This window comes from Martes martes, assembly GCF_963455335.1.
Source record: "Martes martes genome assembly, chromosome: 5".
In the NCBI taxonomy this organism is placed as follows: Eukaryota; Metazoa; Chordata; class Mammalia; order Carnivora; family Mustelidae; genus Martes; species Martes martes.
The window spans coordinates 115,295,449-115,439,627 of record NC_137892.1 but is presented as its reverse complement, the minus strand read 5'-3'; the positions used below and the strand labels follow the sequence as shown (position 1 = coordinate 115,439,627).

Genomic DNA, 144,179 nt, shown 5'->3' with positions numbered 1-144,179 from the left:
TACTCTACTTTCCAAATTACTTGTTGATTTTTTCCAGCTTTATTGAGATATAATAGGCAAAACTCTGTAAGTTTAAGATGTACAAGGTGTTGATTTGATACCCTACATATTATGAAATTATTATGTCCTAGCATTAACTAACCCTTCAATTGCATTACATAATTACCAAGAAACAATTATAGAGAACGAACTGATTGTTACTAGAAGGAGGGGACAGGGGTGGGTGGGTGGGTGAAATAGGTGATGGGGATTAAGGAGGGCACTTGTGATGAGCACTGGGTGTTGTATGTATGTGATGAATCCCTAAATTCTACAAATGAAACTAATATTACACTGTATAACTGGAATTTAAATAAAAACTTGGAAGAAAAAAATCACCATTTCTTGTTTTGTAATAACATTTAAGACTACTCTCTTAGAAGCTTTCAAATGAATAAACACAGTATTACTATTATCACTATGCTGTACATTTTTCCTCCTATAACTGGAAGTTTTTACTCTTTTACCAATATCTCCCTTTTCTTCCAACCCCCAGCTCCTCCTAACCACCATTCTAGCCTCCTTTCTATGAGTTCAGCTTTTGTTTTTGTTTTTGTTTTTTAGATTCTACACGTAAGTGATATCACAGAACTTGCCTTTTCCTTTCTGTCTGACTTAGTTTACCTAGCATTATGCCCTTAAGGTCCATCCATTCATTTGTTGACTGACACTTAGGTTGTTTCCATATGTCAGCTATTGTGAATAATACTGCAATGAATATGGAAGTGCAGATGACTCTTCAGGATCCTGCTTTCGTTTCTGTTAGATATATGCCCAGAAATGAGTTGATGGATCATCTGGTAGTCCTGTTTTTAATTTTTTTTTTGAGGAAACTCCATACTATTTTCCATAGTGACTGCACCCATTAACATTCCCACCATTGTGTGTATCAATGTATAGGAGTGCTCTTCTCTCCACATCTTCACCAATATTTCTTTTTGATGATATTCATTCTAACAGGTATAAGGTGATCTCATTATCTTTTGATTTGCATTTCCCTAATGACTGATGTTGAACACCTTTTCATATATACCTGTTGGCCATTTGTGTGTCCTTGGGAAAAATGTCTATTCAGTTCCTCTGCACATTTTTAAATTGGGTTGTTCATTTTTGGCTATTGAGTTATAAGAGTTCTTTATATATCTTAGGTATTAACCTTTCATCAGATATTTGGTTTGCAAATATTTTCTCCCATTCAGTGCCTTTTCATTTTGTTGATGGTTTCCTTTAGCTGTGCAGAAGATTTTTAATTTGATGTAGTCCTGCTTTGTTTTTTGCCATTGTCTTTGTTTTTGGTGCCAAATGCAAAAAATCACCACCAAGATTGCTGTCAAGAAGCTTATCCCCTATGTTTCCTTCTAGGATTTTTATGGTTTCAGGTTTTAGGTTTAAGTCTTTAATCCATTTTGAGTTGATTTTTGTGTATGTTGTAAGATAAGGATCCAATTTCATTCTTCTGCATATGGCTAGCAGTTTCTCAGCACCGTTTATTGAAGAAACTATCCTTTCCCTGTTGTACATACTTCTTTGTGATAAATTAATTGACTATATATAGCATATATATATCAAATAAGTATATTTATTTCAGGGCTCTTGGTTCTATAGTGTGTGTGTGTGTGTGGTGTTGATTACTATAGCTTTGTAATACAGTTGAAAATCAGGGAGAAGATGTCTCTAGCTTTGTTCTTTCTCAAAATTGCCTTGGGAATTTGGGATCGTTAGTGGTTCCATAATAACCTTAGGATTTTTTCCTATTTCTATGAAAAATGCCATTGGAATTTTGATAGGGATTGAATTGAATCTGTAGATTGCTTTGGGTAGTATGGACATTTTAACAACATTCTTCCAATCCATGAGCACAGAGTATCTTTCCATTTATTTGCATATTCAACTTCTTTCATCAATGTCCTAGTTCTCAGTGTACAGATCTTTCACTTCCTTAAATGTGTTCTTAGGTACTTTATTCCTTTTGGTGCTATTGTGAGATTGTTTTTGTAATTTTTCTCTGGTAGTTCATTATTAATGTATAGAAATGCAATTGATTTCTGTGTATTTTGTACCTTGCAACTGGTTCAAATTCACTTATTCTAATAGTTTTTTAGTGAAGTCTTTAGTTCTCTACTTATAATATCATGTCTTCTGCAAATAGAGAAAATTTACTTCTTCCTTTCTGATTTAGATGCTTTTTATTTCTTGCCTAATTGCTCTGTCCTAGGACTTTTCAGTTGTTAGCTGTACACTTGTCCTATAGGAACTTTTTTTATGTTGAAGTATATTCCCTTTATGCCTAGTTTGTTGAGAGTTTTTTTTTTTTATGAAAGCATCTTAAATTTTGTCAAATGCCTTTTATGTACTTGAGATGACCACAAGATTTTTTATCCTTGATTTTTGTTGATAGAGTGTAACATATTGATTTGTGGATGTTGAAGCATCCTTGGATCCCTGGAATAAATCATACCTGATTATAGTATATGATCCTTTTAATGTACTGTCAAATTCAGTTTGCTAATATTTTGTTGAGGGTTCTTGCATGTCTGTTCATCAGGTTATGAGCCTGTAATTTTTTCTTGTAGTGTCATTATCTGGCTTTCATGTCAGAGTGATGCTGGCCTTGTGAAAATGAGTTTGGTAGTGTTCTTTCCTTTTCTAAATTTTAAATTTCTGTTGTGCACTTCCAATGAAGCTTCTGTTAGCTCAATACCTGTCTAAACCATGATTTGACATGAGTATTGCATCAAAGACTTTCACAATATGGACAGTAGTTAAGTTCCCACAGTTCTGTACCTTGCTGTAGTAAGTAGATGGTGAGGAACATTGTCAGCGAGTCAGGGGATAGGTATGTTCCTAGATGCAAACAGTTTCCATATGGCCTTGACCCTTGAAGGTAGAGACAGAGGCACAGGTTGACTATACTGTCTGCTTTGATGTCCTCACCAGTGCTGGTTCTCTGCAAGGTAGTGGGTGGAGCTATACAACCTTGCTTTCACCACCACTGCTTGTTACATAGTTGCAAGGGGCTACCCACATCAATTAAGGCACTGCTATTAGGCCTCACTGCTTGCTTCTGTAACCACAGCTGGGCAAGGTTATTAGGTGGTTTGTAATTTTAGTAAGTAGGGAATTTCTCTCTGACCACCCTGGATGTGTTTTGGTATTTTAACAATTGACATGATGTGATAGATTGAATTATCCTCACATCCTTACTCTTTCTGCCATGTAACCCTGCAGTGCTTTGCGGGGAAGGAGTATATTTCCTAGTTCTATTGAGGTTGGGCTTGGCCACGTGGCTTGTTCTGGTCAATGGGATGTGGGCATAATTAATAGTTTGCCAGGTCTTTCTGAGATGCACATGGTACAGATTGCCATCGTTCCTTTATCCTGAACTCAGAGTGAGACCAATGGATTAGATAGAAACTGTCCTGAAGCCAGAGCCAAGTGTAGCTGTCCTAACACCTGAAACAACCTGCTGTCCTGTGAACAAGAAATAAATAATTGCTATTACAAGCTGAGTTTTGGAATGTTATGTTTTGTAGGAGTATTGCAGTAACAGCTGTCTGTACATAGGGCCAACATGCTGTGTGCTAGTATAAGTTAGCATTAAGAGTAAATGAAGGGCGCCTGGGTGGCTCAGTGGGTTAAGCCTCTGCCTTGGGCTCAGGTCATGGTCTCAGGGTCCTAAGATAGAGCCCTGAATCGGCTCTCTGCTCAGCAGGGAGCCTGCTTCCCCCTCTCTCTTCCTGCCTCTCTGCCTACTTGTGATCTCCCTTTCTGTCAAATAAATAAATAAAATCTCCTAAAAAAAGTAAATGAAAAATTTGTTTTTAGAGTTGTTACATTAACGGCTTGAGAAAGCACGAAGGAGGAGGTAGAGAGGGAAGAGGCAAGAGCTAAGATTTATAGGCAGTGATGTTCAAAGGCTACAAAGCGGGCAGTGAGGAGGCCTGCCTGTTTGAAGGAAAAAAAATAAAGCACCAGGATTCAGGGGAAGGCCTCCAGGCTTTTTGACATGGACTTTCTTCTTAGATTCCATCTGGGGCTCGCAAATCCCCTCTTGCAAACACTCTCATGTCTTCAATGGGATATCCACTAGCCTAGCCCTGAAGAACAATTTGGCAAAATACATCAAAGCTTTAAATGTGCATATTATCTACCTTCGACTCTGCTATTCCTCCTCAAGTCTGTATCCTAAGGGAATAACTGAGCAGGTGAGAAAGATGGAACAAGAATACTTTTTTGTTAATTTCTAATATTAAGAAACTGGTATCCAACAATGAAGAATTACTTAATGCATACTTTGTAAGATACCATACAGCTTTGAAAATGTAAAAGGATATTTATTGACGGAGAAGTTTGTGATAGAGTAAATAGATTAATGACCATATATTTATGTCCCATGTGTATATAGGTACAGTCTTAATTGTGTTTATGGGATTTTGACTATAAAATACTGCATGCATACACTCATATTATTGGAGGCAACTCCATTCATTAGGATCTCTTGGGGAGTCCACTTAGCTAAAAATAAATGCTTTCATTGGGGGTGGGGTATGAATCCTGAAACACAAAAACAAAAATAAAATCCTAACAATATGGGATGCCTGGGTGGCTCAGTCAGTCAAGTATCTGCCTTTGGCTCAGGTCGTGATCCCAGGGTTCTGGGATTGAGTTCCGCATCAGGCTTCTTGTTCAGGGGGAGCCTGCTTCTACCTCTACTGGCTGTTCCCCCTGCTTGTGCTCTCTCTCTCTCTGACAAATAAAGTCTTAAAAAAAATCCTAATAATTTTGTTGCTACTTTGTTCTGAATAATAAAGGAGTATTGTGAAGGGAGGCAAGATTCAACAAGGCTGGACATTAGGTATAATAGGAAGGGTAAAGAAACTCTATATTCTTCCTTGGCCTCCCTCTTACCTTTCTTCTTGATTTCCTCCTTGCCTGACCAAAGTACAGCCCAGGAAGGACTTTGAAAGGACGGAGAGATCCAACGAGGGAAATTAGAAGTGGCTTCTGTGGAGTGTGTGATGTAATCTCCCTCCATTTTACCTCTGAGTTCTAGAGTCTCCTCTACATTGTTCTCTTGTTTTATACCAGTGGCTGGTTTTGGGAGGGTCAAAGTGGCGGTTAAGGGAACAGCTCCCAGAGTGTGGAATAATATACTCAAAGCACTGACCATGATTATTATGGGCAATAGGAATTTTTTTCCTTTGTTTCTTTGTTGTCCAGATAAAAAATATTAATTTGTATTAAATCATCATCTTGTTGCTTGGGTAAACTCAAAAGAATTAACGTGCCTCTTTGGGTTCTTCTCTTGAGACAGGAGTTCTCTAGGGCATTTCTTCCCCAGAGGGCAGGGACAGGTGGTTGGCTTCAGCACTGGTCCTCCCCATCAGTTGCCATAGGTATGGAAGCTTTTCAACCATCATTATGGCAGAGTTTGTTCATGATGCTCTGATAAAACTGGAATCTGGGGATTTGAGTGCATACTAGCCTCAGTTTATTTTTTAAGAGCAAATTTGGAGAAAAAGCCAAGACCAAATGTATTAACTTTATATAAACTTTGTTTCATTTATTTCTCACAACAGACTTGAACAGTTGGAAAAAAAAAATGAGGTTCAGAGATGTTAATGACATGTAGAAAGTCATACAGTAGATCTAATTTATCCAAAACCAATCTGATAACTAAAGAGTTTTGTTTGTTTTTTGCTCTTGCTTTTATCTTTTTAATTCCAAGGGGCCATCTGGGGTATTTAACCTATGGGGTAAAACAATGTTTTTAACCTATTTAACCTATGGGGTAAAACAATGTTTTACTTAAAATGTCTCTCAGCCACTAATTTTTTTTTTTTTTTAAAGCAAGAATATGAGGAAAGAGATACCTGCACCTTGAGGGAATGAAGTTAGCAGTTAGGGGGAAGAAAATCCTTGGCTGTGTTGGGATGTTCCTTGGACACTGACATTGGTTGCCAAATATTTGGTCAGACTGAATTTTTTTTTTTAAAGATTTTATTTATTTATTTGACAGATAGAGATCACAAGTAGGCAGAGAAGCAGGCAGAGAGAGAGGGGATGCAGGCTCCGTGCTGGGCAGAGAGCCCGATGCGGGGCTCGATCCCAGGACCCTGAGATCATGACCTGAGCCAAAGGCAGAGGCTTTAACCCACTGAGCCACCCAGGCGCCCCCTCAGACTGAGTTTTTACCTAAAGGTGAACTTAAAGATAAACTGCCTGTGGGAGGATAGTATAGACAGGATGATTTCTGTAGCCCCTTGAAAACTGTGTTTGGCAAAGAATGGTCTGAGACCACACATCCAAATTGTCAGGGGTGCTTCTGTGGGGGATTCGCATTCTTCACAAGTTGCCTTTATCAGTTAGGGTTCAGTCAGGGAAACTGAAATGGAAGAGAGATTGAGGCTGAGGAGTAAATGAACAGGATTCAAAAGGATCAGGGGAGTCCATTGAGGAGGAAGCGGCTAGTCTGGAGCCCTTGCAGGCAGTGCTGGGACCTTGGAGGGTGGGTACCTTGTGAGACTGTTACTGCTGGAATTGCTGAAGAGATACCACCCACGCTTGTGCTGGAACCAGGGTGACTTTTCCTTTCTGGCTGCCGGTGGCCTGTAATGGCTCAACCTAATCAAAAGCCCCTGGTAAGAAAACCTGGGACATTCAGCACGCAGGTTTCCAGGCCTGGCAGTACAGAAGAGAGGATGGAAGGGAGAGTGTGGAGCTTCAAGCAGGTAAACAAACAATCATCACTCTCCCGTGGAATTCTCACAGCATTACACTTTTGAGACCTGCTGTTGTAATATGCTATGATTCTAGAGGAGCAGTGAAATGTGAACCCATTCCTAAGAGGAACACTGGCTGCATCAACTAGGGATTGGTAAAGAATTCCCTGGGAATTACTCTTGCTCATTTTTGCCATGTAACTTGGCTGGAGATAGGCGTGTGGACAGCATGAAAAGTTTGAATGGGCAAGACAGTCAGACTTCAGTCTCATTCATTACTATGTCAGAAGAGATTATCTGCATGGAGAGCCATAGACCTAAAGACCTTGATGTTTGCCATCTGATCTGTTGCTTGCCTGATGGTCTTAGCCATCAGCACAGAGAGTATTTGCCTGCAGGTGTACGTGAGTGGGGTATAGAGAGGCAGGCAATCAGAACAAAAAAAAAGTGAGGATATTAATCAAATGGAGATGATTAGGCAGAAAGTCTGTCTGTTAAAGGTCGATAAAAAGACAACTCTGGATTCATTAATGAGAAGAAGGAATTTACAGACCCTATTGACACAGAAATCCAGTAGTTTCCACATAAGAGTCAGATAATGACTGACTACTGCAGCTGTGGGGACACGTAAATGATGGGACAAGGGGTGAGAGGGCAGAAGGCAAGGTGACAAATAGTACAAAGATGACTCTGTTACTGGGGAGTTTATAAAAATTCTATACTGAACACCCCAGAAGACTAATTATGGATCCTGAAGGCATTTAAATATGTAATGGGCTGATCTGGCACAAATATATTTTAAATATGCATTACTTTCTTGTAAAAAAAAAAAAACCTTCTTAACAGTGATATTTATACTGGGGCTTAATCAATTAGTATGTGAAATTGGCCTGCAAATGTGAAAAAATATAACTATATAAACTTAGCTCCTCAAGCAAGATGCTTCAGAAATGATCTATTCCTTCTCCCCTCCTTGTGCATATGATGACACCGGTCCAGAAAGGTGGAGTATCTGGTCTGAAGTCACATAGCTGATTAAAGATAAAATTTACTAGAAGTCAGCTTGCATGATTTCCAGTTGGGTAGGTCTCTATCCATATACCAGAATTTGTACCTTGTATTTTGACAGAGATCAGGCTTGTATCTAAATCAAACTTAAAGACCATGTTTTCTAGATTCAGCAGACTTACCCATGGGTACTTATTCAAAATGTATCTGCCCGAAGCCCAGCCTAGAACTTGAGAGGCAGAATTTTGGGGTGGGAGAACAAAGCCTTAGGAGCATATATACCAAAAAACTTGAAGTGTTTCTTATGAACCGCCCCATTTTCCTTGTCCTTTTCTGCCTAAGGGTGCAGTTTTAGGTATTGGTTGGCAGAAGAGAAAATTCTTTGCAGATATCTACATACTTCTCGTGTGGTAAGGCTTTTTACCTGAAGCCCTTCTTGACTGAGTGACTTCCTGAGTGGTTCACATGTGGGACAACCTCATTAGAAATTTCCATGGATCCATTCTTTGTACTGGGAGTAACAATACTGAAGGTGCAACATTAGTCATCAGGTTGGTTCCTCCAATATCTGCAGTCCAGGAAACTGTACAGTGATACCCAGTTCAGGACACCTCAAGTATTGATCCTCAGGTACCAGGCTGTGGGTGTTTACCTAAAGGTGAGGGTAAGTTAAATTTACTAATTATAATTGGGAGGGGCGCGGGGTCTTAGGATAAGTTTCTCTTGTGTATTGCAGTGTCTGTAGCTCCTAAAGTAGAACCTGGAATATGTTAGGTGCTCAGTAAATATTTGTTGACTTAACGAATGAAAGGGAGCTCTTCATTGGGTGCCAACTATGAAATAGCTGTACTTAACATTTCTTGAGTTCCTAAGTGTCTTCTTTGTGGGAGTGTGGTTGGATTCTGAATGTAGTTGTGATTCATCCAGTAAAGCTCCATGGGGCCTAATGTATGATGATAAATCATAACCCTCCTAGGTGTTCAGAATCAATTTCACACCTCATCCGTTATCATGAGCAGAATGTGAGAAAGTCCCCTCATTGTGGTAATACATCAGCTCACACAAATAAAAAAAATGCCTGAAGATCAGAAGAGGGAACACTGTTATAGTCCATGGTGCTTAATCAGCTACCCAGACATTGATGGATTTCAGGGGATATTTGAATCATGGCATCCAGAATGTCTCAAGCAGAACCCATAGTTGATGGACAGCATGGAAACACTTTTAAAAAATCATTATTATCTGTTACTCAGAGCCTAGTCTCTTCCTAGAAATACTAAGTAGAAAAATGAGAAAAAGCTGAGGATAAAGTACTATGTAGAGGATAAGCTGGACTGCCAGAATCCCTCACTGTGTCCATGACTGACACCACTAACTGATCAGTGCATATTCTCCTGCTGAACCTGGCCCAATCTCCTTGTTTCTCAATCCAAGGCTCTAAGAAGCCACTGCAAGTTGGTGAGACTTGGCATGCTGAACTGAAACTCACTATTGCTGATCTAGAGGTTGACTATTATTTTTCTGGAAAGCTAATGCTAGTAGGTAAAAAGATGAAGGGAAAAGAAAATGAAGTGCCATAGGTTGGGAAAGCATCCTGAATTAGGTAGTGGGTCTACACTCTCGCTTCTGGGCAGGATAATATTCACAGCTATGGATTGAAGATGCTTTCCTCATGGCGGTGTTTCACCAACTGAGATTTTTGGGCCATATGCAACAGAATCACTTCGGTGATAATGTAGGTACTTGTGCTTCACTCAATACTTCTTGGGTCAGAACCTCTGGGTTTGAAGCCAAGGGCACTGCACTGGGACAGATTTCCTTGGTGTGTCTTATTCATGCTCAAGTTGGTGAACAAATGCCCTTTGGAGAACGGCGTTCTAGTCTCCGTTCTGCCCATTCACTTGCTGTGTGAATTTGGGCACATGCGTTACCGGAGCCTCAGTTTCCTTACTGAAGAATAATAACACGTGTGCCATCGACTTCATAGGGCTCATTAAAGATAAAACCTGAGGATGCTTTGGAAAGGTGCTATAAAGATGGAGCATGTTGTTGTCCACCTGTTAAACTTGGTGGGGAGTTGGGGAATTTGGGTAGATTTTCGAACTTTTATTCTAACTCTATTGGGAGTCCATGATCTAAAATTCAGAATGACGGAAGAGGGAAACCGTTCTTCTGAAGAGACCAGAGAAGCAGTTATCAACTGTGTTTACAAATCAGAATCATTAGGAGAAATTTTAAAACTACTTAAGCCAGGTCCCCAGCCCAGAGAGAGTTTAAGAGAATCCAGAAGTGGGACTTGGGTCTTGGCAACTCTTGTGGGAACCGTTCTGGGTTCCAGCCTTCCAGAAGAATAGCTGACCTGTTTGTATCTCAAGCCTCTTGGTATTCCAGTATTCTTCCAACACTTTTCTTTTTATCTAATTTACTTAGGCTCATATCTGTTGCTTGGATCCAGAAAACCTTAATCAACATCTCATTAGCCAGTTAATCCCCAAAATAGGGACTGTGGATGTCTTCTTTACTTCTGGATCTTGAGCGACTAGCACAGTTTCTAACACACAGTGGAGATGAGAAATTGGCTTAAATGAAGTGAGAGCTACCCAAGTGGTGTTCTTAACTGGGCAGATTAAATCTAGGTTTCTTCAAAGCAAAGATACAATGCACGTAAAGTTCCCGGCATTTATATGTGGATACTCAGGGAATGACTCTTGTGGTGTTTTCTTTTTCTTTTTTTATTAAAGATTTTTATTTATTTGTTTGTCAGAGAGAGTGAGCACAGACAGATGGAGTGGCAGGCAGAGGCAGAAGCAGGCTCCCTGTTGAGCAAAGAGCCCGATGTGGGACTCGATCCCAGGACACTAGGATTATGACCTGAGCCGAAGGCAGCTGCTTAACGAACTGAGCCACCCAGGTGCCCTGTTGTGGTGTTTTCTGAATACCGAGGCGATAGAGGTGGGTTAGACTTAAATGAATTTGCAGTTTTATAAGTAAAGAACAATTTTATAAGTAAAGAACGGAAGTAAATTCTTACTGGAAAATAAAAGAAAATGTTCATTCATTTATGTGTTGTCTGTGAGCTTTTTTTGGTGCTATGATGGCAGAGTTAAGTAGTAGCAACTGTATGGCCTGTAAAAGCTAAAATACTTATCATCTGGTTCTTTATGGAAAAAATTTGCTATCCCATGGTCTAATAGATTCAGTAGATGCATGCGCGCCCTTCTGGATCAACCCTCCACCCCTTCCACCCTGCTCTGCACCGCAGGAGGCTGGCTGGTGCAGTAAAGTCTATGGCAGCTATGCTCACTGTGTGCCCTGAGATCCACATCTTTCCTGCATTACTGGTGGTCTTCTGGTCCCACCCAACACCAAGCGAGTCAGAAAACTTGGGGATAGGGCCTGGGAATATTTGTTCCAACAGTCCTCTGATGATCCTGACCTAAAAGTGTAAGAACCGCTAGTTTAGAGCCATGAGTTCCCTTGCCCTTCAGCTTCTGGCAGATTTCTGTCAGTGTAGGGCAGCAGCAAGCGATGGGAGGGAGGAAAGAGAGCAAGGTGAGGTTGTTATTTTCTGTTTCCCCACTCTATGGGCTTATTTATTCAACTGAAACATCTCTGCTCTTATAAGACCGTCTTCTCTGTGTTGGGTTTCATTATGTAAAAATATTCCCTCCTCTTACCCCTTTCAGGTCTAGAAATTGTTATAGAAGCCATAAGGCTTTTGAGGGTGCTGAGGCCAGAAAAGATTTGGGGAGACATCTGACTTCTCACTGTGCTTTGTCCATGCTGAGAATTGGTCTTGTTACCACTAAGTTGAAGAACCTGGGTAGACTGATACTTTTAAGAAAGTCTCATAATTCCTGCTTCCTCAACAATATTTTTAAATTTTTATTTAAAAATTTTAAAAAATTATTTGTTAACATATAATGTATTATTAGCCCCAGAGGTACAGGTCTGTGAATTGCCAGGTTTACACACTTCACAGCACTCACCATAGTACATACCTTCCCCAATGTCCATAACCCAACCACCCTCTCCCTACCCCCTGCTCCTCCTGGCAACGCTGTTTGTTTTGTGAGATTAAGAGTCTCTTATGGTTTGTCTCCCTCCCCATTCCATCTTGTTTCATTTTTTCCTTCCCTAACCCCCAAACTCCCCCACTTTGCCTCTCAACTTCCTCATATCAGGGAGATCATATGATAATTTTCTTTCTCTGATTGACTCATTTTGCTCAACATAATACCCTCTCGTTCCATCCATGTCATCGCAAATTGCAAGATTTCATTTCTTTTGGTGGCTGCATAGTATTCCATTGTATATATATATATATATACACCACATCTTCTTTATCCATCCATCTCTTGATGGACATCTATGTTCTTTTCATAGTTTGGCTATTGTGGACAGTGCTGCTATAAACATTCGGGTGCATGTGCCCCTCGGATCACTACATTTGTATCATTAGGGTAAATACCCAGTAGTGCAATTGTTGGGTCTTAGGGTAGCTCTATTTTCAACTTTTTGAGGAACCTCCATGCTATTTTCCAGAGTGGCTGCACCAGCTTGCATTCCCACAAATGCAGTGTAGGAGGGTTCCCCTTTCTCCACATCCTTGCCAGCATCTGCTGTTTCCTAACTTGTTATTTTTAGCCATTCGTACTGGTGTGAGGTGGTATCTCATTGTGGTTTTGATTTATATTTCCCTGATGCCGAGTGATATGGAGCACTTTTTCATGTGTCTCTTGGCCATCTGGATGTCTTCTTCGCAGAAATGTCTGTTCATGTCTTCTGCCCATTTCTTGATTCGATTATTTGTTCTTTGGGTGTTGAGTTTGATAAGTTCTTTATAGATTTTGGACACTAGCCCTTTATCTGATATGTCATTGCAAATATCTTCTCCCATTCTTATCAGTTGTCTTTTGGTTTTGTTGACTGTTTCCTTTGCTGTGCAAAGGCTTTTGATCTTGATGAAGTTCCAACAGTTCATTTTTGCCCTTGCTTCCCTTGCCTTTGGCAATGTTCCTAGGAAGAAGTTGCTGTGGCTGAGGTTGAAGAGGTTGCTGCCTGTGTTCTCCTCAAGAATTTTGATGGATTCCTGTTTCACATTGAAGTTTTCACCCATTTGGAATCTATTTTTGTGTGTGGTGTAAGGAAATGGTCCAATTTCATTTTTCTGCATGTGGCTGTCCACTTTTCCCAACACCATTCGTTGAAGGTACTGTCTTTTTTCCATTGGCATTCTTTCCTGATTTGTCAAAGATTAGTTGACCATAGAGTTGAGGGTCTGTTTCTGGACTCTCTATTCTGTTACGTTGATTTATGTGTCTGTTTTTGTGCCAGTACCATACTGTTTTGATGATGACAGCTTTGTAATAAAGCTTGAAGTCTGGCATTGTGATGCCACCAACTTTGGATTTCTTTTTCAACATTCCTCTGGCTATTCTAGGTCTTTTCTGGTTCCATATAAATTTTAGGATTATTTGTTCCATTTCTTTGAAAAAAAAAAAGATGGTATTTTGATAGGGATTGCATTAAACATGTAGATTGCTTTAGGTAGCATAGACATTTTCACAATATTTGTTCTTTCAATCCATGAGCATGGAACCTTTTTCCATTTCTTTGTGTCTTCCTCAATTTCTTTCATGAGTACTTTATAGTTTTCCGAGTACAGATTCTTTGCCTCTTTGGTCAGGTTTATTCCTAGGTATCTTACGGTTTTCGGTGCAGTTGTAAATGGGATTGATTCCTTAATTTCTCTTTCTACTGTCTTGTGTTGGTGTGAAGAAATGCAACTGACTTCTTTGCTTTGATTTTATATCCTGACACTTTACTGAATTCCTGTAGAAGTTCTAGCAGATTTGGAGTGGACTCTTTTGGGTTTTCCACATAAAGTATCATATCATATCATATCATCTGCAAAGAGTGATAGTTTGACTTCTTCTCTGCTGATTTGGATGCCTTTAATTTCTTTTTGTTGTCTGATTGCTGAGGCTAGGACTTCTAGTACTATGTTGAATAGCAGTGGTGATAATGGACATCCCTGCCGTGTTCCCTACCTAAGCAGAAAAGCTCTTAGTTTTTCTAAGAGCTTCTAAGAATATCATTGAGAATGATATTCGCTGTGGGTTTTTCATAGATGACTTTGATGATATTGAGGAATGTACTCTCTATCCCTACACTTTGAAGAGTTTTGATCAAGAAAGGATGCTGTACTTGTCAAATGCTTTTTCAGCATCTATTGAAAGCATCATGTGGTTCTTGTTCTTTCTTTTATTACTGTATCATATTGATTGACTTGTGGATGTTGAACCAACCTTGTAGCCCAGGAATAAATCCCACTTGGTCCTGATGAATAATCCTTTTAATGTAGTGTTGGACCCTATTGGCTAGTATTTTGGTGAGAATTTTCGCATCTGTGTTCATCAAGGATGTTGGTCTGTAACTCTCCCTTTTAATGGGGTCTTTGTCTGGTTTTGATATCAAGGTGATGCTGGCCTCATAAAATGAGCTTGGAAGTTTTCCTTCCATTACTATTTTTTGGAACAGTTTTAGGAGAATAGGTATTAATTCTTCTTTAAATGTTTGGTAGAATTCCCCTGGGAAGCCGTCTGGCCTGGGCTCTTGTTTTTTTGGGAGATTTTTGATGACTGCTTCAGTCTCCTTACTGGTTATGGGTCTGTTCAGGTTTCCTACTTCTTCCTGGTTCAGTTTCAGTAGTTTATATGTCTCTAGGAATGCATCCATTTTTTCCAGATTGACAAATTTGCTGTTGTATAGTTGCTCATAATATGTTCTTATAATTGTTTGTATTTCTTTGGTGTTGGTTGTGATCTCTTCTCTTTCATTCATGATTTTATTGATTTGGGTCCTTTCTCATATTACCAATGTCTGTATTGATTAGGTCCCTAATAGTTAGTATCGCCTCTTGTTATTATTATTATTATTTTTTTTTTGTGGTTTTTCTGCCTTGTCATGTTATCCAGATAAGAATATATGAATGAGAGAATATAATACTAAAAGTGTGGCAAAGATGCCAGAAAAATATGTGCTAACCAAATCAGAAGAGACCCTAAACTGGGGGGAGAAGAAAGGGGGAAAATTAATTAAAAAAAAAATATATTAGACTAGTGAATAGAAGAGAGCCACCCACTTGATTTTGGGTATATTCTGATCTCTTAGAAGAAACTACCTCCCCAAATTTTAAAGAAAGAAAAAAAATATATAGGTAAAGACGATGAAGGGTTGGAATATGACTGTAAAGATGAAAATTAAAATTCTAAAAGAATTGATAAAATAAGTTGGTTGGGAAAAGGAAAAAAAAAAAAAAGAATGTGATCAGGCCGGAGAGTAGAACAAAGTCATGTGTTAGATTTAGGGTATATTTTGATCTATTAGAAGAAATTGTATCCCAAAATTTTAAAGAAGAAAAACCCCTATATGTATACAAAAAATAGGGTTAAATACAATGAAGGGATAAAATATGACTATAACAATGAAGATTTAAAAAGATTTTTAAAAAAAGTATTGTTAAGATAAAGTATTTAAAAACATTAAAAGGGGAAAGAGGAAAAGTTAAAAAAATAGAATAAGGAAAAAAAATTAAAAAAAATTTAACTTTGCAAGACTAAAGGGTCATGGATCTGAGAGCTCACTCCTCGGCTCTGTCTCTGTGGTTGGCTTCCCTGCTCCCATACCTGGGAGCTCTGCCACACTCAGACATCTCTGGTCTTTCTGTGACACCGCGGGACCTGAGACCACACTGTCCTCACAAGGGCTCCACCCCTGCTTAGCCTCTGGAATGGCGTCACTCAGTGGAGCAGACTTCTAAAAGTTGGGATTTTGTGCTCCACTGCTTTACTGCTTGCTGGGAGCTGGCTCCTCCCCCCACAGTCTATCTTCCTGTTGCTTCGGATTCATCTCTCTGCATGTCCTGCCTTCCTGAAAGTGGTCTATTTTCTGTTCCTAGAATTGCTCCTCTTCTTCTATCTCCTGTTGAGTTTGTAGGTGTTTGGAATGGTTTGATAACTATCTAGCTGAACTCCTGGGACCTGATGTCATTTCAGTCTGCTATTCCTCTGCCATCTTGTTTCTGTAGGACTGATCCTCTTAATTAAAATGTTCACTGCAGTTGGCTTTTGCCTATCTCTGTGATCTCCGGAAATGATTATGAAGGGTAATGGCCACCACTGATCCTTTTTAAACTCTCATTTTAAACATAAGGGGCTGAGTTCCTTAGAGGGAAAGAATTTGCACAAGGTCATGCAGTGGTTTAGTCTAGGATTTGAATTAGGGCCTCCTTACACTGTAGCAATTGCTCTAGATCCACAAATAATGAGATTTGAAGGGTGATTGTGGAGAGTCTAAAGTTAGTGGTCAAACAGTGGCTGCCTCTTATTAGCTGGACCACACCCTTTATTGGAAGCCTCACAACCTCCTACTCCATCTATAGTCGTATATGAAAAATTACAATTAATAATCCTTCCTGAAATGGCCTTATTCCTGCCCCAGTATTTGTGTCCTGCTGGTTTGTTAATTTTAGTTTGTGAGACCTAGTTTAGTTTCAGAAACCTAGTGATGACCGCTACCATGCCGGGCCCCTTTGCTGTTCAGTAGATGCTAATAAACCATTATCTGCCATCCTAACGATTGCTGCTGCCTGAACCAAAATGCAAGGGCAAAGATTACTTTGGTTTGAATTGGATTTGAAAAGGCTGAAAGAACAGGCTTTGAGTGTGCAGCGGCAATGCCAGTTGAATATTAATTATAGCGGCACTGCTGGTCTGCGTAAGGTACAATGGTTCAACAATGAGTGTTAGAGAAGGGTGATGAAATGCAGACAAGATGCTTCTGCATGTGGAATCTGGGAGTGTGGCTTCAAACAGAGTCCAGGGAGCCTCGGGTGATTTTCTGAAGCTTTCCTGGTGTTCAGAGAGGTCTTTCTGGCCTTCTAATTTGCTCTTTTTATTTACTTCTCAGAATCACCAGGATGACTTGGCCAGGAGCGATCTTAGGGGCAGGTTTTAATTAGTGGCTTGGGGATTCAGAAAGTGGCAGTGAGGTAGACGGGGTTTCTATAACGCCTCTGACCCACTGATTATTTCCCACGTTTTAGGAATGAAATACTGTGTACAGTGATCCAGACACATAATTACAACTAGACTCTATGTGGTAGGCATCTACACACAAAGACACAGAGCATTAATAGTATGGGGTGAGAGTGGGTGGAGATAGTGGTTTGCTTATGGATGTACCAAGCCATAGGCAAGTAATAATTTCCATATATCTCAACCCCTGGAAAACTTTTAAATTATGCATATTGAATAATTTCCTACAGATCTAACTGCCTGATAGATTGTGTGACTAATTGTTTCTTTCCACTTAAAATGGGAGCCTCCTAGTAGGCTGTATGTTTTGGTGCAATTATGTTGCCCAGACCAAGGCTGAGGCCATTTTAGCCCCCCGAGGAGTGTGCTAATTGTCCTGAAGTATGTTGCCTGGTGTGTGCCTCATTGCTGTAGTGGTTTTAATGGAACTTCTAATTAAAAATAAGAAGAGAGGCAGGGATGGGTGCATCTCTTCCACATCAGGGGTTCAGACAGAACCCCTTTGAGCATGGCAATGTAAGCCTTCCCAAGGTGGGAGCCAGCTGGGGCAGAAAATTAATGTGCTTCTGGTATGGTTTGTCTACTAGGCACAGCACAGGCTTTTAGAGCTGTAATTAGAGCTAGGCCAATGTCTCATGTCTTTCAGGGTGCCAATCCTTCTCCCAGGCTCTATGTGTGTTTGGAGGGTATTCCCATGGAAAACTGGGAGGAAAGGAGGCTGGAAAGCTTAAATGGCTAGAGGTACAAAGTAAGACCCTGAGAGAGTCTGGGAGACAGAACTGTGGAAAATTACAGGATGTGCTGTTTACCAAAGACCAGGCTGTCCTTGTTGCTAATTACAGTGGGCTGGGAATCTGGTCTGGGTTTGGAATAACTTTTCTGCCTCTTTTCTGGCTCTTATTAATGCGTTATTGATGCACATCATTATTAAAAATAATGCATTTTTGGTGGGAGTGCCTCGTGGCTCAGTTGGTTAACCATCTGATTCTTGATCTCAGCTTAGGTCTTGATCCTGGGGTCCTGAGTTCAAGCTCCATATTAGGCTCCATGCTGGGTATAGAGGCTACTTAAAAAATAGTGCATCTTTGTATAAGCTACCCAACTTTTCTGAATCTCAGTTTGCTTACCTGTAAAATGGAAATTAAAAATACCAGTTGAAATTTTGATGGTATTTTGGTGTCATCATAGACCTAGAATACAAGAATGTCTGCAACCCACACGGACAATCACTTAATCTCCTCTTGGTGGGCCTTCACTTTCCCAGTGCTCTACTTCCTTCTCCCTGTACTAGTACTACCAGAAACATTAGCAGAATGGAAACAAAAATTATTTATTTATAACTGTGAGCCCAGTGGCCCAAAGTAGAAGATGGATAAGGGAGCAAAAGAGAGGTTGGTTTTCCCTGTGAAGCGACACTTAGCCTAATTGTACTGTTTGACCTCATGGAAAGAGGAAATGGAAGAGAGACAGGAGAGCCCAGAATGTGTCTGAAGCTGTTTTAAGATTAGGCCCTCAAGAACTACTGATTTTTCTGGAACATTGACCATCGGATCATCCTTTGGTCTTTGCCTTTGGGGAAGAGAAGAAGTGGGAGGCTGAGGCAGAGACATTCTGGTATGGGGAGAGGCAGAGGAAATGTCTTTCCCTACCTCTGCCTCCTGGATTTGTAGTCAGGAGTAGATGAAAGAACATTCTTATGAGCCGGTCCACTATTATCATTAGCCAAGGCTTGGTTCTAGCCCTGGGGTGAATCATTTAGGACTTGTCACTTCAGGCTCTGTCATTCTAGCAAGTATGATTAGGGGGTGGGGGGAAAGACCTGAGTAACGAGAAGTATCTGTATTGAATACCATAAGATATGTGCAGAGAGCTTTGGGAGTTCAGTGACTCGGGATAGCTTTATGGAAGAAGTGGTCTCTAGAGGGCTGAATTTGAGATTCAGGCTTTGAGCAGGCATTCTAGGTAGAGGAGATGGCTCAACCAAAGGCACAGAAGTTGGAAAGTATATAGTGTGTTTATAATGGTAAACAATTAGGTTCCCTTGAACAGGTGCTCTGAGCCTGTCAAGGCAGGTCAGGATCAAGTGATGGGGGCCCAGTGTATACCTGACTCAGGAGTTGGGGCATAAGTAGAACACACAGCTTTTGCTTCCTTCCTTTGGGATTTATCTTAATATCTTTCAGATTTCTTCTTTACCACCTGCTTACTTTTCCTGCTCTCCATCCCCAAGATGTATTTGTGATTTTCTAATGCTTAGCCAGTCAGCAGGTCTTCAATTGACTTGCTAGTGGCTCTAATTATCCTGTACAAGAGCTGATTATTCTGGTTTCCAACTCATCTACTTGAAAAAAGATTTCTTATTGGTAGGTTGAGTGAAAGCTTCAAGGGCACTTAAGAGTAAACTGAGTTTGTGTTCTTACAGGTGAGAATGATGAATTCAGAACAATCTGGGGCTTTAGAAGTCTCCATGCCAACCCCCTAATTTTAAAGATGGAAAATGGTAAGGGAAGAAAAGTCTCATAATAAGAAATTTATAGATTTGGGAACCCAGATATCCCAACCCTAAGTCTAGTCAGGGCTCTTTTCACTGTACTATAGAAGTGTAGTGTAGTTGTTAATATTTTGGGCCCTGAAGTTGGGCATCTTGGAGTTGAATCTCCTCTTTCAGCCACATATTTGTCTGTTGACTTGGGCAAGTTATCAGACATTAGTTGGCTTCCTTGTTCCATTTTATAGAGGAGCAGAATGGAAAAAAAACCATATTGGGATTTACAGGGAACAAAAAATATGAGGTGTATTCCCTGTTTGTCCTATTGTTCCAAAAGCCACCCGATGTGTAGGCCATCACTTCCAGGGGGTGAAACAAGGGCTTTCTAAAGAAAGGGTCTTCTGACAAAAGGTGTCTATGCTCCCTTGCCCCTGTCACCATTCTGGTCTGCCACTCTGCCTGAACTCCCATGCCTGCTTATTCTTAATGATGAAGTACCCCAAAATGCTGTTAAAATATGTTACCAAGCTCTCACATTTGGTCATGATATTCATTAAGACCATGCCCTAAAGACATCCTCTGATTATCCTGAGCCAACTGATTAATGGAGCCAGGAGAGTGATATGAGGTCCTACTGGAAGAGGCACCAATGGGACCATTTGGTAAAAGGGTACTCCATAAATTTCATTTTCAACCTGGAACAGACCTTCTAAATTACTATCCTCTAGCCACCTGGGATGAGTTCATGGGCTAGCTGAGGAGAGCAGAGGTGATTTTCAGTCTCTGGCAAGTTCATGTCCCCTCTTTGGGCCTTCTCTTCCCTCTCTGGTTCCTTGCTTTTTAAAAAGAGGAGTGCTTGGCTGGAAGCATAGCAAATGTTAAGCTTCCCTGGGGTCTTGTATCCCCTTCCTGAAAGACCACTTTCATTGCCTAACGTACCGGTCTGTTATAAATGGGGAAAGCAAATAGATGCTTCTTTTCAAACAGTTCTTTTTGTAAAAAGGGGCAAAAGATTATAAATCTTTCTCTCTCTTTCCCCCTGCCCCCCCCAAAATCTGGGTAGTTTTGAAGGCAGGATTAGAGGCTTAGAGGCAGCAATTGAGGGGTTTCAGGACTCACTTCTGGCCCTGCAGGTGGGAGAAGAGAATTCTGAGAGGTGACTTACTGGTATGACCCCACCCTTCAACCCTAGGCTGCCCTTTTGCAAACAGGGTGATATGAGGAGTTCTGGAAGGGTTCTGTGGTCAAATCTACCCTGACTCACCTGCCATATGGCCTGATATTTTCAAATTTTACTCCTTTGGATTAACATTCTGAGATTTAAATGTCTAAGCAGCCCTGGAAAGGACTGCCAGTTAATCTCTGGTTGATGAGGTGGTCGAAGAGCTCTCACTAAGTGGTTAGGGAACCCCAGTTCCAGTCTCAGCTCTAATTATAAATTAGCTGGTAACTTACCTGTTATTTGGGTTTTGTCATCTACATTTGCAGGGATATCTTTCATGTCATCTTGTGGGATAAATGTTAGCTGGGGTAAGAAAAGCTCATGACTCTGACGGGGGAAAAACATTTTTCCTAAAAATTTGGTCAGCCAGCCTCCCTTTGCTGAACTGGCACTGGGGATGGGCCCTGAGGGTACTGTTGCCTCCCAGGTGGTATTGGTTCCTGAGGTGCCTGGGCTTGTCTTTCCCCAGGCTTGACCTGTGAAAGGCTGGCCTCTCCCATAGACAAACCGAGAGTCAGGGCACAGATGGTGGCAGTTTAAATATTGAAAGAGGAGGGGCTTAGGCACAGTGATATGGATTCAAGGAGGGTACTGGAGACTCGACTTGGTGCTTTATTTAAAGAGTAAGTGGCTGGGGATAGAGAGGTGTTGATGGAGGAGATAGGAGCCTAAAGCTGTTCTTCCCCACTCCTTAGACACCTCAGCACCTGGAGTGAGTCTACAGCCTGTGTGAGGGAGAGAGATGTCCTGGCTCTGGCTTCCCCCTGTCAGCTGGAGATGGTGGCTTCCCTGGCCCTGCAGCTCCTTATAATCTACTGATCTGAGAAAGGCAACCAGGGGCCTTGCAAAGGCTTGGGGGGTTCATTATCTTCCTAAATAGTGTTGCTGTCCTGCTCTACTCCCTTTGAGACCAGCCCCCATTAATGAGTTTCTTCAACAGCCAGAATCACAACATTGTTGAGCATTGCCATGTCCTGAGCACTTGGAACACAGCAGAGAAAAGATTGCAGGGTCCCTTCGTTAGGGGGTTTTCCACTGTGTGTATGCATGATAGAGAATCAGACAGTTGCACAAATAGTAAACCAAAGGCTGTGGTTGCACGAGGGCATTCCACAGTGTAACCCCTCACAAATAGCTCTTAGAACCACAGAATGTTAAAACCAGTCCGGTTCCTACCTTGAGTGTTTGGGGGAAGCCAAGAGAACCTCAGTTTGAGGTTGAAACCTGGTGAAGGGATTTTTTTTTTTTTTAAAGATTTTATTTATTTACTTGACAGAGAGAGAGATCACAAGTAGGCAGAGAGTCAGGCAGAGAGTCAGGCAGAGAGAGAGGGGGAAGCAGGCTCTCCCGCTCAGCAGGGATGCTGAGGCAGATGCGGGGCTCGATCCCAGGACCCTGAGACCATGACCTGAGCCGAAGGCAGCGACTTAATCCACTGAGCCACCCAGGCGCCCCGCTGGTGAAGGGATTTGTCCAGAGTCACAGTGGACACCACTGACAGAGCAAACTTGAAATCTGGGCTCCCAACTCCTGGCTCAGTTCCCCTTCCATCTTGTTGTCCTTGCTCTAGCTGCAGAAGAGTCATCAGAAGCAGCAGCTCCTCCACGGATGCTAGGTGGCACCAGAACGCCTTTGAAAAAAAAGGCTCTGGGTTTCAGCTCTTGTCTGACAATGCCCCTATCCTCATTGTAGGCATCCTAAAGTTCAGATGGGCAGGACTCCTTTTGTGATGCTCTCAAAAGGCCTGCTTGGCCCAGATCACAATCCCCACCTTCTTTAACAGTGAAATCTTGCCTGGGTTGGAGGTGCAGGGAGGGGCTATCTCTTCTTCGATTGCATGGGAGGATTTGCTCCTACGTGATTCCTCCTGGGGCTCTCAGGGCAGAATAGAAAGTTCTGGCTAGGTAAACAGCTCACAGGAAGGTATTTTAGGGCAGGGTAAGCACGAGTTCCAGTTCATCTTAGCTTTTTCCAGTTCATCTTTACTTAAGCTTTTGTTTGGGTGTGCAACCCAGCTGAACATAGTGTGGTCTTTCTCTGGGTCACATGGCAGTCTGACAGAGTTAGGGTGGAATTCCAGCTCACTGAATACTGAACTACTTTGCTTCTCAGGAGAATGTGGAGAAGACAAGACCCTCTGTCATCTGTTTCCTACCTGCCTGTTCATCCCCATCTTGCAGTTGTGTAGCTTCGTGGCTAAGAGTATAGGCTCTGGTTTCAGACTCTTGAATGCTGCCTCCCCACTTGTTAATTGCGTGACTGTGCCATATTTATTTGGCTTGTCTTTGCCTCAGTTTCTCCCTTTGTAATGGGTTGCGGTGGATTGTTAATGGCCTCAAATTTCTTTGTAGATCCTCCCATTAAAGGTGGAATGTATTTTCCCCACTCCCTTGGAACTGGGCTGGCCTTGTGATTTGCTTTGATAGAATGTAGTGACATGGGTGATATGTGAGTTCTGAGCCTATGTCTCAAGAGGTTTTGTAGATTCTGTTCTCACTCCCAGAACATTGCTGGCATATGACGATGTTGGCTGATGTTCTCAAGAATGGGAGATCCCAGCCCTTCTACCTCAAACTGCACAGGGAATCATGAGTGCATAAGTAATTGTGTTGGTCCACTCCATTTTGTGGTGGTGGTGGTTTGGTATGTTGCAGAAGCTAACTGAAATAGTGGAGCGTATTATTACCTACCTTGGAGGGTTGCTGTGAGGTTTCCATGATGATGTGCATTAGTCTAGTGTCAAACACACAGTGAGCTAGTGTGGTTGTTACTCTTAACATTACTGTGGGGGCACTTACTCTTTCTTATTTGGGTTCTAGTCATCCTGACCTTTCTTTTCTTCTTCTGTATACCAAACTCTTTCTTTTCAGGGCTTTTTTTTTTTTTTTTTTTTAAAGATTTTATTTATTTGACAGAGATCACAAGTAGGCAGAGAGGCAGGCAAGAGAGAGAGGGGGGGAAGCAGGCTCCCTGCTGAGCAGAGAGCCCGATGTGGGACTTGATCCCAGGACCCTGGAATCATGACTGGAGCCGAAGGCAGAGGCTTAACCCAGTGAGCCACCCAGGCACCCTCTTTTCAGGGCTTTTGTAGTTAATTCTCTCCATCTGGAATAGCCCTTCCCTACAGTATTATTGTGGTTAAAGTCTTTTCTGGGAACCACTCTTCCCTTCTTTTTCATTCTTCTTTCTTTTCATAGAGTTCAACTGTCTCATTTATCTATTTCCTTACTTACTAGCTTCCCTTCTAGGTTGTCTTCCCTTCTAGGTTGTAAATCCCCTGAGGCTAGGAGATGGGCCCATTTTCTCTCCTATTTTATCCTTGCTGCCTAACACAGTGCTGTGTACAGCAGGCACCCACTTGATCTTTTCCAAAGGAGTGTAAGGAGGGACCTGAATCAATCTGGGTTGGAGGTTGGTGTCAAGCTTCCATCAAGATGAGAGTAGCCAGGCTAGAGTTTCAGGCCGAGGAGACTCTGTGTGCTTCTGCTTCTTTTAGTTTGTGTCACACTCTCATGTTAGATCAAACATGTTCCTGATACTCTGTCTGACAAGGTATGAACTTCTTTTAAGATAGGAACTAAATTTCTCATAGCGCATAGCACATCACCAGGCATCTAGTAGGAGGTTAACAGAAGTTTATTGGATAGATAAATGGATGGACAGACAACTGAATAAATGAATGCAAGAAGGATGGATGGATGGATGAGAGGGTACTCAGAACTGCAGGCAATTATGGAAAACAATGTTTATTTTTTTTCTCATAAAGGATAACACATTTCCAGTCAATCAGTAAAAGGTCATAAAAGTATAAAAGTGTACTAAGTACAATCATTAGCATAATGTTATAGGAAAAGTTGTTATAACCTTTTCCCTTAAGATGGCATGTTGGGTGGTCACAGTTGGTTTGGTTTCAAAGAGGGGCAAGAGTAGGTGACCAGTTGTCTCAGGTGCCCCAGGATTGAGGGGTTTCCTAGGATGTGGGCCCTTCAGTGCTAAAACTTGGAAAATCCCAGGCAGTCTGGGATGGTTTGATCATGCAAGAAAGAGCACAACATCACAATGTTGGGTATGGTTTGACATATAGGTACAGTGGTCATTTTCACAAGTTTCCCATTACCTTGTTTCCCCTTAGCTCTGAAATGAAATCCCTGTGTTACTACTGAGGGTGTTACAACTTTCAAAGAGTTTACACGTCCCCTGCATATTTTTGGCTTGATCCTTATGCCAAGCCTGGAAGGTAAAGCAGTTTTAACCTAATTTGCAAGTGTGGCATCTTGCTTCAAGGCTCCTGGCTCCTAGAGAGTACAGAAGCAAAGACCCAAACCCAGAACTCCTGAGGCCAGTGTTCTTCCCACTACTCTGTTCTTCTCTAAAACAGCCTACTGCTCTCAATCTGGCTTGCAGGAGTGGGCAGGGATCAAATGGGGGAAAGCGGGGACCCCAAGATCCAAGTTTTGGCTCAATCCTCTCATTTGGAACAATTCCTATCATTACTGTTTTGCCTGCTGTGTTCACCTGCTCCTTCTCTAGCAATCAGCATATAGGATTCTCCTGTTGGCTATTATTGTCATCATTATGTGGCACAGTCAGTAAAAGAGATCCAGTGTATTGGTTCCAGGGACACAATGCTTTAAACTGTCCCCCCAGTTCAGGCTTGTCCTCAGGAAGTTCAGAGGATGAGCTCAGTCTGTCATTTGCCAATTTGATTGTTGAGATATTTTTGTGCATCTTTTCTGAGAAGTTACTCAAGTGATAAGTCAACTTGTGGGTGGCTATGACTCTTAGGCTCAAAGACTTGTCACCTGTGTTACATCCATCACTAATATACAGGGATTTTTGCTTAATATATAGGTACTACCTTAAGGAGGAAAGGGTTCAGTAGCCTTGTCTGACTTATCCTAAAGACTAGGGATACACTATCCTTGTCCATAATAGGCCTGAATTCTCTTGATAGCCTCTTGGAATTCTATCATGCATTCTTTCATTTCAACACTGTTTTGAGTACTTGTACATTTTGGCATTTGTAACCTCTAGGAATAAGAAGTTTCCATAATCCCTTAACCTCTGAAATGAGACTTCCTCTGACTCTCCCTAATATAAATGAAGCATGGGCCAGTGTCTTCCAGCTGGTAAGAATCTGGGATAAGCTTAATGATAGAGTTTAATATTGGACCTGTCCTTTGAGGTGTCCTTGTTTGGGCTTAGAGTTTCTCTATAATACAGGTTTATTCTGGGCCCAGAGGTATTAAAGTCTACCAGTCTTAGATCTGAATAAGGATGAGTACTTCCATTTAAAAATAAATAAATAGCTTAAACAGTACTGCTCCTATTCTCTTGGTACTGACTGTGGACATATGGTCCTTTAGCAAAAGCTTGGGGTTTCTAGTGCACCCATTCACTTTTGCATGCTTATGTTGTTGCCTCTTACACTAGCTATGGAGCTACAACTCTCAGAAGTGTCTGTGACACTGAGTTCAAATCTAGTTTTAATCTTTAGATGTTTTCTTTGGCTTAGAGACAGAAAGCAACCCGATTCTCTATGAATGAAAGTGTTGTTAAGCTTGACATAATTACCACTGCAATACACTCAAGATGAAGTACCTTTGTATATGGGTCTCTTCTGAAACTTTAACTTTTGGCACAATAAGATGAGGCGATGGCTTGACAAGCCCAGAAACTTCCATATCCTGAGAGATTGCCTGGGTAGATAGATCTCTTGGAATCTTGGAAAATTATGGCCCTGTTGTGTTGGCCATTGGCTCTACTTACCTAGAAGGTCACAGCAATGTCTCTGGGATAAAAAATTTAAGAACTCAACACATTAAAAACATAGCTTTCTTATAAAAATTTTGATGGCATGATGTGCTGCCTGGCAGCAGGAGAAAGCTAGAGGTTGACTGGTTTCCAGTCCTTTGTCAAAGCCCTTGGGGCCAGCATTTTCTCCAAGGAAGTCAAGCCTGGTTCCTCCATGAAAAGGAAGATTCATGGGTTATTTAGGCTATTAGCTGGGTGGCTTCTTCTGAGCTTGTACAGATTTCTGCAGGCCATTCATATGGTCATTGAACTCTGGGATCGGCGATGACTGCCCCTGCTTAAGGGCCTGTCCTCATCAATCTGTCCCCTTGAGTAGGCTCCTGAAGCCATTGTTCTGCTAGGCCCCAGAAGAGGGTATTCCCTGGATGAGGGTTTAGCTGAGGAGTCCCCTGGGCACAGGTGATCCTTCAGATGGTCTCTGCTGCATTTCTCTCCATGTAGCACCCAATCCTCCTTACGCTTCCGCTTGTGAGGGCTAGAGCTTTTTGGGCTACTGGCTCTGAAGTCTTGTTCTGGGACAGGTGGCACTGGATGGTGGGTGCGCTGAGCCTCTCCAGGAATAGGGACCGGCTTCCGTCTGCTTCTCCAGCTCTGTATTTCTAGGTCTCTTTTGTCTGTGGGGAGTTTGTCGATTTTCTGAGCTTTTAAGATCAGAGACTTCCCGTAAGTCCCTTGTAGAGATAGGAAAAAGTACCTGGTGGGAGACAACACAATAAAAGTATTTTGTTTTTTTTGTGGACTTTTTGAATTTCAGCATTGGAAAGGGCCGTAGAATCCAGTTCCCCATACAGGGCAAGATCCTCTTTGTTACAGTCCTGATTGTTGCCTGATTGTTACAGTCCTGATCCAAATCTAGGCCTGGGCACCTCTGGTAATGGAGAGTTCCACAACAACAAAATATAATAGCTAACATTTATTGTGTGTCTGAGCTATCCTAAGTGTTTTAGATATTAACTCATTTCATTCTGCCAACAATCTCGTGTAGTTTGTACTTTTGTTTCCCCTGTGTACAGATGAGGAAACTGCGGCACCAAGGGATTAAGTGATTTGTCCAGAGCCACACAATGACAGAGCTGTGATCAGAACCAAGTACTCTGGATCCCAAGGCTTTTATCTGCCATGTGAAGGTGGTCCATTCTATTTCTGGGATATTCTAATTCAGGTAAATGTATTTGCTTTGTAATATCAACCCTTTGTGGAACTTACTAATTTTTAAGTAGTTTCTAAATACATACTTTCCCTGAATCTATGGATTGACTCAACAGCATCACTGTATTATCACTATTTTCTAGATGAAAAAACTGAGGACCTAAGTGAGGTCCTAACTGACCTAACTGAGGACCTAATTGACCTCCTTGATGGTTAACTCAAGTGTTCCTTTGTTCCTGCCAAGTTGAAGGTGGACTCTGGGAGTCTCTGTGTTTGAATCTTTTCTCTAGTCCAAGTTTAGGGAAGAAAGGAGTGGGGAGGTGAGTAAAACTATATGGTGTATGGAGAAAGAATCATACCATTACACCATCTTGTGATACTGGGCAATTCATGTTCCCTCTTTTGGTGTCAATTTCTTAACCTAAAATGTAATTCAACTGGTCAGGAGAACACTCATGGTCTTTTCCAAAAATAATTCTTTAAAAAGTTTTATTTCTAAAGCCTTATAGAAAGGCTCCATCCTTCCACTATTGTCTAAAAGCTTTAGGGTGACCTCACAGTGGGCAAGGGTTTCTGAAGACAACAGTAGGTCCAATGGAATAAGATAAAATTTCCCCTATTCTTTCCATCTCACCCAGTGAGGCAGTACAGGTGGCCATGTATATGTTTCATGAAAGATTCAATTTCTTGGAAATTTAAGCCTTTCCCTCAAGTTATCACTTTCTTTTCTCCATCCATTTATTTAACAAATATCTGTAAAGGCCCTACAATAAGCCAGGCCCAAAGGGATCAAACTGTGAACAAGACAAGGTTCTTGCTTTCATGTAGCACATAAATAGACTTTTGTAAATGGAGAGAGCAATGAAAAGTGTCAAACACCTGATCTGGTGTGAGAGCCCGTCCTTGAGAAGAAAACATTTAAGCTGAGGACTGAGAGATGTGTAGGAGGTAGTCAGGCAAAGAGGGGATGAGAACAAAATCCTGCATACAATGGCTGCAGTATGGAAAGTGAGGGTAAGAGTTGGGGAATATGAGACAGAAGGGCTTGGTAGGGCCAGAGCAGGCAGGGACTGTAGCCATATCTTGGATTTTTTTGTGCTTTATTGTGATGGCCTTGAGATGCTCTTGGGTTGGGGGTGGGACATAAACAGATGACAAGATTATACTTTGACACAATGATAATGGGTTAGAGCAAACCCATTAGGAGACTGCTGAAGTAATTTGGGGTAAAAAGATTAGAAATGGAAGTAGTAGATGGATTTGATAAATACTGGGGGATAAACCCATCTGTTCTTCTGACAAGTCAGATATGAGGTGATAGGTGGTATTAAGGATAACTCCCAGGAGTTTGTTCTGTCCTCGTCCTAAGTGGGTAGCATTTGATAGAGAGAACTCTGGAAGAGACCTGTTTCTTTGATGGTGGTGCTGATAGAGGATGGATCATGAATTAAATTACAGATGTCTCTGTTTCCTCAGAGCAAACGTGCCTCATGGTGGTGATGATAGGTAGCTAGAAAGATATATCTGGAATTCAGAAGAGAGTCTGGACTAGGAATTTATATTGGAGATTCATCTATTAAAAATGATATTTAACTTCACAGTAGTGGTTGCTATGTCTATGGAGACAATATAAAGTTAGAAGACAGAAGAACCTATGACCAAGGCTAGACATCCACTATGTCAAGAACACGAACCAGCAAAGGAAGCAAAGAAGTTGGAGAAAGACCAACAGAGTGTTGTGTTACTGAAGCCAAGGAAAGAGTGTTCAAGGATGGTTATCCTCCCTTATAGCTAATTAAGACACTGCTTTGTGTTGTAAGCTTAGTGCAGTAGTTTCTTTTGTTTTATCTGTAAAATAATTTACATGTTCCTAGTTTAAGAGAATCTGTACATTTCTTTTATACTGCTTGAATTAATTAGACCAAGATAAGTGAGGTCACAGCTAGTGGGATAATTATCACAAGCTTGGTGCATGAAATCAATCTCCATTATGATAAATATACCTTACAACTTTAAGTGAATGAGTAGTTTTCTGTGGCAAACATTCTTTCATGTAGATTTCTATATGAAACATTTATTTTTCCAAGGTTATGAGTCTATAGTCCTTGGAACTATTAAAATAATCTTTATCAGAGGAAATATCTGCTTTTCTTAGTAAATGATGATAAAGAACAGAGATTTAACTTATGTGCTATGTTAGTTAGCAAGCAAATATTTGTTAACTTTTTCCTAACTTGTCCCTTATCTGTTATAACAAGCTCTAATGTTGAAGGCTTGTCTTTTCAAAACAGGTGTCAACAGTCTTGCTACTTTTCAAATATCCTCAGTAACCTGATTGGTTTTGGCTCTAAGTGTTTCCCACCCAAGGGTAAGACAAAGAATATAGGCTGATGACTTTCTTTCCATACCCTAAATATGATATGGAACATGGAAGCTCAGTCCTTGGCTTGTGGTGATCATAACTGTGTTTAACCCAAAAGTGTGAACAAAAATACTTAACCACATTTTGATACCCCTTTCCAGTGAGCCCACAGTCTTAATGGTCTCTCCCAAGGGGTTGGGCCGAAAGGGGTGGGGTGGACAATACATCCTCTGAGGCTTGTACTTGTTCTTAATTGCTTCCTGCTCTTCACTCAAGGCCCTTTTTCAAAAACTTGTCACTTCCCCTGTATTATGGTCACAGTTCTATTGGAATTGTCTGTTGGATTGCAGGTTTCTTAAGAAAAAGGATCCTCTTTTATTCCCCTTTCTTTTCTAACCTGGATCGCTCATTTGTCTCAGAACGAAGCCCATGTGACAAGAACTGTGCTAAGTATTGGTTATATAATGATAAGGAGTATACCTTCTGTCCAGAAATTAATGGTTAGACAGAGATAGACAATTTATAACAAATGGCTACAGGCAGTGACAGAGACACACTCAGGTGATGGGAACATGTAAGAGAGCGGGATGTATTTCCACTTGAAGGTAGGTGAAATCATGGAAGGGTTGGAATTGGTCAGTCCTGAAATGTCAAAAGATGAGGAAGTTTGGTAATAGAAAGTGTATTCCAGATAGAAGGAACAGCATGGATAAGAGCAAGAAGGTGAGGAGACCTGGGCCTTTAGAGAAGTACAAGAAGCTTGGTAGTGTGAAGTCCAAAGTTTGAAGAAGGGAGTTGAGGGAGGAATGAGGCTGTAGAGACCAGCAGGGGCCAAGCAGGGAGGTCATGCACACAGAGCGTGTTCAGAATACAACTGATATTTGTGTTTCCATCTAGGTATCGTCAGCCTTCAACCTTGCATCAGAGGTGCATCAACGATCAAGGTTCTGAGCTGGCTTAGGACAAGGAAATGGAGACCAACCTAGGTAAGCAAGCTGCCACATTTATTAAAGGAAGTATGACTGGCTATGGCTCTCTAATTTTGGATTAGAGAAAGTTCTGCACAATGTTGAGATAGTCTGTTTACTACAGTTTATGAGGATAAGGTGGCTGAATTTCAGTGTTCAGAGTGGTGAGATCTTAAGGATGGAGAGGGGCTGAGTCCTGCATCCATGTACATGTTCAAGTTCACTGACTGTTCTAACTCGAGTATGGGCTGCAGAACAGAACACTGGCCACAAAATTGGGAGAATCCAGTTCCCACTGTGGTTTTTGGTGGACTTGTGGACACATTAGTGTCCTTCCTGGTACTTAGCTTTCCCATGAGCAAGTGGTACTAGAACTATAGCTCTGCCTAACATCTAGTTGATGGCAAAAGCAAAACAAAGTGCTAGATAGTGTGTGGCAAGAATGAGCTTCAAGGAAATGCAAGGCATTGTTGTTGCTCTTCTTCTGGAAAAGTAAAATGCAGGTTTAGGCCAGAAATGTTAGAAATAGTCTTTGGGCTGGAATGCTTTATTGGCTAATACACATTTTTTTTATGTGTAATAAATTTGAATTATTTTAAAAAGTTGGCTATTTCATGCAAAATTTGAATTTCTGAAAGAAGTCTAAAGCTCTGGAATGCTGAGACTTGATCTTTTGTGGTGACAATGATAGGGAGAAGTTGAGAAGGTCTTTCTCCCCATGTCTGTACTACACCTGGTTTGCTGCAGTTGTGTGCCTGTCCCTATAGTTATTAGAGTTATGAGACTCCTGGGCTAATAAAGGACCACAGAAATTTTCAAAACGATCCCTTATACACAACAAAATTTGTAAGGCAGTAGGGCAGGAATTATCATTTTATAGGTGTCACAACTGAGGCCATGCCAGTTGGTGACTTTGCTACTCTGTGGCTGACCTGGGATCACAGTCCCTCTTATTTGCCTTCTAATTCGTTATTCTCTTTGATCTAATATCCTGTTTTTGAAGCAATAGCCTCAAGGTTCCCAGCAGGAGTCAAACTCCCGACTCTTGGCTTATGAAAATAGCTTATTAAGGGGGGACATTTGTGGTTCTAGGAAGAAAACAATCCCCGGGCTCAAACCTTGGGAGAAGAGCCATGACCGGTGTGAGGAAACAGACGAGGTAGAAAGTGGGGTCTGAGAGCTGGCCTTCCATCACCCAGTAGGGGTTGGTGGGACTGTTGCAGATGACGCAGGTGGCATTGTAAACAAGGGATACCACAAAATACATCAGGAAGCTGCCTATAAGAACAAGCCCGTGGACAATGGTCTGTGGAAGGAAAGGAAAAGTAAACACTGTTGAAACTATAGCTTAGATCAGGGGGCAGTGAAATCACGGCACACACTTTGTTTTAAACTTTTTTTTTTTCTTTTCAGCGTAACAGAATTCATTGTTTTTGCACCACACCCAGTGCTCCATGCAATGTAAACTTTTTTTGAGGGGGGAATGCAACACACACATAAAAAATTAAAAAAAAAAAACATGCAGTTTAATGGAGCATTAGAAGCAAACACCCATATTGCTATCACCCGGAATTTGAACATACTTACTCAAAGAACCTCTAAAGATTCTGTCTCCCCCTTGAATTTGGTGATACTTACAAGCCATCCTTTGTAGTTTCACTGCCTATATACTCTGTTTTTCAAATGTTAGATAAATAAAATCCTGCTTGATGTGAGGAATCCATTTTTTTCCACATGGGGCTGGCAGTTTATTCATTCAAAGCAATAGTGTGTCCTCTTGTCCAATCTTATTTTGTCCTGTTTTGTGTTCTTTTACCCATTCTTACCTTCTTTTAAACTTGGTTATTTTGTACAATTTCATTTTCTCCCTTTACTGGTTTGAAAGCTGTGTACTCCATTTCTGTTCTTTCATTGATTACTCAATAAATGATAATAAGCTATCTTAACTTACCATAGTCTAAAGTAGGTAACTACGTTTCCCTACTCCTGCATCATACAAGGGCTTTAGAGCACTTTAACGCTGTTTACCTCCCTCCTGACTTAAATCTTACTGCTACTGCATGTTTTAATTCTATCCTCTTTTAAAGCAGACAAGTCATTATTATAGTTGAATATCGTGTCAGTGAAAACTGACAGTTACTAAAATTCATGTTCAATTTCTCCCCAGGAAAGAGAGTGTCTGGCTTCAAGTACTTTCAAAAGGGAAATACACTTTCTTGTAATGATTTTAGTAACCGACTCCTTTTCCAAGAGCACCGGAAATTACAAGTAACTACTGGGTTAGCTGGTCTAGAAATGCACTGGGCGGGTTAATAATGCTGAATGGGCAGGGAAAGGAAAAGGTCCCCTCTTTGAAAGCAGATGCATGCAGTGCTGTGAGAAGGTGGGCCGAGCAATCAAGGTATGGAATCTTTAGTTCATCACCCATGTGATACACAGTCGAGGCCTGATTGTACTTTTCAGGGCCGTTTGAAGGGCTAAAAAAAAATCTAGTGGTTAAGAGGGTGGTAGATAGTAGAATTTCTCTTGGAAAATGTCTTGAGCTAGTTTTCTTTTATTTAAATGTAATTAAATTGTAAAATATTTCAAGCATACAGATAGTACACCTCATATACCCAACATCCAGCTTTATCAATTTTAACTATGTCATATTTCCTCCAGTTTTCATTAAAGAAATTTAACATATACAATTAAAGTACCCATGATTCCCTTGCAAATGTTTTCTCTTCAGTCTTGCATGTAAATTCAGTGGTTCACATTCTTATGCATATTTTATACATACATGTTTATGAACGTGTCTTTAACTTTTTTTGCTAGACCTAATGCTTTGGAATGCCATCTTTGTTGATGGATCTGGCTTTGGTTATTTATTTTAACTGTTCTATTATATGAATATGCCACAATTTATTTTCCCGTTGATGAACATTTAGGCTTTTTCCTTTCTTTTTTTTCCCCTCCTGCTATTAGGAACAATACTATAATAAGCATTCTTGAAGACATCTCTGTATATACACATGTAAGAGTATTTCCAGAGTGCATCATACTTAAAAGTGGAATTGTGTCCTAGCAGGTGAGTACTTAAACTCCTCTAGCTATTTTTTTTTTTTAAAGATTTTATTTATTTATTTGACAGACAGAGATCACAAGCAGGCAGAGAGGAGGAAGCAGGCTTCCGGCAGAGTAGAGAGCCTGATACAGGGCTTCATCCCAGGCCCCCGAGATCATGACCTGAGCCTAAGGCAGAGGCTTTAACCCACTGAGCCACCCAGGCGCCCCAACCTCCAACTATTTTCAAACTGCCCTCTTGAGTGGTGGCATCAGCTTATAGTTTGTGGTCTACTACCAGGATATGAAAGTTCCTTGGTTGGGCTTTCTCAACTTTCACATACTTCTGAGTTAATTTGTCAATAATTTATTTAGAATTTTTATATCTCTGTTCATTTAGTCAGATTGGTCTATAATTTTCTTTCCTTGAACTTTCTGTGCCTATTTTGGTATCAGGATTATTTTAGCCAATTTCTTTAATGCTGACTGATTTATTCAGGTTTGCTAAATGACCTTGGTTATGTTCTGGTAAATTTTACATTTAAAGAAATTACCAACTTGTTTTAAATTTTCAAAAAATCCCTAAAAATTTTATCTATAATTACCAGTCATTCTCATATTTTTGTGGTCTTTTAGGTGTCTTCTCTTGGATCAGGTTTGCCAGAGATTAGTTTTTTTAGTTAAAATTTCAGTTAGCATACAGTACAATATTAGTTTCAGGTGTGTGATACAGGGATGCAACAAGTCCAGACAACACCCAGTGCTCATCACAAGTGCTCTCCTTAATTCCCATCAGCTATTTAACCTATCCCTCAACCACTTCCCCTCTGGTAACCATCAATTTGTTCCCTATAGTTAAGAGTCTGTTTCTTCAGGTTGTCAATTTCTTCCTGGTTCAATTTTGGGAGTTTATAGTTTTCCAGGAATGCATCCATTTCATCTAGGTTGCTTAGCTTATTGGCATATAACTGTTGATAATAGCTTCTGATGGTTGTTTCTACTTCCTTGGTGTTAGTTGTGATCTCTCCCTTTTCATTCATAATTTTATTGACAACCTGAATAGACCGATATCTAGTAACGAGATTGAAGCAGTGATCAAAAACCTCCCAAAAAAAAAGAGCCCAGGACCTGACGGATTCCCTGGGGAATTCTATCAAACTTTCAAAGAAGAAATAATACCTATTCTCCTGAAGCTGTTTCAAAAAATTGAAGCAGAAGGAAAACTTCCAGACTCTTTTTATGAAGCCAGCATTACCCTGATCCCCAAACCAGGCAAAGACCCTACCAAAAAGGAGAATTTCAGACCGATATCACTGATGAATATGGATGCTAAGATTCTCAACAAGATCCTAGCAAACAGGATCCAACAGCACATTAAAAAGATTATCCACCATGACCAGGTGGGATTCATCCCTGGGTTACAAGGATGGTTCAACATTCGCAAATCAATCAATGTTATAGAACAAATCAATAAGAGAAGAGAGAAGAACCACATGATCCTCTCAATTGATGCAGAAAAAGCTTTTGACAAAATCCAGCATCCGTTCCTGATTAAAACGCTTCAAAGTATAGGGATAGAGGGAACATTCCTGAACCTCATCAAATCTATCTATGAAAGACCCACAGCAAATATCATCCTCAATGGGAAAAAGCTTGCAGCCTTCCCGTTGAGATCAGAAACACGACAAGGATGCCCACTCTCACCACTCTTGTTCAACATAGTATTAGAAGTCCTAGCAACAGCAATCAGACAACAAAGAGAAATAAAAGGTATCCAAATTGGCAAGGAAGAAGTCAAACTCTCTCTCTTCGCAGATGACATGATTCTTTATATGGAAAACCCGAAAGACTCCACCCCCAAACTACTAGAACTCATACAGCAATTCAGTAATGTAGCAGGATACAAAGTCAATGTCCAGAAATCAGTGGCTTTCTTATACACTAACAATGAAAATACAGAAAGGCAAATTAGAGAATCGATTCCATTTACTATAGCACCAAAAACCATGAGATACCTCGGAATAAACCTAACCAAAGAGGTTAAAGATCTGTACTCGAGGAACTACAGAACACTCCTAAAAGAAATTGAAGACACAAAAAGATGGAAGACCATTCCATGCTCTTGGATTGGAAGAATAAACATCGTTAAAATGTCTATACTGCCCAGAGCAATCTATACTTTTAATGCCATTCCAATCAAAATTCCACCAGTATTTTTCAAAGAGCTGGAGCAAATAATACTAAAATTTGTATGGAATCAGAAGAGACCCCGAATTGCTAAGGAAATGTTGAAAAACAAAAATAAAACTGGTGGCATCACGTTACCTGATTTCAAGCTTTACTACAAAGCTGTGATCACCAAGACAGCATGGTACTGGCATAAAAACAGACACATGGACCAGTGGAACAGAGTAGAGAGCCCAGATATGGACCCTCAACTCTATGGTCAAATAATCTTTGACAAAACAGGAAAAAATATCCAGTGGAAAAAAGACAGTCTCTTCAATAAATGGTGCTGGGAAAACTGGACAGCTATATGTAGAAGAATGAAACTTGACCATTCTCTTACACCGTACACAAAGATAAACTCGAAATGGATAAAAGACCTCAACGTGAGACAGGAATCCATCAGAATCCTCGAGGAGAACATAGGGAGTAACCTCTTTGATATCAGCCACAGCAACTTCTTTCAAGATATGTCTCCAAAGGCAAAGGAAACAAAGGCAAAGATGAACTTTTGGGACTTCATCAAGATCAAAAGCTTCTGCATAGAGAAGAAGAAACAGTCATCAAAACAAAGAGGCAACCCACGGAATGGGAGAAGATATTTGCAAATGACAGTACAGATAAAAGGTTGATATCCAGGATCTATAAAGAACTCCTCAAACTCAACACATACAAAACAGATAATCATATTAAAAAATGGGCAGAAGATATGAACAGACACTTCTCCAATGAAGACATACAAATGGCTACCAGACACATGAAAAAATGTTCATCATCACTAGCCATCAGGGAGATTCAAATCAAAACCACATTGAGATACCACCTTACACCAGTTAGAATGGCCAAAATTAGCAAGACAGGAAACAACGTGTGTTGGAGAGGATGTGGAGAAAGGGGACCCCTCTTACACTGTTGGTGGGAATGCAAACTGGTGCAGCCACTTTGGAGAACAGTGTGGAGATTCCTCAGGAAATTAAAAATAGATCTTCCCTATGACCCTGCAATTGCACTGCTGGGTATTTACCCCAAAGATACAGATGTAGTGAAAAGAAGGGCCATCTGTACCCCAATGTTTATAGCAGCAATGGCCACGGTCGCCAAACTGTGGAAAGAACCAAGATGCCCTTCAACGGATGAATGGATAAGGAAGATGTGGTCCATATACACTATGGAGTATTATGCCTCCATCAGAAAGGACGAATACCCAACTTTTGTAGCAACATGGACAGGACTGGAAGAGATTATGCTGAGTGAAATAAGTCAAACAGAGAAAGTCAAGTATCATATGGTTTCACTTATTGGTGGAGCATAACAAATAATATAGAGGACAAGGGTAGATGGAGAGGAGAAGGGAGTTGAGGGAAATTGGAAGGGGAGGTGAACCATGAGAGACTATGGACTCTGAAAAACAACCTGAGGGTTTTGAAGGGGCGGGGTGGGAGGGTGGGGGAACCAGGTGGTGGGTATTAGGGAGGGCACAGATTGCATGGAGCACTGGGTGTGGTGAAAAAACATGAATACTGTTATGCTGAAAATAAATAAAAAATTTAATTAAAAAAAAAAGAGTCTGTTTCTTTGTTTACCTTTCCTTTTGTTTGTTTGCTTTGTTTCTTAAATTCCGCACAAGTGTGGTATTTGTCTTTCTCTGACTGACTGACTTCGCTTAGCATATACTCCCTAGATCCTATCCATGTTGCTGCAAATGGCAGGATTTCATTCTTTTTTTAAGGCTGAGTAACAGAGATTAGTTTTTATTAAGGTTTTGAAGAACTCAGTTTTGGTTTTATTGATCCTTTCTGTTAAGTTCCTTGAATTGAATTCCTGTTTTTTATCTTTTTGTTTTTTAATAATAAAAGTATTAGCTTCATCCCACAAGTTTGCATATATGGTATTTTTATAGTCATTCAGTAATAGTTTCCATCATGATTTACTCTTGGCCTCATGGGTTATTTAGAAGTACATTTTGAAACTTCCAGGCATGTTAGGTTGGTTTGACTATCTTTTTATTATTTGTTTTTAATTTAAATGCATTGTCAGAAAAGATGATTATGATTCTTTCAAATTCCTGTAAGAATTTAGAATTTGGTCCTTCAGTTTTTGGTACATGGTCCGTGTTTTTTTTTTTTTTTAATTTTATTTATTTATTTGAAAGACAGAGATCACAAGTAGGCAGAGAGGCAGGCAGAGAGAGAGAGGAGGAAGCAGGCTCCCCAAGGAACAGCGAGCCCGATGCGGGGCTCGATCCCAGGACCCTGGGATCATGACCTGAGTCGAAGGCAGAGGCTTTAACCCACTGAGCCACCCAGGCGCCCCTGGTCTGTGTGTTTTTGAAAAGATGCATGTTTACCAACTACATTAGATCAAATGTGATAATTTCAGGCTTTTATATTCTTTCTATTTGATCTGTTTCTGATAGGGTTGTATATAAATCTCACACTACAATTGTGAATTTGTCTATTTGTTCTTATGTCTGCTGGACTAAAAAATCCAATTTGATAATTTTTGCTCTTAATAGGTGAATTAAATCCATTAACATTTATTATGAGTACTGATACATTTGGATTTATTCTGAACATCTTATTTTGTGTTTTTTTGGGGGGGGCTATCATTTTTCTTTGCTCTTAACTTTTTATCTTTCCTACATTACATGCAGAATTGATAGTTTCCTATTTCCCTCTTATCTCTTTCCATTTCTTTATGGCTAAACCTTAAGTTTTGGAGATACATTTTTAAGTATTAAGGGACCTTAAGTTTTGAGACATGCTAAATAAATATGGACTTCTATGGAAAAATTGATAGTTAAATACATATTTCTACTCTCCTATTAATGATGAAGATTTTAGCATAAATTGCCTATTGAACAATCCTTTCTTACCATGTTGTTTCTTACAGTTTGGCTTTTATGTTCTTACAGACGTATGTTTCTTCTTTTGATGAGGGTCTGGGAATAGCAAACCTTACAATGTCTGTTTATCTGAAAATGTCATTGATTTTGCCCTGGTTCTAAGTGATGTGTAACTGTTGGTTATTTCCCCTCAGGTCTTTGAAGATAATTATTCCATTATTTTCTAGCTTCTATTGTTTGTCAGTTTAACAGCTATTCCTTTTCAAGTAAGTTGTCCATAGCCTCTGGTCGACTTTAAGATTGTCTCTTGTATGCTATACAGTTTCACTATGATATATCCAAGTGATATGTTCAGATTTATTTTAATTTTCTGTTATTATCTCTTCAGATACTGCTTCTCTACCATTTTTTCTTCTTCTTCTATGACCTCTCTTACGCAGATGCTGGAGCCATTTATTCTCGCCATTATTCCTTTGAATTACTTTATCTTATTTGGTGGCATTCCAGATGGTTTCCCAATCATATCTTCAATCTGGTAGTTTACTATTTGTCAGAGTCCGATCTGGAGTGGATCCCACAAATTCATCCTCAATTTCAGTGACAAAATTGTTCATTTTGAAGAGTTCTATGTTTCCTCAGCTTGGTTCAGTTCCCAGTATTAAAATCGTCTTTGACCCTTACCTCCCTTCCTCATGGCTTCTGATAAAACTGGAATTCCAAATAGCATGTCCTTGTCAACTTTTCTTTAGCTTGCTTTCTTGAGTGGGCAACTCTAGCCAAGACCTTGAACCTAGCAGTAAACAGGGCTCCAATCTTCCTTACCCCATAGGAACCAGACTCCCCACTGCCACAGTCAGTTTCTTGTCCTGGATTCTGGAAAGCCTTCAGTTTGAGCCAGGCCAGTACCTTTCCCTCCTCTCCACTGTTCTTCAGCCTCTTCTGTTGCTGGTGCTTCCTGAAGAAATTTATCCTGTGCTTAAGCTTGACTATACCTTTTTGGTTGTATCACTTTGTTCTGTTTGTCTTTGGCATGAATTGGAACACAGGGTGTCTGTGATCTGGAAGTTTCCTTGGGTGGCTCCTACTAGCTCTCACGTCATACAGGCTGATCTAATTTAATTAACATCCATTACTTTATAATAAATGTATATCAAGTTATTATCCTGTGTACCTTAAACTTGTTGAGGAATAATTACAGCACTGTCTAAGACTAACCACTACCCTCCAAAATGTACAGAGTGCTCTGGGATGTTAGATAAGATGATACATTAAAAATCATATAAATAGGTACCTGCTATATGATTTTAAGCTCTTTGTTTTTATAATTATAACTGGCTATAAGAATTTAATGAAAAAGCTGGCATTACCTTTTTAGATACTGAGATGTGATATTTGGACATGCTTGAGGTGTGCTCACATGAAGATAGCCTTCTAATCTTTTACCCTGAAATTAAATAGAGAGCATATGCTTCCCTAACACAACCTTAAGTCCAGTCAGGCTACTGTTTTCCTCATCTCCAAAATACCCTAAAAGTTTTTAACCCCCAAAATACCTAATTTTTGCAATGAAATGTCTCATAGTTTTATAGGCCTAATTTTCATAATCCTGGATAGATGATAAGCAAGTTGAGGCCAGGCACTTTATCTTTTATACCTGGCTCATCCCTGTACAAGTGGGACCCAGGAGTTATTTTTTTTATTATTATGTTCAATTAGCCAGCATATAGTACATCAGTAGTTTTTGATGTAGTGTTCAACAGTTCATTAGTTGTGTATAACACCCAGTGCTCATCACCACACGTGCCCTCCTTAATACCTATCATCCAGTTACCTCACTCCTCCTCCCTTCTGTAACCCCCAGTTTGTCTCCCGGAGTCCAGGTTTGTGTCCCTGTCTGATTTCTTCCCATTCAGTTTTCTCTCCCTTCCCCCATGGTCCTTATGTTCCACATATGGGTGAAACTATATGATAATTCTTTCTCTGCTTGACTTCTTGAGTGGATCAATGATACAGAGTAAAACAACTCAAATTTTTTAGGTCAGAAAGGTTCTGAGGTGCTTACCCAAGTCTTCATTTCCATTGCCTGGTGCAAGAGAATTGTGGTGAGGGAGATGGTATTGATGGGTGTCCCAAAGGTAAAGACGTCAATATCAGAATCCTTGTAGGTCTGCAGAGAAGGAAAAAACAAGCACTGTGAGATGTGCCCTGGGATTCAAGGTGGGTGTTGTGGGAGGGGAAGGAATGAAGAGAAGATATGCAGCTGCCATCCGTGGGGAACTGACCCAAGGAACAGACAAGGTGAGGAGTGAGTTAATACAGCTAATTTCATTGGAAATACATTCTTTGGAAATACATTTGTGGCAGAATCCACGATGGGTATTCCAGAACCTTGTGGAATGACTGAACCAGCAGGCACAATGACAAATGCTTAAGAAACTTCTGTGTCCACCTTCAAGGAGGTTACAGTCTACCAGGCAGGGAAAATGTGGTACAATTAAGGGGATAAACAATACAATGGTACAAGGTATACAAAATACCCTGGGGGTACAGAAGAGAAGATAATCAGCTGAGAGCATAAGAGGAGTTCATCTCTTGAAAAGAGAGGAAAGGCAGGCCAGGCAAAGGTGAGAACTTGAGGGTGAAAAGTTCAAATAGGCCTAGAAGGTAGGTGTGTTGAGCACAGATTAGGGGCAAAAAATAACCAAGAAAGGCAAGCAGAGCCCCAGAGAAGGAAAGTATTGTAAAATAGGAAATTCAAATGAAGCACAAAATGACTTGTCTCCTTGACCCATCTTGTCACTAACTACAAAAGAATGCACTTACCCTACCTTCTGGTACCCTATCCAGGAGAAATACAGCTATGCTTGACCATCTAAATTCCCACTCTTTAAACTGGGAACCATACTGAGATGGCGCTGGTATCTCTTGCTTTTACTTCAGATGATGTAGCATCTGTTATTACCAGAACTTACTGCCTGAATGCATGCTGCCCTGACCCTGGAATCACAAATCTAAATATAAATCAAGGATTGTAAATTCAAATATCTTCAGTGTTCAAGTAAGAAATGGTAAAGGAGTGTAGAAGGCTAGGTATAAGACAGAAGGGAGTGGTAGGGACTATGGCAAACTGGAGAACATACACCCCATCTACCAGGGCTGTGAGTCAATTCTGGGTTTTTGCCATGTGGGAAAAATGACCCAGTGTAATGGTAGCTTCCAGTTTCTCAAAAGCTAGCAAAAATTGAGATGTTTTGGTAAAGTAGTCTGATTTTTCAAATACTGCATTGGATATAGTCTGCAGATGGGGCCTCTGTGCTGCAGTGTTTCATATTAACAGGACCAGTTCCACTCTGTGATTTGTATAGTTAGAATGGGATTATAGAACTTACCAGGTAAGGAATGAAGAAACAGACAAGGCTCTGGTAGAATGCATCCACTATGGAAATCCAGAAAGTCATCGGGTTGTAGCACTGCCAGGAAAAAACACATCAACTAGCCTCCATTCTTTGTAAGCAACTTTCTTGTGCTACCTGGACAGACAATATGGTGTTTACAGTGTTCTTAGAGGCAATAGGATGGAAAAATTAAGAGTATAGACCTGGGGATGACAGACCTTAGTTCAAGTCCTAGCTGTGCCACTCACTGTATGACCTTGTGAAAGTTACTAAACTGCTTTGATAACTGCTGCTGCTTCCACAAAAAGGGTAAAAACAACATCAACTATCTCCTTGGGTTTTGAGAAATCTAAATGCAATTGTGCTTTCGTCCCCAGGAAGTGCTCAGGTATTAACAACTACCATTCATTAGCACATCACTAGTGTTAATACACACTTGGTAAGTTTAGAGATTCTAAGATTTCTACATAACATCTGAAAGGGAGCTGTCCATCCCAGTCCAGAATCACAGGTTTCCAACAGACAGGGCTCAGTGGCTTCAGAGACAAGTGTTCTCATTTTGTGCTTCCCTCTTCCTGTCCTCCCTAGAAAAGTGAAACTGTTCTCAGTTTGTTTTTGCTGTATTAACTTCTCTTACTGTTAGATACTCAAGGAATACATTATACATCTAGCACATCAGCAGGAGGGGAAAAATCAGAGGAGCTCTGGGTGTACGTGTGCCATCACTGTGTCTCTCTCGCCTGATGTGCTAGGGTAGCTCTGTTGCTCTCCTCCCATTTTGGGGTTAGGACTGGGTTTGGTTCTTTGTTGGCTGTCCACAAAACATTACTAGCTCTCAAACACCTTTCTCCCAGGCCCAGAGGTATTCTCATGCATTTAATGTCCCTTTTCCCGGAACTCTTCCTTCAAGGCCATCAGTTTCCCTGTCTGTCTCTTCCATCCAATCTCTGGGCTGTGTCTGTGCAAATTGGATCACCTGGAGTGCCTGTGGTCTGACTCCTCCAAACCATTCAGGGTGTCAGTGTGACCTCTTTCTGCCTTCTAGGAAACCATCCTGATGGTTTCCTAGCCCTTCTTTAGTCTATGGGCTACCCGCAAATTCCAGAGTATGTATAAACTTGAATTCTAATCTTTCTTTCCTGACATGAGGTAGAAGCCTTCATTTATGAATACCTCACCCAGTGTTGAGCAAACTAGCTTTTAATCCCAGGGGTTCCCAACCTAAGCCTTGTCAAAGGCCTGGAGAAAGGGGCCAGCTGAAGACTGGCAGAATGGCAGCCTCTTCCCATGCAACTAGGGCAGTCCCATGTTAACATGTGATATAATTAAGAAATAACTAAAAAGAAAAATACCCACTGGTCTGATCTATCACCCTCCACAGCAAATGAGGAACAGGCCAGGAATGGGGAGTGGGTCACATGGGAGGAAAGAGGCAGAGTGGTGACGGGGGTGCAAGGCCCCCGACCCCAGGTCAGTGCTCCCTCTCTGACACCAGCAGGGAGGAGCTGGGGCCTCTCCACCTTACCTCAGAGTTTTGGCCACTCTTGTACAGCTCAGGCAACGCCAGGAGTGTTTCTGCAGAGATGTCTTTATCGAGGACTCCGAAGATGAGAGGAGGCAAGGACGTGAAGAAGAGATTGAAGAATATCATCTGCCAGTAATCGATCATGGTGGAGCCAGAGAAACCACAGAAAAACTGGTACCAGAAGAGCAGGTTGACGTAGCACTGCAGGCAGAGAGTGTGGCCTTGTGAGTGAGGACCCATGGGCGGTGGTCACCAACGGCTGCTTAGGAGCCTCTGACAAGTCACAACGCTGACTCGGAGCTTCTGTTTTCTCATTTGTGACACGCAGAGTTGTGTAAGGGTCAGAGGTAACTAATCCTTAGAGTAGCAGCTGCCGCTACACCTCCTATGAATGTGAGTTAGGACCTGAAGGGAACTACACCAACTTGTTAAGGTAAGTTCACTGTGCTGGTTAACAGCACGGGTTGTGGAGGCAGAAAAGGTTCGTTTGGAATTTCCAGGTCTGCCACTTACTAGCTGTGTCACCTGGAGCAAATTGCTTAACGTTTCTGAACATCACCTTGCCGTCTTTCATACAGGAGCAGTCGTTCCTAGACCTGGCATGGGATAAGGTAGTTATTATGAGTAGCAGTGTGGAAAAAGAAGGGGGCGCTCCTGGGGAAGGAATCATAGAAAGACTGGACCATGGGCAGGCAGCCTGGTGGGAAGAGAATTTCATGAGGTTTTCCTTATACTATTTTCCTAATGGTCATGCAACTCAGAAGGGTAAGTAAGAAATCTTCTCCCTGTTTCTTTATGCTTTCTAAAGCTGTTTCCCACTCAAAAGCACCCCACCCTGGGATGGGCTGGGTCACTAGTATTGCCTACCACACTGTGATATGGTTTGGTAACCTGACCAAGGTGGTCACATAAGCTGCTGCTCCCAGAGTGAGGACTAGTACTTCTCAGGCCTGTGTGACTGAGGCACCGAAGGGTGAAATGTATTAGGAGAAATCATTCAGCAGGTTTGTGTACAAATTAGAATGTTCATGTTCTGACTGTTGGGCCAGGGTTATTTTGAAGAGGGTCTCTAGAATTTTAATAATATGGACATGTTAATTCTAGTAACACCAATGATCATTACTAAAGCTTCTATTTGTGCCAGGTGTGTGATATATATTATATTATTTTAGTATATAGTACATTAGGTGTGCCATAGACCTAATTTGTCCCAAGAATCTTGAAAGCTTATTGCTAATAAAAAAATAGTACATATTATATTAATGTTATATCTTGATGATGATGTTATTAGCCATACTTGACTGACAAGGACTCTGAGGTTTTCAGATACTCAATTACCTCTTGTCCAAGTTCAGAGCTAGAAAGTCACACAACCAGCATCTGAGTTTTCGAAGCTCTTTCTCTTTGACCACCCCCAAACTTTCTTAATCTCCTATTGGATTATACAGTAACAGTGCTAACGGAGAGATTCTAGCTAAGGAGCTCCATCCGTTGGCTTTTCTGCTCAGGGGAACTGTGGGATGTTTCTTGGCTCTGAAAGAGATCCTGGTGCCCTGAGATATCCTGGACCTTGCATCTTTCTGTCAGAAGGCACGAGAAGGCTCAATCTGTTTGCTGTGCTGTGGGTAGGTTTGAAATATACTATGGGCAGACTTTGAGTCTTGAGATCAACAACAACCACTTGTGCACCTTAACATGGTTGGCTTAAGAGGAACATGAAACACTGAAATCCCCTTGGTATTAGCATTCAGCAGCTGTATGAGGCTTTGACCTCTTTCTTTTCTTTTCTTTTTTTTTTTTCCCTTTGAGAACCTTGCCTTACTTCTCCCTCCCCAGCAAGATGGGCAAGACCGTAGCTTATCTCCCTTCCACGTAGGTAGACTGAGCAGCTCAGATAGGCTAAGTGATTGTACCAAATACCCTTGGGGGCTGGAACTGTGACTTGAAGTTGTAGAAGCCTAGGATGCCAGAGCTGGAAGTGAGACCATCTCACAGATGAGGCTACTAATAGCAACACAAACACCCAAAGCTCTTACTATTTGCTAAACTCTGTTCTGACCCATGAGCCACCTAACAGCCCCATGAGGCAGTCACCACTACTCTCATTTTACAGTTGAGGAAACTGAGCCCCAGAGTCCTTGCCTTGGCAGTAGACAGCTATTAAGTAACAGACTGGAGCTCAAGCTCAGATGTTCTGGCTCTAGAGTCCACCCTCATAAGCACGATGGGGGAAGTGGATGCTCTTGTTAAAACCAATTCAAGATCTGAGACTACAGCTCAGTCTCCAGCACTAATGTCTAGAGTCGTTTATCCTACACCATGAGAGGCCAGGTGGATCCATCCCAGAGTGGGAAAGTACTGAACACAGAATGCTGTGATTGGCAGTTTCCGCCATGGGGGCCAAGAGAGCAAGGCAGCAAGTTTGCCAGCTGTAGGCCATCGTCTGATATTTGCATTGTAGATCTGGTCTTTCTGACTCCAAGCCTCAATCTTTCCTCTCCAAATTGCAGCCTTTAAGTTGTACAAGCTTATCTGGTAGATTCTATGATGCTTGACCCAGTTTTCACCCAAGCTCCAGCCATAGTCTAAGCTAAAGGAGGAAGAGAGCAGTGACTGGCTGGTATTGGAGGCTGTCTGGAGCTCTCCGGTCAAGTGTGATATCACATGATATTTCTTGAACAATTTATGTTGAGACACGGTGCTAGAGATGCTTGGACAGCAGAAAACACACAAAGAATTTGGCAACTGCTGGAGAACAGGGTGCTTGGACCTCTGGGAGACACTGTATGCCATGGCGGTGAGGACATTCAGTCTGGGGATTTTGGAGTACAGTAGAACTAGGTCCCATCCTGATTCTGTGATGTACTTAGCTGTGTGATCTGGGTAACCCCTCTGGCTTTCAGCTACCACATCTATAGATGGATAATAACTGTCCCTACCCCCATCAGGGCTGATGGAGGATTTACGGGGTACCTCACACATATTAACTCATTTATGCACATAATAACCCTGTGAGTTAGGTAGTATCCCCCTTTCACAGGTGAAAAGACTGAGACACAGAGCTGAATAAGTTACTCAAGGCCACATTGCTGTTAAGTAGCAGACTGGGGCTGGGATTTGAACCCAGTCTGGTTCTAGCACATATGCTCTTAACCCCAATACTACCCGTAGCTCTCAGAGTTATATACATATGTAAAGTTCTTAGGACAGTGCCTGTATGTGGTTGGTTCCCTATGGATGTTGGTGGATGTTAATGCTAATGATGCTATGCCAAACATTAACCAGCTGTGCTAAGTACCAAGGACACTACGGCAATCAAGAGTGGTGTGGAGAACTCTGGGGACCTGGGTGTTGGAAAACTAGCATTTACTGAGCTCCTTGCTTTACACTTCACACATGGGCAGTATCGAAGGGTTTTAATCCCTAGCCAAAGGGAGAGAACACTGCTTGGATATCACTGGCTCGTTTTTCCATAGAACCATTCTTACCGAATTATAATTTAGTACTGATTTATCAAGGGTTGTTAGAAAAAGTTACCATATGGAGGTTAATTTTCATTTCCAACAAAAATGCCACAGAAGACAGTTTCTTGAAGGTTTTTATGTGACCTTCTAAAGGTTTGCTTGACAAATTGATGCAAAGAGAGAGTGTTCCTCCTGGAGAACTGGTCTGCTTGTTTTAACCAGACATTTAATATTTAGCATCTTAACCCAGGTTCCTGGTACAACTGGTTTCTTTCCTTTCTGTAATTCTGCTCCATACTCTTATAAATTTCCATTCTTGCTTCTCTATTGCCTCTGTTTTTACTATAAGTCACTTTCATCTCTTTTTTTGGAATTAGATATAGTATATGATATAAAATTATAAACCGCCTAAAATATTTTCTTTTTTTTTTTTAATTTTTTATTTATTTTCAGCGTAACAGTATTCATTGTTTTTTCACCACACCCAGTGCTCCATGCAATCTGTGCCCTCCCTAATACCCACCACCTGGTTCCCCCACCCTCCCACCCCGCCCTGAAGACTCAGGTTGTCAAGCCTCTCCTTCTTGGCAAGGAAACTGGCAAATTCATAGTTCTAGCTCTTCTTTTTGGTCCTGGCTTAAATGTTACTTTCTTTCTAACTGATTAGGTCAAGAATCTCCTGGTGATATGTCCTTAGCACCCTGACCTTCTTCGAGGGAGATGTGCCTAAGAAAATATTGTAAAGTATTTTTTCTTTTCTTTTAGTATAGTAATACTTCTTTTCCTATAGTAGTACTTCTTAATCTTTAAGGTGCATACAAATTAGCTGGGGATCTTACTAAGCGACATTCTGAGATTGTAGTCCCAGGATGCAGTTCTAAGGACCTGCATTTCTAACTAGCATCTAGGTGATGATAATGCTTCTGGTCCAGAAACCACATTTTGAGAAGTAAGACTTATGGAGCCCAGGAGATGACAAACCGCTTCCTACAGACCAAATCTGGCCATAAATCAGGTTTTGTTGGGACACAGCCACATCGATTCATTTGCATGTTGTCTATAGTTTGCTTTCATGTTGCCACAGCAGAGTTGAGTAGGTCAGATGGGGAGTAGGTAACATGGACTATGCGGCCTGCAAAGCCGACAGTATTTCTTACTTGGCCCTTTGCAGAACAAGCTCACTGAGCCCTGATTTAGACTGTCAGCCTCAGGAGGCAGGGACAGAGATGTTCAATAATGATTTGAATAAACGAAATCAGTCGTTGTTCCATTGTCCCAACAATATCCTGGAATTTAACACTGAAGTGTTTTCTTCCTCCGCAGGCCCTGTTAGGACCTTGCTTGCTTCTGCTTCCATCCGCTGGAATCTCTGCCCTACGGAGGGGACGCCCAGAACCTGGTGACGGCATCACTGAGAGGGGAGCCTGCGTTTTCCTCCCAAGAAGCTACAGTGCAGTAATTAATTCATTGTTCAAATTTCAGAGCAGGCAGGGTTTTAATCCCCTCTGAAATTGGTTTCGGATGTGGAAGTCATAGTTCTCCACCCTCTAATTGCAATGGGGGAGATAATGCGGCATCAGTATCACAATTTCGAGCACGGCATCAGGCTGGAAATAAATACCATTTAAGCTTTGAAAGCATGGCTGGCTGGAAACATTTCCTTTTCTATTTCACAAATTTAATGCGGAGAAGAGGTTGTGCTTATTCAAAGAACAGCTCCTTTGGAGGCAAGAAAAAAAAAATTAAACGGGCATTTTGAATTCTAAGTAAACAGTCTTTCATGCCCAGAGTGAGTTTCAAGTTAAATAGAGTGACTTGTTTGCATAGACTGGCTGAATATTACCATGCAGTTTATCGAATTTACATTATTTTTTGTCATGCTGTTTATTTACATATACATTGAACTTTGCACAAAAATGTTCACTCTTGAGGGAGGGCAACTGTGACAGTGCCTAAATCAGGACTGGGAGAATGGAACAAGGGGACAAAATACAATTTTGCAGCTGCTACTTGGCTAACGCGTTTCTCTGACATCACTCTACTCATCACTCAACTCTTAATCCTCCCTTTTCCCTTATGCAAACAGGAATCGGATTCTATTTGGAGACTCTTGGGGATTATTCAAAGGTCCTTGAACTAGGTAATGAAAACTCAGGCCCCTTGTTCCCTTAGTACAGCAATGTTCTGGCTTCTTCCAATATCCATTGTTAATCAAGGGCTTTTCAAATAAGAGCCTCTGAAAGTTATAATGCCTCAGTTAAGGTGTGCCTGCTTTGGGCTCTTATCAACAAGACAGAAATGGAGGTATTTTTTAGGAGAAACAATGTTACCTCTTATGATTGTATAGTGTCACATGCTTTCCTGAGCTCTGACACTAAAGTCTCTTGATAATACTTCTAGGGACAGAGGGAGTCCTAGTGTCTCCATATTATTGATGAGGAAACCAAGGCTCAGAGAGGTTAAGTAACTTCTGAGTTCACACAGTATGCTAGAGTCAGGCAAGACGAAAACCCAGATGATCTCCCCAATCCAAACATTTTTGCCATGAGACATTTTATTTAATGTCCTGACCTCAGTGAATTCCCTGCTGGGAAGGCTGGGGAAGCTGAAATGATACTATGTATCAGGTGAAGCCAGGGACTCCAGTCTTAAACCTGTACTTTCCCAAGGCATGGGGTATAGTGCTTGCATTGGGATGGCTCTATCTGGGGAGAAAATTTAAGATACGTGTCAGGCTAATTATTCTTCGAGTCCTTTTTTCTTGTAGTCAGAAAGTAAATCTCATTTATGGAGCCCATCTAAGAGCAATGGCAATAGCAATGATAAAAATGATGGCTGACTCTATAGGGTGATTACTATGTGCTAATCACTTTATATACAAGCTCTCCTTTAATCCTTCTAGTAAATATAGGAGAAAGGTACTATTATCATTCCCATTTTACAGATGGTAAAAATATGGAATAAGGCCATTACCAAATAAAAGAGCCTAGACTTGAAACAAATATGTTTGACTCAAAAGTCCATGCTTGTAACCACGCATGCTGCCTTCTATGTACCAGGTGCTTTCCATACAGTGTTGCTAATGCTCACAATAATGTCACAAAAGAAGAAACTGAGACCCAGAGAAGTGAGTTACATTGCTCAAGTTCACGGAGCTAGTAGGAAGGTTTCAGGATTCAAAATCTAGCCCGGCCTGACTCATTCCCTTATGCTGAGCTTGTTTGTCTTACCGCCGTGGTAGGAGCGGGTCCCCTGGCAGGGCCTACCAAGGCCTGCACAAGAGGCTCCCATAGGGCTACTCACCACATTCTTGTAGAAGTAGTACACCACCATCCTGGCCAGGCGCGAGTAACACCAGTGGCCATGCACAAGCAGCAGCTTCTTGAGGTGTCTGAAGCGGGATATGGCAAAGTCGCTGGCCATAACAGCCTGAGAGGGCAGAACAGAGACATCAGCTTCTATCCATGGCCACCAGTGAGCCAAAGAGTCCCCCTTGAGGGCTCTGCTTTGTTCTAGGTCTGTACCTGGTAGGGCCAAAAAGACCCTTTGTTATTAAGTGGCACCTAGGGTGGCTCTTTGGAATTGGACATCTCCCATCCTTTCTTCTGAAAAATCCAAACCTCACTCAAATCCAAGAGAGGCAGCTTGTAAAGAATTAGTGGTCTAGTCTGGCCTTTCGTTTCCTTTCATTTATCTGATTAAACATTAGCTGTGGCCTAAAACGTGTTGGTACCATGCTAGAGATGCGATGGCTAACCGGAAAGTAGCGGCGTCCATGCAGAAAAGGCTCCCACCTCTCAACACCCTGGTTGCCTCCTGCGGAAGAGCATTTGCTCCACCCTCACATGGAGCTAATGGCGGGATAGCTCTTCCTTTACATGGAGATGAACTGTGTCTTCTGCCCTTGGGATTATTCAGAACAGGACATAGTTCATGGTACTCTTAAGAGTATGAGGTTTGAAACTATGGAAAGAGTCTAGATGTCCAACAGATGGATAAAGAAGATGTGGTGTATATACATATAATGGAATACTTCGCAGCCATTAAAACCCCCGAAATCTTGCCATTTGCAATGACATGGATGGAACTAGAGGGTATTACCCTAATCGAAATAAGTCATTCAGAGAAAGACAATTATCATATGATCTCACTGATTTGAGGAATTTGAGAAATAAGACAGAGGATCATAGGGGAAGGGAGGGAAAAATGAAACAACATGAAACCAGAGAGGGAGACAAACCATAAGGGACTTAATCTCAGGAAACAAACTGAGGGTTGCTGGAGGGGAGGGAAGTGGGAGGGATGGGGTAGCTGGGTGATGGACATTGGGGAGGGTATGTGCTATGGTGAGTGCTGTGAATTGTGTAAAACTGATGAATCACAGACCTGAACCCCTAAAACAAATAATACATTATATGTTAATTTTAAAAAAAGAACTATGAGGTTTGAAAGTGCCTGGTTATGGACCCTGGTATAAGTCTCGGTCAGGCTGTTTAACCTTTCCCAGCATCAGTTTCATCTAGGAAAAAAAGAAGGAATAATAATTCCTAACACAGGGATGTGATTGTTCAAATCAATTGAAATAATAAATGCGAGGTACCTAGTACAGTGCTGGCTTATGGAAGAAACTCAAAAGGTAACTGTGTTCTCTCATCCTCACCAACAAATTTAGGCAATGCCTCCTGTCTTTACTAGTGGTGGGTATATAGTTGTTAATGGTTCAAAACCACAAAGTGGGGTCTGTTTTAGTGGGAAACGTTAGTAGCTCAAGCTAGTATGCTTATCCCAAACTGAATTTTGACTTAGTAAGTGTACCTTACAATTTATAGGTCAATCTAGCCATCAAGACTAAAATGGCAATTGAAAAATGTTTTCAAAAGTCCTTATATCTGTCACTGCTCATGGAGGGCACTGCACTCTTGGATGTGGATAGAGGTTACAGAGAGGAAGAACGGAGTCAGTAGAAAGCTTAGCTCTCCCATTCAGAGAGACTTTAGAATACAGGTATTGCTGACTGTAAACAAGCTAAGCCCCCTCAAGGTCCTGGAAACTTTACTTCCAAAATTCCCTAGGGACTTATGCTATCCTTAACTCCCTCCCAACTTGAAAGTATATAATGGGCCACTCCCCATGACCTTGGTGCAGCTCTTTCTGCCCGCGGGTCCTTTCCCCATGCCTTAATAAAACCACCTTTTTTGCACCCCCCCCCAAAAGGCTAAGCATCCTTTAATTTTCCTCTGTATCAGAAGGACTGGGCAGCAAAGGATATAGTGATGGAGGTTGTATAGGTACGGAAGCCCTGTGATTTTCAGATGATAATTCTGCAAACCTCTTGGGGAGAAGATCCTCCAACACTGCGGGGGGGTGGGGGGGCGGAATTCCATAACTCTCCAAAAAGGGTCAAAGAGAGGGAAGAAATGAGAATAATTGAGAGGAACAGTACCTGCATGCCTTCCTGTCCAGATATTCCAATTCCAATATCAGCAGCTTGAATCATGCTTACGTCATTTGCTCCATCACCTGAAAGAAGAGAGATCATGAGGTGTCTTTATTCCTGGTCTAACTGCTAAAAGGGTGTTACACGAATGGCTCTTAAGTCTCCCCTTTTGTACATAATTGAATACATTTAACATTGCTCTGAATAGTCCTACAAGAAAAGTCATCGCTATAGTATTTGGCCTGAGAGAGGTCTTTTCTTCTTCTTCTTTTTTTTAATTTTAAAATTTTTTTGTTAACATATAATGTATTATTAGCCCCAGAGGTACAGGTCTGTGAATCGCCAGGTTTACACACTTCACAGCACTCACTGTAGCCTTTTCTTCTTTGACAAGAAGCTCTATTATTTGACAAATGTTTATTGTACCTTTTGTCTAGGCACAATATTAGGTATTGGGAATAAAGTAGTGAGTGAGGCTGGGGCATGGCTTTGCAGTTTACAATAAAAGGCCTTCACAAATGTTACAGTGGACTTCACTAATGAGCAAATGGAGAATCTGAGCAACACAGAGATTCTGCAAGGGTAAACCAAGCTAGGGAAGGGGCCCAGGAACATTGGCATGAAGATCTTTGCTACCTTTCCTAACTCAGTAGAAGCTAAAATATTTACCGTATTAAGACCATTGGAAGGTCTGGACAGCTAAATCATCAGATTGGCAATGGTGTCCAAAAATGGGGATGGTGTTTGGTTTTGTTTCTGAATATAGGAAAATGGGATTGACTGATTTTTTTTTTTTTTTTAGTTGAGGAACATTTAGTCACACTGTGTTCCCATTTAACGAGCTAAGGTGTTTATTTCAGGAAATTGGAGGTTAGGGCACAAAAATACACAAACAGCGTCCAGCACTGTCATATAGTTTTTCAGTGAGGATGGAAATATCATCTATCTTTACTGTCTAATATGGAGACCACGAGCCCCATGTGACTTTCGAAATGTGGCTGGTGAAATTCTATTTAATTATAAATTTCAATACCTATATATAGCTAGGTAGCAACCATTTTACACAGCACAGCTCTACACAGTGAGGCTTTCCTTACAAACCTGGCTTTTCCCAAAGCTTTATCTTTCAGACTAGAGATTAGCAAACTTTTTCTATAAGGGGCCAGATAGTAAATATTTTAGGCTCTGTGGGCCAAGAAGCAAAACTGAACAACTCTTCTTGCTGAAAGGTGAATAGTCTTGTACACAGTTCACAGTTAAAAACATAAAAGTCATTCTCATATCCCTGCAAAAGCATGTAGTGGGCTGGATTCAGCCTGGCGGCCATGGTTTGTGGCTTGCATTGCCTTCATTCTCCTCCTGGCCCCACCTCTTTTTCTAGTAGGTTCTCATAATAGAATGCATTTAAATATATATTAGATAACATGGAGAATATGGAATCGGGGAGAGAATTTTCTTTCCTTTGTTATTTGGCAATGAAATTAATCTTTAAAACTTTATGAATGTAAGTAGCCATTATTCTTTAATGATCATTATTTATTTTCTTCTTCCCCATGGAGAACAAATCTACTCTTTAACTTCTTCTGTTAGCAAACCAGTGGAAGTAGAGGTATGGAATCATGCCATAACTCACCCTGCTGGGTTTTTTTTCTGCTTCTGTGGCAGTGGAGCCAATTTCTTACCTCAGAAAGTTAGTCCTGGGCTGTTGCCTTGTGTGTGTTTAAAGTTCTGACGAGGACAATTTGGGGAATAAAATCAGGATGCAGTTGCTAAAGCTTTTCTCCCTTTTTGCCTATGCCTCCCCCTCACCCTTTTTTTGGTTTGAATTGCTTTCACCTGAAGACTGGGAGAAAAAACAATGTGCAAATAGGCTTCTTAATTTGAAATGCCAGGAAGGAAACTCTCTTTCTATGTCTGTGTAGGAAGGATAGAACCTGGAACCATCTGTAGGAATATCCCTAAATGAATGTAATGTTTACTATGTGCTTCGTATGTGCAGAGCACAGACAAAATGATAAGACTGATACGGTTCCCACTATTCAAGGAACTCCTGGTCTCCTGGGCAGGCCATTGCAGAAAGCATATCAGTGCTCTGCAGCTCTGAGGGCTGTGTGCTGCAGGAGTTCCCAGAGACAAGGAAGGTTAGATGGGATTGGAATAAGGGGTGTTTTACAGAGGAAATAGCGTGGCAAATGCAAAGGCCCGGGAGTGAGAGAGATAGGACAAGGCTCATGGACAATGGCAATCAGTTCCATCCGGTTAGAGCATGGAGTGCCAGATGTTGGGGAACAGACAGTAGCTGTGGTGAAGGATGTGGCTAGAGGGTTAGTGGAGACCAGATTGTGAAGATTCTTGGAAACCAGGTTTGCTTGTCCCTGGAAGGTTTGATATAGGTACAGTTTTGATTTCTCTGCCTTAATCATGTTTAAAGTTTAGGGTCCTATGAGGAATTTCTTCATCAACCAACAGGTCTGCATTCATTGAGTGTTTGCTTTGTGCTGGGCCTTGTATTTCAGAATGAACATATGGGATAGGCTCAACTTCTACAATCTCCCCACAAGCCATCAACACTCTGCAGAATATCAAATCCACAAACACCTGATGTTTATGTTATTATGGCCGCTGTTAAGTATCTAAAGGGGAATGGGCTGTATCCCAGAACTGAATTGGCCTGAATGTATATTACTGAGTTATGTGAATGGTCTGAATTTGAGGCTCCTTCTGGCTTTAACCTCCATTCAAGTCCTAAGTTTTCCTTAGTGATCTGCTTATCCTGAGAACTTTGATTTACTCTCCCACTCTGCTTAGCCTCTGCTTCATCTCCCAGCTGCCAGTCTTGGCTGTCACTTTGAATTCTCTCAGTCTAAGACAGTGATCCTCAGCCTGGGTATCTTGACTTTGACACATGACCTTCCACCTCTGGCCCAGGCCTCTTGCCAGATCAGCCTTATAGGCTGCACCCACATCTCTGCATGATAGGTACCTATGGAAAGGGTCATGACGCTCAACTTGTCTCGCACCAACTTGACTATCATACTCTTCTGGAGCGGGGTGGAACGGCAGCATAGGACAGACCGGCAGTACTGCGTCAACTCCAAAAATTTCATCTCCAGTTTTCCCTGGAAAATGGCATTCAATGTCTTCCCATCGATGACCAATCCAACTTCTGGAACGGCAGCTCTTGAGGAGGGAGGTAGTGTCTCAGAAGGTAGACAGAACCCAAAGAGCTTGGGGTCTGGCTTCTGTGGTCCATGAAATTGCTTTACTTCTTCCAGTGCACAGCTGAGGATGGATTCACAAGTTTCCTATAGAGTCAGAATAATAAATATGGTATTAGTAAGCAACACTGGAAATGTAGGTTAAAGATTTCACTTTATCCTTTAGTAAAATAGTTACGAAACTATCACCATAGAGATTACTCAGGAAGCATTCTCTGATTTCTCTTGTTTCTCTGCAATATTTCAAAAGGCATCAAAGCAATGTTAATTTGGAAGCAGATTAATGGCAAAAGAGAGATGGCTAGGGAATGGGAGTAGAAGTAGTTCAGCAAGATGGGGACTGATACAGGAATGGTATAAGCTAATAAATAATGTCATGATGGTATTGTGCTTTCTTTTTCTCACAAGTGATTTTAGTTCTCCTGAGGAAATTGAGTGATGAGGCAACTGAAACAGTGAAATCATTAGTAACTTGCCCTCGCTCACCCAACTTACTATTGGAGGCAGATCATTATTACCAAAATTATGGCTTTTAATTAAAATAAAATACATCATATGTTTATCTGTTGGCATGAATGTGTTGGTCATATAGATTAAAACTGACTATGAATGTGAACATCTTAATGATGTAAAGAAACTTCTCACTGATTTTTTCTGATGTTTACCTTGAAACCTAGTGAAGAATTTATTTGCTTTTATCAATTTTCCTCTTTTACTTTTGATTGTATCAGAGATAAAGTCACCTTTTGGTTCTAAATATATCCTTTGTACCTCTTTAGATTTTGCAACATTACTTTCAAATAAAGATAGAGAAAAGTTGTGGCAGTCAACTCTATCATCAATTTTAATAGCATTGTTTTTTTCACATAATCTTTATTTTTCTGTTTTGTTTTTTTAATAAGCTTTTTAAAAATTTAAATTCAATTAATTAACATATAATATTAGTTTCAGAGGTAGAGGTCAGTGATTCATCAGTCTTATATAATACCCAATACTCATCACATCAAGTGCCTTCCTTAATGCCTATCACCCAGTAACCCCATCCCTCCATCCCTCTCCCCTCCAGCAACCCTCAGTTTGTTTCCTATGATTAAGAGTCTCTTATGATTTATCTCCCTCTCTGATTTTGTCCACAGGATCTCTATTTAGCAGTGTTCTTTTATTCATGGCAAGGATGATTTTCATTTACTGTAGTGCTAAAAAATTTCTAAAAATAAATGTAAATGTTTAAAGTCAGTCAATTTAAATGAAACCATTAAATAAAAAAAACAATACAGGTAATATGTGGATTTAGGCAAAAACTGTGAAGACTATTCTGATATGATAGGTTTGGGGGCCATTAATGTAGAAGCTTCTGAGAATATTTGGAGTCATTTACTCTGGAGTGAGTAGAACTGCAGATAATCATTCCCGAGTCTTCCCTTAGGGGATGCTAAATTGAGTGTTGCAAGCAATAGGGTATGCCCAGAACCTAGAGGGGTAATAGGAAGTAGTTCCAGGAGTGGGTGGTTATGCCTGAAGCACTTATCTGGGAAAGAGATCAAGATAGTCCATGCTGGGAGTTGGGGCAGACACAAATTATATAAATTTCTCCAACATATGGTTGCAGGAAGTCATTGGAGATATAAGTTTCAAAATCTCTGAATTTACTTATTTCAAATTGTGATATAATAACCAAATAGTTACCATTCATTTAACCTTTAGTATATGGTAGGCACTGTGGTAGGGAGCCCCTAAGATGGTTCTCAATGATCTCTGCCCTCCTGGGATGCATGCCCCTGTCTAATCCCTTCCCTTGGGTGTGAGCCACATCTAGCAATTCCTTTCTAATGTTAAGAATTCTGCAAAAGTGATGGGAAGTCTCTTCCAGATTAGCTTATAAAAAGACCTTGGCTTCCAAATTGGCACTCTTTTCTCTCTCTCTCTTGGATGGCTTGCTGTGGGGGAAAGCAGCTGCCATGTCGTGAAGCAGCTCTGTGGAGAGGCCCATGTGGTGAGGAACTGAAGTTTGCCAGCAATCATGTTTGTGAGCTCGGAAGAAAGGCTTCTCTCCATGTCCAAACAACCTACCGGTTGAGCCTTCAGATGAGCGCATACCCCTGACTGACAGCTTAAATGCAGCCTCCAGAAAGACCTGAACCAGAGGCACCCGGCTAAGCTGCCCCCGGACTCCTAGTCCACAGAAACTGTGGGATAATAAGTATTGGTTGTTTGCAGCCATTAAATTGTGGAGTAATTTGTTAATAAGACAAATATTATGCTAATAAGTATTTTTCTTCTATGATCTTATATAATCCTGCCAGTAGCCTCTGAAATAAGTCTTTCTAATCCCTGTTTTACATATGAAGAGAGTGAAGTTTTGGGAGGTTTGGTACCTGGACCATATTAAGCTTTCGATATATGTTACTAATAATGATAATAATCATTGCTGTTATTAATTTCTATCTAATACTCTAGTTCCTTCTAAATTCCTTGACAGACCAGCCCTTTCAGTGATGGGTTAGTAATTCTCTCATTTTATGGTTGTGAACCCTGAGGCCTAGAGAGGTCCCATAACATGCTTATAGATTTAAGGTACCCAACAAAGAAATAGTAGCCCTAAATCAATTTATAATGAATTAGGCAGATTAAAACCCTTGGAGAAATTATTCACTGAATACAGAATTATATTAAACTAGGGTTTAAGTAAATCTGAGATTTGGAATGGCTTTCCCCAGTTTCTGGCTTTACATATCCTTGTAGCCAGGTAAGGGGGTGAAAAAAACTAATCTTAGAGGTTTAGTGGGCTTAGGGTGTGGACAGGGGCTAACATTCAGATACCATCTGAGAGAGTCCCAGACAGCTTTAAATGAATCAACAGTGACTGAACAAAACATGAAATGTGACCCACTGTTCCTTAAGAACATTGGCTAATTAATTGCTAAACATCTTCAGCTTCCTGGATACATTATATTTAACAAAAACCACAAAAGCCCACTCTATCCCTCTTGGTCTGACTGACTCAGAACTTTGCCCATGTCCTCCTTCTGGGATCACCTGGAGTGAAATAATCCTTGTAAATAGAATTTCCATTGTAAGCAGGGCAGGCAGATATCAACTGTTATTACAGGGATCAAGGACTCAAGCAAGCAGCAAATTAGAAAGAAAAAAAAATTTCTCTCCTAAGCATAATATTAATGCCAAAGACTTCCCCAAGATTATTTTCATTTTGAAAATTCATTGGGGTTTAATCTAATCACAGCATAATCTGTGCACTGGACAAGAAAGTAATTTTTCCAATTCTTACAAAAGGCCTCAGGCACTTTTCATAGTATACAGTACTTAAAAAAAAAATGTGTATGTGATTCTTTATGGGGGAAAAAAAACACAACAGATTTAAACCTCCTAAACCTCTGTTCTGGGTCCAATCAGTCTTAAGCAAAACTGAAAGAGTGTGGTTCCAGCATCCTCCCTGACTCCCTTTTCTGTGCTGTTCGTTCCCATCTTTTTCCCTCTTCTCCATCCGTTTCCCCACGGTATGCCTACACCTCCCCGTGCCCTCCTCCCACCGCCCCTCCGATACTTTTCCTGCATGCTTCCCTCTGGTAGGAGCATACATCTCAATGCCTCCTTCCCATAGTCATCAGCCAAGATGTTGAAACTTCACTTTCTGCAGTTTGCATTGTGAAAATAGATTTTTTCCCCCTAAATATAAAATTGTATTGTAACTTCGAATACTCTTCCTCAGACTTCACACAATCCTCTCTCCAAACCCCATCCCCTGCTGCCCACAATCTTACTGGGGGTTGAAAACTGCAGTTTTTGGACTCTGCTTCTCCCTTTCTCTTTCTCTCCCATCCTATCAAAGCATGCTGTCTCATGAATCATTCCCTCCAGGTTTTATTCTGTGGCAAACCAAATGGACACATAAATTGGAGCTGAGATTTTAAACTCAGAATCATTTTAATGCGAATGGGGCTTTTTCAATGGGAGAGTTAATCCAAAGTAGAAGAAACTCACAACTGGGGTTCTGTGAGCAAATAATGTGTTATGGTACAGATAGCACTGGCCTGGCGGGAGGCCAGTGTTCTAGATTTAGTTCTGTCAGAAACTACCAGGGTGACCCTCACAAGTGACTTAGTCCCAACGGTCTTTAGTTTCCTCATTTGTAAAATGTGGAGATTGGGCCAAGGGTGGAAGTTAGAAGATCAAAACTTTCTAACATGTACTACTGGATGTAATGTGAACAAACTGGCCAGTGGTGCATGGGGTTGAAGTGGATGACTCCTGAGGGCCTCTGAGCTCCAAGGTTCAGTGATTTTGCGGGCAGGGGTGCTTCCCTGTGTACCCAAATCCCACCCATAAGCCTATCTCTTTTGGTTTAGAGGCTGTTCTGCACTTGGACATCTGGTCTCTAATTTGGTCTCACCGGACTTTCTGTATTAATGGAGTAAACTGTGTCAGTCTGATCTAACAATCTGCAGGAATAGGCAATGTTGACTGCTGTCTCCTGCTTATCTCCAGTCAAGACCCAGAGCTGGATGCCAGCCTCCCGCAGAGCAGCGACTGTGTCTGGAACCCCTTCCTGTAGCCGGTCTTCGATCCCAGTGGCTCCTGGAGTGATCAAAGACACCAGAGCTTACAATTAGCGTGAAAAACTGCTTAAATTCCCTCAAGCCCTCTCAAACCAGATAGTGATTATTAACTATCTCCCATGTCCTAGGCTGTGCTAAGCAGTCAGCATACAACTGTGAAATGGAGCCGGTCTCTACCCTCTTGTAACTCAAAAGCTTGTTGAAGAAGGATTTATAACAGAACTATATGAGAAGAAAAGCCCAGGGTGCCATACACTAGGAGACCTGAACTTCCTCTAGAAAGTCAGGGACAATCTTGTTAAAAAGTGCCATTGGAGCTCAGACCTGGAAGACAAGGCCAAGAAATGGCAAAGGAGGAGAATTCCAGCTAGAGGGATGAGCATCTATGAAGGCCCGGAGGTCAGAGTAGAAGAAGGTACAGAAAGGAAGGCAGAGTAGGGTAAGAGATGGGGCCAGGAAGAAAGGAAGTCTGCAGGGTCCTACAGAGCTTTGTCGGGGCATTACAGGATTTCGGATTTATTTGGTAGACAAGAAAGCTATTAAAGGGAATTAAGATGGAGAGTGACGGGATCAGTTTTGAGTTTTTTTTTTTTTTTTTTTTTTCAGTTTTGAGTTTTAAGAGGATCATTGTAGAGAAGGACTGGAGATTGGGGGAGGTGGGATGAGATTAGAGACTGAGCAGGGGTGTGGAGAAATCGCCTGGGTGGGTCTAGCAGCGAGGAAACTGGAGAGAAGTGGAGAGACTTTGCTCTGTAACAGCTCACGGCAGAATCGGGACTCAGGTTTTTGATACTGTTCTAGGAATTAAATATGCAGACTCTATAATTTTTGAATGATCTCAAGCTTTGCACCAACCCTGATGAATATATAGCCAAATGTTAAATAGTTGTGAAGTGATTAAGCATGAATTAATCTGCATTTAAATTGAGATTCACTTCAGACAACAGACTAATGGCTACCCATTTTACTCTGGGCAGGAGCAAGGCATTTCATTTCTTTTAATAATCCCTGGTGACAATAGGTTGGCAAAGCAGTTACAGTGGATGCATATTGAAAAGATCGTTTTGCAGTGTGGGACCCAGGGTGAATGCAATGCGGCTTTCATGGCATAGCAGATTCTTGGTGGTAAGATGAAATCTCTTCCCAGCCCCAATCCTCCCCTCCCCAAGCCACCTTGAGGGAACAAAAATAATGACTCTATCCTGAAATGTGCCTCTTTTGTATTGCAGGCCCAGATGCGCAAACAACCCCATGAAAAGTGATGGCTCAGGCCTTGCCTTTCCCTCCAAGGGTTAGCCTGGAAGGTGAGATTCTGAAGCTGATTTATATTACAGGGAAGCAGAGGGAAGGAGAAAAGAGGAAAAACACATTTATTTGCGTGAAAGAAAAAATGAAGCAGAAACACCGTGAAAGTCTTTCCCAGCAAGGGAAGTCGATAGATCCCGACACGCGTGTTCTCGTTCTGCAGAACCAGCTGAGGAAGTACCACTTGCTGACTGAGACAGAAGTGCTCCCTGTCTCAAAAGCAACCTGGGGGGGGGGCGGATAGGGGGGTGCGGGGGGAGTGAGAAGGGAGTCATGTGCCCGAGTGGAATGACATTCTGTGGCCTTGCGTGTGGATAGAGCTATCTGGCCTGGCTACCTTCTGGTTCCTGTTAAAATAAGTCTCACAGCCAGTTTTCAGAAAGGCCTTGGGAGGCAGCGGCAAAGGCCCCGGAGTCAAAACACAGGAAAAGAAAAAAGGCTGAAGGAGGTGGGGAACAGGTGGCCTCATTTGCCACCCTTCCTGACAAATCTTGCTGCTACCTTAATCCATAAAGTCGTCACTGTCTTCTTACAGCAATCCTGGTGCTTTCCCCTTGCACCCCTGCCTGGCTGAGAGTTTGGAGCAGTCTCGTTTATATGGAGGAGAAGCTAGGGCTCAGCGGGGTGAGGGGATAGGTCCCCGAGCACACAGCACAGGACCAGGATTTGGCCCTCATGCCCAGCTCGGCATTGCCTCCCAAGAAGAAAGAAGGCTTCCGCCATGTGGTCAGTGAGGACACACATCAGGCGTTGCCTTTTCCAGATTTTGCTGCCAGCTGTGAGGTGATTAACCCTGATAAACAAAGCCTCCTCCTTCTGCCCAGGTAACGCTTTACCTTCCACAGAAACATGAGACTGCCTCGTAGCCCGTCTCCCTGCTTCTCATCTTTACCTCAGTGTTATCGGTCGAACTGCCATAGAGCAGCAGCTTTTTGTGAAGCTTGAGTCTGTCCCTGCTTTTCGTCCCTTCTCTCTCAACCGTTAGCGTATATTTATGTGTCCTTCATGACCTGCGTCACGCTGAGCTTTCTCCCCGACACTCTGTGGTTCAGCCATGGCAGACCTCGGGGTTTCCAGCCCGTCTGGGCTGTCTCACATCTAACTCTTCTTCAGGCCCCTCCCTCTGCCTGACAGCCCTCTGCCTTTGCTTGACCAGCTCCTCTGCCCTGCTCATTTCCTGCCTTCCAGCACTCTCCTTGGCCCCAGTCTAGGCTGCTACCTTCTATTTTGCGCCCATACCACCAGGTGAATCTTCCAGCCCGGCCCTCATCACACTCGGTTGAAATTCCTTGTTTTACCATCCAGCTTCCTTGCTAGATTGAGCTCTGAGAGGATAGGGCCTATGGCTCTTGTTTGCTAGTCCCCAATACCTAGCATGCCACTTGGCACATAGTAGGTGCTCAATAAACATTTGAATAACTGGAGGAGAAGGAACCAAGCTCCTGGGCTTCATCCAGCAGGCAGTGTGGGAATGCTCCTGGGCATCCTCAGGAAGTGGCTTGTGGAGTCTGGACTGGGTATCTGTACCACTTGTGCCAAATGCCTGGAAGAGCACTCCAGGGAAGGTTTTTAATTGAGACACATCTGCAGCAGTGCCAGAGTCAGGGCCAAGAACTCCCTCTACAGCATGTAGCCTTCCTATTTTTTTTTTTTATTTTTTTAAAATTTAGTGATGACTTATTTTAGTTACCGAGTAAGGTGAGTTGATTCTCCAGATGCTGTGCGGTCTCCATTAGAAGCTCATCTCGGTTGTCAAGGGATGCCTCTGCCTCACACCGGAAGCTGGCCCATCGCTGGAAGTCATCTTCAGTTATGACCTGCAGGACAAGGAAGAGGCTCTTTCCAAATGCAGGGTGAATTCCAGAGCATTTTCTGTGGGCCTGTTTGAGGTTCCCTATACAATTAGATGTAGGAATTACACTTCCCTACACAATTATTTCTCCTCATTGATTTTTTTTGAATGCATGAATCAGTGAGATATTGATCCTCAGGTTCCATTATCACCAGCGAGCCCCTGCTGTGCTCTAGACACTGGAGGTACAGTAGTCATCAAGATGGACAAGATCCCTGCATGCCTGGGCTTATGTACTAGTGGAGGGTGAGAGGCATTAATCTAAGTAAATTACTTAAGAGGACAGATCACTTTAAGGGGTTACAGAAAACAAAGAGGGTGACGTGATAGAGTGTGACTAGATGGGGGAAGCTGTATGGTTATCTCATTTGGATCTTCAGTTCTCTTAGACAAAGTGACATGCAAGTTGAGATCCAGTGATGGGAAGGGGTCAGTCATGGAGAGGGGCAGAGGCAAAGGCCATGAAACAGCAATGAACTTAGCTTTCTTTCTGTTCCCTTGAATATACCAGTTGGCTAAAGGATGGAGAGCCAGATAGAGAAGAGGCAGCAATGAGGCTGGGAAGGTTAGCAGCAGTCAGATCTTGTATAGCCTGGTAGACTATTCCAGCAGCAACTGGAGATACACAGTAGCTGGAAGAATACAACTGGAGGACGTAGCTTCCTCCCTTAGAGTCCATAGCACATTAGACCCCTCTGCTGGCGTCATGTGCATACTGTCTCTAATAGCAATAAATGATTCTTTTGTCCAACAATCAAATATTCCTTGCTTTTCCTTCTGTACATGGCATTATGGGGAAAACCAAGGGGACACATGTAGGCCTTGGCTCTTGAGGAATTCATAATTCTATTAGAGGAGACAAAAAGGCACAAAGAATTTCAATGGAAAATAGAAGGTGGTAAGGATATACTTACAATTTATGGATAGTATGGATAGTATAGTCACTGTCTCAGGCACTGTATATATCTTACTTTAATCTCCATGATAACTGTATGAGGTAGGGACCATTAATGCCGTTTTACAGATAAGAAAATCCCAAACTCAGAGAGGCGAAGAAACTTTCCCAAGTTCACATAATAGGCAAGTAGTGAGATTGGAACTTGTACCTGGGTAGGTCTGAGTTTAAAGTGGGTGCTCTTAAACTTAGTTGCACTAAGCATCGTAAAAGAGATGAAGAGCTCTGGGAATTTATAGAGAAGAAACAACTTTTAGTCATCTAGAAATGCATGTCATCATAGCTCCTTTATCTGGTTTTTAGGTGCCTCATTAGATGCCCCTACTCTGGCATTCATATGTCTTTGCCTGCCTCCCTAGCAGGGTCTGCAAAGTCAAAGGTCTGCAGGGCAAGAGGTTGGTAATTACAAGACTACAGCTGGGCCAAGGGCAAAGCAACAGGGAAGGTAGGGGCTGTGACCAATTGCAGAACACAGAAGAATATACCCTATATCAAAGGGATCCGCTACTACAAGGCTCTAGCTATTAGATGCTCTTCAAGAATGGAGACATGGTTCATCAGATCCTCTAAATTTTTAAGAGAAACCAGAAATCTAGATTTTTATGTGATCACATAGTCTCTCCCAAATTTCAAGTCTAGGCAAATAACGCAAAATTTAAAAAGTCTACTTTGCAGATAAAATTAGAACACTAAAAATTATTTTATGAGTTATGGGTTACCAATTATATATGTATATATAAGGAAAAACAGGGAACATCAAAGCTACACTGAAATGGAACCTTGCCATTCAGAGTTCTGCCCCAGCATAATTGTCAAGATCCTGGGTCTTTATGGTGAATCAGAATAGCGAAATTTTGAAAATATATATATTTTTTGAATTTTGAAAATATTAAAACCACCAATATTAAGGGTCTTCTACAAAGAAATAGAAAGGACAGACTCAGGGTTGAGACCTTATAGCTACTAAAGAAAGAATTTATTTTTACCTTCTTGGCGATGCACAGTGTTCGAAGACCATCTCTTGCATACAAGTCTAGATGCTTTTGGGTCCTGGCTCGAATTTTCCTCACCTTCTTTTCCATATCCGTGTCAGTTGCTGTCAAATAGTCATTGTCCTCCATGAGGTCATGTACAAATGCTTGGGGATCCTTGTTTCTAACACTCTGAAAGAGTGAGGAGGAATCCCCTTATAGCCCACCCCAAAAATATGGATGATCTCTCTTGGTTGCCACGATGTTCGTGATAACTCCAGGAATCCTTAAATTTTCTGCTTTCTATATCTAATCCACAAAAGCCTGGCTGAGAAAGTCCTATTTAGGGATGGAGGGTTGTCTTGGGTATTGTTTCCAAACACAAGTTTGCATCAAAATAACCTGGGAACTTACACAAATAAATAATAGAGGTTCCCCGTTGAAGCCCTGCTGAATCTGGACACAGAAGTCTGAATCTTTGTTGTTACCTCCGGTGTTTTCCATGTAGCCAGTTAGCCCTGGATGATCAACAGTTTGCTAAGTCTTAGACATACCATCCATGATCCCCTCTGTCCTCTATTCCAGTCTTTATACAACTGAGGGCTCAGGATAGCCACAGCTCTAGATCTCATTGCTAAGCTCTTCATCACATTGGGTTTTTTGAGTTAGGCTTTCTTTCTATAATAGGAAATGGCCCTAGAAAAAATATTTTTTGCATTTCCTATAAATCTAGCATGAAAAAATATTTCATTGTGTTGTGCAAAGTTCCCTTTATGAAGTCTGATGTGTTTTCTTTTATCTTTTTCTCCTGAAAATCCAGTACTTTTTTCTATCAGATAAAAAGAATGTTTCAGCCTGGGTTGGCAGGTCTGGGGCAGCCCTGATGCCATCCCCACCTCCTTTACTTAAGATGTCACAGACATCACTAAACAGGTGCAGCACTGTATAAAGCTGAGCTAGGAAAAGGCTTCCAAGTCCTTCTTTACCAGGGCTGGATTGCGATCTTCAGAGGCCCTAGGTAGTAAGCAGATTTTGTGTACCTCATCTATTCCCTCTATATAATGCAAAATTAAACATACAATTCATTACAGTAAAATAAATATAAGGATGTGCAACAAATCTCTGATTTTTCCCATGATACTATTCCAAGGCTGTTTTTATGCAATATAAAAATCATTTTAAAGATTATCTCATTTTTCAGATACCACTTTTTTCCCTGGTGCCTTCAGCACAATCTTTGTGTTTATTGAGCACTACTGTCCCAATGAGCACTGTCTACAATATTTTATTTTCAAAGACTTTAGCTCCCTGAGATGAGTCCTTTTTGCCTTCTACCTGTGTGCCTTGGAGTTTATTTTTTTGCTCAGGCTACCAGGAACCTCCGGGTCAAATTGAATGCTCAAACACTGTAAATATATTATATCTAGGGTTATTTTCTTCTCTCCTTTTCAAAGCCTTGATTCTCAATTCTTATGGTAATATAGTGTATGTGTCTTTTATTGGAAGCATCTCTAATCCATTTTGGAATCAGGTGAGGAACAAATAAAAAAAACAAAACACAAAAAAACATCTCTAGGGCAGTCTGGATGGCTGTTGCCCAGGGATAGAGTGCCGTGGTTCCCTTGACTCAGAAACACTGAATTCATTGTCTGCCAGAGTCTGGGATGAAGAGACCTAATTAGCTCCCTTCCCATTCTAAACACTCATCAATCCCCATGAACCTCTTGGCTTTGATCCACAGCTGATACTGCAGGAGGCACAGGGCTGCCTGGGCAATTCTAAAGCTTGGCTGGAATCTGCTATCCCGGGAGAATCATGGCCCCATAACTGTCTTCTTCTTGTTAGCAATCAGGAAGCGGCTGCACACTAATGCATGCTGCTCCAAAATTGGACACTGATATGTAGGGACTTTGGAACATTTTTCTGGCTTGGCTCAAGTTTATGAAAATCCATTTGGGAGAGGCTGGGGAAAAGGATGATAAAGAGCGACACCTGAGGCTTCCCAGAGCAGACTGGGCCTGGTGCAGAATCCTGGTGGCACGGAAAAGGCTCCAAAGTGGGGCTCAGGATACCCGGCCTAGGATTTACCACTGGTTAGCTGTGCACCTCTCTTATGTCGCTTCTCTTTCTGGGTTCAGCTGACTTCTCTCCAAAGCTAAGAGTTAGGACCCCAGTGTGTTCTAGGGCATGTTAATGGGTGTCATGGTAGGAAAAAACTGTGTATGTCTAATCCCATGTTTAAATGAGTTTGAAAAACCAGAAATTGGGATAAAGGTAAAGAGATTTCTCCAGCGTAAGACTGCCCTAAGTCTTTAATAAGCTCACGAGCACTGTAATTCTCCAGGGCTCGGAGATGCAGAAGGCAGCATGATTTAAGGAACCTGCTTTGAGGAAAGCATCTGTGGCCTCTGTTCAAATTAGGATCTGTGGGACTAAGCGACACTATAACTCAAGCTCCTTATTACTGTTCTGTGCTGCCTCTTAAACCAAGGAGCCCTCTTCCTAGAGCCCTGGTGAGGTGGGACTCACCACACGCTGGGTCTTCCAGCAGATCCATGATAACTGAGTCTGCGCCCTTGGTGTAGACGATGATCTCACTTGTCAGTGGGTGCCTCACAACCACGGACATTCTTTTCCTGACAGAGTCAAAGCCCAGCGTCCAGAGGATGTCAAAGGTGAGGCAGGTGCCTTGGGGCAAGCGCACGGTCACCTGCTCCGGTGTCCGGGACACCAGTGTGAAGCTGTAGGCATGGGCAGCATGCACCAGGGCTGCCTCATCAGGGCTCTCAGCCTCATAACAGAGCTCAGGGCTCGCCAGGCCTAGAGCTGGGGCCTCCAGCACCTCCTCCAAGGAAGCCTCCAATCCAGACCCCTGGATGTCGCCCTCGTCCCATGCGCTGCTCCTATAGCCACCATCTGTGGAGTAGCCTCCGCTGTACACAGATGCGTCATCTCTCTCTTCTGAGTCTGTGGTAGGCACGTTGGCTCCCAAACTCTCCCCCAGGTCAGTGTCAGAGGGCGCAGTAGATGAGAATGACTGGCTGAGGTTCAAAAGCTTCAGTCTGTGGAAGAGCTGCTGAATCTTCTCCAGGGATGTCCCCAGAGCCTTGGTCGAGGGTGGCACGGTGACCTTGTGGTCAAAGGAGGAAAGTAGAACATTAACTCTCAGTGTTGGAAAAAATATCAAGCTGTTTTATGGAAGACTATGAAGGTCATTTTGTAGTAAGTGGATTATTTGGGGTTGCAGTGATTATGGGCAAGTCTTCTCTACGAACCTCATTTCCCCTACCTATAGCGTGAGGGAATTAGGCTAGATAGTTCTTTCTAGCCCTGACATTCTAGGAATTGATAACGCTCAATTTTATGATCCTGCTGTGGTCATGGACAAAGGAAAAAAAGGAGACAAAGGCCAGACCCATATTAAGAGTTCACATTACCCAAGTCCTTACCATGGCTTTGTTTGCTTTATCCTTGCATTCAGCATCTCATCTCACTCTCCTTAGCAACTCTAGGGGATGCTATGTTATTCCAACTTCTAGGTGAGGAAACCAAGGCACCAAGAGGTTAAATAAATGGGCCATAACCACCTGGTGTGTAGGTAATAGAGCTGGACTTAAATCTGAGGCTTCCTGGCTCCAGAGATTAGATTCCCGAGCTCCATGCCAGCTAATATCTCCCCATTAATTTGAAAATTGAGAGTTAAATGCTGTCTTTCCCAAAATGTACTTCTTCCTTTCTTGAAAACAGAACTAATTTCTCAGGTAATGTTTTCTGTCTCCCAAAGCTCTCTAAAATTTTTTTGATAACTTGGTGAGTTTTCAGTGGCTGGAATGACTGTTCAGAGCGGTTTGGGATCTGGGTGTAATAATGGGAGGCTCTGGTTTGGTACCTGGGTGAACCTTCTTTTTCCTGATTTCACAGCCACCAGTTATAACACTCAGTTATTCTCATCAGTCACTCATAAGGGACCTTGGGTGAGAGTTTGTGGATAATTGAAGATCAATCCATCTTTAGTACTAAAAAACAATTCAGAGTATAAACTTCTATAAACAGCCATCCAGCGGCAATATTTCTAAATTGGCAGAACTTCACCCATGGTGATAATAATAATAATAATTTTTTTGCCCTCACATAAAAGCAGAGACCAGTGTAATGTGATATTATTATGGAGTTGTACAGACAGTTCTGCTGTGTATTGACTATACATCCTTCGTTAAGTTGCTGAAACTCTCTGAGCCACTGTGTCTTCACTTGTGAAATCCAAGGACATACCTCATAGGGTTTTGGGGTCGTGATGATTAAGTGGTAATGCAGATGATGTGTTTAGCATGGAGCCTGGCACATGCCAAGTGCTTAGTAAATATTAACTTTTAATATCTATCTTATAGACTGATAAAGAATTTGAAAGCTATAGAGAAAGCGCGTATATAACTTCTTCCATTTTATTTAAAAAGTGAGGAACCCGAGGCCCAGAGAAGATAAAGAGTACGTCCGAAGTGTCATAGTGATGAGATGGTGATTCTGTGACTAGGGCTCAAGTGTCTTGTCTCTCTGGTCAGGGCCTCACCTCTTACCCTGAGCTCTCCTTCCATCCATCACACCACCCACCCCAGCGATCCTTACCCTCTGCCGGGGCTGTGTGGTTGTGGAGACCATGACAGAGTTGCAGATGGTTAGGGCAAGGAAGAAGTCAGCAATGGAGGAGACAGTGGAGGGGAACGGCTTGGCGGCTTTGGTGTCGGACAAGGTCTCCAGCCACAGGGCAGCATCTTGCACTTTGGGCAATAGATTTTTATCTGGAGTCACATCTTTTTCCTGAAAAGGAAAGGCCTGGATGAGAATCTTTCCTGAAAGGACAGGGGAGGGAGACCCCCTCCAGCAGATTCTTGCACACCTGGGAAAGGATGATACAGTCTTTCCCGAAGTCATGCCTCCAGCACATCTCCTCCTCCCACGGGCCTGGTCAATGCATTCCTACGTGATTCCTCCCTTTCCCTCCACCTTGCATGCCCATCAGTGACAGACTCTGGCAGCCCTTCCCTCACAGTTTCTCCCTGCCATTTGCCCTTCATTCCTGATGCTTTCAGCCAGGCACAGATCTCTAGTCCTCAAATCTGGATTTCTGCATCAGCCTCTGAAGTGGTGTTGCTGCTTCTCACCTCTCTTCTTTCTAACCCTTCATATGTATTAGCCATGCATCCATCTATCTATCTATCTATCTATATATCTATCTATCTTTCTTTCTTTCTTTTAAGATTTTATTTATTTATTTGACATACAGAGATCACAAGTAGGCAGAGAGGCAGGCAGAGACAGAGAGAGGAGGAAGCAGGCTCCCCGCTGAGCAGAGAGCCTGATGCAGGGCTCGATCCCAGGACCCCGGGACCATGACTCGAGCCGAAGGCAGAGGCTTTAACCCACTGAGCCACCCAGGCGCCCCAACCATGCATCTTTCTAAAAAGTCATTTCCCTCAAGGTATTCTTGAGCTTGAAAACCTTCAGGAGATCTTCACTGTTCGCACAGTCAGTTTGGTCTGGCGTCTAAACTCTTCCACAGTCTACATTCCTGCTCTTTACTCCTGCTGCTTCTCCGTGCAGACCCTCTGCTCAGCCTGCCGGTTCGTTTGCTGCCTCCTGAATGTATACCCCTTTAAACGCCTCTGACCACACCCTGTTGGAAAAACCATCTGTCTGCCAAAATCCCACCTAGACTTCAGTAGCTGTGAGAAGTTCCCTATGTCCGTGAGATCTTATCTAGCCCACAATGAGTTCTCAGCCTTTTGAGCCACAACAGAGTGTTCTTGAACTTAGAATGCCCATAGGAGTCATGTAGGTAAGGTGAATGAGGGTAGTGGGCCACGGTACAGATGAGGACGCTGTGGATGGCAGGGGCTGTGAGCCTTGGCAAGTCCTACCCTGCCTAAGAGGTGGCAAGTGCTCTGCTAGTGAGGTGCTCCGGTGCTAGTCCAGTTTGCCAAATCCATTGATTTTTAAAGATGAAGAGAGATGATGTGAGAACTCAGTTTTTTAGAAAGAAAAGTCTGTGGGCTGGATCTGACTCATGGGTTTCCAATTTTTCACATCCTTGCGGAAACTGCACTTGTGCCGTCCCTTTGGAATTCACCACATATTGACCTATATTTAAAATTCAATTTTCTTATATCCATGTTGAATCTCTCTAGAGATAGGGTAAGAGCCTCAGACATAGAGACCACATTTTCCACAAAGCTGTACATTCAAGAGCTCCGGCTCTTGCTTTGTTTGAAGCAGAAGCTCAACAAACACCGACTCTTAATAGATATGACAAAAGTCACCAAACAAAGATGTTTCCACACAAAACTACTTCTGTCAGTGTTCATAGTCCATAGGTTAAAGTTTAGAAGAAATTCGATGGTTGAAAAAGATGGGCTGAAGGAATCTGGATTAATTTGTGTAGGGTGAAGACCGAGTGCCAGTGAACTGGACTGAGTGCCAAATAAAACCCAAGTTGAGATTAAAAAAAAAAAAAAAAAAGAAAGGAAAAAAAAGAAACATAACCCTGTGGAGAAAGAGTCCTCAGACTGTGTCTTCTCTGATTACCAAATGCGATGACTCCAGAAGTCAGGCTGTATTCTCTCTGGGGTTGCTGGCACAGGTGAGAGCACAGGGGAGGAAACCCAGACACCCAGGGGAGGAGCTTGATGCCTGCAGGAATGAGAGTTGGGCTTTCCAACAGCACAGGGAGGTGAAGGGAAATGGACTGGAGCAAAGAGTTCCAGCCCTCATCTGCAGTGCTTTTCAAGAGTCAGCATTACACTCCTCTGGTTCACACCATCTTAGGAAAACAACATCCAGAGAAAAGTACTTATTAACAAGAAGAGTGCGAGTAAAACTGCAGCAAGTCTGCATTTCTTCTCATTGCCTTGTGATAAGCAATGGTGAACCATCCAGACCATATGGTGTCACTATTTTCAGAAAGCCTAGGAAGGGAGCATGCACTATCCAACCTCTTTGCCTTTGAATGCAGTTTTCCTAGCAGGAGTTCACTTTGATATAGCTCTTCCTACTTTTCCAAGCAAAGTCATTTATGTGACCTCACTGACTTCTCACAGTCCCAACCTAACTGAAACCCGGAAAGATGGGCTGACTTAACCAATCATTCAGTGAGTCAGTATAAAGCCAGAATCAGATGTCAGACCCTCTGACTGCAAGTCTAGAGTCTTCCTTTCCTTTCCCTGGTCACGGTAAAGTAGCAGTGCTCCCTTATTAATGCTCATCGGCAAACGCCCCTAGCCAGATTCCAGACTCCATCCACTGCCTGTTATCAGTGCACCATCAACACTCAAGGGGGCTTGGAGCTTGTTTCTTAAGGTAGCAATGATAGTTTCTATGCATACAGTACTTCTTACATTCTGGTTACCTCCATTATCTCACTGTGGTTCCACAGCAACCTTATCTGTTGAGTACAATCATTCTCCTGGTTACCCATGTAGCAGATGAGGAAACTGCTGCCCTGGGAGATTAAGTGTTTTTCCCAAGGTCACACAGTAAGTGAAAGAGACTCCTTTGCTTGATTTGAGATAGTCCAAACAGAATTCATGCTCTTAACCTCTGTGCCAGGCAAGATTCCCCACGAGGAGGAAGTAGCCTTTGATACTTGCTGACAGCAAGCATCTTTGGTGTTTGGTATCCCAAGCACAACTAATAGGCTTATAAATCTAATCCTTAGGACTCAGCAGATAGTCTGTGAGATTATAAAAGGGATTATGGGAATCTCCTTTTTTTCAGGAAAAAGATTACATTTGGGGCTGAGGGTATACATGAATGGGATGCTTTTAACCCTTTGCACAGGTTCACAGAGCTGTGGACAAGCTCGGAGGTCATCAAAGCCAAATGTTCCATTTTCCTGATGATAAAATTGAATGTCAGAGAGGTGGCAAGTGAACTACTCAAGATTGAACGTTGAATTAGGGTCAGAACTAGGGCAGTTTTCACACCAGCTGACTCCCAGCTTCTGACAACACACTGCTTTGCTCCAAGCTATGCATTACATATTTCCAAACGGTGACACAGTTAAAATGATTTAATGGCTACTTATTGCTTGTTCACTTACCCTTTAGTCTATGAGTGCCATGAGAGCAGAGACAGCCCATGGTATGTCCCCAGTGCCTGGCAGACAGCAAGCACTCAAACCCATGCTACTCCATCACTGATTAACTCATGGGACCTCTTTGTTAAAACTCTTCTTATTTCAACCCAATCATACAAAAATGCATTACTGGAAAAAAAGTCTCTGCAAAGGGCCTACTTCTCTCTGGCACTGGCAGCAGGCCCAGCCTGCAGGTGTCAGCAGCAGACGTCAGTTAAGCTTTATCCTGTCACCACAGACTGTTTCCACAGGGCAAAGTTCTTCATGGTTCCCTTTGCCCACAGCTCATTGGTTTCTTGTCTGGCCCATTAACATTTAGGAACTTGGCACTTAGAGAAAGCAATGCTCCCACCCACCTCTGAGCCCTTTGGCTAGTCTACTTCTCTGAGGGAAAAGAAATATAAAATTGTGGATTACCTGGTTGTTCAGGTTAGAGCTCTGTGGCAGCCAGCCACCCAACTGGCTGGATTTCTTTCTACTGCAGAACACCTAAAGCTCATTCAAACCTTCTTTGATGAAGGTGATCTTGGACCTCCCACTATACCCTCAAGGATCCTATTATTATCATTAGATTGTTTATTGAGAAATTATAACAAAGTCAGGTGTTTTGGTAAGTGTGTTCATGTACATTGTTTAGTTATCATGACTGCATTGAAATAGGTACTATTATTCTCCCACTTTTTTTTTTAAACACATTTATTCTCCCACTTTAATTATGAGGTAAATGAGGCTTACTGAGTTTAAGTAATTTGACCAAGCTCACAAAGTTAATAAAAAGTATGGGGCGTGGGTCCAGTTCTGCCTCCTGATACCAATGCCTGAACCCTTAAACTCCATGCCAGCCCTTCCCAAATGTTAACATGTACACAATCAACTGGGCCTCTGGTTTAAACTCAGATGCTGATTCAGTGGGTTGGAAGTGTGGCCTGAGCATCTGCTTTTCTACAATGCTTATGCTGCTGGTCCTAGTACCCCAGTTTGAGCAGCGAGAATTTATATGGCAACTGTGTGCTACATGGCTGAGGTATGTCCCACACTGAAGGCTAGGGAAAGCAGGCCGACCTCCAGTCTGCCACTCTCTTCTCAGTTTTAAGGATAACTCACTCAAGTTGACATTGACAATGATCACTCATTGGGTGTAGCAGTTTGCTGCTATTAGGAATCCATGGAGCCAGCAGCGGAAGTAAAAGGGGAACCCTGGTGTCCAGCCTGGAAGAAAAGTCTCTGTGGCGTGGTTCTTCCCGGACCTCCATCTCCAGGTGTCAACCTCTCTCCAACCTGCACCTTCTGTTCCAGCTGCTCCTCAAAACCCTGGTTTTCCATGTCACTTGCATTCCTTGCTGCTCCCCACTAGATGGTCTTCTCTTTGCTCTGGTTAACCTTTAATTTTGTCTCAAATTAAGCTCAGGTGCTAACCCTTCCAGGCAGCCCTCCTGAGCCCTCATCGGATGCAGGTGCACCCCTTCTGGGCTCCTACAGCCCCTCGGCACCCATATACCCAGCACCAAAAGGAGCGTTCTATAGGCACTGCTGTTCTTCTCTCCTCTCTTTTGGGTTGTAACTCCTGAAATCAGGGAAAAGACCCTATCAAACCTTATATCCCAGTGTTTAGAATAATACATGCTATACTGTGGAAGCTTACTCGAAGTTTGACAATAAATGACAGGCTATTCCAAAGAAATGTAGATACTGAGTAGATACACAGAATTGGCAGAAGTGGACGGAAGCACATCCTTCTATTTGTTGTTGGTGAGTGTCTGAACTAATAACCTCTTGGGAAGTATCAATCAAAATAAAAAAGACACAATTTAGCAATTATGTTTGAAGAATACTATAGAAAAATACACATGTATAAACAGACAATGGATCAACCACCCAACAAATTTTAATAGCCATTAAGAAAAAGATGAGGCAGCTCTCCATCGAATATCTGTCTACATCTATGAAATATTCCCTCAGATTCATTGGTTAAAAGAAAAGTCCAAAACAATGTGCAGGGTGTGCTAATATTTGCACTAAAGGATGTACTCATGTGTATACCACACTTGTATGCTCCCATATAGGTAGAACATCTCTGGGACATACACAAGAAAATGCAAATAATGGTTGTCACCGGGGTTGTGGGAAGAGAAGAGGAGGGAGGGAGACTTATTTTTTTTATCATTTGACCTTTAGTTACTTTCTACTACTTACTTAATTATGTGGTTATATCACTATTGTGTAAACAAACTTCAGGGGAGCTGGAGGCTGAACTAGGGTTTAAGAAAGTTATGATTTTGCCCAGGTTGAGGCTGTGACCTAGAGGACACTGCCTTTCATTCAAGAACTGGGAGAACCTGGGGTGCCTGGGTGGCTCAGTTGGTTAAGTGGCTGCTTTCGGCTCAGGTCATGATTCCAGGGTCCTGGAATTGAGCCCCGTGTCAGGCTTCCTGCCCAGCGGAGAGCCTGCTTCTCTCTCTCCCTCTGCCTGCTGCTCTGCTTACTTGTGCTCTCTATCTCTCTGTCAAATAAATAAAATCTTGAAAAAAAAAAAAAAAAGAACTGGGAGAACCCAATGTTAGCAAATATTTGCTTAAATAGAAGCGTGTGGATTTAAGATAAGCTCTTCCCAAAAGGGACATAAGCCCCAAGGAAAGAAACTAAGTGGTCTAGCAAGAAGGGAGTTTTCCAGATCTTGCAAGACCTCTTACCATGTGAACAGGGTCACCGCAGCTGTGCGCCACCTTCTGGTACCCTGGAAGCTAAGGGAGGCACAGCTGGTAGAGGCTTCATCTGTTCCTGCCCTGTGTGGCCACATCATTCCGAAAAGATTTTGTGTGCTTGGCTAATTAAATCAGGACTCTTATCTAACTTATGAGTGGGAGTTTGTATCTGTGGGCTGTCCTCATCCGTCCAGAGAAGACTGGAAGTGCTGCACACATCACTTTCAAAGAAAGGACGGAAGACCAACACTAAGGAAAGGAGGCAGAGGGCCAAAGACACCGCCTTTACTTTTCTCCATTGCGTTCTTTCCAGACAGGTGGGAGAGGCCATGCCCACAGAAGGAACTGGTGGTGCCATTTGGAGGAGTGTAAGGGCTCCAGTGCAAATTTTATGATTAGGAAGATATTCTTTGGTCTGATGGTTCCGGAAAACCTCTTGTAAGTGGCACTTCTAAACAAAGACTCTCTGCTCAAATCTTGGCTTCTTACGCATCTGGGAGGGTGGGGAAACCATTTCATTTTCCATCTGCCAGTACTCTTAAACACTGGCTTAGAACTCACCACTCTCCTAAGTGTATTATCCCCACCCTAAAGCCACAGATTTTATAGCAGCCAATTAAGGGGCATTAACTGATACTTCCTTGTTCTTTGTAGTAAAAGAAAAAAAGCCAGCTTCTCTTGTTAGCCTTGATGCTCATTTTGTTCGGGGTTTAGGGCAAAGTTCCAAGGAAACCAACAACCAGCTTCTTTAGATTGTGGTAAGGTGCTTGCTCTGCCAGGGCTTGGCATCGTGGTGGTTTTAGAGGCAAGTTCTGACTGATTTACAAAGGGAAGGTAAAGAACTGGTGGTGCCAAGAGATTATTATCCAGCCAGACTGGATACCAGATGGGCAGATGGAAGAGGACACAAGCTTGGAGAGCCCGCCAAGGGTGGGTGGGGGCAGGGGCCAGGAGGTCCACCTGGGGCTGCCACCGATATTCTCTATGGACTGACTCAAGGATCTGCCACTCCAGCCACAGATATTTTATGCATTAGTGTCAGAGCCCTTTAAGGCCGCCCAAATCAACCTCTTTAGCCACTGCCTCCCAAGCTATAGAAGATGTCCATTTGAGCCAAATGAAGATGATTTCCTAGGGGGGGGGCAATGCTAGGTTTAGAGAGGTTCTTGATCTTGTTGCTCTCTAGAATCATCAGAAATAAAAAAACGTGAACGCTCAGGCCCTACCCTAAACCATATATACCAGAATCTCACGGGAGAGGGCTTCGCAATGCATTTTATGAAAACTCCCATTTCCCATGTCATCAGATACGAACATTTATACCAGCTAGACAGCTTTCCTTGGGAAACACTGTTTTAGACTTCTACTAGTTATCTATCTGGAACACATGATTTTAAGAATTAAGTCCTCAAAATAAACTCAGGAGACAGAACAATAATCCTTAAAGACGAAGACATTGAGGTTCTAGCTCCGTAAGCTGACCAAAGTCACAGAGTAGATGAAGGACCAGAGATGAAAATCTAGAGCCTTTGAACCCGAACGTGCCTAATTTATAGCTGAAAGGGACCTTGCAGGTCGGCATGAACATCATGCTGTTCAACTTTTAGAATAGCCGGTGATCGTTGCAGTCCCTCGTGATAGATCGGCCCTGAAGAGAAGTTCCCCCGGCTGGCTCAGGGCTGCAGTTTTCCTGGGCCACTAAGATTCGTCAGGCTGAACAAGGGGGAGCGAATCTGTGTGTTGTCCCAAATGAGATCTACAAAAGAAAGCTTCCTGTTTCTCTCTGTGTGTCTCGGGGGAGACATTCTCAGGCACATGGGATGCCCATGGCATCCATAACTGGAAGGGGTCAAAAGACACACGCAACGCAAGACTTAGAATCTGTGCCTGCTGAGAATTCACTAAATGTGTTGTTGAAATATTTAGGTAAGCAGCTGGAGGAAGAGCATTATAGTCAGAGGGGACAAAATTAAATTGAATAAGAGAAAGATGCAACAATATGCATGTTCTGTTATCTTACCTGAGAAAAAGAAGAAAAAAAAGTTCTTCCTAAAGGCATCTATGGATCATTCCTCTTGTATGTTTATGAGCATCATCTGTCTTAACACATGGCTAATGCTTTATCCTTGCTAATGTTGCATTTCTTTGTGTGGAAGTAACATAAGAGAGTTCACTTTGTACTCACCTCAAGTTTAATAAGTAATAACCCGGAACACATAGACTCACAGAATTTCTTTTCTGTCACGATCCGAAAAACTTTTTAAAAAGCTTTTAAAAACTAGGTAGCAATATGGAATATGCTCTCAATATTATTTCAGATTAAAAAGACCCATCACACTTAATTTGTAGGTACTATGACTGCAGAAATGTTAAATGTATGTAGTTATGTGTGTCTTAATGGAGAAAATAAAAATTGGAAGGAAATTCATTATGAGGATAATTTTTAAAATCTAATTTTCTAATAATGAGATAATAGCATTTCAGTCCTTTCTTAAGATGTGGGCCTTGTTCAGCATAGCTGGGGCTCCCTGTGGCTTTTTCTGCAAGTGCAAAAGACTCTAGATGATATGTCTCCTAGAGAAAGAACATGGTGCAGAGGAAAGTAGAATGGGACAGGACTCAGAAAGCTCTGATTCTGGCCTTGCCTTCTAGGGAATGTGGTGTAATCTTGGGGGAGAAACTCAATTTCTTTATGTGCCAGGGATTTAGTGATAGCTGTAGCATTGGATCAAATGTGAAGGAAACATATACAAAAAGCTCCAGACCCAAGTTGCAAAGTAAAATCCCCATAGGGGCCAGGCAACTAGTTTAAGGGAATGGAGTGTACTGGGTAATTTTGACATAGATGTTCTTTGCTTTGTAACTATTTAAGACACTTTATGATTATCACAAAAATGTATACTCTTCCATTACTCTTGAAATCTGCAAGCCTTAAGGCTTGTCTTATTTTTGCACCTTATAGAAATATAGGCATGACAACGATTTCTCTTTCCTTTAACTGTATTTTGGAAAAACATGCATCATGGACATGCTGATGGCTCTCAGTTCAGTGATGGGGGTAAACAGAGAAGGGGGATAGGCTGTGACAACAGAAGACCACATGCCCAGTATAAGGAGCATCAACTCCATCATTCAAGCCAATTATTGCCACAAGGAAATGTTGGCTTAATGTGGAGAAGTTTTCCAATTCCTGTTTAAGAAGAGAAGTCAGAGATCTATAGATTTATATGAAATCTCCCAATTTCTAAACACTGAACATTTAAAATGAACAAGAAGTGTATATGCCCAACAAAACATAAGCGGACTGAGTATAAGACCAAGGGCTGCCATTTTGAGAGCTCTTCAGGATTTGCACAGTCTTTTCTCTTTCACACCCCAGAGCCCGCTCCCATCTATCCCCAAAAAGAGGTCACTTGCAACTTGAAGAGTAAAAAACAGGTACTTACTATGGAGCTGCTGAAGGCCACAGGAGGCTGTGAGCTTTCACAGTGCCCCACAGACCTTTGTCTGGAGTGGCCCTGGATGGGTACGTGGGCACTGTGGCACCTCCTCAGAGGCTGGGCCCATCCTTGGCTCCTCCGTGTTGCTGGGCCCTGAGCGCACTGGGCTGGGAAGGACAGGCACTGGTATTGGGTCCACTCTTCACTGTCTGAGTCAAGCTCCCTTGGGGTCTCCAGTCGCTTGGCTGCAAGAAAGGAGTCCTGTTATTGCACTAGTCGTACCTTGGCCAAGTCATGGTCTTGGGGATATCAGACTTTGGAGGTAGAGGAAAGAACACAGGGTAAGAGCACTTTGCTGCTCTGGAACATGGGCAACTGGGCTATCTTGACTGGATAAAGAGGGGTGCAACTAAGTTGCACAGCTTCAAATCCAGATTCAAATCCTACTCCTTCCTAGCTATGAGCTTGGACTAAATCTGTGCTCCTATTTCCTCCATTAGGGAATAAAAAGAAATACTTAACTCATAGGGTTGTTTGGAAGACTTAATAAAATAGTGTGTCAAAGTGATTGATATACTCTAAGTACTGGTCATGGTAGCTGTTATTATTAAAAAGATATCAGAAGCTCCCATGTAAATGGTTACCACATGGCAAAGGTGATTGGGCCACCCATAATATCTCCCCCTTTCTTCTTCTCCATTCCTCCCACTCAAAAGAATGGATGCTGCTCTTTTGAGTGTCTTCCTTTAGTTAGAAAGTATGTGTGGTATGTTTGTGGTGGTGATCGTGGAGAGCTGCTGAGGCAATCAGGTCAGCTTTACAGGTCACTTTCAGTCCCTGTGTGATGACCGTCCTGGCATTCTTCAGCTATATCTCCTAAGTCAAAGTTCTGCCTCAGTAAAATTCCAAAAGATCAGTTAACATGGAAGGCTTTTCCTGGATGTATTGAATCTGATCATGCATCCATACTGAGGCCCGTCCTGACATGTCAGGTAAAGTGACCCCCCAAATTCTTAAATCTTGGTTATATACCTGGTACATAATTGGACATATCCCCAGTCCATTCCTGGCAGATAAAAATCCTGTGTGTAATGGCACCAGACTGACTGGAGGGTTTCCACACAGGAGGTCATTGATAGCCTTTGTGAGCAAGGGAAGTTCACAGGTGATAAGAACACAACACAACTGATCTAGGAAAAGGAAGCCCACAGGGATAGAGGAAGCAATCTGCCACAGAGCCAGGAAACCTCTGTGGGGAGCCAGGAAAATGTCTTTCATTACCACTCTTTTAGGATAGCAGGGTGATTCATTTAGAAAGAGTGGTGAGGGCCCTTGGGAACTCTCGTACCATTTTCTTGGTGAGAATACTCGCTGCCCATGATAGTGCAACGCCGAAAGACCATCTTGTTCTCAGTCAGTGTCCCCGTCTTGTCAGAGAAGACATACTGGATCTGACCCAAGTCCTCAGTGATGTTGAGGGCTCGACACTGAATGGACAAATCAGTCTCTTCATCATACAGGTCAAGGTCATTGTGCAGGAAGAAGACTTGCCCGAGCTTCACCAGCTCAATGGATACATACAGGGAGACTGGGATCAGCACCTGTGGGGAGATTGAGTCCCACAGTGTCAGAGATCAGGCCAGTTCCCTGTCTCAGAACTCTCACCAGTAGGCAGCAAAGGCATTTAATGGAAAGCTGAGGTCAGCTTACACGAAGGACTTTCTCTGAGAAACTGAGGGTCAATGACTTCATTCCTCCCTTGTAATTCTTAGGAGCATCTGGAAAACAGGTGCCAGGGAGCTCTGGTATGGGTATGCTCTCACTATTTGATGTTTAATGACTGAGTGGTTAGGGGGAGAGGAGCTCTAGTGCCTCTGTCCAGAGTTTCCTGATGCCACTGAGATCTCTATGCCACCAAGGACTGTTGCTCACTCTTATATGTATTCAGATCCATTGTTGATTATTGTCCTGGATTCAATACCTAACATCTTCTGAGTGTTTGCTGTGCATCAGATCCTGTGCTAGGTCCTGGAGATGGCGGCAAGCAAAACAAAATCCCTGACTTTGAAGACCTCACATTCCAGTAAACAAACAAAGAAATATATATCAGGTAGTGAGAAAGAAAAGTCAAGAGGGTAGAAGGTGGTAACGGGAAGGGACTCTTTTATAGACCATGACCTTTGAGCAGAGATCTAAAGAAATGAGGGTGTGAAGCAGGAAGTAATCTGTGGGCAGAGGACTGGGGCAAAGACTGGGGTGTGAGCAGACTGGGTAATCGAGGAGGAAGAATAAGCAGGTCTTATACGAATGAGCAGGAGATGGCTAGGAGATGAGGCCGGTGGGGGAAGTCAGGGTTCAGATCACGTAGGGCCTCGTTTGCTGTTATAAGGACTGTGGATTTCTCTTCAAGCAGATGTGAAACCGTTGGAGGATTCTGTGCAGAGGAAGAGTATGGCCCAACTCACATTTAAAAAAGATTACTCTGCTCAATGAATGAATGAACTAATGACTGAAAAAAGTTCACCTGTAAGAGGACAACAAAACCCTCAAATACTACAAGAAATTGGATGTAAACGGAGCCTCATGAAAACAAAACTGCAACTTCCCTCATCTTTCCATTGACTGTAACTTCTTCCAGAGCCTGGAGAATTTATTCATCTTTTTATTCCTTACTGCCCGTTTCTTATAGGTGCTCTATGCTTTTGTGCTTTCTCCTTTATAGGGCCAGCTGTGTTTTTTCCCTCTCAATCTATCAGAGGCTAAAACACTAACTTGTGGTTTCTTTCTCCCAATCCTTAGGGCTTGACAGTTCTCTGTAGTTCTCTGAGATATTTTATCTTCTTCTGTTCCCAGGTCATGAGGATTTTACCTGTTCTATTATATCTGGCAAAGGAGTAGGTGCACTTAGATTATTACGATAATCTTATGCTTAAATAGAAAAGCCTGGTAAATATTTTCCTCCACTGTTATCTGGGGGGGCAAGGTTCCTTCCACAAGGTAGGGCGGGTCTTGACATTAACCCAAATGTGAGTACTTTCAAAGACTCACAAGAAAGCAATGGCCATTTTCTCATCTCAGTTCAGTCAGTTCTTTCTTGGGGACAGCACTCTTCGTTCTTTATTTCACAAACTTGTGCAGGTATTGGTCACAGGTCTTGAGCCCCTAGCTAGGGAGGGCTTCCTACCTGGAGCAGGATGATCATTGTAAGGAACATGTAGAAGCCTCCAAGGGCAAGGGGAAGGAAGCTGCCCTTGGCATCAGGCACATCAAAGGGAGGGTGTTCTTCGAAGGTCCCATTCCAGAGGCGGTGACCTGAGAGTAGGCAAAATCAAAGATTAAGCAGAATCCTCACTTAATTATACTAGTCTAATTAAGGGCTATTATATCAGCCCTTAATTTATTCCCAGAAGTGAGTTGCTTTGAATGAACCCATCTTTATTCTATACAGTCTAATTTTGTGTGTATGTATTCATCTAAAGTGGTCCTTCACATTCCCTGCACTTCCATCTCCTGATGGCATTAAAGTCTGTCTCACTGAGAGGAGACTAACATGGGGATTACTCATATTTTGATGAAGTCCTGTTATATAGGGATTGGAAAGAGAAAAGGGAACACAAGTTCTTTTCAGTTGTGTGGTAGAAAGTTCATAGTTGGGGAACTTGATAGAACCGTAAGCTAGCCCCTCTTCTCTCCCCATCACATACCCATCCATTTTCACAATTCATCTATTCATCCGTCCATCCACAGTTCATCTCTCCACACTCCATCCACCCATATCTCTGTTCATCCACTCTTCCCTGCTTCCCCCCCTTCCTCCCTCTATCCAACATTTATTAATTCAGGAAGGAATTGGTCTCAGCTCTTTTCTTTGAGGAGGTCTAATAATTCGGAGACCAGATGTAAAGGGACAAATCCCACAGAGTATAAGAGGTACTATGCAGAGTGTGGAATGTTATGAGAACTCATAGTAACATATCCAAATGCAGACTGAACCCCATGTCCTTGTCCACAGAAGGGGACAACCACATTCATCACTTGAGGATGAATAGGAAGAAGTGCTCCAGAGTTTTCTGAATCTCAGTTTTCTCATCTATCAATTAGTAATAATACCTCTTCTGTAGGGTTACTGTGAAAATAGAATAACCAAACAATGTGTATAATGCTCTCAGCCCTAGGGTAGGAACTACAGGGAAAAAAATCCCAGGGGATACTGCCCTGTCCCCTGTGCTTCTTTTCCCAGGAGGTTGGGCCCAACGCCATGATATACTGCAGAAGAAAGGAGACTTACAGCCATGAGGTTATTTTAAGGTAATATTATAGAATGAATAACTCTGGCCCTCAAGGGAGCCAGGGAAGTCTACATGGAGGAGGAACCCTTGGGGATTCCTGGAGACCAGGAGGGTATCAGTGATCAGAAAGGCCTGGGGAGGACATTTGGGCAAAGAAAAAAGAAATATCATCTTTGCACAGTCCAAGCAAGCATGTGATAGAGAACTCTTGAATGACACGCACTTGAGAGCTTTGACAGCAGGGGCTGGGCTTTAATTAGGCACCACCAGAGGCCTGCCACTGTGTATGAGTAGTGATTCTCAGACAGCATACAATTCTGCCCCTCCCTGTTACTTTCTCAATTTATTTATTATTTTGGGCAATCTGCCAAGCAGATTCTGGTTTGCCTATACCTTATCTCCCTGTGTGACCTTTTAATCATTAACTTCCTTTCTCTGGAGACACAGTGAGATGATCTTGAATGTCCTTTCCAGCACTGACATCCCCTGAAAAATCTGTTCTGAAGCAGAGGCAGCAGTTCCTGTAGTGTCTCTGAGGGCATGGGGGTGGCCTCACCCTGATGGTGTTGTTCTCCCACTTTGCTGGCCCTCTGGGTGTTCTCCTGCCAGCTGTGGGCCACCTTCACCTGGAGTGCCATTGAACATATCTGGGAAGCATAGTTAAAAACCCCAGGCTACTCACAAGACTAAATCCCATCCTCCTCACTCTGGTGGCACCCCAAATCTCCCCGGGCCCTAGGAGGTCTTATCTTTTCAGACACAATCTTCCAAGAACAATGATGGGCTCAATTTCTGACCAAGGCAAGTAAAGAGCACACACCATTGCTGCCCCCCTGGTATGGGGTCAGCAGGGGGTTCTGGACTTAGCACATGAATTTCTCCTCTTGATCATCCCTGGTTCTTTTTTGGGGTCTCCTTTAGGATCCTGAAGACCATCCTTAGAGAGAGTAGATAAGAGCAAATATCCCTTTTTGCTTATACTCTGAGGATCAACTTAAAGGGCTCAGATTATTCATGTCTGTACCTCCTGCAGCTTTCCACACTCCACAGTTACAGAACGTGGCCACAGCCTGGTTCTAATTAGGTCTCCATGCTTGGCTTTACTCTTGCCACACCGAAGACCCAAATGCCCCTTTGCATAAAATGATTCTCCTTCCTACTTCTGTGCTTTACTTGTGCTGTGCCTGAGGCTAAGAGTGACTTCTTTCTTTTCACAGCTGCCTGCCCATCCTGCCTCTGCCACCTACCTCCTGTGGTAATGATGACTGCATTCAGGGATCAGAGCCATCTATCTCTTCAAGGAAGACTTCCTCCCCTGATACTCTCATATTACCAATAGTAGAGTGAATAATGGCTGCCTCGAGTGTCCATGTCCTATTCCCTGGCCCATCAATATGCTCTCTAACTTACGTGGCAAAAGGAGCTTTGAGAATGTGATTTAAGTTAAGGGTCTTGAGATGGGGAAGAGTATCGTTGATTATCCTGGTGGGCCCAATGATGTAGTTATAAATGTCCTTATAAAGAAGAGGCATAAGAAGATGCTATTACAGAAAAAGGCAAAGGGAGATACTACTACAGAAAAAGAAAAAGGAGGCATAGGGAAATACTACTACAGAGAAAGCAGAAGGAAGTATGAGGAGAGATTGGAGTAAGGCACTTTGAAGAAAGAGGAAGGAGTCACTAGAAGCTCAGAAAGACAAGGGATAGAGTTTCCCCTCAAAGCCTCCAGAAGAAATGAGCCCTATTGACCCTTGAACTAACCCAGTGGAATTAATTTTGGACGTCTCACCTCTAGCTTTGTAACAGAATAAATGAGTATTGTTTTAAACTGCTAAATTTGTGTTGTCTTTTTACAGCAACAATGGAAAACTAAGACAGTGCTTTCATGCAGTCTTTACTGTGTAGGACAGATTTTACCAATTCTGTTCATGTGTTGGACTCCCTCCTGCTAAACTGTGAGCTTGTTAAGAACCAGTCCTCAGACTGATGCATCTTTTTATTTTCTTATGCTAAGAGAGTGCCTGGTTTCAGTAAGTATTTCTTGGAGAAATAAATGATAGATGGTATTCCTAATATTTAGAGTGCATAATACTTTCAGCAGATTTTCATAAGCATTTTTAAAAAAGTAATCTCCACCCCCCAGCGTGGGCCTAGAACTCAGGATCCTGAGCTCAAGAGTTGCACACTCTACCAACTGAGGCAGCCAGGTGCCCCCACAAGCATTTTTATTTGACTGATATCTTATTAAATGACAGAGTGGGACTTATTTTCATTAACTCTATTTTATAGATGAGGAAGTTGAGATTCAGAGAGCTGAAACAATTTGCCCAAAGAAACGGAAGTTTACCGTTGTCTTGTTCTTTCCAGAACATTCCATACCTACAGCTCCAATGAGGCACATGAGGAAGAGGAGCCCAATGCAGAAGAAGATGTCTATGTTCATGCGCCTCTCAATCTTGCTGCGTTTGTACCGTGGGCCACTGTTGTTCAGCATGGCTTTTGTCTCATGGCCTTTGAGAGAAAATGAGGTAATAAGTCTTTAGCATCTGTTTTCCTCTGGCCTGGATCACATCCTTAGCTCTTCTCACGGAAGCTTACAATAGAAGAGAGGCTTCTTCCTCTAACCTAAATCTTTCCTGCCTCAGGGAGATTGCTGAGAACAGCTGTAGAGGCCTCACAAAATTTGTCACCATGTGTTTACTGAGAATCACCTCCACACCAGACAGTGTGGTGCACACTGATAGAGCTACTAAGCACAGGTTGTACACTGCACAACTCAAGAAACACCCCTCATTTTGTTGCTTTAGATTTGTAGGTTTACCATGATAAACTTCTGCAAATGACAGTAAGCTGACTGGAGGAAAGGCTATTTTTTTTTTTTTTTCTAATTTGCACAAAGACACTGTTATGGACTAATTGTAGGACATAAGGATGAGGCAGATGACTCACATTTTGGTGAAAATATTTAAGAAAACAAATAAATAATTACAGTTAGTAATAACTCCCATGAAATACACAATGAGCTAAAAAGTAAGAGATGGTGTTAGAGAACATGGTCAGGGATGGCTTCTCAGAGATGACATATAAGGCACATTTGAAGGAAGAGAAAAGAGTTGGGCAAACATGGTTTTGGCCTTGGAAACAGTGCATACCAAGGCCGTGTGGCAGGACAGTGCCTTAGGCCAGTAGTTTTCATTCTTGCTTCTTCGCCCAAGATGTTGGTGTTGCTTGTGTAAGGGTGGTAGGGGCCAAAGGCCTCTACCCCAGCATTAGCCTTGAGCCGCTCTACACCCATCTTGGAATTCTGCATAAAATTTTGTTCAAAGAGAGGACAACAAAATTTGAAAACTACCAGTCTCATCCAGTTACCCTTGTTCCAGTTGGAGACTGGGGACCAGAGAGTAGAAGAGACCTGCCTAAAGGGAAAGAGCCATAACGTCAGAGGCATACTGAGAACCCAGGATTCTGATTCCTACTCTTTCTCCTACCAATCGTGGTACCCAGGCCACACAGCTAAGAGCTGAGAGCCAAGTTGAGATTTTGTCTTCAGACAGAGCTTGTCCTTTGGGGCTGTTAAACTTAAACACCATGCTATTCCTCAGCAAATTAAAAAAAAAAAAAAACAAAAACAAACAAACCACATATTTGCTGTGCAAAATTAAAGAAAACCAATATATCAGCTCCAGCACTGAATGGCTTTAATGCTCTTTAGCTGGTTGCCTTGTAGATTTAAAGTGGCAACAAAACAGTAGGAGTGAGCAAACTCTGGGCTTATTAATCAGACTCAAGTTGCTGTAGTTGTAAGGGGGGTTTCCACAGTAATGAGCACAGGCTGACTGTGCTGATGGTACTGCAGCCTTTCCACCTGCTTCAGGCTCACCTCACATCGGGGTCCTCAGACCTCCCTCTTTACCCACCTGCTTCCCACCTTCTGCGAGCCCTCTGTTCTTTTGGTAAACAGGCTCCCAGGGAAGGCAGTATGGTATAATGGTTGGAATGTGGTCTCTAGAGTCAGAGCTTATCTCTGTAGAAATTTGACATTGGGCTATAAGTAATTAATCTCAGGAGACAAATCACCTTGGGTGAATGGATCCCTTTGTACCTCAATTTCTCATCTGCAGAATGAGAGACAATAGTCGTATGTGTGTGTTTGGGCAGGAGAGTGAATTAATATACACAAAGTATCTGAATTACTTCCTTATACACAGTGGGAACTGGATATATGTTTTTTTGTGAGGAGCACACACCTATGCTAGATCTCTTCCTTCGGGAGGCTCACTTTGGCCTTTTTGAGCCTTTGACTCTGACGTGTTCCTATTTCGTTTGTCCATGTTATCAGAGGAGAGACTATGACTCTAGACCAGTTGTTCTCAACTAGCGATGATTTTACTCCCCAGGGGACATCTGGCAATGTATTGAGAAATTTTGGCTTGTAACATCTTAATGCCATCTTGAGGCTAGGGATGCTGCTAAACATTTTATAGAACACCTCCCAACCACAAAGAACAATCTAGAACAAAATGTCGATAGTGCCAAGGTTGAGAACCTCTTACTCTAGATAATTATACTGAAACAATTAGTATCATTTTTGCTCACGCTTTTTGAGAGCCTAATATGTGCCAGGCACTGTGTTAAGCCCCTTTCACAGACAATCTCATTTGAACCTTATAACCCTACAAGGTGAGAACTATTAATATCCTTGTGTTGAAAGCTTAACCAACACACTCAGGAACATGGCAGCCAGCCAGTAGATTTCACCCCCAAGCAGTCTGACCCCTCAGAGTCATGATTCACTCTCTCCCAAATCTTCCCTAGGACTCTAGTCTCATTTACCACGTTCATCACTCACTCACAGTTTTGCTTCTGATCAGGCAGAGAAGCAAACTCCAAGCTCATGTGGGATTTTTTGGTGGAGTGGGGATTGCTTCAGAGTTTATCTTTCATAGGTCTACCAGATGGCATTGAACTCCATTGCCAAAGACCCTTGAAAAGATTAACCTGAACTGACAAACAATCCCCCTTCATCAAGTTAGGGAAAGCTAGCTAGACTGGGACATTACTTGTTTAAAAACCTGTTTTTCTTTGACAGTTCCAAAAAGCGAATCTCCAGGTAGATTGATGTTTAAATGCTCTGCCCTATCCATCAAGAGTAGGGTTCTATGAATTCCAAAACAAATCAAGCCAAAGAAAATACCAAACAAGCAAAATATTTCAAGATGTCCTAGTGAGTGGGAGACCCAGGAAAACACAATTTGGGGTCTTCCAGCGAAGGTAGACACTCCAGGGAGACTGAATTTTCTCTGCAGAGGAAGAGTCTGCAGTTGTTGGTGTAAGAGCTGAAATTTATTGAGCACCAACTGAGTGCTGGGCACTAGCTAAGTACTGGGTATACAGCAGTCCCAAGATGGCCCTCTCAGACTTCGGGTTCATTGTGAGAAGTGCTGCCAGGTTTTTAATATTTCCATCGGAAAGCAAGATCAAAGTGGAAAGGAGAAGCTAGAGCACCACAAAATGAATAAATAATACACACAGAACTGCAGAAGGAACAACTAAAACCCACTGAGTGCTCACTGTGTTAGACATAATTTGTTTCGTGTATTGACCCTCACGAGTACGCTGTGAGGCTGAACCACATGTTCTTCCCATTTGCTTAGATGAGGAAACGGAGGCACAGTTTTCACACAAAGGTGGAGTTGTTAAGTTTGGTGAGATTATTATTCCTCAGGCTCAAGAAAGCACTCTTCATCCAGCCTTTGGGTCACAAGACCATGAGAAGTGAATGAGCACGAATCCCTCTTCCTGTTCAGATGAGTGATGTTAGCCTGGCATCTAAGTACATCTCCTGTGAACCAAACAACCTGCTGTGATTCTAGTCTCACTTTGCTTAGCTGAGAAATGGGAAGTTGCTTGTACCCCTCAGAACTGTTGTGGCTTCCCACTGACCGCAGGCGGATTTGGAGGAGCTGGAGGAGGGAGGACATGGGGAAGGACAACGTAAGTCAATGACCTGCATAGATGACGATGCCAATAGCCACCTCAGTGTTTCTGATGGTACAGCCTCGAAGCAGAAGACTCTCGCTGCCAAAGCCTGTCCTTGTCTGGTCAGGATGCTCCCTGGGGATGAAGAAATACCAGGAGTGGTTTGGCGGCCTCTTCATGCTATCACTGGTGAGTGTCACAGAATTAGAAGTGGTGAGTGAACACGATCCCTCTCCTCCCTTTTTTCAGAAGAGCAATGGGTATTATTAACGTGGCATCTGGTTTCCAAGTTCAAGTACAACCTTCATTGCTCCTGGGAGGCCTGGTGGGGACTGGACCAATAAAAGGGAATTATCCATCCTTATGGAAATCATCATCTACCCACCTCAAAGTCAGGGTTCTGCTGAAAAAGCATTGGCTTCAGTTTTCTCACTCAGAATGGTTTAGTGTGGGATAGGATATCCCAAAGACCACACAGTGTTCCCTCAGGCGGCCTTCCTATACTCTGTCTCGCCTGGCTACTGGGACCAGACCACAGGGTCTGACTGCAAGTCTGCCAAAGCCACCAGACAGTGCTGCCCCCACCCCCAACTCTGTCCCCTGTGAGTTGGCAAGGGTCCTCTTACATGGAGCTACATCTCTCACTTGCCTCTCTCTTGTACCAGCCTCCTCTTGCTCTGTCTTTTGTGAAATAAACAGACCTCACAGGAGGGGGACAGTAGCCCTCTGTGCCACATGGGGGAGGCAGCTCCTGAAAGCCGAGAGGTTTTTCCTTGCTCTAGTCTCAGGGGCATTGCAGTTTTCCACCTCACACCAGAAATTTCTAAAGCCACCTAATACCAGTTATTACCTGGGGTCTGACCTTTATCAACCCTTCCTTAGGGATCATTTAAATTTAAATATAACTTCCCCAAAGCATTAGGGAGAACAAAAAGAATAATAATCTGAGTCCTTAGGGCCTTTCTCTTTTTAGTTCTTCAATACTTCATTTTTCTAGGTCTGGTTATAATTGTTTTCCATTTACTAACTCAGTTAATCATCATGACAACCTTGGAAGATAGGTTATGTTACCATACCCGCTTTGTAAAAGGGGAAACTGAGGCAAGTTCGTAGAGCTAGTAAATGGCAGAATGGAGATTCAAATCCACAAAGTCTGGCTCCAGAATGCTATCCTGCCACTCAATATGCCTTTTAATACCAATTATGCCTTACTGTGGTTATAAACTAAGTTTGCTTATATCATTTTATTTGATTCTTCCTACTTTTGGGAAGTTAGAAGGGTGATTATTCTTCTTGTGAAAAAGATGAAGCCCAGAGAGGGCGAGAGATTTTTTGAAGGCCGCCCACCTGATACGTGGGACATCCTAGGACTCAGGGACCCAGGCCACAGACAGCAGCTGTCATGCTGTTTTGACAACACTAGGATTCCCAGAGTGGTGCCCCATTAGCTTGCACTGAATCAGAGTCCTTTCCATCTGCAATTCTTTTGACTCTAACAAGAGAATGTCTGACAGCTGACTTGGGATGAACCAAATCCACAAACCTCGGGCAGGAGGGATGGCCTCTTTGCTGGGGCAGGTGGCAAGTTCACCTGAACAGATGCAGGCAACGAATCCTCCTCTTTGCCAGGAGCTCTGGCCCTTCTCTGCCTGTCTCCATCTGTGCTGTCTGTGCATTTTAAAATAATTTGTGTTTAAAAGCCGCTGTTTATCTTGTATTGTTCTTATCCTTTCCCCTCTCATTGTTCCTCTTGACCACACAGGCCTGAGAGAATGTGGGCGGAGAGAAAGCATAGACATCTGCCTTCCAAGAAGCCTCATTCCAGACCTGATTGGTCAAGAAGTTGCCTTACCAAGCTGAGCCTTGTTCTGCACAACAATGCAAAACATACCGGGGCTGGAGTGGAAAGACCGGGATTCAAGTCCTGGCATTGTCTGGTACCTGTTGTGAGCCTTTGGGTGTATCTGGAAAGTCTTAGATTATCCCTATCTGGAAAATGAGGATCATAATTGTCACTTCCCTGGGTGGTTGTACAGAATGAAAGAGATGATGTTCCCTGTAAGTACTCTAGAAACTGTGAAAACACTGGGTGAAGGCTCATATTCTCATCGTTTCCATTGCTCTTTTGTGGTCTATCTTTGCATTAAGACCAGTAGTCTGATGTGGGTGCAGAATTACCGTCAAATTCTCAGGCCAAACTAAAGTTGAGGTGTAAGAATAACACCGATGACAAGAGCGCGGCTGCCATCAACTCTTCACTCTGTGCCAGTTGCTGTGCTGTGGGTTCTGCATGCGATAAACCACTTAATTCATAGAAAACACAAGTCCCATGTTGTAGACCTTATAATCTATATTTTACAGATAAGACAACCAAGGCCCAGAGAAGTTAATGAATTTACTCAAAGCCACCCAGCTTGTAAGTGGTAAAACCTGATTTCAAACTCAGGTCTGTCCAACACAGAGGTCCCCGTTCTTACCTACAATGCAATGCAAGCTCTATGAGAACACTGACCTCAATGAAATCTTGCCTTTCCTGAATCAGAGTGCGGTCATGATTTTGATGTTATTTCATCACCAGAGGTTTAAAAAAAATTAGTAAATTTAACCCAGCAAGATAATTAAATGCCACTCTGGCCAAAAAAAAAAAAAAAAAAAAAAGGAAAAGTTTCCCAACATTATTAGTTTTCTTTAGCGTTTCTTTATGGTAAAAAGAAACGTATCCTCAATCTCTTCAGCCATTTCAAGAAAGGAGGTGGTGTTCTAGCTGTAGGGGAAACAGTTACCAGCAGCACAGGGACATTAGAGACTTACATATAACCCCTAAATTTGTTGAGGTGGTTGTTAGGCTTCTCACACACGATGGTGTTGCAGAAATGCTCGGGTTCGAACTGTACGTCCTGTGAGGGAGAGAACAGCAGGAGGGCATTAAATCAGACGGATCTAGCTTTACCAGGAGAGCTAAGCACTGTTAAAACCATCACAGCTAAGGCAATCCCTGCTTTGTCGCAGCTAAGGCAATCCCTGCTTTGTCACATCATGATAGTTGTAAAATGTTAGAAGAAAACTGAAATCCTCAGTAAGAAGGAGGAAGCAGATGCACTGAAAATGCTGGCAAGTTGGAAGCATGGCAGAGGGAGGTCCCTGCCTGTCCCACAATTCTCTGGCAGGTTTGGGTTTGAGTTTCCAGACCAGCGCCATCCAGCAGAACCTGCAGCAAGGATGGAAGTGTTCTGAGTCTGTGTGTCCAATATGGAAGCCCCTCATCCCATGGGGCTATTGAAATGTGGACGTATGACCGAGAAACTGATTTTTAGATTTTATTTCACTTTAATTAAATGGCTGCCTGTGGCAAGTGGCGACCATATTGGGCAGCACAGACACAATCAAAAAGAGATTATAAATTGCACCACCTAGAAGTAACCAGAATTAATATTCTTGAGTATGTAATTACTTGTAGCATTTGAAAAAATATAATTTAAAAAATATACCAACGCATACATCTATGTATGGGTATACATACATTTGTACATTTCAAAAAAAATGGTGTTCATGTAAATTGGAAATTTTTACATCTTAAATTTTTTACACAACTTTACTAACACCTGCATAGAAACCTGTTGTATGAATGTCAGCATATTCATTTCACCATTTCACTATGGCACATTTATATTGTCTCAATTTGTTTTGCTATTATGAACATGCTGTAGAAGTTGTAGCTAATAAAACACAATAAACAGCATTTACTGTATTCGTTTCTGCCAGCTGTTATGATGAGAACTTTGCATATATTATTTATTTTTAAGCTTACAATTATTCTGTGAAGTAGAAATACCAATTATCTCCTCTTTAGGAATGGAAAAGCCATGGCTCAGAAGGGTAGACAGGCTGCCCATGGCTGTCCCAGGACTGGAATTTGAATCCAAGTCTGACTGGAGGACCCTTGTCCTTTACTTGCACAGCATGCTGTCCCCCAGTGAACATTCCCATAGCAAAGTACTTCAGACACATGCTTGCCATTTTCTCCATGATTTCTCTTTCATTAGGTTATCTAGGTATATAAAATTTTACAATCCAGTGGGGGAGGGGCACAACGGGAGGAGGGGAGATCTTGATTTCTACCTGCATGGGCTAATAATACTCCTTTTACCTCTTGAGCCTCAGTCTCCCATCTGTGGAATGGGGCTAACTCCATCTTCCCTGTCTATCTCATTTGTGCCCCAGCAGACAGAATCCACATGGAAAGTTTTAGCAGGTGTAACATGCCACGCAGTAGAAGGAAGGAATGCTAAAGGTGGGGTGAGAAATGGTTTCTTGGGTAGAGCTTTTAGCATGGGGACTGAATTTATTGCTGAAAGTTTCAAGGTACAGCTGTTCAAAGGGGCAAATTGATTAGAAGAAATGATAGCATTTTCTGGCTTCGTATAAATATACTGTCCATTGGCTCTGTGGGGGCGCCAACATAAATAAACTCTCCACTCACTTGAAATAAATTACCCATCCAGGAGTTTCTAAAAATATGGCCCTTTTCTCTCCAGGTATCGATTCTTTCAGGGACAAACACTTGCCGAGTCCTGAGATGATGACAAATCACGCTGTAATTTGTCAGCTGCTTTCATGCTCCTGATTAAGCCGTGCGTTTCACTCCGATCCATACCACTCGGCTCATTGCTGGCTTTCTAAATCCAAACTCATTTCAGGTATGAGTGGCAGCAGGTCTCAGAGCTAATGATCCTGCTGCAGTGAGTCCCGGGTGTCTGCTGAATTCTACCTACCCGGCAGATGCCGACAATGTGAGGTTGGCCTCCCTTGTCCCTGCGCTGGGGCTTCCCAGGGACCGTCTTCCTCAAGTGTCCCTTGTTCTCGTTTTCTTCTGGGCACTGGCCTTGGATCCTCTGTCCATCTCCCTCTTTTTCTGAGGAGGTGACTCTTTCTAGCTACCTGTCCCCTGGGCTCCTTACTTCCCTCCCCCAAATGGGCTGTAAAGAGGAGCATGTGGGTCTTGCTATCTTCAAAGATAAGCTCTGGGGATTGCTTGCTTTGAAGGACTTGCTGTAATCACTCCTGGGAGCTGCTAGGAGAATCCAAGGACAGGAGGGCATGGAGAGACCTGCCAAACCCTACAAGGTCCTTACCTTAGCCTCGTTCAGGAGTTTCTGATTCCCTTCTGATTTATTACAGCACAGATTTTCATAGCTTGTGGATGAAACCCACCTATCCAACATTTCTTTCTGATTCAGCTCTTTATCGAAGAAAGCCCCACTAATAAGTAAAACAGCCTGGGGAGCCATCAGGGTCCAGGAAAAGAGAGCCCCTTTCCGGAGAGGAGTGTGTGTGTCTCTGCCGCCCTTCAGGCCAGACCCTTTTCCCTCGAACACTTACTATATGCCAGGCACCTGTCATTAAGTTCTCACAGTGACTGTAGGAGACTTTGACAGATGTGCAAATAGACTGAAGTAAAGTGATTGTCTTAGGGTTGGTAAGTAACCTCCGTGACTGTGGTTCACATCATTGGAATCCAAAGCCAATTATCATCACTGTTGTCTCTGTGGTCATCATCGTGACCATCATCAATACATTTAATCCTCTCTGTCCTGTTTTTATTATGATTGCTTTAGCACTTATGAATGCTTGTTATGTGCTAAGAACCAACTAAATATTTTATACATGCTATTGCCTTTAAATCATATAATAACTCTATCAGACAGGGACTATTATTGTCATTATTTTTTAAGGATTTTATTTATTTGACAGAGGGCAAGAGAGCACAAGCAGGGGGAGTGGCAGAGGGAGAGGGAGAAGCAGGTTCGCCACTGAGCAGGGAGCCCAATGAGGAGCTCCATCCCAGGACCCTGAGGTCATGACCTTCACTGAAGGTAGAGGCTTACCTGACTGAGCCACAGGTTCCCCAGGCAGAGACTATTATTATCTCTATTTTACAATTAGAGGAACTAAGGTTAAGGAGACCCGGTAATTTCCCCAAAGACTACAGCTAGCAAGGTGAGAAGGCAAGCTTTAACTACGGGACTTCTGATGCCATACACTTTGCTCTTTTAACGATGGTGTTATTTTGATGCACAAAGGAAAGGTTAGTGTTTAAGATCTCCCTTTGGGAGGGGGGTGGATGGATGAGATAACTGAGGGATGGACATTAAGGAGAGCATGTGATGTAATGAGCACTGGATATTATATAAAACTGGTAAGTCACAGTCCTGTACCTCTGAAACCAATAAACATTATATGTGAATTAATTGAATTAAAATAATTTAAAAAATTAAAAAAAAATCTCCCCTTATCTCTATTTCCTTTCCTGTGTTTCTTTTCCATTTTCTATAATTGAAGTACCTGGAATAATAAATTCATAAATGTGGAATTAAAAAACAAACCCCCAAAATTGAGCTCATAGATATAGAGAACGGATTGGTGGTTGCCAGAGGTGGGGGTGGGTAAAGAGGGTCAAAAGGTACAAGCTTCTAGTTAAAAAATAAGTCAGTCATGCAGTGCAATGTATAGCAAGGTGACTATAGTTAATAATATCACATTGTATAATTGAAACTTGTTAAGAGAGATCCTAAAACTTCTCATCACAAGAAAAAAAATTATAACTGTGAGGTGATGGATGTTAACTAGACTAATTGTGATTTCACAATATATACAAATATCAAATCATTGTTTATATACCTAATACTAATGTAATAAGTGAATTATATCTTAGTAAAAAAATAAGCAAGCTCTAGTGCTTGGAAATCATCATGATCACCTCACCCTTCTTAATGGGAGTCAAACAAGGAAGCATGAAAAATCTAAACTATGTCATGTTGACCTTTGATTTGCCTCCATTAAATGCTTTTATTTGATTGTTTCTAAAAGACTTTTACATTTTATGAAAGTTGTTTCTTAGAGTCATTGGCTTGGTCTCATCCTATTTTCTAGTATCTAGTTGGTAGGCAGTCAAGGCATTTCTAGACCAGGGTATCTCAACTTTGGCACTACTGACATTTGGGGCTGGTTAATTCTTTGATTTTAGCAGCATTCCTAGCCTTTACCAACCTCATACCAGTAGTACCCTCTCTTTCTGCCAGATATGATGACCAAAAATGTCTACAGACATTTCCTGGGGGTAGAACTGAGAATTGCTCTAGAACCAATTCCAGTTTAAGGAGATATAAAGTTGCCAAGATTGAGAACACACTCTATCCTATCTGTCCATCAGGAGAGGACATGATAGGATTTTTTCCCTTTTTCCTTTTCTCTTTAATTGGAAAAAAAAAGGTTAGATTTTATGACTGGGAGTTCCTAATGATTGAATGATGAGAAATCTGTATATATCACTCTACCCTATATATACTATAGAAACTATTGTATAAGCATGGTGGAGGTTTCCTTACAATATATGTACCATGACAAGGTTAAAAATAAAAGGGGATTGATAATGAGAAGACATGAATTCATTGTGTAAAATCTAGTAGATCTAGTAGAAAATATTTAGAATATACCACAACTAATAAGAAATGCAATGTGTTATGTTTTCCAAGTGTATTTGCATTTTAAAGCAGGGTATGTTTGAAGGGTAGAGTTTAAGATACTACCTAAATTGGGACATTCTTTTGAGGATATATATATATATATATATATATCCTCAAATATATGTGTGTGTGTGTGTATATATATATATATCTCCTCAATATAAATATAATTTAAATTTAAATATATATGTTTATATATATATTTTTATGTTTATATATATGTTTATATATGTTTCATTTAAATTTAAATTTAAATATATATGTTTTCTGAGAGGATATATATATATTTGAGGATATATATATATCCTCAAAAACATGTATATATTTAAATTTAAATTATATTTATATTTAAATTTTTTAAGCATTTAAGAAATTTTTTTTTGCCACCTCCTCTATGAAGTCCACCCAAATCCCCACAGACTCCTCACCACACTACTTTTGCCTCCTTTAACACTTCCTCTACTGCCAGCCTCCTCTGGGGCATCTCCCATAATGCCTTGAGGCAACAGGCATACCATCAAGATTTGTCAAGAGAAGCTTAGTCCTGGAGAGGGTGGTGTGAGGAATGTATATATTGAAAGGTGATGGTTGAGGAGATGAAGGAAGACCTCTCTGTAAAGCCTGCCCAAAGCAATTAAGAAGAGCCCCAGGGACAAATATTAACTTTGATTCATGGGAATAGGACCGCTTCTTGTAGGGAAATTCTTTGGCTCAACTTAAAAAAAAAAAGTAGTTAAAGAAGTAGATCCCAACATTCCAACATGGGCCAAACTATTCTCCAATTCATCCACCCATTCATTCATTCATTCATTCACTCACTCATCCATTCATATATTCAAAAATTTAATTGAATTCCCATAATACATGAGCCACAAGGGGAGAGTGAGAGAGAATCAGAAAGAATGGAGAGGTTTTTGACACAAATCAATTATTGTAGTCATAAAACAACTCAGAGTTCCCAGTTTAGCCCAGGTGCGTCAATGGCAGTATCTGGGAAAACAGATGAAAGTAGGCCAAGTGCGAGTGTGTGATGACTCTCTGGGGTTAAGGTCTCCCCACTGACTTATGACCCAGAATCAGGAGGCTGCATCCTCCGAGGCCCATCGGGAAGGCTGAGGTTTAACAAAGAGGCTGAAATATGTTCCAGTAACAAGAATGGGCCATTTCCCCTGCACCAGTCTCAAATTTTACTTTTCTAGGCCTATTTTCCTCTCTTCTTCATAAATGAATTTCATGTTGATTCATAAATATGATTACATACGTATGAATGATGTTTCAAAATTGTTTGTAGTGGGCAGTTGTTTTCTGGCTACCTGCCTTCCAGTCTACTTCCTTTTCATTAAAAGTCCTTTCATTTCCTTTTGGGAAACTACCTCTCCTCCATGGTTTGTAATCTTGATGGGACTCTACGTCAAGATGCCCTGCCCATTAGACTCTCCCACTGTGGGACTTTGACTTGAGGGGAATGACTCAAGGAAGAAAAAACAGTGGAGATCATTAAGTAGTTGCTGCTCCCAATACTTGGCCATTGCACTGAGGCTTCCTGGTTCTTGTTTCTGAACCTGGGTTTTCATCTTTCCTTTGATTCTGTGAGCCACATGGTATGCTTCTTCCCCTCCACCCTACCTGCCCCTGCATTTTTGCAAGGATACTATTTTGCTTAAGTTAGCCAGAATAACTTCCGTTTTCTGCAAATAAAGAAGTCTAATCAAAACAGCGGCCTATTCAGTCCCATGGATATATTTTGGCCTTTAAAAAAATAATGATTTTTATTTATTTGGTAAAATTGCAGTTCACAGAATGCTGTCCCTTATTGACCTGATTTTATTCAATCTTCCCAGCTCTCCTGTGAAGTGCTGAGGACAAGTCAGCCCCATTTTATTGGAGAGAAAATTGAGTGTTGCTTGTATTAAGTAGCTTGTCTAAGATTACACAGCTCATGAGCACTCAAGTTTGTCTGATTCTAAAGGTTATACATGTTCTTTGCTTGGCATTAGCATTTAATGCTGTCTGCCCAAAAGAAAAACCCTCTTGGCCTTTCTTTTATCATGCTTTCTTTGTAGGTTTTCCATATTGATAACTCTCTTAAACTTTTATTGCCAGGCCCAATAGGACATATGTGTCCACCACAGACTGTAGCAATCTGTCTTGCTTGGGACAATTCTTAATATCCATGTCATTCACTTGGAACTTGTAATATCTTATGCTTCTAATTGCTAAATACCAAGCTATTTCTATAAGCCAGCTGGTAGATTACACATTGCAGCTTGTCTAAATCCCTATATGCAGCAGGATGTTGTCCAGAGACAGCAGAAACATAAGTCTCATACATGGTTTTCTAATTTCTTTCTTTAAAAAAAAAAAAAAGATTTTATTTATTTGAGAAAGAGAGAGAAAGCACAAAAAGGGGGAGGAGCAGAGGGAGAAGCAGACTCCCACTGAGCAAGGAGCCTCATGCAGGGCTCCATCCCAGGACCCTAAGATCATGACCCGAGCTGAAGGCAAATGCTTTCCTGACTGAGTCACCCAGGCACCCCAGTTTTCTGATTTCTTTAGGAATTCTTGAGATCAGTAAATTACAAATCCAAATTCATAGTACCTTTTTGTTTTATTTTCTTAAGTAATGGACACTGAAAGGACAATTGCTTTCAGGTCAGAGGGCTTAGGCAGGGCAAGGTTATCAAAGATTTTTGATAGTCACAAAGGGTCTTTAAATTAAAAAAAATAGGTACCCATAGTCTTAAGTTCTTAGAGGAGAGAAGTACATTTTACATCACCTTGCAACCCCTCCATAGCTATGAGGAGAGATATTCAAGAAAGATTCTGTTAACTGGAAATCAGCTAAAGAAATCAGCTAAACTCTTTCCTTAAACACAGAATGTACTTATTTATTGAGTTTTCACTTTGAGCATGTGAAAAAGAAGTATTGAACCAGGGATTGCCAAGCTTCTGTGCAGTTCTCACTCTGTTTCTACATGACCCTCAGGCTAGTGACTAGAAAAACCAGCCCATGCCAGGGAGAGGATGACAAAGCAGAACTAGCTCATTTGTGGAGCGTTCCTGTAGGTGGAGCAAGGTTTCAGGATACACAGACCACACCCCCCAGGTGGCTACACAGGAGATACACTGCAGGCAACCTTAGGAGGATACTATTTTAAAGTTTTGCCTTTTTTTTTTTTTTTTTTAAAGCTTATTAGTTTGGATAATGCTAGAATCAAATGTACTTCACACCCTAACTGCTAAGCCAGGTGACCAAGGTTTCCTTCCTGGCATACAAATTAGACAACCCTCTGATTTCTGAGAATTCCATCTGAAAACTAATGACAGTTACCAGAATTCCATAACCTTCCTGCTTCCGGTCGAGTAGGAGTTCTTTTCAAGATGACTGGCAACAGAGTGACTGCCAGTTACTTTCCTTTATGACTCTGGGTGAGGATATCGTCTGCATTATGCAACCACCCTGGGTCTCCCTGCCTGCCCAAGAGATTCCCGCTGAAGTGCACAGAGTGGGCTGCAGGGCTGTGGATGGGAGATTCTATCTAAGGATTCCTTACAGTCTTGTGTGGACTTTATTCAAGTGGACAGATATTCTGATTCTTATTCAGGGCTAAGACTAAATTTAATCTTGAAATTGTGCTATGACATTTTCTAACCTCTAAGGCAGGGGTTTGGCATGCCAAGCAAATACTGGAAAAAGAATGACTTCTGTCATTTTTAGAAGGAACCAAAGACTAATTATTTGTGGGATTGTTTGTTAATCATTGTCTTTGTGATTCCCTGTTAGACTATATAGTCACAGCCTGTATCTCCCCTGTTTAAACCTGAACCCCTAGTGCACACTACAGCACCTGACACAGAGGACCTAATCCATCGATATTTGGTGAATGAATGAGGGACTGCATGATGCCTGAAATATGCCCACCAGATGGGCCTGGTGCCTTCACAGGCCATTGCACAGATGGACCTTTTCTGCATACCCTTTTCTGGCTATGGATAACTGAGACAAAAGAAAATGACATGAGAGTCAATGTTTTGTACCTTATGTTTCTGGCAAAAGAAGTCACAGAGAAGGGAGTATGAATTCCGATTTGAGAAACTTTTTATTCAGTTGTTCACAAAAGATATGATTGTAGTGCGTCACCCCAATAAACAACAACAAAATGATCTGGCACAGTATCTGGCAATAAAAGGACCTCATCGGATACTGGTTGGAAAAGTGAATTCATTGAATGAACTTCGGTGAGGCAGGCACAATGGTTGAGAGTGACAAAAGTGGTCGATGGGAGCACAGAGGAAGGAACGATTTACTCTGGGTACATTACAGAGGATGCTGTGTAGGCAGAGATAGGGCAGATAGGTAAGTTAGATACATATAGCCCTGATTCATAATACGTATTTAATGGACATTTATTGGTGAGTTGCTCAGAACCGTCCTGCTCCATAGGCTAATCTCAATCATCAAGTCCAAGTAGAGGATGCCACTCTCAGAATCCTTTCCCTCCAGCCAGAGTTAATTGGTTGGTCTAAGAATGGGTGCACAGTATGAGCCAGGCCAATCAGTCCCTATCTTTGGGATACCTTTCAATTCAGGAAAGTTTCCCAGTCCTTCTCTGGAGGTGAAGTTGTGAGTGTTAGGTCTGTTTGTGAGAGATGAAAGCCAAACATGGAGAGAAACCCAGAAAAGAAACAAGGGTTGCACTGATGGATTCTAAATTTCTGGTTGACACTACCTTAAGGCCCAATTCACCTTATTTTCTTTCAGTAAATTCTCTTTCCATCAAGGCTACTATGAATCAGAGTTCAGTCACATGCAACGAAGAGTCTTGCCTAATCCTTATACTAGATTGGTATGGTTCTCCTTTGAGACGTCAGATAGTTCCCACACTGGCCTGAAATATTCCCAATTATCCCTGGTGGTTATGACTGTGAAGGTCACTATTCAAAGGTAAATATGTTCTCACAGTAATTGGAGATAGTGGAGATGAGGAAAAGTTTAAGCTATCATCTATTAACACTTTGCATGATTATGTATTTCACATAACATAGCAGCACTTCCTCATAAGGCCCTGAACAGACAAAAATAAAAAAAGAGTTTTTAACAGAAGTTTCCAAATACTGCCAAACACTGGGAAGGGGAGGGGATCTCCCATGTTTGTGTTTTTTTTGTGTGTGTGTGTGTGGTTCTCATGCCCTAGAACAACTCTGGCCAAAATTAGGTCAGAGGGCTATCAAAAATAAAAGTAAGTCTTTTTGTAGGGTTATTTCCTTCATGGTCTAATTATTATTATTGCAAACAATTACAACCAAAACTTGTATAGTTGCAGTATTTTCATATCTGTGAAAATCGTATTTATTTGAGAAATAAAATATACACATAAAAGGATCTAAGAATCACTTCAGCAATGGGAAAAATAATCATGTACATCTGAGCTGAGTTCCAATTTTGGCATAACACTGCATTCGTGGGGTAATCTTTGACAAGATTTAATTTTTCTGTAATTGTTTCCTCATCTTGAAAATGCTACTAATTCCTTCCTTTTCTACTTCCAAGGATTGTTGTGAGTGTCAAATATCCAAGGGGACTGTGTAGTAAAATAGGCTGTGTAGTACAGTGGCTAAGGACTTTGCCTAACGTGAGAGAAGGGTTTACATATTTCATACTGATGAGGCTGTGTAAAGACCTCTAGTCCTGAATTTCAAGTATCACCATAAATCTTGATGTATTTAATCTTTAAAAAGTCCTAGTTATGTCCATTTAAGTGGCATGGAAATAATGATCAATCCAATAGCTATATATACCTCCGACATGTCCTTATTGTGATTTCTAAATCCTATTCTACATCGAAAGGGACTCTATCTATTAAGACTACAGGGATCATGAGAAAGAGCTCAGGGGCCAACTCATAGAAGGTCTCACCGGCTAAAAATGGGGTAATCAATAAAGATAACAACTACACTGATTTGACACATATCAAATCTGTTGAAATCCATCAGTGCACATTGATACTAAAAAAGACAAACTCACTGGTCACCTTTTGCAAGATGAGAGGGAATCAATTCATGCAACAGTGACATATACACTCTCAAACACAAACCTAATCTGAATAAGATTTAGGCATGAGCTCTAACTGCTAATTTATATTAGTATAATGAACAGGGAAACATGTTTAAATGACACAGCTGGGAGTCAATGTGATCAGCAAAATCCAGACTGTAGGAAATTTTACAGGACCAACAACCTGATTTACTCAGCAGCAAAAACTGAATATACAAGAAAAACAAAAAAGGAAAGCTGAACAGGGAACCCTTAGAGTAAAAGAGAAACTTATCTAGGTCTTTAGACTTACTTGGATTCTAATTCAAACAAACTGGAAAACATTGATCACTGACTTCAAAGCTGACATCAAGAAATTAATGCAAATATTTTAGTAGTGACAATGGTATCATTGCATGTTTTAAGAATCGTATCCTTGAGAGATAGATTAATTAAAGTATCTACAGGTGAAATGCTGCAACCCTGAAGTTTACTTCAAAATAATTTGCAGAGTAAAGAGGGTAAGGCTATAGATAAAACAAAATTGGCTATGGTTGATTGTTGAAATTGGGTGATGGGCACCTTAAAAATTCATCATACTATTCTCCCTACATTTGAATGCACTTGAAAATTTCCATAATAAAATGTTAAAGTAAGGGGTATCTGGGTGGCTCAGTGGGTTAAGCCTCTGCCTTCTGCTCAGGTCAAGATCTCGGCGTCCTGGGATTGAGCCCCGCATCGAGCCCCACATGGGGCTTTCTGCTCAGCAGGGAACCTGCTTCCCCCTCTCTCTCTGCCTGCCTCTCTGCCTACTTGTGATCTCTGTCTGCCAAAAAAATAAATAAAATCTTAAAAAAAAAAGAAAAAAAATGTTAAAGTAAAATAATTCTGCCCGAGTTTAAATCCAAGCTCAGCTCACTGCTAGGGGGGTTACTTAACTGTTCTTGCCTCATTTGTCAAATGGGGGTATTCAAAGTGCCTACCTCGCAGGGTTATTTATGGAAAGGAGAAAAATAATAGGTCTAGAACACTTAAGAGACCTGCCCATGGCACACAGTGTATGATCAATCAACTTATCTATTGATATTACTTATTATCATAATATATCGTGATGTAGATTTTATATTGAAGGGATTCTAGAAAATACGATCTCTGCTCAACATTTAAGCAGTGGTCAATAGGTAGAAAGACTATCATTCTTAAGGGAAACTTGCAACAGCTTACCAGGGGCAGGTCTTAATTACAAAATCCCCCAGGAAAGGGAATTTTTCCTCTGGTTCTCAGGGCAGGCAAGATTGAGAGGATAGCTACCTTTTGCTTCTTTCTAGGTGTGTCATCACTGAAATGGGAGGGTGATAAAGGACTCCCTATCTTTCCTCAAGTCTTTCGGCAAAGTGCTCTGCTGCCTAAATATGTTAAAGTCAGTGCACACATTCACTGTAGAAGATCCGAGCTCCAGTGGTTCTTCCTAACTGAGAAAATGGCTTAAAATCACTAACCTTCATGGAAGGCAAGCTAGTTAAAAGGGAGAGTCAATTAAAAATCTTTAATTTGGGCAATAAACAGATAAGCACAATTATTACATCAGTCGATGATGCCCTAAGCCAGTGTTCTCAAATTTCTGCTGTGCACGGCAGTCACGTGGGGATCTCGTTAGACTGCAGATTCCGATTGAGTTGATGGCAGGGCCTGAAATTCTGCATTTTTAACAAGCTCCCAGTTGACAATGAAGAGGCTCACCCACATATCACACTCGCTACGGTAAGCACTTGGTTGGCCACTAGGAAATGATCTGACACACGTTGTAGTAGGACTTAGGATTCAGTGATTTGGATAATAGATAGCCAGGAATATGTTTCATCTGAAATATTAACTGGAAGAATTCATTCCTGATTCTTTGGTTTTGGTATTTTCTATTTACCAAAATAAAGGCACATACTCTTTCAGTTTTAATGCCTCCTACCCATCTTGGAAATCCTTTTAAGAAGAGATTTTGGGTATCAGAATGTATCAAAGGGAGAATGGTACAATTTAATTCTCTAATAAAGTCTTCTGACCTGCTCAGCAGACCTTAGCATAAGCCTAATTTTGGATTCCTTCCCTTTCCTCAGCAATGGGATGTGAGAATAAATATTTCAAGAACAGGTCAATAATTTTGTGAATTCAAAGATCACCCAGCATGATAAAATTCTAAATTGAAAAAAAAAAAGTTGGCCTTGTCCAACTTGAATTCTAAGAAAAGGATTTTGAAAGCGACTCTTTGGCAACCTTGAGAATGATGTGTCTTGTCACAGGGGAAAGATACTTTTGAGAAGCTCTTTTATGTTTATGATTTCATTTGAACCTATATAGGAAAGGGGAAGATGAATTGCCTAGGTCTTTCTCTGTTACTGTTCAGCTACTGTGATCATGCATGCTCCACAATCCAGGTTAGTTTCCCTCCCAAATTTTCATGGGAATGCTAAAATTATTGCGCTAAAAAATAGTTCTGAAAACTCAGGGTTAAAGAAAGTTTAAAAGATCTGTTGACTGCAGATCTTCTCAGAGACCTTGCTATGTTGATGTACATTGGACCCTCTAAGAGGGGTCCACAGGACATAGTTTTTCCAATCAGATTTGACCATGAACCTTGTTTTCTAAGAACTATCTCTTGAGATAAGCATTTGGCACACTCTGCCTTGAGAAATGCTGATCTAGGGGAGCTTGGACAAAGTTTACTTATCAACCCTGAATTAACAAAATATAATAATCTCTCATCATCTGCAAGATTGTAAAAATGGGAGTCGGTGTACAGATGGGGTGGGAAGTTTCTATAACTCTCCGTTAGTAGAAACCCTTTTGGCAAGGTGAAGGTCTTATAGTCATTAGGGGTTAGAGGGAAAACTAAGAAATGCGTTTTTTTTTTACTATTTATTTTTTTATTAGACATCAAATTACTTATTTTTTAAGATATCAAATTTCCCAATAAACCATATCTGTAGGTGCTCAAAATCTTCTCTGAGACAATAGTGAAATTTTCGACTTCTATTCCTCAGTTTTCATTTGTAAAATGAGGATAGTAATATCCACTTCATAGGGTGGTTGCAGGGACTAAAAGAGACAATGTATAGAAAAGCACTGGCACATATAAGAAGCATGGAGATGGTCGTTTTGTTCTTCTTCTTTTTTTTTTTTTTTTTTAAATTTTTTATTTTAATAAACATATAATGTATTTTTATCCCCAGGGGTACAGGTCTGTGAATCATCTGGTTTACACATTTCACAGCACTCATCATAGCCCATACCCTCCCCAATGTCCATTTCCCCACCACCCTCTCCCATCCCCCTTCCCCCCCGCAACCCTCAGTCTGTTTCTTGAGATTGAGTCTTTTATGGTTTGTCTCCCTCCCAATCCCATCTTTTCATTTTTTCTTTTCCTACCTCCCCCCAAACCCCCCCACCTTGCATCTCCCCTTCCTCATATCAAAGAGATCATATGATAGTTATATTTCTCCGATTGACTTATTTCGCTAAGCATGATACCCTCTAGTTCCATCCACGTCGTCGCAAATGGCAAGATTTCATGTCTTTTGATGGCTGCATAGTATTCCATTGTGTATATATACCACATCTTCTTTATCCATTCATCTGTTGATGGACATCTAGGCGCTTTCCACAGTTTGGCTATTGTGGACATTGCTGCTATAAACATTCGGGTGCACGTGCCCCTTCGGAGCACCACGTTTGTATCTTTAGGATATATACCCAGGAGTGCAATTGCTGGGTCGTAGGGTAGCTCTATTTTCAGTTTTTTGAGGAACCTCCACACTGTTTTCCAGAGTGGTTGCACCAGCTTGCATTCCCACCAACAGTGTAGGAGGGTTCCCCTCTCTCCGCATCCTCGCCAGCATCTGTCATTTCTTGACTTGTTAATTTTAGCCATTCTGACTGGTGTGAGGTGGTATCTCATTGTGGTTTTGATTTGTATTTCCCTGATGCCGAGTGATGTGGAGCATTTTTTCATGTGTCTGTTGGCCATCTGGATGTCTTCCTTGCAGAAATGTCTGTTCATGTCCTCTGCCCATTTCTTGACTGGATTATTTGTTCTTTGGGTATTGAGTTTGATAAGCTCTTTATAGATTTTGGATACGAGCCCTTTATCTGATATGTCGTTTGCAAATATCTTCTCCCATTCTGTCAGTTGTCTTTTGGTTTTGTTTACTGTTTCCTTTGCTGTGCAAAAGCTTTTGATCTTGATGAAATCCCAATAGTTCATTTTTGCCCTTGCTTCTGTTGCCTTTGGCGATGTTCCTAGGAAGAAGTTGCTGCGGTTGAGGTCAAAGAGGTTGCTGCCTGCATTGTCCTCAAGGATTTTGATAGATTCCTTTCGCACATTGAGGTCCTTCATCCACTTTGAGTCTATTTTCGTGTGTGGTGTAAGGAAATAGTCCAATTTCATTTTTCTGCATGTGGCTGTCCAATTTTCCCAGCACCATTTGTTGAAGAGGCTGTCTTTTTTCCATTGGATATTCTTTCCTGCTTTGTCGAAGATTAGTTGACCATAGAGTTGAGGGTCTATTTCTGGGCTCTCTATTCTGTTCCATTGATCTATATGTCTGTTTTTGTGCCAGTACCATACTGTCTTGATGATGACAGCTTTGTAATAGAGCTTGAAGTCTGGAATTGTGATGCCACCGACTTTGGCTTTCTTTTTCAATATTCCTTTGGCTATTCGAGGTCCTTTCTGGTTCCATATAAATTTTAGGATTATTTGTTCTATTTCTTTAAAAAAAATGGATGGGATTTTGATAGGGATTGCATTAAATGTGTAGATTGCTTTAGGTAGAATAGACATTTTCACAATATTTGTTCTTCCAATCCATGAGCATGGAATATTTTTCCATTTCTTTGTGTCTTCCTCAATTTCTTTCATGAGTACTTTATAGTTTTCTGAGTATAGATTCTTTGCCTCTTTGGTTAGATTTATTCCTAGGTATCTTATGGTTTTGGGTACGATTGTAAATGGGACTGACTCCTCAATTTCTCTTTCTTCTGTCTTGTTGTTAGTGTAAAGAAATGCGACTGATTTCTGTGCATTGACTTTATATCCTGACACTTTACTGAATTCCTGTATAAGTTCTAGCAGTTTTGGAGTGGAGCCTTTTGGGTTTTCCACATATAGTATCATATCATCTGCAAAGAGTGATAGTTTGACTTCTTCTTTGCCGATTTGGATGCCTTTAATTTCTTTTTGTTGTCTGATTGCTGAGGCTAGGACTTCTAGTACTATATTGAACAGCAGTGGTGATAACGGACATCCCTGCCGTGTTCCTGACCTTAGTGGAAAAGCTTTCAGTTTTTCTCCATTGAGAATGATATTTGCGGTGGGTTTTTCATAGATGGCTTTGATAATATTGAGGTATGTGCCTTCTATCCCTACACTTTGAAGAGTTTTAATCAGGAAGGGATGCTGCACTTTGTCAAACGCTTTTTCAGCATCTATTGAGAGTATCATATGGTTCTTACTCTTTCTTTTATTAATGTATTGTATCACATTGATGGATTTGCGGATGTTGAACCAACCTTGCAGCCCTGGAATAAATCCCACTTGGTCGTGGTGAATAATCCTTTTAATGTACTGTTGGATCCTATTGGCCAGTATTTTGGTGAGAATTTTCGCATCTGTGTTCATCAAGGATATTGGTTTGTAATTCTCTTTTTTGGTGGGATCCTTGTCTGGTTTTGGGATCAAGGTGATGCTGGCCTCATAGAATGAGTTTGGAAGTTTTCCTTCCATTTCTATTTTTTGGAACAGTTTCAGGAGAATAGGAATTAATTCTTCTTTAAATGTTTGGTAGAATTCCCCTGGGAAGCCGTCTGGTCCTGGACTTTTGTTTGTTTGAAGATTTTTGATGACTGTTTCAATCTCCTTACTGGTTATGGGTCTGTTCAGGCTATCTATTTCTTCCTGGTTCAGTTGTGGTAGTTTATACATCTCTAGAAATGTATCCATTTCTTCCAGGTTGTCAAATTTGTTGCCATAGAGTTGCTCGTAGTATGTTCTTATAATTGTTTGTATTTCTTTGGTGTTGGTTGTGATCTCTCCTCTTTCATTCATGATTTTATTTATTTGGGTCCTTTCTCTTTTCTTTTTGATAAGTCTGGCCAGGGGCTTATCAATCTTATTAATTCTTTCAAAGAACCAGCTCCTAGTTTTGTTGATTTGTTCTATTGCTTTTTTAGTTTCTATTTCATTGATTTCTGCTCTGATCTTTATGATTTCTCTTCTCCTGCTGGGTTTAGGCTTTCTTTGTTGTTCTCTCTCCAGCTCCTTTAGGTGTAGGGTTAGGTTGTGTATTTGAGACCTTTCTTGTTTCTTGAGAAAGGCTTGCACTGCTATATATTTTCCTCTCAGGACTGCCTTTGTTGTATCCCACAGATTTTGAACTGTTGTGTTTTCATTATCATTTGTTTCCATGAATTTTTTCAATTCTTCTTTAATTTCCTGGTTGACCCATTCATTTTTTAGAAGGATGCTGTTTAGTCTCCATGTATTTGCGTTCTTTCCAAATTTCCTCTTGTGATTGAGTTCGAGCTTCAGAGCATTGTGGTCTGAAAATATGCAGGGAATGATCTCGATCTTTTGGTACCAATTGAGACCTGATTTATGACCCAGGATGTGGTCTATTCTGGAGAATGTTCCATGTGCACTAGAGAAGAATGTATATTCTGTTGCTTTGGGATGGAATGTTCTGAATATATCTGTGATGTCCATCTGGTCCAGTGTGTCATTTAAGGCCTTTATTTCCTTGTTGATCTTTTGCTTAGATGGTCTGTCCATTTCAGTGAGGGGAGTGTTAAAGTCCCCTGCTATTATTGTATTACTGTCGATGTATTTCTTTGATTTTGTTATTAATTGGTTTATATAGTTGGCTGCTCCCATGTTAGGGGCATAGATATTTAAGAATGTTAGATCTTCTTGTTGGACAGACCCTTTGAGTAGGATATAGTGTCCTTCCTCATCTCTTATTATAGTCTTTGGCTTAAAATCTAATTGATCTGATATAAGGATTGCCACCCCAGCTTTCTTCTGATGTCCATTAGCATGGTACATTGTTTTCCACCCCCTCACTTTAAATCTGGAGGTGTCTTCGGGTCTAAAATGAGTTTCTTGGAGGCAGCATATGGATGGGTTTTGTTTTTTTATCCATTCTGATACCCTGTGTCTTTTGATTGGGGCATTTAGCCCATTAACATTCAGGGTAACTATTGAGAGATATGAATTTAGTGCCATTGTATTGCCTGTAAGGTGATTGTTACTGTATATTGTTTCTGCTTCTTTCTGATCTACTACTTTTAGGGTCTCTCTTTGCTTAGAGGACCCCTTTCAATATTTCCTGTAGAGCTGGTTTGGTGTTTGCAAATTCTTTCAGCTTTTGTTTGTCCTGGAAGCTCTTTATCTCTCCTTCTATTTTCAATGATAGCCTAGCCGGATATAGTATTCTTGGCTGCATGTTTTTCTCGTTTAGTGCTCTGAATATGTCATGCCAGTTCTTTCTGGCCTGCCAGGTCTCTGTGGATAGGTCCGCTGCCAATCTAATGTTTTTACCCTTGTATGTTACAGACTTCTTTTCCCGGGCTGCTTTCAGGATTTTCTCTTTGTCGCTAAGACTTGTAAATTTTACTATCAGGTGACGAGGTGTGGACCTATTTTTATTGATTTTGAGGGGCGTTCTTAGCATCTCCTGGATTTTGATGTTTGTTCCCTTTGCCATATTAGGGAAATTCTCTCCAATAATTGTCTCCAATATACCTTCTGCTCCCCTCTCTCTTTCTTCTTCTTCTGGAATCCCAATTATTCTAATGTTGTGTCATCTTATGGTGTCACTTATCTCTCGAATCCTCTCCTCGTGTTCCAGTAGTTGTTTGTCTCTCTTTTGCTCAGCTTCTTTATTCTCTGTCATTTGGTCTTCTATGTCACTAATTCTTTCTTCTGCCTCATTTATCCTGGCAGTGAGAGCTTCCATTTTTGATTGCACCTCATGAATAGCTTTTTTGATTTCAACTTGGTTAGATTTTAGTTCTTTTATTTCTCCAGAAAGGGCTTTTATCTCTCCGGAGAGGGTTTCTCTAATATCTTCTATGCCTTTTTCGAGCCCGGCTAGAACCTTGAGAATTGTCATTCTGAACTCTAGATCTGTCATGCTACCTATGTCTGTATTGATTAGGTCTCCAGCCTTCGGTACGGCCTCTTGTTCTTTTTTTTGAGGTGAGTTTTTCCGCCTTGTCATTTTGTCCAGGTAGGATTTGCTTTCTCCTGCTGTGGAATTCCGCTGTTCTTGGTGACTGAAGTTGGTTTTGGATCGGTTTCTTGTTGATCTTCTGGGGGAGGGGCCTGTTGTAGTGATTTTCAAGTGTCCTTGCCGCAGGCGGAATTGCACCGCCCTTGCCAGGGGCCGGGCTAAGGAATCCGCTCGGGTTTGCTTTCGGGAGCTTTTGTTCCCTGAGCGCTTTCCGTAGAGTTCCGGAGGACGGGAATGAAGATGGCGGCCTCCCAATCTCTCGGCCCGGAGGAGCCGAGAGCTTGGGGTTCCGCTCCTCAGTGCGCTCTCAGAGCAAAGCGCCCAACAGTCCCGCCTCCCTGGCTTGCGGTCGCGCCTCGAGGAAAGCAGTCAATTGTTGGAGCTGGAGAAAAGCGCCGGGTCGCTTTTGTCTCCGTGGCCTCCGGCCGCGCTCCGAGCCCACCCAGCCTGCGACCGGCACAAGGTAACCCTGGGCTTAGAGCTCACTCCTCGGCTTTGTCGCTATAGCCGGCTTCCCCGCTCCAATACCTGCGAGCTCTGCGGCACTCAGACACCCCCAGTCCTTCTGTGACCCTGCGGGTCCTGGGGTTATGCTGACCCCGCCTGGGTTTCCCCCCAGTTTAGCCTCTGGAGCGATGTCTCCCAGTGGAGCCGACTTTTAAAAGTCCCGATTTTGTGCTCCGTCGCTCCACCGCTTGCCGGGTGCCGGCCCCTCCCCCCGGGGTCTATCTTCCCGTCGCTTTGGATTCACTTCTCCGCAGGTCCTACCTTTCAGAAAGTGATCGATTTTCTGTTTCTGGGATTGTTGCTCTTCTTCTCTTTGATTTCCCGTTGGATTTGTAGGTGTTCACAATGGTTAGATAAGCTATCTAGCTGATCTCCTGCTACCCGATGTCGTCTCAGCCTGCTACTTCTCCGCCATCTTGACTCCTCCCCCGTTTTGTTCTTCTTATTAAAAGTGTTTTTTGTGAGTGCTTGAGGTGACACCTTCCCTTTGTCATACAGGTCTTCAAAAAAGCTGGTAAGTGGTAGGTTCATGGCAAGATCCTATGGGAGAGCATTTAAAAAATATGCATGCCCGACCCCTACTCAGTCCTAGAGAGCCATAATGTAGTGATAATGGGGAAGAATGCATATATATTTTTAAAAGTTTCTCCCTGTGGTGATGATGGTACATATTGAACACCTATAAGATATTTGGACCAAATCCCTCAATTGTGATCCTACGTCTCCTGCAGTAGTCCTAGAGTATGTTCAGTGGAACAAAAGTTCTCTGTGGTGAAATGGTTAGAGAGGCTACATACTAGTCCACGTCCTCTCTCCTCCTTGAGCTTTCTTAAATTACCTGAGATGTCGGGCAGTACTGTGTGAAATATTTGAAAATTTGTAACCTATTGTCTTCTGCCTTATGATTTTGAAACATATATTTTTCTTGCAACTCTCATCAATTGTCCAACACATTTGAGAAATGCTATAGTAAAGAGTCAGAAGAGAATTCTACTTACGTTCAGAGATCTTTTCACGCTGACATAAGGGAGAAGCAAGGTAGCAAAGAGCAGCCCAAATTCCTCCTTCTTAGGGAGCTGGCTGAGGCTACTTTTTAATTTTTAAATTTTAATTATTTATTTATTTAAAAGATTTTATTTATTTGTTTGAGAGGGACAGAGAGAGACCAATGGAAAGACTGAACCTGCAAAATAGCAAGAAAAAGCAGAAGGCAGCAAAGCGGTCACGGTAGTTTCCATGCCCAGGGTGGTAAATACAGCTGAGGTAGCAGTAACAGACCATTTATTATGGGCCTACTATGCACCAAACCTTACATTTTGTTCCTTACTTTCTTTATCTCCTCTGGATCTCGGAGCAGAACTAGGGAAGAACTATGTAGGGGTCAGAGAACAGGTTTCTGAGGACTGAATCAATCACACCAAAGAGATTTTTCAAGAACTGCTCATCTGGTGCTTGGAGAGAGGCAAAATGAGGTATGACAAGTTGTCACAGTTGTCAAGTTGTCATTGAAACTTCTCTAAAGAAGTTCCAATCTAGATAACTGAACTCTAGTTCAAGAGAATCTCTGAGGAATGAAGCATTTGCCTTCTTTCCCCTAAATCCCTGGCTCATCTAATTTCTCTCCCGCCGAAGGCTGACAGAGTGAAGAAACTGATAGAATTTTATTCTTTTCCACAGACAGAAGAAGGTTCTAGATTAAAAATCAACCCTTTCAAGAGGAATTTTAATTGGAAATTGGAATATCACATCTAGTTTCAATTTATCAACACATATTGCTTCTGAACACCACTGACATTTACTGGTAGCTATTTATGGGTTTCTTACTTTGTGTCTACCTTTATGCTAAATAATTCCTATACATGTCCTTTAGTCTTCAGAATCATCCTAATGGAGAAGGACTATTTTTGTACCCATTTCCCAGATGAGGGAATAAAGATGTGAGAGAGTAGTAACTTGCTTGAGGTGAGAACACTAATAAATGGTTGGGTTGGACTTTGAGTTCAGTTCTGTCAGCCTCCAGAGCCTGGGCTCTTAACCACCAAACAGTTGTAACTTCCTTATGATGTCTACGGACCATATATGTAAGTATATGGGCGTTAACTAAAAGTGGTGATGATCATTCCCTGTTTCTCAAGGAGATAAGGTAAGATGTACACAAGTGGAAAAATAGTTAGCAATACCTTCCTGTAGCTTATACTGGAGTCAAAGTAGTTCTGGAGAAGATTCAGAGAGGAAGTGGTTGAGGGAGTGGAGCTGGGGAGGATGGGCAGGGACTGCATTAGCACGGAAAAGTGAGTTAGTCCTAAGGGTAACTGAAGAGATATTAGACTCTTTAGAGCACAGAACACAGTTTCATTAATAGAGTGAGACCCCACTTAGGAATTCTGAGGCTTTCAGGAAGTACGTCAACTTTCCTAAGACTATTTCCCCATCTGTGATAAAGGGATAATAGCCACCAAAAGGCTTGCTGGGAAGATTAAGTATAGCTAAGTGCTTGGGAAAAGGAGGCATCTCCTACTCTTTCCTCTAGCTACCAGACTAAGTTCAATTTCCCAGTAGAGTTGGCTTGCTTCTTCCCTTTGACCTCATCTATGAAGATGTTAGAAAGAGCCTTACCTGTTGTGAGAAGCCCTTCACAACACGTCTTTGTTTGAGGTTTGTCTCTCCATCCAGGTTGGCAGTTTCTAGGTGGCAGATCCCACTGGGGTCTGAGGAAAAGAGGAGGAGTATGTCTGCTGGGATGATCTCGTTGCATTTCATTTGGATGAAGTCTCCCACACGCACATCCTTCCAGCATTTCTGCACATAGCTCTGCTCTTTTCTTGGGTGGAAGAACAATAGTGAGTTTTAAGGTTCTCTAGAGAATTAATAAGTGAATGGAGGAAGGCCTGGCCTGTGCCTAAATATCCCCCAAGCAGCCTATCACAAGATTGCCCAAATAACCTTGCCCTAAATAACCACCATCATAACTCTCTAGAAAAGCTAAGTATGGTCTATAGAATTCCACTAATAGAAGATCTGTCCTCATGAGCCTTTAGAGTTTTGATTGACTCTTGGCTGTAGACTAGGTACAATGCTCAGCCTTGCTTCATGGCAAAATAAAAAAAATTAAAGGAGAAGGTGATTACATAGTCATATTTAGTACTTTAGTACTCTTGATATACATCATTTTCCAGAATAGCCAGTTATCACTGTAGGAAGCAGGGTTGCAAGGAAAGATTGTTCAGGAAAGAGTGTTTCTGATTAGGAAAGTGGTCATAGGAAAGTGAGGATATAAACCATTGTGTAGGAAGATCTGGGACGATGCTGAAATGGAAAACTCTGGGCAGTCAGGGAATTAGAAAGATAGCACCAGGAAGTTTGACAGGATGGGACCCACGGTGATCATAGAAACAGAGGGTTAAAGAAATCCCAGGAAATTATGAACTTTCTCTTCCCACCCCACAGTTTTCAATGCTTGGAGATCCTACCTTCTCAAAAGTATTCCCCTCTTTCCTCAAGTCTCTGGTGGTATGGCAGCCTCAGCTTTTGCACCATCAGCCAAAGGACTCCCTACTACCCAAGTCAAGACATTCCATTTCAAGGAGCTCTCGTCTTAGAAAGTCCTCCTTCTACTTAGCCAAATACTGAACTAGTTCTGCTCTCCTGGGTAATATACTCCATCTTCTACCATTTTGTAAATATTTTAAGGCATTTATCAGGTATTTCTGGAAGCCTTTTGGACTTGCCAACTCAAATTTAACTTTCCAAGTGTCCTTCATTACTCTTGTATGACAGTTTCAAGACCTGTCCTGAAATTGTGGGCTGTTTTGTCTAGGGCTGTATTTGGAAATGTTCCTCTTTAAATATGGGATTTGGAACCAAACCAATATTGTACACATGGTCTTTTCAACTGAGCCCAGCTGGTTTTCAGATGGGTACCTCTGAGCCCAGTCAGGCCTAGGGAAGCAGGCTCTTCTTGGCTGTTTTTCTCCACTGGTGCTGAGTCGCTCTGGCATGTTAATGTTTCTGTTGGAATCTGGGTGCCCTGGTCATGACAAGACTACTCTTTCACAGAGAAAGAGATGTGACTGGAATTTTGCTTTTCCTTTTTAACTTCATAAAAGTCCCTAAGGTACATAAGGGTTTGAGGTCTTCTTTTCTTCTTTAGTGCTCTCTGGAGAACCCCAAATAAGCCCTCCTAAGACACCATTGTTCTTGTCATAAAAGATGTATGCAGAGGACTCTCCCAATCCCCTGAAATGAGTGTGGTTTCATCTGGAAGGCCAATCAAGGAAAGGTTTGCTCTGAATCTATAAGGTAATCAGGGACATTAGTACTGGGGAGCATCCTGCCATGCTAAAGACCCACAGAATTCTGTGGACATTCCCATGGCTCCAGAAAGCACAGTAAAGCAGCCACTGGTATAATCAGTCCATGGGCAATATCATCCAAATGACTAATGCCACCACTTCTGAGGATTTGGGGGGGCAATGAACCTGTGGCGTTTTAGTAATAGTAATAGTGCTTCCTTCCATGGAAAGACATTTAACAGGTTTCTAAACACTTTTCTGATTCCATCAACTTATTCTACCACTAATTTTTCCTGTAAAGAATAGGGACAGTACCCCTCATATTTTTTTCTCAGTGGCATTTCAGAAATATACTTATCTGTTTGTTTCTTGATGTATTTGGGGTGGCTACTCCTCCACCAGGAATGTGAATATTACTGTCAAATAATTCATGGTCTCTCTGCTGATTCAGGGAAGGACTTGTTTTTTTTCTTCAGAGTATAAATGCTTGAGTATAAGGCTACCTAAAGGAACTGGAATGGCCCATACTCTCCGTGGGAGAAGGAACCTCACAGGGTCAAAGAAAGACTAGCTTTCTCTACTGCTTTTGTTGTTGTTGTTCTTTTTGAGAGGGCGCTTAAAACAAAACAAAAAGTTCCTAAATGTTATAGCAAAATTCATCCAAGGAATAAAGGATTATCACTCAACCTGTCCTCATTCTTCCCCACCTCCCAGCTTTGACTTCCGTGTCCTATCAGATAATGCCTTTGGGGATGGTGGGTATCAGTTGATCCCTATAATCTCAGCGTTCTGCCTGGTATTTGAAATTGAGTTTAGTGAAAATGCCCTAGACTGTGAGCAATATCCTCATTGCCAAAACTTCCAGAGCACACTGGTTCAGAAGATTTGCAAATGCTAGTTGGAATTGCTGCATACATAGGCATATCAGAGGCAAGGCCAGTGTATCCTCATCCATGAACACTGAATCTCATTCCTCCCCCCCCTTTTTTTAATAAAAAGATTTTATTTATTTATTTGACACAGAGAGAGAGAGACAGAGAGAGAGAGAGCACAAGCAGGGGGAACAACAAAGAAAGAAGGAGAAGCAGGCTCTCCACTGAACAGGGAGCCTGATGCAGAGCTCTGTCCCAGGACCTTGGGATCATGACCCGAGCCAAAGGCAGACGTTTAACCAACTGAGCCACACAGCCACCCCTCATTCTTTCACCTTCTAATAACAGACTCCACTGCTTATTACGGGCTCTGGGCTATTAAGGTGATGGAAGATGGAGAGTTATGGAGATGAGCTTATGGTATATACATTTTTACAAGCAGTCACTTCTGTGAGCTGGGATTGAATGTTGTCAATTCCCACTGGGATGATGGGTATAATGAGGTCAGGGAGTCACCCAAGATGCAGTAAGTCAGACCAGTCTCTGATTTCTATTATTCTTTAGATCCCAGGGAAGTCACTGCCTTACTAGTAACTATCACTTCTGTCTTCCCTTTTCCTTTCTTAGGCTGACATGTGGAAGTAAAGAAACTTCCTTAGTCCCTATTGTAGGCATATCCTCCCTTATGAAAGAGTCTGCCCATCTTTGTGAGTATACACCTGAAACAGAGGCACATATGCCTTGAAGCACACAACCTATTATGTGTGTCTGGGATAATGAAGCTATAGAATCAACATGATTTTGGGATGTTAGCTTTAAAAAACCTGGTGTGTGTGTGTGCGTGTGTGTGTGTGTATGTGTGTGTAGGGATATGGTTTAGCAATTTAGCTGGTACATAATTTGATGAATTATATTTATATTAACTCAAATATAGTTATGTTCTAGAATCAGAGTCAAATTTTAAAGGAATTTTTGGAGATAAAAAATCAGGTATTTTGGATATAAAAATATCAGGGTAAAAAATGAGACATTTCGGGGCGCCTGGGTGGCTCAGTGGGTTAGAGCCTCTGCCTTCGGCTCCGGTCGTGATCCCAGGGTCCTGGGATCGAGCCCCGCATCGGGCTCTCTGCTCCGTGGAGAGCCTGCTTTCTCTTCTCTCTGCCTGCCTCTCTGCCTACTTGTGATCTCTGTCAAATAAATAAAATCTTTAAAAAAAAAATGAGACATTTCATTCTTTCACTTGGTCATTTTGTGCTGCTCTCTTGGTCCTCTGGGTCCATTCTGTCTCCCCAATAGTCAGGAGTGTGAGTATGTTTGTGGGAAAGGCAAGGATGCATAGCCAAATGGGGTCCAGCCAGAGGAAGTGATGAGTGGCTGAGCCCAGCTGATGCGGAAAAGCAGCATGCTCCTGCATTGAGTGACACCCAGATGTGGCCAGCAGCTGGCTGGATGCCACCTGAGGAAGTCATTCGGAACAGCTGCCTCAGGTGGATGACTCCATACGCTCTTGATCACCTCCTTGCTCAGTGAGTCACACCTGGGAACCGACTGCTATTTTAGTTTCATGGGGTGTTCACTGCTGTTTAAAAATAAGACAAATCAACATGGCTTGGGATGAAGACTCCATCTGGCAGATTCTGCTTCGAGGAGAAATTAAGTGGAGCCGTGCTAAATGGCTTTCCGAGAGGAGATGGGGCTTATTAAGAGGGAAATAAACAGCAAGAGAGGTTTGTAACCAACTGGATGCCACGGGGAGGCAGGTGAAAGGAGGGAAATGGGGAAGGAGAGGATGCTTAAGGCTCCATTCATCAAGTGTGTGGGTTTTACAAAAAGAGTTTCAAGGAACCAGAGGAGAGAGGATTTATCAGGAGGTTTGGTTGTCTGTGGGACTATCTATTCAAAACAGGATGATGAGCTGACCTCAGCTGTCCTTCCAGAAGCTTGGATGGCAGACGTAGAAGAGCCACATTCCTACCCCAGGGTGAAAGAGGAATGCCAGGGAGAATGAGTGTAGTGTAGGGGTTAAGAGTGGGTTTGAAGTTCAGTGTCGCAGCTTTTTACCCAGGTGACCCTGGGCAGGATATTTAACCTCGCGGAGCCTTTGTTTTTTCAGTTGAGAGTAATATGTGCGCCTGCCTCAGAGGCTTGTTGAAAGGTTTGGTGACATGACCCATGAAACAGACTGAGCTCAGGGCTTTGCACTTGGTAAGTACTCAATAAATACAAGCTCCTTTGATGATGATGATGAGGAGGAGGACAAGGACAATGACAATGATTGTTAATATCATGGTGAGTGCTAACTCCCTGCTCTGCCAGGCCCAGAGCTCTCTCCTTCACGCAATTGAAACACCCATTTTATGCCCATGATTGCATTTTATGGCAGGCCCAGCTACATAATATGCAAACACAGGAAACTCTAAAGACTGAATCCTTTTCCCAAGTTCAGAAAAGAGGGACTCAATCTAGCTGATTGAAGACTTAGGGCTCCGGCTACTGGCACAAACTCCCAGGAAAGAATATCCTTAAAATCAGTGCTGTCCAACAAGTTCATTTGCAGATGATGACACACTGATTCTAAAGTTGATATAAAGCGGCAAAAGATCCAGAATAGCCAACACAATATTAGAGGAGAACAAAATTGGAGGACTATCACTATCTGACTTCAGGACTTCAAGCTGCAGTAAGCAAGGCGGTGTGGTATTGGTGAAAGAACAGATAAACAGATCAATGGTACAGAAGAGATAACTCAGAAACACACACACACACACACACACACACACACACACACACACACACACACACACATTCAACTGATCTTTGACAAAGGACCAAAGACAATACAGTGGAGGAAAGATAGTCTTTTCAACAAATGGTGCTAGAACTGGATGTCCACAGACAAACAAATGAATTTAGACACAGACCTTATACCTTTCTCCCAAATTAACTCAAAATTTATCATAGACCTAAATGCAAAACACAGAACTATAAGGCTTTCAGAAGTTAACATAGGAGAAAATCCAGATGACCTTGTGTATGGTGATGAAAATCTTAATAAACAACAACAACAACAACAACAACAAAAAATCAGGACAGAAGGGATTTGGTGGATTTCCAATTCTACTCCTATTATTCAGGTAAGGAAACTGAGGCTAGGAGTGACCTGGTCAAGGTACACAGTAACAAAGTTTGCTTTAGAACCTATACCTTTTCCATGGTGCCAAGGAAGAGAACCCAGGGCCCTGTGGCTGCCTCAGGAATACTTGTAATGCCCCATTGTTTTGCCAGTGGTGTGTTGAGGTAGAGGCAGTACCAGAGAATGGTTAAAAGCTTTGGAGGCAGGTGAGCCTGGTTTGAAACCTGGAACTCTCTCTTACATGTGGTGCTGCCCTGAATCCACTGCTTTATTGTCTGACCCTCAATTTATTCATCTATCAAATAGGACAACTAAAATATATCCTATAGGTTATAGTGAGAGCTAACTAAAATAATATATGAAACGTGTTTAATGACTGCACAGCAAATGGCATTTCCTACTGCTATTATTATTATTGTAATTATTATTCGCTTGGAGCAAACAGGTTCACTGCTGTGGAGACAGTAGACTAGAGAGGGTGAAATTGTCTATTTTTATGATCTCATATGAATGAGGTGTTTTCTTCTTCTTCTTCTTCTTTTTTTTCCCCTAGGGGAGGAAAGTGGCAAGAAGGTATAGAAGATTTGAAAAGGGACAAAGAGATAAAGGGTTGTGTGGTCTCTGTCCCTGACCTGGCTCCAGGAAATAGAACAGAAGCTAAAGCATTTACGTTAAAGACAGCCTGAGCCTGGGCTGTGAGTGCATCCTGCCTGGCTATTCCTTCCCCTCTGCAACCACCTGTCAGCTACAGTCCACAAGTGAGAGGGCTTCAGGCTTACAGGACTAAGAAAAGTACCAGAAAGGCATAGTGGGGGGCCAGAGGAGTGGCAGGGTACCTTGATTTCTGGCTTGACTGGAAATATTGAGGGACACAGTGACAGTCCCTGTATCTGAGGATGCTTAGGCATGTCTGAGGTGGCTTGAAATTAAGGTGGGAGAACATGTCCCAAATCAGCAGTTTGGGGTTAAGTGTCACTGGGGTATATGTATTAATGTGACCTCACCCAGAGGCCAACGAGCCTAACACAACCAGTCACGTTTGTTATTAAAATCTTTCTTTATACTGAGAGTCCCATCTTTGTATCAAAGCTCCAAGGGATAGTCCACTCTTTGACCTCTTTGTGCACACACCTGTCACACACAGAAAGCAGAAATGAGCACAGAATGACACAAAGCAGTGATGGCCATCGAAACACCATGCTCAGGGGACCAGAGACTCACAGGTGCAATCCATCAAGGTCACATTCCCAGATTATGGAGAAGCAGCCGGGAAGTACTGAAGGCCTGAGATGTCACCCCAAAAGCCCTTCCTCGAGCCTCTGCAGATGTAAATGCGACCTTTCACTTTCAACTCTGGGCACTGAATATCAGTAGTGCACCTCTCTTTGCCCCATTTCCTGACATACTGTGGTCCTATTTCCTAACCGTTCCATGTCTCTTTTACTTTTAACAATGTAATGAACTTGTGGAGAGGTGGGATGACCCCTGAGCCTTATATTTCTGTTCCTACATAGGATCTGGTGGGGGATGCCTAGCATACGGGGAAGTGTTTGGTAAGTATTTAGTAACTGATTCTGTGCATATTTGTTTTGAACATGAGGCAGCAGAAGAGAAGCTTTTCCGAAACTTTTAGCCATTTTAATATCCAGTCTCTCTCTTTTTGTTATGGACTTGCTGGGGGGAGACTTCTGATAATATACAACAGAACAGAACACAACACAACACAACACAACACAACACAACACAATATGCTTATCTATCTTCTGCCCAGCACTTAAGCTACATTACTATTTAGCTACATTATATTACCTAATAATGAAACAACCTTTATTATTACCATTATCTCCATTTCATAAATGAGAAAGCAGGCCCAGAAAGGTTTTCTAACTTGCGTAAGGTGACACAGGTGTGTCTATTTGGACATATAAGTGACAGCCATGGAAGCTTCATGGCTTGATGTGGTCTCTTAGTTCTGTTTGGGAGTGAGCTATGATGCAGATGAAGCCTCAGAAACTGGTGACCTAAACAACTAGAGCCGGGTTGAAAATAGGAGCCTCACTTTTTGGAATTGTGAGCTCCTTAACAGAGGCTATAAATCCCTACCTGCCAAAATATAAATCATGCCTATTGACATGAGGTCAGAGCTTCAGGGACACCTGGATTCTTGTTTTATGACTCTTCCATCCATTGAGTTTTGGAGAAGACCTAATGCATTCGATGCTGAAATGACAAGTTGAATTGGCCCAAATAGTTTATGGCCTTCTGTGAGCTCAGGGGAGGCAGTGGGAATAGGGTGGGTGCTTGTAAAATTGATGCTTCAGAGCAGAGCCTGGTTTGCTGATGCTAAATGCAGAGCAAAGATGTGTGGAATGAATGCAGTGGGCTGCTGATCCATAAACTCCAGCCAGCGGTGCTTTTCATGGTCATGCTTCAGTTGACACTAGACGTTTGTCTGTTGTTTGCATTTTTCAGATTCTTCCCTCAGGCCCATTTTGTTTTGTTCAAGAGCTTGGAGTTCAAGTTCTTTAGCTACAGAGTTTGTCTTATCTCATGTGGTTTCAAATGCCAGCCAATGGCATTTCTTCCTTAATCATCTTGGGTCAAGCTCATGGTAACTCCTGGCTATCATGATTATAGCTAACATTTTCTGAATGCTACTGAGCGTCAGGCACTATGCTAAGCATTTTACATACATTCTCTCACTCACCACCCACAGCGACCCAGGGACATAGTTTTAGAGAAAAGTGTTTTTATGTATCTCGATGTTAGAATAACCCTGGCAAAGCCTGAATTCTGTCTTATCAACCATCTCCTCTCCTTTGGGTTTTCCAAAGAGCCATTATTTAGAGGAAATAATAGTGAAATGGGGCCCAAACTGCTGCCTTGTTAATAACCACACATGTATGATATTCTAACGCATGCTCTGTGTTAGAAGTTGGGTTGGACAAAGTGCCCTTGGTTGTGGGCTAATTGAGGCCATCTGGATCCTTTGACTGAATGTGACTGTTGGTGTGGGTGTGCTCAGGTACTCTGCGAAAAGGGAGGAGGGGGAAAGAGGGCCAGGTTCCAGAGGGGGTTCTTGATTTCAGGTTTCAGATTCTGCCACATTGAATAGAAAGAAGGGAGCAGAGCCTTGTTTTTCACTACTAACATGAGTGATTCCTCCCTTGCATGTGTGGGGAGTGTAGCATGAAAGTTAAAGACTCAGGCTGGGCCTGATGCTGAAAAAATCAGAGTTGAAGTCACTGGAAATTAAGGAAAAAAATACTTAGTACTACTTATGGTGCAAACAGGAAGTTAAACAATTTATAAAGATGATCTCATTCCCTCCACAGTTCCCTAAGAATTAGGAGCTAGTATTGTTCCCACTTTATAGGGGTTGAAATGAAGGCTCAAGGGATCAAATTACTACACACAGTCACGGCTTTTGTATGTGGCAGTTCTGGACAATCCTAGGTCTGAGGCCAAAGTCCTTGACTCCAAGCGTCCAGTAAGAGGTCACATTTTAAATGCCATCGTTGACACTCATTTTTCACCCTCCTTTGGCACGCACTGCATAGTTTGTTTCTATAGCTCTGTTATTTTCAAGCCCTCTTGTATGTCACCTGTGTGTCTTTTCACAAAATATGCCATAGAGATTATGACCACTCTTTAAAGATGAGACAAATGGGGCCCCAACTGCTTAAGTGGCTTCCCTGATGTCGTACAGTTAATTAGTGGCAGACCCAGGACCAGGACTTCTGGTTTCTGCCTTCTCAGGCTTTCCAGTAGGGGCTCTGGCATTAAAGGTGACTGACATACAACTAAAAACAGGTTGCAGGTCAGGCTTCTTTCTTCCCAACAGAGCTGGTCACTGCTGGGAAATCAGGCCCTCAGTGCCATGTTGTCGGAAAACTGGCCACTCTCCCGTAGCATCTGTTACAGTGGCCACCTGACTTCCAGGCAAGAATTGGTAAAAGAGCCAGAATTTCAAAATCTCTAATCTGAGCCATTCTTCTAAATTTCTGATGTTTCTTGATCCCGTTTTTTTTTGATACCAGCATAAGCCACACATACAAACTTTAGTTGACGCATGAACAGGCTATGAGCTAAAATGCGTTTCTTCTGCCCATTTAAATGCTGCTCATGTTCCGATGCCTCTTGAAATGTCACCTCTTCAGGGAAGACTTCCCTTGACCTTGATGTTTTCTGCAGGCAGATGCATCACCTCATCCCCTTAATGACTGTGCCCTTTGTGCACAGGCATGGGACAATGTAGTTGTTTACAAGTTCCTTGTGATCCCTGGACTGAGAACCCCTGGGGTCTATTCAGGGCCTACTATGTGGTGTACACACATAGATCCCAAATGAACATTTGGGAACAAATGAGTGACCAGCTGCTGCTGAGACACGGGAGGGCTTTAGTTTCATTATAATATGGGAACAAACCTCATCACAGATCTCCTCGGTTCACACCCCTGCTTCCTTACTGCATGTTTTCTGAATACAAACAAAAATTTACTAAGCTGAATGGAAGGATAGAAATCTCTTGCTGGGTATGGTTCCTAGATTCATTAAACTGAGCCCTGGGAGAAAGTAAGCTAATACAATTCTGAAGCTAATCTCTTCTTGAAGTCATTCCATAAATCTGATTAATGGGTCACCTTTAGACCACAAGCACAGTTGCTATATTAAAAGAAAATGCTCTAACAGGATTGTAATTCTGTTAACAAGGCTTCTGCTGTTTGCAAAAGGAGTCTTTTGCAGTATAAACAAGTCTGGGCTGCATGATGCATAGGATTGGGTTGAGCAAAATTCTAAGGGCCCTAGTATTCAGTGACATTCATGTGTATGTACACACACACACACACACACACACACACACACACACACAGAGGCAACATTTCTCAAATGTGTGACTCTGAGAAAAAGTGGATAGAGCTAGTGCCTGAGATATAAGCTTTTACATTGTTCTCAAAAAACAAATTGTCCTCTTAGATCTTGTATTCTTTGCCTGACATCCTATCATGTGCCATCAATATTTGGCAAAAGGAAATGTCCTTCAGCATCCATCAATTAAGGTAATAACTAACATTTACCTAGAATTTCCTAGCTTCCTATTCCAGGGTCTTTTATAGAATCAATCCACTTCAGAGTTGGAAGAACCTTACTGATATATAGTACAGAATGTCCCCAAGAGTATATGCTCCTGTTAATATGTGCAAAGCAATTTACAAAGAATTTAGGCCCAAACATATTTTAAGATGATGGTATTGAGTCCATAGAGGTGGCCTCTTCAATATCTGTTCCCCCTTCTCTTAGAAACTACTTTATTATTATTATTATTTTCATTTGGGTTTTACATCTTCTCTGGGTAGCACATATGCATTCAGGGAAATGGTCTTCATGCTGAACTGTGGTTCAGTTAAATTTAGTTCACATAATCCCGTCTCCTACTCATAGGGATTGGTTCAAGGATTAGCGTGTGACCCATTGGGGTCACTGAGGTATGAGAAGGTTTGGGAAAATAAGCTTTCTTGCCCTTGCAAGAATACTCCCAGAAGTGCCTTTCTTTTTCCCTTTGTGAGTTACCACATGTAGACGTGAAGGCTGGAGCTGCTGCAGCCATTTCACTGCCATGAGGGAAATCTGCCCGGGGTAAAGATAATGCAGAGGAGACTGAATGAAAAGGACAGCTAAGTGCTAGATCTAGAAAGCAGACTGAGCTATACCTGATCACCTGACCACCTCAGAACATTTGTAGTGACTTAAACCAACAAGTCTGTTTGTTGCTTAAATTTGAATTGGTTTCTGCTGCTTACAGTAGAGAATATTCCAACAGACACAACTGAATTAAACAAAATTGGTTTACTTATGGAGTGTCCTCCTAGGACTTTTATTATATTGGTCCTATATATAAAGGTCCTCCTAGGACCTTTATTATATTGCTGTGCATTGTTAGATTCAAAAATGTCAAGTATGTTCTATTTCTCAAATTTACTTGGTTGTGGATTCTCTTCTTTCAGAGCCCGTTTCACAGGACAAGATCTAGTCTGACTCCCAAGTCTTAACAAAAGTGGAAACAGATCCAGAGAATTAAATGACTTTTCTAAGCTATTATTAGTAGTCAGTCGTAGATGTGGGCTTCAAGTTTAGACCTACTGAAACCAGGCCTGCATTCTCACTTCAAAGTTACACCCCATCCCTGCCCAAAGAGGTTAAGAGGTTCCTTCCCTGAAGACGAATCTCAAAAGAAGAATCTAATTATTCTTTTTCAGAGACTCCAGATTCCTAGGGCCAGATGCTAAAGCCAAGTTTGCAAATTAGGGACTCACAGGCAAAATAAGAACTTTAGGCCAAACAAAATAGGCATGAAGTATTTGAAAAAATTATATCAGATTATTTCATTTAAGTATCAGGTTATTTACAATAAAAACACTGGGCACCTGGGTGGCTCAGTGGGTTAAAGCCTCTGCCTTCTGCTCAGGTCATGATCCCAGGGTCCTGGGATTGAGCCCCACATTGGGCTCTCTGCTCAGCGGGAAGCCTGCTTTCCTTCCTCTCTCTCTGCCTGCCTCTCTGCCTACTTCTGATCTCTGTCTGTCAAATAAATAAATAAAATCTTAAAAAAAAATACTAACTTCTAAGCTCCTTTAATAAAATTCAGACAATCTGGCAACACTAGGTCTGCATTTCCATATGGTGGCCAGCTCTGCCTCTTGATATGAGAATGTGGGTCCCCCTGTTTGCCAGAGTGCTCATCATTCCCTCGCTCATCCTAGCACTGATGTGGAGGATCCGTTCCCATTTGTTAGTACACAGATAATATTGCTTTCCTTTTTGTATCTAGTCCACTTCATTCATTCAATTACCTGCCTGGCCCTGTAGTCAATTATTTTGTTACATTGAAGAAGGTAAAATTCCCCAAATTGAGATGTTAATATATGTTAGAAAAAATTTCCAGGTTAAGTAAGTTAGGAACAACACGGAGTTAAGGATGGACAGATTTCTTTATGGTGTCTCTTTTCTCAGTTCCCTCATGGAACACAGGTTAGGAGGGCCAATGTATTATTTTTTGATCATGAATGTCTTTTTTCTCAGAGACCACCTCTTTGTCATTATTATTCCACTGAATACATTTTGGGAAATAGTGCTATTATAAAACCTCTTATGTTCCTCACTACCAGTGAACCTGTGGACCAAGGTCTCTTTTTGCTCGGATTGCTATTGCCTCCGTTTTTCACTGTTCCCTGGAAGCTATTTTGAGAACAGAACAACAGCGTGGCCTCTGTCAGACCAGCTCCCAGCACAGGTCAGTCTAGGGTCTGATCAACACTGAGATTATCCCCAAGAACAGGCCCATGACTCTAGGAGGCTTAGGGCAGAGGATTTCTGGCAGATGAGGGAGAATAGGATCAGACTAATTGAGGGGTCCACACTCATTCTTCCCTAAAGAAACAGTTTCCTGGCTCACCCCTGTATGTCTTCTCTGGGAAAAACAACAAAGGAGAAAAGGAGCAAACAAAAAGTGACGGGGTGGACTGGTTGACAGTCTCTTCAAAGAAAGGCAACCTGCCAATTATTTTCCCTTTCTTTATAATTTTATTATTCAAAGGTGAGGAATGACTAAATCTCATCTCTAGGTGTTCAGTGTTCTAACAACAATCAAGACAATTAGATTTAGCTGAAAACACACACACACACACACACACACACACACACACACACACACACACACTTCAGATTAACTTCTTTAGACATGTAACTGTGGCCCTGCAAGCAAAGAGACCAGAAGCACAGCTGCTGTTGAGGGAGGGAGTGGGGTTTTTCATAGAGGTGCCCTGGAACAAATGAGTCCCTTGTATTCAATGGTCTCTTATAAAAGCTTTCATCCGCCAGCTCCAGGTCGGTCACCCTCCATTTCCCTGGGGAATAGAAACCCTCCTGAGAAGGAGGTCGCTAAAAGACTGCAGTGCACACCTTGAAGCCAGTCCCTCTCATTTTAAGAGTGACCACAGTGACTGCAGAACTTCTGCTGAGTTGAGGTTGATAAAGTCAGAGGGAGGGTGCCCTTCGAGAGAGATGGATGGTTTCCTCATCTGCCAAAAAGTCAAGACCGTCCCTGCTCGAGACTCAGTCATCAATGGCTTCAGACTGCTAACCCAGAAAGCCCTGAGTCATGGCAGGCAGTTGCTCTGCAAGCCTAGACTTGACTCCCTTGCTTCTTTTTTGGCTGCATGTGCAGTCATAAAGTTAAGACCTACAACAACTCTTCTCTTTTTCTCTTTCATTAAAGAAGGATATGGATATGGCTGACCAAGAGCATGTCCTTTCCCTAACAACCCTCAGTGGAACCTTTGTAAAACAACAGCATGTATGAAATAACTTTAAATAATGTGGCAAGACAGGTGGTTCACCGTTTTTGCTTTTGTTGGGACGACATCAAAGAGAAACCTTAAGGAAAGCCTTGATGATGGAGCTAACATGAGTTTTATAGTCTAAAAATAAAGCAATTACAGCTTGGGTATTGAGCATTTATTATATATCAGGCATAGTGCGAAGCACTTTCTAATGATGCAATTCTCATGACCACTCCAGGAAGGATTTCAATTTTATAGGTGACAAAATGAGGCTCAGAGAGTTTGGATCTCCTGCCTAACGTCATGTAGTTAATGAGCAGTTTGATTCAGGCAGTGTGTGTCTCCACTGCACCTAATAAAAAAATGTTCTACAGCTCTCCTGAAAAAGAGTGAAGCCTCTTCCATCTAAAGTTCTCCAGATATGCTCCAGTGCGCTCACAGTAACACCAGACTAAGAGCAGATGAAAATTTATGCAAAATTCTTAAATGTTAAACACCAAAGAAAATACCACATAATAAAGACCTCTTAATTTTAATAAACAGCAGGTTCAAGGGGTGCCTGTGTGGCTCAGTCTATTAAGTGTCTGACTTTTAGTTATGGCTCAGGTCATGATCTCAGGGTTGTAAGATTAGCCCTGCCTGGGGCTCCATGCTCAGTGCAGAGTCTGCTTGTCCCTCTCCCTCCCCTGGCTTGCGCACTCTCTCTCTCAAATAAATAAATAAATAAATAAATAAATCCTTTAAAAAATGTAAGCAATGGATTCAAGACTCTTTTTTTTTTTATTTTTTTAAATCTGGTTTTTGGTTTTAGATCATAATTCTGACTGTGGAGAATTAAACAGCTTCACTGAAATAAACTAACGCTATCTCCCTCTTCCATCTTCTCTATCAACCATAGCGGTAGTGGCAGCAGCCATAGAAAGATCAGAGCTGGGCCCACAAGACTTCCCCAGTGGGTTTTGCTTTACCTGTGATAGATGATACACTCTTGGTTATTGATCACTTTATCAGATTTGTACCTCCGGAGGTCTTCCCAAGCATCCTTGATGGCAGTGACCGCCAGAATGATACAGATAGGTATCATGCTCACCTCAGGCTGGAAAGCATTGACCACAGGCACAAAATTCAGAACCACGATCCCCAGAAAATAGAGATTGGCAAAGCGGTGCAGCTGTTCAAAGATGTTCTTGGGTATGAAGGACAACACAGTGTACTTGCTGGTCTTAATTTGATTTCCACAATAATGCCTGTTGGGATTCTCTTTGCAGGACCGTCCTTCAAAGGGCAGGTTGGAGACTACCACTCGTTTCTTGTCTTCTTTCCTTTTCCACCCTTTCTTCCCTTCCTTTCTCATCTTGGCTCAATTCGTCTCTTTAATTCTCATAGCACGGCACATGAGTTTTTCCCTAATCAGTTCCATTGCTGAGCTGCCAATGAGTCATGTCCCTGACATCTTTTACTTGCCTTCTCCGCTGGAAATTTCTCTCTCTTCTTTCAAAAGGAAAATTAAAAATAAAAAGCTGGTTTACAAACGCCAGGTGAGAAATGACAAGGAAAAAGCTTGCAGAGAACAGGTGTGCACCTGCCAGGCCACTTCCTTCTACCTCTTGAGACTCCGCCTCTTGGAATATCGACAGCACCCATGGGGATCTTCCTTTTCCACCCAGGCAGCCAAGAACACGTGTGTCAACTCTAGGTCCTAAAACCTACCTGGTTAAGTTTTAAAAACAAGAAGGCTCAGATGCTTTAAAAATGGTATACCAAAAAAAAAAAAAAATGGTATACATTTTCTTGTATGGGAGACATAGCTTGTCACTCACTCTCCAAAGAGCTGCTCTTAAACTTGGTCTCCTGAGATGATCTAGTCAATTTTATTTTTTAAAAATTTTTTAAAGATTTTTTTTAAAGATTAAAAAAAAATTTATTTGACAGACAGAGATCACAAGTAGGCAGAGAGAGAGGGGGAAGCAGGCTCTCTGCTGAGCAGAGAACCCAACGCAGGGCTTGATCCCAGGACTGTAAGATCATGACCTGAGCCAAAGGCAGAGGCTTAACCCACTGAGCCACCCAGGTGCCCCAATCTTAGACATCAATTCTTGAGCTTTCAACTGTACTCTTAATAATATAACATTCTTGTATTTAATAATTTGAGTGTTTATACATGTTAAATTAAGGTATCTAAATCTCAACATCACTGACATTATTTGTTGTGGATGGCTGTCCTGCATGGCATGTCCTGCATGGCATAAAGATGATGTTTAGCATCATCTTTCTGCCTTTATCCACTACATGCCATTGGCATTTTCCTTCCCAATACGGCAGGAAAATCCTGTCTCCAGGTATTGTGAAATGTTCCCTCCTGGGAAAAACTGCCCTGGTTGAGAATCACTGAATTAAGTGAACTTAAGAAAATAAAATGTGAGTAGAGAGACCAGTTCTTTGAAAATGCTGGTGAGTTTGCATAACCTATTTGCAAGAAAGCAACCAGAAGAATGATTTCTCTTACCTTTCATATATCCAGATATTGGAGCAGTTGATCTCTCTGTCAAAACGATGTCTCTTGAAGTCCTCCATGCCATCCTTGACCATGATGATGAACAGCACAATGGCCAATGGTAACATGGTGATTTCTCTGTGGAAAACTTCCATGGAGGGTATCCAGTTCAGAATCACCAGGAACAGGAAATAGAGGTTAGCCCATCTGGAAGGAGCAAGCAAAGTGTGAGGGAAAACCACGGAGAGGAAAATATACTCTCCTCACTCTTTGTTCCCTATTGTTGGCCCTTACCAACAAAATTGATATTCTCTTTCAGTGTCACCTGGAATTATGGTAAGGGCTTTTTAGCCAAATCCAGATACATTCAAACTTGAATTGTTCACTAGTTGTGTGACCCTCTGGAGCTTGTTTCAACTTGTATAAAATGGGGATAGTACTACCTACTTTTAAGGGCTCATATAGATATTACAAAGGATAATATTTGTTACACACACAATAGAGGGTTCTCAGTCATGGTACTTGCTCAATAAATGATAGCTTTTTAATAGTAATTACAAAATTTAGGATGATAGCTTGGTATGTATTTTGCTTTATAAATAAAAGATGATCTTGCATATATTATCTTGAAATTATGGCTTATGTTTTTAAGTCTTCCAAGTGCATTTTGCTCCTTCTTGCCACTATGAAGTTCTGTTGGCAGGAACATTCCCCTGGCTCCCTTCCTGACTTCTGTTTTTATCCAGTTAATGCATTCTCTTCTTTCAGGTTACTTCAATTCAATTGTCACTTCCTCCTGGAAGTCTTTCCTGACTTTCTTAACTAGGCCAGATCTCCCTCCTATTCACTCTACGATCACCATATACCTCTCCTTGGAAGTATCTCTCTAAGTTCTAATTTTATATCAATTTATGTAATTCTTAAAATTAATGTCTATCTCTTCTACTAGAAAATAGTCAGGACAATCTCTCTCTTTTCTTCCCCTCATGTATCTTTAGCAGCTAATGCATGGCCTAACACAGAGTAGAATCTAATATTTATTGAATGAATGAATGAGCAAATGAATGACAAGTCTTTTCAAGGTTTATGCATTTGGATATTAAAGTCTAGGTGGCCCCGAGGGCAGCATCTTTGTTTCAGAAATACTAGCAAATACTTGGTTAAAGCACATATTACTTGGCCAACTGGTTGCATACCTATGAAACTGCTCAAAGAGATTCTGAGGCAGGAAAGTGAGGAAGGTATATTTGGTCGTGCAGATTCTGTTGCCAGAGTATTTCCTGGAGACCGCTGCCCAATCTTGGTGGCACATGCTGTTGTTGGGGAACACGACCCGCTGCTGTGTCAGGTTGTAGCTTTGCCTCCTTCTGTCTTGGGACAACAGAGGTGTGGCTTCTGATGGAGACTGGGGGAGGCCATCTCTGATTCGCCACTGCCACCGGTGCCAAGATGAATCCACTGAAAGGGCCATTTCTGACAGCAAGCTACGGTATGAAAACAGACACAGGCAGTTGCCATGGTCAGAAGAAAATAAGTGGTATATTGGCTCACCCACTTGTTTACTCAACCATCCAAGGTAGATTCTGGGATACGATGTGAACCAAATAGGTTCAATCCCTATAAACCATATGTTCAAGAGTGAGAGACATAAAGCAAATAATCATATAAATAATACACAACTAGCACAGTGGTAAGTACCATGAAAGCATTTAAGATGGGGGGAGGGTGCTGATGACCTTGTTCAGCCTATCAGGAAAGGTATAGCCCTGTGGGCTATGACCCCCAGAGGTCAGAATGTGATCTGTGGTTTGTTCCTAACACTGAGCTGTCCCTTCACCTTCACGGTCTTCAGTGTCCTCACTGTAATATGAGGAAAACTAGTCTTATTCTACCTTTTTCACAAGCTTTTTATAAGGAGTGAATTAAATAGTACATAAAAATATGCTGAGTCATATCTTAAAGGGAAGGGTGCTCTCTATCTCTAAAATTCTCTGGTACAGATATTTTGGAGAACCTTGTTTGTGGTCAGAACCTCAAATGAGAGTAATAGGTGGGACAGAGGACAGTTTCTTTCCTAGGAAACTTTGGCCTGAGGTGACTATGTTGTACAGAATGTTGTTCCTGGGACATCATCTTTTTTTTTTTTTTTTTTTAATGTGGCTGACTGGGTGTGAGGGTGGGAGACCCTTTTCTTTCTCTCCAACTCCACTTGGTGCTTTCTAAAACTGAGCACTTTTTCAGATGATCCTCCTAGATGGAGGACAAAATACTGCTTTATCTAGGATATTCCAGTTCCTGAGCTCTTGTAATGGAACTTACAAGCAAGCCTTCAAGTTTCCCTCTGGCCATTCTTACTTAAAGACCCTGAAGGATTTTATTCAAAGACATCCTTTGTAAGAAGTTGCATATAATGGGACTTCTCACTTAGGCTCACAGGTTGATTTTCTTTTGAATAAATAGACCAGTAAACATCAGGTATTATTTATCTTACAATGAACAATCTTACCTGTCATTGACAATATGGTTCTTTAAAGGAGAAAAAGTTCCATTTCTAGTTTAAATGGTAATATTTTACCTTCCTGATGCCCATATGATCTGAGCCTTATCATAATTCTCCTCATGAGTTTAATCAATCCAAATGATTTTCAATCCAGAAGAGCTCTTCAGAGTCTTAAGTGAGCCCTTGTAGCAAGCATGAAAAAATAAATGCAATTACTGATGCCCATCATAATGTGACCAAAAGCAATATTATGACATATGATAAGCCAGAAATAATATCGTATATCTTCTTTCTCGTTATAAAAAAATATTCCTTTCAAGGATTTTTTTTATTATTGTAAAAGAAAAGGAAATGAAAAGATAATTCATGAATAGGGTTGAAAATGCAAATGAGAAATCTTGCCGTGCCTAATGCCATACATATCAGGCTTCTCTCAATTTTAGACAATAAGGACTTCAAAAAGGAAGACTGAATTGATATGGGGGATGCAGGTATTTTAGGTGGGGTGGTTTAAAAAGTCCATTTTTCATATCATATTCTTTGCTTTTCTTTATTCACACTGTAAAATAAGCTTTCTTAAAAATAAAACAGATGTAAAATGGATGCTAAACAAGTAGACTTAAGTTCGATGAAGAAGTGAATATTTCCATAGTTTCAAAGTATCTTTGCCCCAAATTATTAATTAAAATAGTAAAAAAAAAAGAATCATTGTAGTAAAGAAACATGGCAGGCACTACCTAACCTAAGAGATTAAAGCAAAATCACCAATATGGTATAACCTGACATTCTGTGCCTCCTGTTATGATGTACCAAGGACATGGCATCATTTCTGCGTAGTCACAAGGAAACATTGAAAAACCTCAAGCTGGGGATTATTTTACAAAATAACCAGCTTACGTTAAAGGTATTAAGTGTCAAAGGTCAAAAAAAGGCAGAGGAACTATTTCTGATTAAAACAGACTAAAAAGGGGCTCCTAGGTGGCTCAGTCGGTTAAAGGGCTGCCTTTGGCTCAGGTCATGAACCCAGGGTCCCGGGATTGAGCCCCACATGGGGTTCCCTGCTCAGTGGAGAGCCTGCCTCTCCCTCTCCCTCTGCCTGCCACTCTGCCTACTTGTGATCTATCTCTCTCTAACTCTCTGTCAAATAAAAAAATAAAATAAAATCTTAAAAAAAATAAAACAGACTAAAAAGATATGATAATTAAGTGTAATGTGTGATCCTGGGTTGGATCCTGGCCTGGGAGGGATAAAATAGGTATAAAGGACATAAATGGACAATGCATAAAATTTAAAAATGATTTGAAGATTAGTAATAGCCTTTTAGTAATGTCAAATTCCCTATTATAATAATTATATTGTGGTTATATAAGAAAATATTCTTGTTCCTAGAAAATTTATCCTAAAGTAGTTATGGGTAAAGGGGCAAGATGTTTCAGTGGTTCAGAAAATAATGTCCATGTTTGTATATATGTGTGTATACATATATACATATACACACTTAGCTAGGTAGGAAGGTTGTGCAGGGGTGTTCCATGGAGAAGAACTGGTTCTAGAAACAAAAAAAAAATGTTCATAGGAGTGTCCTATAGAGCGCATGAAGTACGGGACAAAGAACAAGGGCTGAGGCTGGAGGGCCAGACAAGGACCAGATGGCTTGTTAAAGATTTTATTTATTTATTTGACAGAGAAAGAGAAAGCACAAGCAGGGGGAGCAGCAGAGGGAGAGGGAGAAGCAGGCTCCTCACTGAGCAGGGAGCCCGATGCGGGACTCAATCCCAGGACCCTGGGATCATGACCTGAGCCAAAAGCAGAGGCTTAACCAACTGAGCCATCCAGGAACCCCCCCCCCCCCTTTTTTAAATAAAGATTTTATTTATTTATCTGACAGAGAGAGAGCATAAGCAGGGGGAGCAGCAGAGGGATAGGGAGAAGCAGGCTCCCCACTGAGCAGGGAGCCCGACCAGCTGGCTTGTTAAGGCTGTTTGGTGAGAGTAGAACAGAGTTCTGAGGAGTTTTAGGCAGGGAAAGCACCTGACCAGAGCTGTGAATCCCAGGCTTTGCTCTGCCAAAAACTTACTGGAATGGGTTGGGTGGGGCCAAGACCCGTTGGGACCGCTGCTCCTTAACCCACTGTTTACTCGTTCTTCCAAGTAAGCTACTTCTTTCCAAAAGTAGATCAGGAAACAAGGGGGTATTGTGTAATCCTTTTATCTGAGGTGTGGTTTATTACTGCTTGCCTAGAGGGAGGGCCCTGTCTGAAGCAACTCTACAAGGTCCATCCAGTTACTCTCTCTTAATTTTCTGAAATGGTACCTCCCACTAACGATAAGCTTGAGAAGTTTCTAGTTTTGCTAATTCATATTCAGATCCCTCTGGCTGGAAGTAGTAATTCCTTCTAGCACCACTATCATTTTCCCCTGGCAGAATGTCCTCTAGATGGTAGGGGTACATTTCTATTTGGTGGACCATTAGCCTAACGTACTGAGTTAATTACAGTTTACTGAGAAATCCTGTTCTTGTTCCCCAACTTTCTCCATCTAGCCTGGCCCACATTCCAATTAACCCTAGTCCTTTACTTTTTTATTTTAACAAACCAAGGAAATCCCATCTTCAGCAAATTCCCTTTTCACTGTTAAGGGGTCAATCATCCAGTCATTCTTTGAACCAAAAAATACTTATTGAACTCTTGTTTTGTACTAAGTGAGTAAAACCTACACATCCATTTCTTTTCTTCTGGAACTTGCACTCTAGTGAGGCACTCAGAAGCTAAACACACACTCATAGAAATAAATATAAAGCTGACCCTTGAACAACATGGGTTTGAACCACTTGTGTGCACTTATATGTGGATTATTTTTCAATACAGCATAGTACTGTAAATGTAATTTATGATTTTTAAAATATTTTTCCTTGAGTTTACTTCATTGTAAGAACAAAGAATATAATACATATGACATACAACATATGTGCTAATTGACTGTTTATGTTATCCAAAAGGCTTCCAGTCAATAGTAGGTTATTAGTAGTTGTTTTTGGAGAGTCAAAAGTTATATGTAGATTTTGACTTGTGCTTATTCTTTTGGCTGTGCGGAGTGTCTGCACCCCCAGCCCCTGTGCTCTTCAAGGGTCAACTGTATATTCACCAACCATGATAAGGGTCACAAAGGAGAATAGGGCCCAAAGTGATTGCACCACAGAGGGGTGTGGCCTTGTCCCTGAAGAGGTGGGGTTTGAGCTGAGATCAGGGGGATGGGATAAATATATGTGTGTTGTGTGTATGTGTGCATTGTGTCTGTAAGGGGGATGGGATAAGTGTATGTGTGCTGTGTGTATGTGTGCATTGTGTCTGTAAGTAAGAGAGCATCCTAGGAAGAAGCCACATTTACAAGTGTCCTATGGCTAGAGCAAATATTGATTTTAAAAATGGGAAGAAAATTCAAGTAACGCTAGAAAGTAGTAGTAAGTGGAGACTAGAGAGTTATTTTTCCTTTATGTCCAGTTCCTTAAAAAGTATAACAGTTAGGCAGGACCATGAAGGGAAAACAAACAAATAAACAACTATAAAATTAAATTTAGTCTACATTTAGATTCCTGATGAACAGTACACTATCTTGATATTAAAATTAATTGGAATCTAAGAAAGTTTGGCCTTCAATTAACCACAGGAGTTTTTAAAACACTCTACCCTGAGCCCTACAAAATGTATGAATCTCACAAAATAATTTCCTCTTAAACTTCTAGTCAACAAACAATAATCACCTTAGAGTAGTCAGGGGTTAGTATGTCCTTAACTCAATCAATTATATCAGTTTCCCCCCAATTGCAATCATTCTTGAATTACCTTTCCAATTTTACCATGCCCAAAGATCATTTGTTTTATTAAATGCAATGTTTCAAGTCAACTCGCTTTTTTAAAAACTTAAATATTGACTTTAACAGTGGTAGAACACTGACTATAACTCTGATATGACACTGATATCTGAAATTAGGGGTTTGATACACATTATTTTTCATAGGCACTAACATGGACCTACTTTTATTGAAATAAAATCTGCTGGCCCGTTATCACAACACTATCCTAGACCTTCTATATCTCCCTTTGCTATTGGGGGAACCAGGTTCAGAAACATCACCAATTATAGAGAAAGTGTCATTTTCATTATTAGATGCTTACCTACTAATGCAGGAAATGCTGCTAACATGTTTTGCAAGTTCTTTGTTTCCCACATAAGTGTCAAAACAACAAAAGGCTTTTCATCAACCCTGAATTAAATAAAAAATCCAGAGAAACTGCTTCCTATCCATTTCCCAAATATTCTACAAGGTCAAGGAAAAATTTGCAATACTACAAGCTTATTACCAATTCCCTATTCATTTTGTTATTTTCCCCACTTATTCGGATTGGATTTGCTCGAGGAAATGGCCACAACTTTTATGTGGTCCTCTACCTATTTTACCCATTTTATAGATAGAGAAACAAAAGTAAGGGGAATAGAATGATTCCTTTATGGAAACTTCTTCCTTCTCCCTGTTAGAAAAACCTATATTTATTAGAATCCAAAATGTACTTTTTTTTTCACATTTTAATGTTTTGAACCTAGGATATGTCACATAATTGATATGATAATATTTCTTTTTACCCTCACAACATATTATTAAGTTGATGGCATTTTAGATTCAAGGAAATACGTTTAGGTGCAGACCACAGAACAGAAATTACAGTTTAAAAGCCTGTCACTAAGGCTTCCAGTTTCAGAACCTGGTTGAGAAAGCTGGGAAAGGAATGGCCCAAGGGGAGACCTTATTCTTCACTGGAATTCAGAGAGGCTAGAAGCCTTGAGGATGGCGGAACGTCAGAGCCTTCATTTGCCTTGTACGCAGCTCCAGGATTCTACATATAGCTGCTGTGGGCAATCAGTTCTTGTGAGTACCAGAAAGTGCTCTGTCCTTCCCACTGGGAGGAGCAGGAGCTGTGATTGTGCCTCATTCACCGGGTACAAAACGTGTCCTATAATTAGGATGCCAGATGCTGACTTCCTCCAGAGAGAAAGAAATTTTGAATAAGAAATGCGTCTGAGGCCCTTGCACAGGGTGGGGTGGAAATTGTGGCTTTTGGAGGCTGATGGGAGCCAAAGGCAAAGGCAGAGTGAGAAGGAAATAGCAATCACCTTAGATAAAATTTAATTTGAAGGATGTACTTCTGTAGAAGGTAATGAAAACATGTAACAAATGAAATCCTACAGAATGGGGTTTTGTGAGAATGATCAGAGGGTAGATCTTTATAGAAGTATTACTGGCATACCACACTCAGTCTCCATTACCAGTCTTTTTTGTGAATGTGGTTTACCTTGATTTTTTCTTAGCATCTTGGTCCATAAGAGCCTTACTCCAACAGATTTTCAAGGACAGCAATTGTTTCTTAAACAGACAAGAAGAAAGTTCTATGGTCTGCTATGCTCTGCTTCATTACTCCCCAGGTTCACTGGAGTTTAGGGCATCACCAGGTACCCAGCAAGATGGTCTCCCATTAGGTGTATTTGGAGCTCAGACATCTTTCATGAGTTTCGGACAAGAGTGTCCCACTGCTTCTTTGCCATCTTCTCTTCTTTTCTAGGTATCTCAGCTTTAACATTTCTAAAGCTTTAGACTCTCTCCAAAATTCACTTTGGTTCCAGTAGCCCCCATTCCCTTTACCCAAATGACCTGGACGTTATCTCTGATTTCTTCTTCATTTGCTACAGTCTATTTTTTAAAGTTATATTTAAAATCAATTAATTACCATATAGTGTATTATTAGTTTCAGAGGTAGAATTTAATGATTCATCACATGCATATAACACCCAGTGCTCCTTACATCAAGTACCCTCCTTAATGTCCATCACCCAGGTACCCTACCCCTTCCAGCAGCCTCCCCTCAGGCAAATTTCAGTTTGTTTCCTATAGCTAAGAGTCTCTTATGGTTTGTCTCCCTCTCTGATTTCGTCTTATTTTATTTTTCCCAATCCCTTCCCCTATGTTCATCTGTTTTGTTTCTTAAATTCCACATATGAGTGAAATTCTAAAATACTTGTCTTTCTCTTATTGACTTACTTTGCTTAGCATAATACCCTCTGGTTCATCCATGTTGTTGCAAATGGTAAAATTTCATTTTTTTGATGAACAGTCAAGTTATTTTTAAATTCTACATGTGTTCACCTAAATATTTTTCAAATCCATCTGCTTCTCAACATTTCTACTGCTTCCAATATAAGAAAAGACATTATTGTCTCTTGTATGGACCACTGCACAGACTCCTATCGGCTTTCTACATCCTTGCTTGTTCCCTTTCCACCCTGGTTTCCTCCTAACAGCCAAAGTTGTTTTTCTAAAGTGCAAATCAGACGTCAGGTCTCTTAATACTTTCAATGATTATGATTGTTTTTGTATAAAACCCAGACTTCTCCCTGTAGCCTACATTATACTTCGTGTGACCCAGCTCCCACCTACATCTTTTCTTCTTATGCAGTATTCTCAAGTACTCCAAGCTTGCTTTCTCCACCTCTCCTGTCTGCCTCCCCGCCCCACCCCGTGTGTGTGTGTGTGTGTGTGTGTGTGTGCATGTGCACGTGTGCACATCTGTGAGAATCTAGGCAGTTAGTAGTTTGTCTCCTGTGAAGGCCCTTTCTTCATGCTTTGCCTAGTGTATTAGTCAGGCTAAGCCACAGGCCAGGCTGTGAGATGAAGCCCTAAATCTCAGTGGCTTAGCACAACCTATGAAGGGTTTGCAGCTCCCAAGTAGCTCTCCTCAAACCAGTGGCTCAGGGCTCCAGGCTCCCTCTGCCTCATAATCTCAACATGTGGCTTTAAATAGAGCCATAACAGAGGTGTAGAAGTGAACTACATTACTTTGCTCATAATCAAATGGCTGCCAGAATCAGCCACATGGTCTAACCTCGGCTACAAGGGAGGGTGAGCTATGTGGGCAAATACATAGAATCTTTGGTGAGAATTGGTGGTTTCTACCAGGTCCCAAGTTAAATGACATTTCTTCATAGATTTGGGTACAGGATTAATCCACTGAGGTCTACTAGGCAATGTGCCAGTGTGGCAATTAGGATATGGTCAGACCTGTCATTATTTCCTGTTAGCTGAAGAAAGGAATTCTACACTTTCTGAACACTCTGACCTTCTATTTGGGTGCCCTCCTTCAAATTTGAGGCCAAGAGAGGGATCTGTAAATGCTGGCCCTTAGCTGCTGCCCTGGATTAAGGCTGATGATAGTGAGATATTAGATAATTCGTATGTGCTCCAGGCATTGTCTGTAGATGGAACACATTATATGCGGCATACATATGTGAACTACCACTTCTTTTTTCTTTCTCTCTTTTTTTAAAGTTTTTATTTATTCGTTTATTTTAATTTCACTTAACATACTGTGTTATAATAGTTTCAGGTATAAAATATAATAATTCAACACTTCCATACATGACCTTGTGTTCATCAGGACAAATGCATTCCTTAATCCCCATCAAATATTTAACCCCTCCTCTCCCCCACCTCCCTTCTGGTAACCATCGGTTTGTTCTCTATAGTTAAGAGCCTGTTCTTTGGTTAGCCTCTCCCTCTCTCTCTCTCTCTTTTTTCCTTTTGATTTCTTTTTTGTTTGTTTCTTAAATTCCACGTATGAGTGAAATCATATAGTATTTGCCTTTCTCTGATTTAATTTGCTTAGCATTATACTCTCTAGCTCCATCCATGTTGTTGCAAATGTGAGCCGCTACCTTTGTAAATGTGTAGCAGATAGGGTTGAAATGGATATATTGCAAATTTGTTTAAGGGCATTACTGACTTCATGGTAAAGTTTTGCCATTACGTATTTCCTCAATCCAAGATACTAAAATTACACCAACGCTGAGGTGTAGGTTATGAAATTCTTTGATGAAAGAAGAGGTCTTTGGGCTTTGAAAGGTTGGAAAGACTAGTGTAGTGGAGGGAGCACAGAGTTGAATACAGGGTATTTGGCTAAGTGCAGAGAAAAAATTCTGTAATGCACAGTTCCCACCCCCACAAGATGGTTGGAGAGATGAGGTTACACACAGGAAAGGTAACAGATAGGCTATCAACAGAGAATTGAATAAACACAAACAGCAAGCTCTGGAAGTCGTCAAAGATAGAAGAAAACATGAATGACTGAGTAGGACAAGGCAAACTTGCTGGAGAAGCAGAAGTGGTCAGTTAGTGAATAAGAAAGCCTGGGTAGCCAGAAGCAAGGTCTCTTGTTCCCACCTCTTGTTCCCACCTCTCAGACCTACTAAGTTAGAAATCCTGGGAATGGGATAGGAAATTGGTACTCCTAACCAGCTCCCAGATCATTGTAAAGTAGGGACTGCTAAAGGGCAAACCTGGAAAGACCCTGCCTTATGCCCTTAAATATCCCTTTACTTATTTTCTTTCCTCTATTCCAAGCCTGATTTCCCAAGTATCTTCCTAATAAAGGCAGAAGATCTTGGGAAATAAAAAGACAATGTAGGCAATCTTCTCTTTGTAAGAGGCAGGTAAAATGAGATGCATAATTTCATTTTTTATATCCCTTCAGGCAGAAATGTGATTTTACTTAAACGTTGTTTTATAGTTCTTTCGGTTTATTTTACTGATACAATAATTAAATTGGGCCTAATTAAAAGTGAACAAATTGCTTGCACAAGCTGAATAAATCAGTGCTGAGCTGAAGGGTGAAGAAAGTTGTTCGAAGTCTGCAGGAGTGAAAGCAATTAAAAGACAATAGGACAGGGGCACCTGTGTGGCTCAGTGGGTTAAGCCTCTGCCTTCGGCTCAGGTCATGATTTCAGGGTCCTGGGATCGAGCCCCGCATTGTGCTCTCTGCTCAGTGGGGCGCCCGCTTCCCCTCTCTCTGCCCGCCTCTCTGCCTACTTGTGATCTCTCTCTGTCAAATAAATAAATAAAATATTAAAAAAAAAGACAATAGGACACACTAATGTGCTCAGTTCACCTCACTCCAAACATATGCATGATTCTGTGAGTTACATGCTAATACTTCCAGGCAGTAAGAGAGCAGGACCTGGGAAAGATGGGAGGAGTTTTCTCAGGGTCAAATGGACTAGACAACTGGCTCAGTGCAAAGAAAATGGGACCAGATCTGTAAAATGGGGTGAGAAAAACTGATATTTTAGTGGGTGTCTCTAGAGTTTCCTTAGGAAGGAAATGCACACTGATCAACACTTGGGATGAAAGGCTAGGGAACACAAATTAAGTAGAAGAAGAAAAGGGGAAGGGAAAGGAGGAGAGAGTTAGTTGGCAAGAGTACAAGAAATAGAGGTTAAGATAGTTGGTGCTTGCGTTGTCAGAAAAAGGTAGAGGGACTTTCTAAAATTTTTTGAGGTATAATTGCCACATAACACTACAATAATTTCAGGTGTCTAACATAATGATTTAACAATTGTATATATTGCAAAATGATCACCACAATAAGTCTAGTTAACATCCATTGTCATACATAATTACAATTTTTTTTCTTACAATGAGAATATTTAAGAACTTTCTTAGCAACTTTCAAATATGCAATATAATATTATTAACTACAGTCATGTGTTTATGTTACATACCCAAGACTTATTTTATAACTGGAAGCTTGTACCTTCTGACCTCCTTCACCCATTTCACTCACCCCAAGCACCACCACCTCTGGCAACCACCAATCTCTTCTCTATTTCTTTTTTAACTTTAATTTTATTTATTTGACACAGAGAGGGAGAGCATATGTGTGAGAGAGCACAAGCAGGGGGAGCAGCAGAGGAAGAGGGAGAAGCAGGCTCCCCATTGAGCAGGGAACCTGAAGCAGGGCTTGATCCCAGGACCCTGGGATCATGACCAGAGCTGAAGGCAGATGCTTAACTGACTGAGCCACCCAGATGCCCATGTTCCCTATTTCTATGAGCTCTTTTTTTTTTTTTTTTTTTTTTTAGATTTCACATATAAGTGAG

General features: G+C 41.7%; 1 protein-coding gene across 1 annotated transcript; it reads right to left on the bottom strand.

Moving 5' to 3' along the window:
- Positions 1–26,628: 26,628 nt before the first annotated feature.
- On the bottom strand, positions 26,629–133,176 carry ATP10B (ATPase phospholipid transporting 10B (putative); the record flags this gene model as incomplete). Its single annotated transcript, XM_080804367.1, has 25 exons — positions 132,896–133,176; positions 131,712–131,906; positions 115,186–115,390; positions 93,035–93,120; positions 90,252–90,358; positions 86,624–86,755; positions 83,140–83,267; positions 81,304–81,556; positions 79,962–80,200; positions 70,309–70,500; positions 68,215–68,815; positions 66,100–66,203; positions 65,701–65,877; positions 63,598–63,724; positions 60,437–60,621; positions 55,794–56,115; positions 52,817–52,893; positions 50,677–50,802; positions 43,910–44,110; positions 42,379–42,459; positions 41,052–41,156; positions 40,357–40,433; positions 39,812–39,944; positions 31,992–32,179; positions 26,629–27,088 (listed from the first exon to the last, which is right to left on the bottom strand). The coding sequence occupies exons 1-25, from the start codon at positions 133,168–133,170 to the stop codon at positions 26,629–26,631; spliced, it is 4,776 nt and encodes a 1,591-aa protein (XP_080660493.1). The 5' UTR covers positions 133,171–133,176.
- Between the last annotated feature and the right edge of the window lie 11,003 nt (positions 133,177–144,179).